General features: G+C 41.9%; 2 protein-coding genes and 1 pseudogene across 7 annotated transcripts; 2 read left to right on the top strand and 1 right to left on the bottom strand.

Annotated features, from left to right (window-relative positions):
- Nucleotides 1-19,319: 19,319 nt before the first annotated feature.
- AANAT (aralkylamine N-acetyltransferase) lies at nucleotides 19,320-21,357 on the top strand. The gene is made up of 3 exons (XM_069076304.1): nucleotides 19,320-19,524; nucleotides 20,257-20,411; nucleotides 20,874-21,357. Exons 1-3 carry the CDS (start codon nucleotides 19,320-19,322, stop codon nucleotides 21,177-21,179), a joined length of 666 nt encoding a protein of 221 aa, XP_068932405.1. The 3' UTR covers nucleotides 21,180-21,357.
- A 948-nt stretch (nucleotides 21,358-22,305) lies between these two features.
- RHBDF2 (rhomboid 5 homolog 2) lies at nucleotides 22,306-72,794 on the bottom strand. Of its 6 annotated transcripts, none has more exons than XM_069076303.1 (19): nucleotides 72,733-72,794; nucleotides 40,403-40,554; nucleotides 38,471-38,657; nucleotides 37,877-38,004; nucleotides 37,227-37,422; nucleotides 36,130-36,333; nucleotides 34,968-35,096; nucleotides 34,439-34,566; nucleotides 33,561-33,755; nucleotides 31,878-31,989; nucleotides 31,559-31,633; nucleotides 30,695-30,856; nucleotides 29,954-30,063; nucleotides 29,402-29,465; nucleotides 29,202-29,296; nucleotides 28,744-28,819; nucleotides 28,327-28,427; nucleotides 24,503-24,656; nucleotides 22,306-23,796 (listed from the first exon to the last, which is right to left on the bottom strand). In XM_069076303.1, the coding sequence occupies exons 3-19, from the start codon at nucleotides 38,612-38,614 to the stop codon at nucleotides 23,377-23,379; spliced, it is 2,493 nt and encodes an 830-aa protein (XP_068932404.1). In that variant the 5' UTR covers nucleotides 38,615-38,657; nucleotides 40,403-40,554; nucleotides 72,733-72,794; the 3' UTR covers nucleotides 22,306-23,376. The 6 variants fall into 6 exon arrangements, with proteins under 6 accessions (XP_068932404.1, XP_068932401.1, XP_068932400.1 ...); XM_069076300.1 differs by lacking the exon at nucleotides 72,733-72,794 and adding an exon at nucleotides 72,332-72,515; XM_069076299.1 differs by lacking the exon at nucleotides 72,733-72,794 and adding an exon at nucleotides 71,503-71,619.
- An 11,013-nt stretch (nucleotides 72,795-83,807) lies between these two features.
- Nucleotides 83,808-84,527, top strand: LOC138152256 (large ribosomal subunit protein eL19-like; annotated as a pseudogene).
- Nucleotides 84,528-108,941: the final 24,414 nt, after the last annotated feature.

The following is a 108,941-nucleotide window of genomic DNA, read 5'->3' as shown; positions in this document are numbered from 1 at the left end:
AGGATAGGTTAAGTTCAGGTTGTAAAAGGATTTATAAGCTGAACAGAGGAGTTTGTTTTATCCCACAGGCAAATAGGAAGCCACTGGATTTTATTGAGTAGGAGAATAATATGGTTAGAGGTATAATTAAGGAAAATCACTTTGGCAAGATAAGTGGAGAATGAATTGGAGTAGGGAGAGACATGAGGCAGGAAGACCAATTAGGAGGCCATCAAAATAATGTAAACAAGAGATGATAAGAGTCTGAACTAAGGTAATGGCTATGAAAAAAAAGAGAAGGGGTTCTAATATAAGAATGTTGTGAAGGCAGACATAAGATTTGACAATTGATTGGATATGTGAGATGGAGAGCAAAAAATTATAGGATATTGGAAGAAAGATAGTACCTTTGATAGTAATAGGGAAGCATGGAAAGAAGGGTGTGTTTGAGGGAGGGGGAAGATAATGAGTTATATTTGGGACATATTGAGGAGGTATCTCTGGAACATCCAGTTTGAAATGTCCAAAAAGTCATTGGTGATGTAGGACTGAGTATTAGGAGACAGAATGGAAGATGTATAGATTCTTCACAGAGATGATAATTAAACTTTTGGGAACTGATGAGGTCAACAAAAGAAAAAGTTTAGAGAAGGGAAAAGAAGAACAGAACCTTGAAGAGTGCCCACAGTTAAAGAAAATGATATAGACGATGAACCAACAATGGAAGCTGGGAAAGAGTGGTCAGACAAGAGAATCAGGAGTTAACATTGGGAGAGGATTCTGGGAAGATGGCAGAGTAGGTCAGAAAACTTTTAGCTCTCAAAATTTCCTCCACAAAAAAAAAGACAGAACATCACTTCAGAGCAGCAGAAATAAACATGGGGTAAAGCAGTTGTCCTCTTAAGACAATTTGAGAAGACCCTAGGAAAGACCCAACCTCCAAGGCAGAGGTTCTGCCTGAGTAAAGTGCAAACACCTCTAGGCCAACTCTGCAGCCTTAGAAATTTTCATCTCAAGGAGTATGAGGGGGTCTGAAGTAGGAAGTAGGAAAAGATTGAGGGACTTTCCACTGTGTAGGGACGACAAGCACAGCTGTTTTGACCAAACTCCTCCTGGGCTATGGCTGCAGGGAGAAGGAGCTAGCACATACCTGCTGAGTGCAGTAGCAAGGGGCAGGGACCTTGTTGGCTATGGACACTTGCAGGAGAACAGAATGCCTGGTTTCAGTTCCAGGGCAGAGAGGATAACATGGTTTGCAGCCATCAGAGGGAGTGAAGGGAGCAAGATCATTTGTAGGCCAAAGTGGCTGGGAGTCATAGCTGTGCCTTAAGAGTACAGAGGAGAACCCAAGATTGGGCCCCCAGACAGACCTCAGAAAATAACAATAAGAAGGACCTGAGGCTTGGGGCATCATTCCCCAAACCTCCGGACTACAACTTAATTAAACTAATAGCTGCTAAAAAAACAAAATAAAACAAAAAATAAAATGAGTAAGCAAAGGAGAAAGAACCTAACCATAGGTAGTTACTATGGGTATAGAAAGATCTGGGTTTATATTCAGAGGAAAATAATGGAACTAAAAAATCCACTACTATTTCAATGAGAAAAGTCAAATGGTTCCAAGCACAAAAAGAGTTCTATTTTTTTTTTTTTTTGCTTTTTGGAGGGAAATTTTGGTTAAGTGCTTGCCCAAGGTCACATGGCTAGTTTGTGTGTGTGTGTGTGTGTGTGTGTGTGTGTGTGTGTATGTGTGTGTGTGTGTATGTTAAGCATTTGAGGCCAAATTTGAACTCAGGTCCTCCTAACTCCAGGTCCGGTGCTCTATTCACTGCACCACCGAGCCACCCCAAAAAGAGTTCTTGAGAGAACTTAAAAAGGACTTTAAAAATCAGAGAGACTGAAGAAAAATTAGAAAAAAAAATAAGAGCAATCCAAAAAAATTATGAAAAGAAAGTCAACCAACTGCAATTAGAGAATCAGAAACTTAAGGAAGAAAATAATTCCTTGAAAACTACAATTGGCAAGGGGAAACTAATGATGTTCTAAGATACCAAGAAATAAAAAACAAAATCAGAAGGATGAAAAAAATGGAAAAGAAAGCGAACTATCTCATTAGAAAAACAACGAATCTGGAGAACAGATCAAGGAGAAATAATATAAGAATAGTCGGAGTACCTGAAAATTACTATTAAAAAAAGAATCTTGATACAATATTATAAGAAATTATCAAGGAAAATTACCCTGAAGTTCTAAAACGAGAAGGCAAAGTAGAAGTAGAAAAAATCCACCAATCACCATCCCAGGAGGAAAACTTACAGGAATATCATATCTGAATTTCAAAACTCCCAGGTTGAGGAGAAAATATTAGAAGCAATGAGAAAAAACAAAAATTTTAATGTCATGGAACTATAATAAGGATTACACAATTCGTAGCATCTACTACATTAAAGGACTATAGGTCTTGGGATACTATATACTGTAGAGCAAATAACCACCAAAGGATAACTTACCCAGCAAAGTTAAGTATAATTCTGAATGAAAAAAAAAAGGACGTATAACAAACTCAAAACTTTCAGGATTTTGTGACAAAAACCCCAGAACATAAGGGAAAATGTGCAATATAACATCCAGGGGAAAAATAAGATAAACATTAAACACCAATTATAAGGGACTCGATAAGGTCCAAGTGTTTACTTCATATATATGAAAATATTAGCAGTACTCATGATTGTCATCATTATTTGGGTAGTTTGAAAGAAAGGCTTGGTCTAAGCTGAGTATGATGGGGGTGATTCTAAAAAAAACTGCTTAGAGAGAGATAAAAAGGAGTAATTATTTCATACAAATGAGGCATAAAAGGAAAATTTGACAGAGAAGAAGCTAGTGGGGGGGGGAGGGTGGGTAATGCTGGAACCTTTCATCAGGAATGGGTTAAAGAGAGACCAACATATATATATAAGGGTATAAAAGTCTTCTAAATTCAGAAAGAAAGAAGAGGGCAAGGGGATAGGGTGGGGGGAGAGAACAAGGGAGGGAAGCTTAGAGGGGTAAGTAGGTTAGGGAATAGGAGGGTAAAGTAGCAGGTAAAGCAGAGAAGTGAGGAGGGATAGCATAAATAGGGCAAGAAGGATAGTGAGGAAAAATAGAAAGGAGGAAAATACACAACAAGGAAAATATAACAAGTAACTAACTTAGAATGCAAATAGGACAAATTTACCCATAAAACTGAAATGGATAGCAAATTTAAAATTTCAATTCAATAATGTTTGTTTTAGGAAACATAAAAATGAGAGATACAAAGATAAAATAAAGGTCAGGAGTACAATTAAGTATGTAAAAAAATGGAGGGATAGTAATCATGATCTCAGAGAAAGTTAAAGTTAAAATAGATTTAATCAAAAGTGAAAAATAGGGGGTAGCTATGTGGAGCAGTGAATAGAGCACTGGCCCTGGATTTAGGAGGAACCTGAGTTTAAATTGGGCCTCAGACACGACACATTTATTAGCTTTGTGACCTTGGGCAAATCACTTAACCCCAATTGCTTTGCCTTCCTCCCTTCAAAAAAGTAAAAATTAAAATTAAATTAAAAATTTAAAAAAAGATTTTTAAGTGAAAAATAGAGAAGCTCTATTGCCATTTATCATCAATATTATTCAATCTTATTTTAGACCAATTATGATGTCAGACAGTATAAAATATCTGAGTATATACTTTCCCAAACAGACATAGGAACTATATGATCATAAACATAACATGCTTTTTATCCAAATAAACTCAGATCTAAATAATTAAGGTAATATTTATCGTTCATGGGTAGGTAAAGCCAATATAATTTTTTAAATGACAGTTTTACCTTACTTATCTATTCAATATCATCCCAATCACATTACTAAAAATTATTTTATTGAGTTAGAAAAAAATTATAACAAAATTCATTTGGAAGAACAAAAGGTCAAGATTCTCAAAGAAACCAGGGAAAAAAGATGTAAAGAAAGGAGTTCGTGGGGTTGCTAGGTGGTGCAGTGAATAGATCACTGGCCCCAGAGTCAGGAGGACCTGAGTTCAAATCTAGCCTCAGACACTTAACACAAAAACTAGCTGTGTGACCTTGGGCAAGTCACTTAACCCTAACTGCCCTCCAAAAAGCAAAAAAAAAAAAAAAAGGAGATTCAGCAGTAGCAGACCTTAAACTATATTATAAGGCGAAAGCATTGCTGAAGTGTGAAAAAGATATTTTTAATTATTTCAAATTAAAATGTCTTGTATAAGTAAAACCTATGTAGCCAAAAACAGAAGGAATGCAGAAAATTGAGGGAAAAAACCTTTGATAGACAACTTCTCACACAGGGTTGAAATATTGCTGTGGTGTAGGAAATGATGAACTACTTGATTTAGAAAAATATGGAAAGACTTGGACTTATGAAGGAAGATACTATCCATCTTCAGAGAAACAGATGATGGGAGCATAGTATGGTCTTACATATATGTGTAGGAGTGTATATGTGTATATTTATTTATATGTGGTGTGTGTGTATATATCTCTAAGCGTAATTGTAGCCTTTTTTAGAGTAAGGAGGGGGAAGGGAGGGAAAAAAATAAAATAAAAACAGCACAGTAGAGAACAAAAGAAAACCTACAAGGAAGCAAAGAAAAAATTGGGCAGCTTTGAAAACAATGTGTAGCATTTATTATATAGGTTTTCTTGAAATGGAAATTTATTGTTTTATATTGAATCTTCTCGTGGTTTGCTGTGTACATGAAAATGTTTTTTTTTCTTTTCTCATTTTGTATTTAAGTTTAAAATAAAAAAAAATTACCAAAAACAATTTTTAAAAATAAAAGAAGTTAGCATCAGAAAAGCCCAGAGAGAAGACAGTACAGGAGGAGAGGGTGATCAATAGTATCATGTTGCAGAGAAGTCAAGGACAAAGATTAAGAAAAAGACCATAAAATTTGACATTTAAGACTTCATTGGTCACTTTGCAGATTACATATCAGTTGAATGAGGTTGGAAGCCAGATTACAAAGACTTGAGTAAGAGGAAAGGTATTAGAATCAAGTGTAGACAAATCTTTAGGAGTTTAGTTGTGAAAGGTAAGAGAGATATAGATTATAATTGGAGAAGTTGATAAAATTTAGTGAACTTTGAAAAAAAGGTTTCTTTTTTTAAAATCCTGAATTTAACAAATATAAAGAGAACATTTCAGAGATTATATATCAAACCACAAATCTGTATTTTGTACAGTTTGATTTTTAAAAAATTAATAAATTTAGCATATTATATTTAAAGTAGTCTTTGTTTCCTTCTGAAATTCCTTGTATTCCCTTCTGTGCATTTTAAAAAAATGCTTCAGGGGCACAGTGAACAGAGCACCGGCCCTGGAGTCAGGAGGATCTGAGTTGAAATCTGGCCTCAGACACTTGACACTTACTAGCTTTGTGACCTTGGGCAAGTCGCTTAACCGCTTAACCCCAACTGCCTTGCTTTCCCCCCTCCGAAAACAAAACAGAAACAAAAAAATGCTTCAATAATTCTCTTTTCTTCCTTTTTCTTAAGCAGCTCTATTGCTAGCACCTTTCTCCAGCCCATTCTCCCCTACTAAAAAACCCACAATCCTTGTAATAAATATAGTGAAGCAAAACAAATCCACACATTTACCATATCCCTTTTAAAATTTCTTATACGAGGGTGGCTAGGTGGTGCAGTGAATACAGCACTGGGCCTGGAGTCAGGAGGACATGAGTTCAAATCCAGCCTCAGACACTTAACTTACTAGCTGTGTGACCTTGGGCAAGTCACTTAACCCCAATTGTTCTACCTTATATCCTCCAAAAAGAAACTAAAAAAATGTTTTAAAATTTCTTACACTGCAATAATATTCTATTACATTAATATACCATAATGTTTTTAGCCTTTCCCTCAGTGATGGACACCCCCTTAGTTTCCAGTTCTTTGCTACAAAAATTGTTGCCATTGTTTTTGTACATATGGGTATTTTCCCTCTTTGATCTTTTTAGAGGCATAGGTCCAGTAGTGGTATTGCTAGGCCAAAAGTGTATGTACAATTTAGTAATTTGGTGGGGGTGGGGAGTAGCATAGTTCCAAGTTGCTTTCCGGAATGTCTGGATCAATGCTCAACTCTACAAACATCATACCAATGTGCCTATCTTCCCAAAGTACCTCCAGCAATTGTCATCTTTCTTTTTTTTTCCTCTTTACCAATCTGATAAATGTAAGTATAGCCTTGGGGTTGAATTTCTCTAATTTTTCATGATCTGGAGCATTTTTAAATATGGTTGTTGATTGCTTGGATTTCTTCCTGGAGAACTGTCAATTCATATCTATTGATCATTTGTCTAGTGGGGGGCTATCATTTTTATATATTTGAACCATTTCCTTAGATATCTTAGATATCAGACTTTTAGCAAAGAAACTTACAAAGATTTTTTCCTAGTTGTTTCTGTTACAGTTTTAATGGTGCTAATTTTGTGCAAAAACTTTTTCATTTATTTTGTTCAAAATCCTCTCTATCCTTTATTTCATCATGAAGTCTTCCCCTATCCATAGTTATCAAAGATATGTCTACATATATCTATATTTTTTTTCATCTTAAAACTGGAGTCTGGTGAATGCATAGACCTTATCAGCTTACGTGGCTGATGCAACTTTCCTATGTGGAGAACCAGGGGGAGACTCCCTCCAGGAAATTCATGGTGATATATAATGGAAGTGCTTTTTTTTTTCTTTTTTTGCCTTTTGGAGGGCAATTGGGGTTAAGTAACTTGCCTAAGGTTACACGGCTAGATTTTTTTGTGTGGGTGTTGTGTCTGAGGCCAGAACTGAACCCAGGTTCTCCTGACTCCAGGGCCGGTGCTTTACTCACTGCGCCACCTAGCTGCCCCTGAAAGTGCTTTTCAAGACACTGAAGCATGCAAGGACCTTCCTTAACTGGTTCTGGTCAGGTAACCACCTAATAAAGAGGGGAATCCTTGATTGATTGTAGTAACATTCAAAAAAGGCCTGCCAGCCTCAGTTATTTCCTCTCTGCCTTAGCTATCTATTACTTAGAGTTATTCCTTTGCTCATGGTGACTGGTGAAGGGAATCAAACTTCTGACCTTATAAGTTCAAAAGGTCTACAAGGTGCTTTGGCATCCTGGCATTCTAAAATTTGGTTTGCAGCCATAACAGTATTGATATCTCTGAAGTATAGAGTAGAACCACCTTTAGCATCCCAACATTCAGGAGTTCACATTTGTAGCCCTTGCAGCATCAATACTCTGGGTAGAAAGGAGTGACCTTTAAGACATCAGCTCAGAGGTAGTTGAGGTAAGTCCTCATCTAACAGAGATAGAATCTTGGACATCATCTTGGTGTTAACCAATGCTATGTAGGAACTAAGCTAAGTATTGAACTTACTAACCCCAGACACTGAAACTGTATGGGGGAGTATGGTCATGAGATGTTGGGAAGAAATGTTTGTATCTATTCTTATTGTATTATGTAAGAAAACATCCCTTTGTAAAAGATCGTTGATGTTAAATTAAATGGGATACATCATAACTAATGTGAAAATATATTTAATATGAATGCATAAGTAGAGCCTATATCATATATTTTGGAGAGGGGGGAAGAAAAGGAGGGTAGAAAATTTGAAACTCAAAATCTTATGGAAGTGAATGTTGAAAACTAAAAATAAATTAATTAAAAAATAAATGGGACAGAGCAGTAGTAACTGGCCGCTATTAATAGAGAGAAAACACAAGTAGGGGCAGGGGAAGGAGGAAGGGGGAGGAAGACTTGAACCAATGATGGTAGAGAAGAGACAATCTCAATCTCTCTGGGTACGCTGAGAACTCTGAGGGGGCAGAAGTAAGCTTGGCTGTGAGAGAGAGTGCCAGTGTCTACAATATATATACTCCTCTAATTTGTTGCTATGACCTTTTATATGTAGATTTTGTATCCGTTTGGATTTTATTTGGGGAGGAGAGAGAATTTGAGTCTTTGTGTTTATTGAATGCTGTGTTATTATGTTCATTTGCTTCTGTATGTTGCATACTTGGTTTGTTCTGTTGATCAAATTTTCAGTCAGTACCAATTAGTTTTGACAAACTGCTTCATAATAGTTTCAGATCTCATATTGCCAGGTACTCTCTCTCCCTTTTTTCTCCACTATTTCCCTTGAGGCTCTTGACATTTTAATTCCTCCAGTTGGATTTTATATTTTTTCTAGCCATTTTAAGTAATCTTTTGGTAAGTTGTTTGATATGTGTATCAGCAAGCACCCCAGTGTCCCCAGGGTGGCTGCCAACACAGGTTCTTGGATCTGCTTCGATAAAGGAAAGCAACTCAAAACGGGTTAACAAGCTTACTTTAATCAGTCAAATATGTATCATTTACCTAGTTCAGAGGAAAAAGGTCAGCACCCCGAACTTCAGAATATACAGACAGAATTATCAAGACAGAAACAGATCAAGTAGACATTTCCAAACTGTCCAACCATTACATCCATACCAAACAACATCTGGGTTTCAAAGCCAGGGGGCTCTGGACAACGGCTTCCCAGAATCCAGATCAAATCACAGAACACTTCTCAAAAGTGAGCCCCAAAACAAAGCTACACATCAGGGTTTATATAACCTTCTCCTGGCTCAGAGAATGTAACAACCTTATTGACTCACTGGCCAATCAAGAAGTATCTACTGAAAAACAAGCCTCCCACCCCAGGCTCCAGGTGCACTTTAGCCTAGGGGCAGGGAAGATCTTTAAATTTACATTCCCATTACAATATTAAACCAATCTTGCATTCCTGGTATAAATTCTAATGAGATAGCTAGGTGATAGTGAATAAAGCCCTGGGCCTGGAGTCTGAAAGACCTGAGTTCAAATCCTTCCTCAGACACTTACTAGCCATGTGACCTTGGGCAAGTCACTTTACTTCTGTTTGCTTCAGTTTCTTCAACTATAAAATGGGTATAATAATAGCACCTATAGGGGCGGCCAGGTAGCACAGCGAGTAAGAGCACCGGCTCCAGTGTCAGACTGACCTGGAGATCGAATCCCGGGCTCAGGCACTTAGCACCCACCCAGAAACACCTGGCTGTGTAACCTTGAGCAAGTTACTTAACCCCAATTGCTTAAAAAAAAATAATAATAATAATAGCACCTATCTCCAAGGTTGTTGGGAGCATCACCTCCTTTCTGTTTTTGCTAGGAACCCTGAGGGTCTTCCTCTCTCAGTCTGATTTTTTTTTAATTAAAGGGACCATCCCTTGATTAACTTCTTAAAGAGTCCTATTCACTGAATGGTCATCTCACTCAAAGTCAGAACCCAAAAAGGCTATAGGCTAGACGGGCTAGACCCACTGCATCCTGGGCTATCTCCAGTCCTTCTGATCAATATCTGACCACTGGACCCAGATGGCTCTGGAGGAGAAAGTGAGGCTGGTGACCATGCACAGCCCTCTGTCACTCAAATCCAAGTCAACTGCAAGTCATGTCATCATCTCCCTGATGTCACGGTCAAAGGGCAAACACAACAACCAACAACCTGTGAGGATCAAATGAGATAAGATCCGGAAAGCATTTAGCACAGTGTCTGGCACACCGTAGGTACAATATAAATGCTGTTATTATTTATTATATTGCTGGTCATAGTGGACTACCTTTCTGATGTGCTGCTGTAGCCTCTTGGTGAATATTTTATTTAAATTTTTCCACACTGATATTAATTATTATATAAGCATAACAAAATAAATAATAATTATAATATATTCTATAATTATATAAATTATATTATTTATTATATATTACATAATTATGTAAATTCTATAATTTTCTTTTTCTGATTTGAATCTCCTTGGGGAAATTAACAAAATGATATTTGTATCATAGAAGAAAGTTGGTAGGATCCCTTCTTTTCTTATTTTTGCCATTTATGTAATATTGGAATTAGTTGTTTAAAAGTTTGATAGAATTTATTTGTGAAACCACCTGGGCCCAGGGTTTTGTTTGGGTGTTTTTTGGAGTTAAGTGACTTGCCCAGGGCCACAGAGGTAGTAAGCCTCTGGGGTCAGATTTGAGCTCAGGAAGAGGAGTCTTCCTGACTCCACGGGTCTAACACCTGGAATATCCACCATAGCACCAAATACCCCTATACAATAGGTTTAGGTGGGATGAATCATAAGGAGAAATGGCACTGGAAGAGAGAACCATAGGTGGTTATGGTAAGAGGCCATGTCAGAGTTTTTTTTCATTTTGTTGTTGTTGTTTAATCATGAAAGTGGAACCCTTGTGGTTAAGGATGAGATCCAAGTGTGACCATCCCTCTGTATGGCTAAGGTGGATGCTGGAGCAGGTCCTAGGATGAGAAGAGACTGAAGAATTAGATAGTTTAAGGGAGTATCATCATAAATGTTAAAGGGTAGAACTTGGTGAGGAGAAAAAAGAAAGGGTCAGGTACTGAATGACCTGGAGGCAGCTATGCAGATGCCTCCAGGGATGTGTGTCTTCTGAGGATGCCTCTGTGTGAGTAAAGAGATGGAAGGAGTATGACTGGAAGAAGCCCAGAATGAAGAGAAGTGGGTTTAATGTGGAAAGGGCATCTCAGAAGGCCTCAGAAGTGGAAGAAGTGCACAGGGTTGGAGAAGATGCAGATGAGAGAATGGGAGGTGAGGCTTGGAGATATCTTGCTCCTATGTAGCCAGTGATTAAGTCATATGAGGATGGGGGAGTATCAAGTGCTGGGATATTGCTAGGCATAGGGGTAACAGTGGGTGGCAAATGAATGATAAAGCTCACAGACCCATTGTTGGACAATGCATGTGGCCTAAAGGGTCAATTTTTTTTTCTTATTTTATTTTTTCTTATTATTTTTCTTAGTAATCAGTATCTTGGAGACTCAGAGCTTCCCCCTTCAGTCCAAGTTCAGTTACATTACTGATAATGAGATTGTATGGAGTCTTATCCTGGTCAAACCCCAGGCCTGAATTGATTTAATCAAAGGTATGGAAGCTCCATGGTGTTTTGCTCCAGCTTGGGTGGACAGAATCTTCTGTCTACATAGCCCAAGGCTGGTAGTGGTCTTGTGTGGTTGGGGAGTGGTCTGGTAGAAGAGGTTTTATTCCTCTGTCTGTAGTTAAAATGATGGTGGGGTGATATCAGCCCCTGTTGAAAAAGTATATACACTGGGTACCCCAACCCCCAAATCTGGCACTGAACCATAACTCATGAGATGCATATATGTCACCAGCTTGAGAGAAATTAAAATGTGAACACAGCCTAATTTCGTTAGTCTCTTTTCTTAGAACAAACACTGTGGAGGTTGACAGTCCCATGGCCTGTACCATGTGGGCTTTTGGGTGATATTCTCCTGGCATCAGTTTTGGGTCCTCCAAGCAGAGTGGCTTCTTTCTAATCTTCCATCTCTCCCTGATGCCTACAGACACATACCCAAGTAAATACCATCCTCTAAAAAACCCTTCACTTGACCCTACCATGCCCTTAAGCTGTCATCCCATATTTCTTCTCCTTTTCAAAGCCAAACTCTTAGAAAAAGCTGTCTATACTCATTTTTCTTTTCTTTCCTCTCATAAATTCTTGTAGTTGTCTGACGTCATCTCTCAAGTGAATTATTGCATAGTTATCAATGATTTGTTTGTAATGAGAATCAATCAGGAGGGCCCAAGATCAATTTGGATTTTTCTCCAATCATTTTGATGAGATCACATGGTATAGACCTTGTATCTGAAGGGCACTTTCCATAAGGTGGTCTTAAGCACTGAGACTTGGGCTAACCACTAACTGGTTGTATCCAGGATTGCTCAAGGAGATATCCTCTTGTCAGAGAACCCTCCCCTTTAATCTGTATGACAAAAGTCAACTGTGAAATGACTCACCTTTCTTTTTTCCTTATCTTTTTCTCCCTTTCTCTTCCTTGGACTTCTAGACAAAAGTGATTAGGGGAGCAGTGATTAGGGGAATTTTCCTTACTCCCCCTCCCCCCCATAGTGACTTGTAGGAGGTATAGATGAATGATATGTATTTACACAGGTGAGCCTGAGAAAGGAGTTTCTAGAGTTCTATTCCTGCCTGCCTGCCTTCTGTCTCCTTTTCTGAGCACAGATCATGGACCAGCAGTACTGAGAACTGATATTGCTAGCCTTCATAAGTAATCCTGAGTTCTAGAGCTTCCAAGAGATTGAGAGTACCTGAATTGAGAGTTGGGAACTGGTCTAGAAGGCAATTTCCATATGAACTCGATTTCTGGAGGAAGAAAAGGATTGCTAATAGTACTGTCCCCCAGCTGAAGGACTAAAGTCATTCCATAAGGGAACAAGAGATCTGGACCTTGCCAACTGTCTATGATATTGCTATGAGTTGTTCAAGACAACTCGGGTAGAAGCTAAATGGGAAGTATTGGTTTAGTACTATAACAAAATTTCTCTACCTTGGTTGGGTTGGAGGGTCTGATGTGCTATTTGAGTATTTTATATTTCTGAATTTGGTGAAATCCATAGGTCTGGATGGCTAGTTATTTTTCTACTCAATATCTTTCCTGGGATTGGGATTAGGTACATTCTATTTCTTGTACATCTAATTTCACAGGTCATAGGCCAGGAGGTGGGGAACTTTCAGCGTGGAGGGCATATATGGCTTTCTAGGTCTATGGCTTCAGCCTTTTGACTGAGTCCAAGTTTTACAGAACAAATCTTTTTGTTAAGGGGATTTATTCTGTGAAGTTTGGATTCAGTCAATGGGCCACACTTGAGAACATAGATAGAGGGAGACATGTGGCCTCAAGGCTGCAGGTTCCGGATCCCTGTCTAGGTCAACAGAGAAAAATTATGAAAAATAAAGCATGTTGATACCTAAAGTAAGCAAGCAAATCTTCTCCAAAATCCCTGAATGCTTTGGAACCATTGGCTTTCCTATTTCTCTGCACACAGAGAGCATCACCCATAATGTTTTCTTCCTGTTTCCCTTTAGCTATTGAAGATTCAGTTCCAGAGTGTAACATATACTTTTTAAAGAAGTAAACAGTATTAAATTTAGATTTCATATAGTGGTTTCATATAGAATTCTCTTTGTGTTGTGCTATGTATATACAAATGTTCTTTTTTGGGGGAGGTGTATAAGGTAAGTAGTAAAAATTTAAAAACAAAAATAACAAATTTTTCAGTTCCAGACTGCTTGCAATTCTCTGCTTTTCCAGGAGATGGCAGTCTCTCTCTGCCTCCCTCTCATTACCCCATTAAGGTAAAGGAGAGGAATTCTATAAATTCCTAATTTATAACTTTAAATGGGGACCTTGGGAGGAGGGCTTTGCCCAGTTTTATACCACAACAAGGTCAACCTACCTACAGAAAGTAAGTTACAAAATAAATCCTCAAGATGTAACCATTACTATTGCTGTTTACAAACATTTAGAGATTATCTAATGTGTGTAAAGTTCCATTTATGCTAGGCCCTGAGGATACACAGATGCCTCAGACCCAATCTATAGACTAGAGAAATAGTCTCCAAAGGCAGGGCTATGATATTCTGGGGGTCTGTGGAATGATCTCAAGGGCTATATGATCAACCAGTTGGAAGGTAGAAAGATGGGTTGCATCACTTTCTCCCCACAGTTACTGAAGGCTTGTCTCTAACACAACCCACACTAAGGCATGATATCTACCATTAAGCAAAACCATGTAAAGAAAGAGTAATCTATTTATTGAAAATAGGTAACTATACCACCTTTTTACCTATTACAACCCAACTTTCTCCCATTTCACTGCCTCCTGCCATTTGTTTGAGCTCCCCACCTCCTCACTTCTTAACCAGGTGTTGTACCCTCTAGGTAGTTATAACTTAACTGGAGGACCCTTGGCAGAGGTTGTAGGTGCCATTGACAAATACACCAGTTTTTCCTCTATACTAATCCTCTGTCCTTCAGATAATCTAGTGGCAGTGGCAGGTACCCCTCCAAAGGCACTATCTGTGCTCTGGGTTGGGTCAGTGATGTGTGATTGCCTTCTTTTAATTTGGGGTGGAGCAGAGTCTGGTATGAATAGTGATGGATGATTAATAGTTGGCACTACAGATCTCATTACATTATCATTCCCTTCAAACCCACCCATTCCTCTTTCTAAATTCTGTTTCTGTTTGTGGCACCATTATCCTTCTAGTCTATCCAAGCAGTTGCCAAATCTTTTCTGTTCTGTCTACAACATCTCTTGCATCCACCCCCTTCCTTCCACTCACAGGGCCATCACCCTATTTCAGACTATCATCACTTCTCTCCTCTTTTCCCATGGTCTCCCAGCCTCCAATCCATCCTCCACACACCTGCCAAAATGATTTTCCTAAAGTGTAGGTCTGACCATGTATCACCCCCTACTCAAGAAATTCCAGTGGTTTCCTTATTTCCTCTCAGATCAAACATAACTTTCTTTATAGTTATCATTTAGAACCCTTCATAACCTGGCCCCAATCTGCCTTTCTTGTCATGTTACTCATTACGCCTTTGGCTGGACTCGACAGTCCAGCGAGATTGACTTTTTGGATGTTTCTCACAGTAATAAAAAAAACAAACAAACTAAACTTTATCTAAACATTAAAAGGAAATTGAGATATGATGCTATCCATTAAACAGAATCAGGTAAAGAAAGAAGAATGAATTTACATTGAAAAGTTCTGACTTGAAATCAGAAACAATTTACTTTTGCTTGTTTTTATGTTAAGTACAGTGAATATCTACATGCAGAGAAAGATGGCTCCTGCTGAAAAATTTATTTTCCCTGTTATGACTTATTATCTATAAATTAAAATAATGTACAGTAAATTAAAGAGTTTAAAATGCTTTACCTAAATTCACTCGCTTGGCTAGTTACTAAAAATTTTTTATTTACTAATCTGCCCTATTCTTTGGGAGATATAGTTTTTTTTTAAATAATGCATATTTAATCACATTCTCTAGAAAAAAGGTTTTTTGTGCAATTAATTTTAAATGTTTCATATTTATCTCATACTTTTAAATTCCTATTTTATGTGTGTTTAATCATATACCTAGCATGTTAGTATAATAGTATTGCTTATCATTTATGAATAAACAAATATATACATGTTAGAAGTGCGTGCTTAAACATTTTTTACTGAGAGTATGATCAAAAAAATTTGGAAACCACTGCTCTACAAGACAAGATGCTTATGATGAGTGATGAGTTAGTGGCAAAGATGACAAGTGCTAATAGGAGTTCAGAGTTCTTTTTCCAGAGGCTGTCCAGCTAGGGTAATCAGGGAAAGCTTACGTATCCCCTCCTTACCAGTAAAAAAAACAAACAAACCAAAATTTCAAGCAACTGTATGGGTTAATCAATCAATAAGTATTATTATTTGCTATTATTATTTTAAATTAAGTATTGTTCAGTTGTTTTTTAGTTGTTTCTGACTCTTCCTAACCCTGTTTGGGGTTTTCTTGGCAAAGATACTGGAGTGGTTTGCCATTTCCTTTTACAGATGAGGAAACTGAGGCAGACAGGGTTAAGCTACTTGGCCAGAGTCACATAACTAGTAAGCGTCTCAGGCCAGTGAACTCAGGAAGATAAGTTTTCTTAACTCCAGGCCTGATGCTGTATCCACTTCACCACCTAGCCCACCTGTATAAGAATATTTAGAATAAATCTAACGAAAATCAATAAAAGTTCAATGAAATTTTAGATCAGGAAAGGCTTCATGTAAAGGGTAATGGGTACACTGCATCTTGCAGAATTTTAGAAGAGGGTGGTGAGGAGGCAATCCATTCTAGGCAAGGTGGACAGCCAATGCAAAGACCACAGTGATGGGAGACGAAGTGTCATTAACAGAGAGAAGGGAAAATCATGTTGGCAGCAGCATGCAGGATTTTCTGGAGTGGCGAGAGATGTGAGCCCAAGAGACCAATAAGGAGGCTGTTGCAATAATCTAGGAAAAAGGTGGTGACTGCCTGAACTAAAGTGGTAGCTCTGAGAGTACAGGGTACTGAAGATGTTCTGAAGGTGGAAACAGCAAGATTTGACAATTGATTGGACATGTCTGATAAAGAGGGAGTAGTCAAGGATAATGGACCTGGGCCTTTGGAATGATGTTGGTGCCTTCAAAAGAAAGGGGGGAAATTTGAAAGGGGAGGATTTGGAGTAAAAGTTAATGAGCTGAGTTTTGATTATGTAGAGTTTAAGGTGGTACAGCTGATAGAGTGCCAGGCCTGGAGTCAGGAAGACTTTTCTTCTTGAGTTCAAATTTGGCCTCAGACACTTAATAGCAGTGTGACCCCGGGGCAAGTCACTTAACTCTGTTAGCCACACTTCTTCATCTGTAAAATGAGCAGGAGAAGCAAATGGCAAACCATTCCAGTATCTTTGTCAAGAAAACCCCAAGTGGGGGCAGCTAGGTGGTGCAGTAAGTAGAGCACTGGCCCTAAAGTCAGGAGGACCCGAGTTCAAATCCAGCCTCAGACACTTAACTAGCTGTGCGACCTTGGGCAAGTCACTTAACCCAATTGCCCTCCAAAAAGCAAAAACAAAAAAACCCAAGTAGGATCACAAAGAGTTGGACCCGACTGAACAATGTTGAGTCTGGGACACCTACCAAAATTGTCAACAAGCAACTGGTGATGTGGAACAGGCTCTAATGAAAGAGAGTATTGTCTGGAAAGACAGATCTAGGAGGCCTCTGCATAGAGATAATAATTGAACCCATGGGAGTTGATGAGATCATCCAGGGACAGTGTGTGAAAGAGGACTCAGCTTCCAAATAGGTAGGACAGACTAGGGAAAATAACACAAATATTCAATCTAAATCCCTTAGAATTAAGTTAAAACTCTTCTCATTTTCCCTATTATCACTGGTAGTGTGATTTATGTACTTCTCTCCAAGCCTAATGTATCACTAATTCCCTCTGATTCTATTCACCTCTGAGTAGAGATCTCAGGAAATAACAGCAGAAAGATGGACACTCTACCCTGCAGGGAAGCACCTCAAACTCATCGATTATTGCATATAATAGTCCACATATCCCTCTTCATCCAAATTTTTACTCCAGACACCACTATCTTTCCCTTACTTCACCTCTGTCCTTTCCTTCTTTTAATATCAGAGTAGTGTGTTAAGCATTTTTCATGGACTCATGGAACTTTAGGTGAAGAAGAGACATTGGAAATCATATGCTCTAAGGGTTCTTAACTTGGGGTCCATGAACTTGTTTTTGAAAAATGTTGAGTTATATTCCAATATATTTGGTTTTATTTGTAATTCTATGCATTTTGTGCATTTCAAGCATTATTCTAAGAAGGGGTCCATAGGTTTCATCAAACTGCCAAACAGATCTATAATACAAAAAAAAGGCTAAGAACTTCTGATTCAGTCCAACTGCCTAATTTTACAGATGAGGAAATTAAGTCTTTGGGGAAGTGACTTGTCAGAACTAGAACCCAGGCCTTCTGACTTCAGTCTAGCATTAAGTCTAAGCCATCCCACTTTAGAATCATCCGGCATCCCACTTTCTGGGTTCTGAGGAAATCATCAGATAAAAATGTTTTATCCTTTTATCCTTCAACAGGGCAGAGGAAGTAAAACCTTTCAGAACACTTGACTGGTGTAACTAGTATGATGAAAAAAGGCACAGAAGGCAATGAGGATTAAAAATTCCTTAAGATCTTGTCAGGTCCCCTACCCACCACTTGTTTCACTGTATGATAACACCATATTTCCTTATTACTCTCTGGAGGAAAAAAAAAAGGCTGATGTGGGTTTGTGCCTGATAAGTGTTCACCTTCTTTCTGGCCCGTAGACAACCCTGATGTTATGTGGGCAGTAGCTACTACTGCTGCCTGGTCTAGAAGTTCTTTCCTGAAATTCAAGAAGAGGAGAAAGCATCCAGTGAGGGAGGCTAAAAGCTTGAAGAAACATCAAAAAATGGCCTTTCCCTGGTGCAAGGGTTCCTGATCCTTTTTTTTTCTTTCTATCTATTCATCTATTTCTTCATTTACTTGTGTATTCATTCATTCATGTTTTCATCTATTTATTTAGTACTTTAGACCCCTCTGTGAAGGTTATGAACTCCTCTGAATATTTGTAAAGGCATAACATAAAATACTCAGAAACACAAAGGAAACCAGTTTAGTTAAAAAAAAAAAAAGTTTACAGACTCTACATGATTCTATTCACCTTTCCACCAGGCAAAGTAGGTTAATTCCCCTAGTAAGAGACTACTAAAGTTTCCAGGCGACAGCAAAACACTACTACTGCCTCCTGGGTTGGGGAAAAAAGGGAGGAAATTCAGGGGGTGTCACTAAGCCTGTTGACTTAAGGATAAACATCCAAGCATCCTTGCGCCCAGTTCCACTGTACTTTTTTTTTTTTTTGCTTTTTCGAGGGGGGGAGGTAGGACAATCGGGGTTGACTTGTCCAAGGTCACATGGCTAGTAAGTATTAAGTGTCTGAAGCCGGATTTGAACTCAAGTCCACCTGACTCCAGGGCCCATACTCTAATCACTGTGCCACCTAGCCACCTCTCTACTGTACTCTTAATATACAGTTCTCTGTCTCATGTTCCTTGATCTTCTGGCCTCTCTCCAATCCCTAAACCCATCCAACCCCTCCCTCCCAGACTTGTACTTCTAGAGGCAGGGTCTATCAGCAGAGAATATTCCCCTGGGGCCTAGGAAAGCTGCTTTGCAGAGCTCAGCCACATTAAGTGGCTTTTCTCTGAGAACCAAGGGATGATGCTCCCAGAACAAAGCTGCTCTGCTCTGCTCACTGGTCCTGAAACCAAAGGTTCTAGGAATTCACATTCTTAACAGGTAAGTGGCTCTGAGAATCCAACAGACCCTTCCCCCCATGTGACCACTCCTAGCTTTCTGGGGTCCAGCCTCAGAAAAGTATCTATTTAGTTTGGACATAGTTGTTTGATTTTGTTTCCTTTGAATTCCTTGAAGTCAGGAACTGTTTTTATCTTTCTTTCAATCTCCAATCTTTAGTATAGTGCCAGGCATACAGTAAGCACTTAATAAAATGCTTCTTCATTTGAATACCAGAATGGTTCAAGGACTCCCTGAAAGTCACTTGCCTGGGGCACACAGCATTTAGGGGCTCCCCCTTAGCTCCCTTCTGGCCCCAGCTATGGCTTCACCTGAGTTTTCTACTACTCCATCAGCCCAAGATTCACTTTGAAAACTATGGGGCATTGAAAGCTACTCAATGACCATTGAAAAGATGAGGAACCTCGTTTGTTCTCTTATAAAGGACATTTTCTGGAAAGTAACCACGGAGGACCATTTCTCTGACCTGCACCCAACTGCTTAAGAAAAAGTCCTCAGTGATGGAGACAGTTGCACTAGGGACCCCTGGGGCAGACAGGATGCCTGCACTGAATGCCCTGACCCATCAGAAGCCCAGAATCTTGAGCCCAGCCTGGGGACTTTCGGAATCCCCAATCCGCCAACGCCGTCACACACTCCCGGCCAGTGAGTTCCGATGTCTTTCACCAGAAGATGCCATTGGTGTGTTTGAGATTGAGCGAGAAGGTAAGTCACTGACCCTGCAGTGTGGGTCACCTCTTTTCATTTATTTTGCTACTTGAATGAGGGCCAAATCAATACCTGTGGATGTTGGGACAAGTAGGGCCAAGTGGCAGAGATCAAACTTCTTGGATTGCTTTTGTCCTAGGGGAAGAGGATAGGATGATAAAATGAGAAAAAAGTCTAGCAACTATATAATCCCTTCCTTTTAAAGAGAAGGAAACTAAGGCCCAAGATCACATAGCAAGTGAGGGTAAAGCTGTGATAAGAACCCAGGCTTCCTCACTCAGTGCTTTTTCAGAGCAGGAGGTGAAATAAGTCCCTTTTAAACTCAGGCTGCTTGGCCTTTACTTTTCAATTACTTCATACTGAAACACTGCTAAAAAGAGTAGAGGATGTTTGTTGTTTGTCCTTTGTTCTTGACATCCTTTGTCCATGACATCAGGGAGGTGATGCCATGACATGCAAGAGAATTGGATTTAAATGAGGGAGGGCCATGCAAAGTCACCAACCTCACTTTCTCCTCTGGAGCCATCGGGGACCAGTAGCAAGATATAGTTCTGAACTGGAGACGGCCCCCAGGAGAAAGGGTCAGAGAATGAAGTACATTCCCCTTCCTTCCTCTCTCACCCAACAAATTCACCCTTATCTGTTTTCTCAGTTGTCCTGGATTTCCAGGTCTGTTCACATACAGCAGTGACTAACAGATGGATCTGCTCTGTCTCTTCCCATCCACAGCTTTCATCTCTGTCTCTGGCAACTGTCCCCTGTACATAGATGACATCCGGCACTTCCTGACCCTGTGCCCAGAGATGTCTCTGGGCTGGTTTGAGGAAGGTCGGCTTGTAGCCTTCATCATTGGCTCCCTCTGGGACCAGGACAGACTGACCCAGGTGAGGTGCTGGGGGTGGGAAGTGGGAGAGAATGGGAGATGTAAAAAGGCCCAGTCACCTAGGAGAGTCTTCTTCTTAGCCAACTTGGTCCCAGATTCTTTTTAAGTGATGGTAACCTATATCAGATTATTCACCCAGAGTGAGAAGAGGTAACTGGTTTATATGTCCTCTCTCAGCAATGAACAGAGGAGCAAACCTTTCCCTCACCTTCCAATTTCCAAGGCTAAAATAAGGTAACTGGAATACCTCTTGCCCCAATACATAGGAGTGCACTAAGATTCTCCAGAGACTTTCTCAAGAGAGTATCCCAACTACCTTAAGTGGTGCCCTAATTTTTGGGGACACCTTGTTTTTCCCCTAACCTAGACAGGTCCTGGCCAGATAGAATGTGTAACTCTTGGGGATTGGGAAGGTGGGGGGAAAAAGTGAGTCAGATTTAATTTCTTTCCTCTGGGCCACCAGGAATCTTTGACATTACACCAGCCTGGGGGCCACACCGCTCACATTCACGTGCTCGCAGTACATCGTACCTTCCGCCAGCAAGGCAAGGGCTCCATCTTGTTGTGGCGCTACCTACAACACCTATGCTACCAGCTGTCCGTTCGCCGGGCTGCACTTATGTGTGAGGACTTCTTGGTGCCCTTCTATCAGAAATGTGGCTTCCAGACGGTGGGTCCATGTGCGGTCGGTGTGGGCAATCTATCCTTCACTGAACTCCAGTGCCCAGTGCGAGGTCACGCCTTCCTTCGAAGGAACAGTGGTTGTTAAGTTTTTTCCTCCCTTCCATCTAATACTTTTCCCTTACCTCTGAAGCCCAGAGTCCTTCTGGATCCTGGTGGGGGCATGCAAGGCACTTTGGTGACTAGGAGGAAGTGGTCTGATGGGCCACTGCTACCATGACCGTTGCTCAGATTTTAATAGCAGTAAAGCCCAGCCACACAGGGCTGGATTCCCTTCCCTTCCTTCCATTCCTCTCCAAGTTCCATCCCAATTTAGCTAAATTGTTAAAAAGTAAAGGAATTCTCAGTTGTCAGGTTGGGGCTTATACTAAAAAGAGATGGCACCCTCCTTCTCTAAAGACAGTTCAACCCAGGTTCAAATGAGAGGCCGATGGGAACAACAACATAGAAGGGGTAGATGGGAAGTTCTCTCCAATATTGGAAACTCTATATCCAAATAGAATTTTCATTTAGAAAATGCGAATATTCTATGTTCCATATGAGTGTTCCTTCTTCAAACCAGGGAATAATCACCTGCACCTTCAACCCCTCCAACAGTAGAGGGCTCTGCTAAGAAATGTTTTTTTCCATCTCTAGGAAAGGCAGTGGGATGGGGGATGGGGAGGGACAGTTGACTCCTCTGTATCTCCCACTCTCGGAAATGGAAGGAAATACTGGCTCAGCTCAAAGGCAGTTTCTTGGTCAGAAAGAGGTAACTTTCTCATGTGCCATGGCTGCTTCTAAATCCTTCTACATTTGCAGGAGTAGGGGAATGGGAAAAGAACAATCCATTTTTAACTGGGACAGACTGGGAAGGACCACCTCTTTTACCATAACCTTTTCTTTTGGCAGTCAAAAGAGGGCTCCCCATTTGGACCCTATAATTTTCCCCAAACACAAAATTTCCAGGGCCTCTTTCTAGCAATGACCCCATGAGCTGCCTCAACTCCAAACTCTTTGACCTCTCAATATCACTTCCTAGACAAAATAGCTAAAATCCTTCCTCTCTACCCCTACCCCTTCCCCACTCATACCCACTATGTTGTAAAATAAAGCCATTAAGGCCCCATCAATCCCAGTCATGGTTCATTTTCATGTTGCAAAGTCTCAACCTTAACTTTGCTTCTAGTTTCTGCATTTAAAATAAGCACTCTTTCCAAGGATGAAACTTACACTTTGTTTTCTATAAAGAATATTTAATTAACTAGTGATACTGCCCATAACAGTTATCACTAAACTGGTGTTAAGTTTTAAAAATAGTAATTCCAAAATGAACCAGTAAAAAAAAAAGTAACTCCAAATTTGAATCAGCTCCCCAAAGCTAACCAGGTTCCATCCTCATCACTGGGTATGTTGTGAGGTAGAAAGCTCCTGGGGTTGTGGAGTGTTGGTGAAGAATCTCAGTCAGTTGAAGGAGGAGAACGGGAAAGAGGAGGTGAAGGACAGAATCAGAGGGGAGATGGGGAAGGAGTGACAAGCCCATCTACCACTGAAAAGTTTCTACTCCAGTCTGGGGATGGGGAGGTTTAGGAAGGGAATTTGGCCCTTCAGATCTTTCTACAGTCTAAGGTAGCTTTGGCAAAAGGAGGGACCTTGCACAGAAAAGGCTTACACAGGCTGGGATTAAAGGTCCTTAAAGGGAGAGAAGACACCAGGACAGACTATGGCTAAGCATAACCAGAGGCCTGGGAGGAAAAGAAAGCCATCCAAGACAACTTCAGTTGTTAAGTCACTTAACCCCAATTGCCTTGCCTTCCCCCCTCCAAAAATAAAATAACTCCCTGGGTATGATGTGGGGGGAAAGATTTCCTAGCCTCCTAATGGTGGTGTAGGGGAGGCAAGGGGACCTGAGTCTGTGTGAAATGAGCTCCCTGCCTAGGCCTCCTCTAAGAGGCCTCAGTTCAGAACATGAGGGTATAAGAGAGAGTGGGGCCTCCATTTCTCAAAATGCCACTGGGAACCTATGGAGCCTCCTCTTGCCTGACCAATGCATACCAAGTAGATGCTGCCTCCAACCCTCTTCTAGGAGTTACTAGTGAGTGAGTGCCCTCTGATTCCAGGAGAATTTAACCACCACATTCATGTGGCCTCCCAATAGAGGGAAAGGAGAGTTTCATGGAGCTCCCCTAGGAGAAGCCATGTTCTCTCTTTCTCTTCTATGGCCCAAACTTTGGTGGCACCAGACACTGAAAAGGCAGTATTTCCTGGCTTCCCATCCTTTAGCAGCCCAGGATCGGAGAAGGGCATCAGTGTAGCACCTGGTCCAGCTCATATTTCTCACAGAATCGGCTGGTGAAGGGGAAGCAGGTGAGGTATTCAATCCAGGGCCAGTTGATGGGGTAGACATATAGCCAGATGACGAGGGAGGCAAAAAGACCTGCAAAGATGACCAGGGACACCAGGATCATGGCTCGCTTACGGTACTTGTCCCCTGTGCCAAAAGTGATGTAGGGCAGGAAAGCAAAGGAGAGTAGCAGGCCACTAAGAAAACCAAAGATGTGGGCGATGTTGTCGATCCAAGGTAGAAGCCCACAGACGAAGAGGAAGAATACAATGCCCGACAGGTTCAGGAATGCCTTCCAGGGATTTTCCAGGAGCTGCCAACTCTGGATGAGCTCGACAAAGAGGCAGGCGAGGACACCAAACTGGGAACCTGCAGGGCCCACCTGAGGAGAAGAAGGGCACAGTAGCATCACTCAGCCCTGTTAAAGGCTGAGGAGCCACAGTAATCAGACCTGCTGGGCTAAAGACTGGGGCCATTCCTAGGCAGTCAGGGAGCAAATCAAGGACAAGGCTAATGAGTCAATAAAGGTTCCCTGGTGAGTCAGCATCAATTGCTGCTACTGCTCCCTCCCTCATCCATGGGGATTAGAGGGCCAGTCAGCTAAACCTACAGGATTAGGCATCACCCGGCTAAACCGTGACAGGGGAGACCAAGGAGGGGGTAGAAAATGGGTGTCATCCTGGCACATAATCAGGGTCTATAGAGGACGAGCCAGGGCAGAAAGCAAAACTTTCTTGAGAGAAGCAATGTCCTCATGAGTAAGTATGGCTGGAATGGGAAACAAAGATATGATGTACTCTCTGACCCCAAACCCTTCTTCTTAGAAACTGCCTAGTAATTGTAGGGGACTCTCTCTCTTCCTTGAAGCCTTTAGCACATTTAGAGTTCATCACCTATTTTGAGGTAGTGGGTAGGGGACAGTCCCTCAATCACAGGCCTAGTCCATATTACCCCCCTCCCCCATGAATTGAGGGGATACAAAATAGCGACTCCCTCCATGCCCAATCTTTCCCCCAAAGAATCTTTGTCCATTTCCAAGGGCAAGATCACAGAATTCATACTGGACAATATCTCTCTGGGTTTCCTACCTCTGCTCTATATGGGAGGAAGATGGCGCTGGCTAGGTTGCCTGTAATGCCACTGAGGATAAAGATGATGGCAATTCGGTGCCAGCCTGCCAATTTTTCCAGGTCCCGCAGGATGGTCATTTGGAAAAGCACAGATACGAGGCAGTGCCCCAACCTAAGACAGGAACAGAGTGTCTTTCTTCATCATTGTGGGCCTAAAAAATACTAGAATTTGAGATCCTATGCAGGCCTCTTCTCCCAAAGGACAGCATTCCACATTCTATTATTTAGAACTTTGAAGGGTAGCTAAGTGGTGCAGTGTAGTAAGGAGGACCAGAGTTCAAATCCAGTTTCAGACACTTACTATTTGTGTGACCCTGGAGAAGTCACTTAACCCCAATTGCCTCCAAAAACAAAACAAGCAAAAAAAAAAAAACCCAGCAAAACTTTGGGACCAGGCAATTTCTCTAAGTTTTTACTGCTAACATGGCTTCCCAAGCTACCTTTCATCATATTAAGTTCTCTAAGCTATTCTCTGCAATCCTGCTGGTAGCTGAAAGCTGCATGTCCCTCCTTTATCCTTCTGACTTCTCCTTTCTTTTTGATCAGCTCCACTCCTCCCTCCTCAGGCCCCCTTTACCTAGACTTACTCCCATACTAGCCCATTCTACTGTGCCCTCTAGAACTCCAGCTCAACAAATGTGCTACAGGGGTGGGGAACGTATGGCCCTGAGGCCACCTGTGACCTTCTAAGTCCTCAGGTGCAGCCTTTTGATTGAGTCCAAGTTTTACAGAACAAATCCTTTTATTAAGTGGATGTGTTTTGGACGTTTGGATTCAGTCAGAGGGCCACACTTAAGGCCACAGGTTCCCCACACCTGTGCTATACCCTCTTGAATTTTCTTGGTGCCTTCCCCTCATACAAATCCTTTTTTGATATCCTCAGTTGTATTCTCACTCTTGTCCCTAAATCACTTTGTGTTTGACTTATCTGTGTGCATAGTGTATTCCCACCTATGCCTTGGAGGCAAAGGCCAGTTCATTTTTTTATCTTTGTATCTCCAGACCCTACCACAGTAACCTGGCTCACGGCAGCACTTAATAAATGCTTAATGAAAACCATTTCCTCAAGCCTCGATAATCCCCCACCATCTCCTACTACTTCTGGATAGATAAACACTGCTGGAGAGTCATAAGAGTAAGCTGATTCTACCTACTACCATCAGGAGTGGGCCTGTATAAAATACTGCCCGAGGGCTACTTTGGTGAGCCACAAGTGGCCTAAGGGCACTATGTTGTGCAGGCCTGATCTAGAGGTTGCACTTGCAAGTGAATGTTCACTGTTGTGTAGCAACTTCCTATATCATCCTCCAAAGTACTGTTCCAAATGTTTTTTGGTTCAAGCCCTTAACCACATTCCCTGCTTCTTCCCCTCATTAAGGTTTAGGCCATTGGAAATTCCATCAAAGCATAGTATTGTTAACCCAGATCTCCTCTTCCCCCCACTTCTGTCTCAGAAGAGAAATTTCCTTACTTGCTGTGGCTAATGCCCTTACCTTTGCCCTACATCTCCTTTATTGCCACTTCCTCCAGGATGTGGACCTAGCATAGAAATCAACCTCTTTTATTTATCTTAAATTTCTCCCTTTTTGCTGGCTTCTCCACACCTGCCTACAAGTGTATGCAGGTCCCCCTAATCCTAAAAACAACAATAAAACTTTCCCTTGATTCTTCTACTCCATTTTTCTTCTCCCCATTTGATGCTAAACTTTTTTTTTAAGTGCTTATATTTAAGAACTTTAATTAATGTAATAACTGTCTATGACCATAGGAGCAAAGTTTCCCAAAGTGGATAATACCACCTCCTGGGGGGTACTAGAATGATCCAGGGGGCAGTAGCAGCCTCAGGTGCAATTGGGGAGTGAATAAAAATAAAGGGGTGAAAGGGGTGGTGGAAGCAAAAGTAAAGAAGAAAATTTTGAAAAACCATTCATATATGTTTCATCTGTTGCATAACAGAGTTAAAGTCAAAGTGATTACATTATTTTCCAAATAAATACACAAAATGCAAGTCATAACTGATCAGTGGTCAAGTGGCTGATAGGTCTTAATATCAAAATTTCAATGTAGGAAAAACCCACAAATTTACAATAAATTATTAAATGTAAGATGTGTCATTTTAAAAAATTTATATTATTTTTGAAATGATGCAAATTTCAAAAACAAAAACAACATTAATGGGTTAAAGAAAGTAGATTTCCAGGGAGGCAGAGTAATTTTTTTTTTCCAAAAAGGTGGCAGTAGGCTAGATAAGTTTGGAAACCTCTGCCCTAAAGGAATGATGATGAAGGCATGCTTCCCACCTCCTGAGAGAGGGGTGATGGAATTAAGGTACAAGAGACATATATTTTTAGATATGACATATGTGGATTGTTTTTGCGACTACAATTCCTTGTTACATGGATTGTTCTTATTTTTTTCTACCATGGGAGATGGGTTTGAGAAGAAGACAGGCGTGAGTTGCTCAGAAAACAAAGTTATTGAGGCATTTAAAAAAAATGCCCAGAAAGACAGAAAGAAATATAGAAGGAAACACAGACAAGAAGGATAGCTTTAAAAGTAACAGATTAAATTTATTATGATTTTTCAAAAAGCAAACTGCATGTAACAGACTCAGTTTCCTATCTAATCTACTCTTTCTGCTCTGCCTTGTATATGGAAATATCCTTTTTTTTTTTTTTTGGAGTATCAAGTTCAGAATAAAAATAAAATTAAAAGCTGCTTATATCTAACCTCTCCACTTATTCATGACTTCTCTTCTCAAACCCTTATAGTCCTGGTTTCCTTCCCTACCACTCTATGTAAAGTACTCTTTCACAAATCATCAATCATTCACTAACATCCTCATAGCTAAATTGTAGCTTTTTTTTTTCAGTCCTTATCCCCTTTTGATCTCTCTGCAGCATATGGCACTGTTAACTATTCTCTTTCCCAGATCCTATTCCTTCCTTGATTTCAGAGATATTTTGTGGTTCTCCTGTCTCTCTAGATGTTTTTCCTCCATCTCCTCCAGAGGACTCTCATCACCTTCCCAATCCCTTAGTATGAGAAGTGATTTCACACTCTGCCCTTGGTCTTCTCTGCTTCCCTCTCTATTTTATCGTTTCCTTTTCTGTCAATCTCATTTGATCCAGTGACTGCAACCACTACTTTTATGTAGATGATTCCTAAATCTCTACCTCTAGCCCTGAGCTCTCTCCCAGGTTCTAGTCCTGAATCTCCAACTATCTATAGGACATCTCTTCTGGATGTCCCATTCCTATCTCAAGCTCAAAAAGGGATGAGTTTATCATCTTTCCCCCCCAAAAATCTGCTCTTCCTTTTCACTTCTCAATTTTGTCAATGGCAACATCAATTACCTAGTCATACATGTTTGACAGGTTAATATTAACTATGACTCTTGAATCTCCCTCAACTCTCATACCCAATCACAACAACTAACTTATGCCAATTATATCACTGAAATAACTCTCCCACCTGTTCTGACTTCTATTTCCAATGCTACTAGTCTTGCAGAGGTTCTCATTACCACATGCCTATAAGGCTGAGATAGCCTTCCAACTGTTCTTCCCCCCTCTACTCTTTCTCCCCCAACTTCCAGTCCATCTCAATGGAGAATATAAGACATTCCTGCTCTATAAAGATGTGATACATCGTTTTTGTGCTCAAATCTCTTCAGTGGTTCCCTTTTGTCTAACAAAATGACTTGCCCCCAAAAAGAAACCCCAAAGGAGCTCACTGTCTTTGGATCAGGGACAAATCTATGGTTGGGGAGAGACTCTTACCCAGCATGGAGGAATAGAGATAACCAAAGTCTGTAGAACTGATCAGGGACCTCAGGGTTCAAGAATGGCAGAAGCCCACATACTTTGTCCAAGCAGTGTACCTGAGGAAGGAGAATCGGGTAGAAGGTGGTGGGAAAACTGAATAAATAGTGGTCAGTCTTAAACGATATTATGTTCCAGCTGGGCCACTTCTTGTGTCTGCAACCCCTGGGGAGGACCTTAATTGAGGAGCAGGGAGGAAGAAAGGGGACACTAGAGTTAGATCTGGGATATGCTAGGGGTACCAGCTTAAAGAAAGTGACGAGGCTTTTGATTGCTGGAGGGCCATGGATGTCAGGCCCTCATTCTCTGATCAAAATACCCCAGTCCTCTTTCTGAGGACTCAAAGCATTCAATTCTTGATGGTCCTTAGCTCACCTGAGAACAGAGTGTTGCTTCTTCATGGAAATAGCCATGCATGAACTCACAGTACTCCCGGGTTGTGATCTCACAGCTAGATGAGATTAGAAGGAGTTAAGACCCTGGTTTAATCTTTTCCTCCCTTGCTTTCCACCCCATCCCCACTATCCTCCACTACCCAAGCCTCCCAACTAGAAGCCTAGGGCAGATATGAAACTGCCTCTATAGCCAAGTGCCCTGGCACTCCTGTCTAGGGAAGGATTCTTCTGCTCCATCCTCTTAGACCTGGAAAAGTGCCAAGAACAGAAGAGAGAGAAGGGAAAGGAAGTAACTTTGAAGGATGGGGGTAGAAGATCTTCAGAAATCTTGGCAGGAAAATGATTATCTCAGGGGAATCAGAAAGAGATAGGTCTGGGATGAGATTCCCTAAAAGTCTGGCCCAGGCTGTGAGAGAAAAGAACAGTCGCTGTATTCACCTGCCCTTAGTACCAATGCAACATGGGCGACCCTTGATCTGGCAGTCCATGTGAAGGAAGCCAGTGTGGTTATTCTTGGCCTGGTCTGTGCAGATCTAAAAAGAACACACGTGAGGTAGTTGGCATACATGTGCCATCTTTCTCTGTCTCTCTCACATCCACCCACCCATCCACCCACTAAATCACAAGAAGTTACTCACTGGCCACTTGGTGATATCATCTGGCCAAATATGGGCACCACTTGAAGCTGGCTCCTCACATGTCCTATGGGGTAGGGAGAAAAGAGACCAGAGGAGAATGACCACAGCACTGTCCTGTCAATGCCTGAGGGCAGGCAGGAACCCAGGCCATATGACAGCAGGGACTCTGTCCCATTTTATCTCTGTATCTTTAGTGCCTCGAATGTAGTTGCTGTACACAGTAAACACTTAATAAAAGTTTGCTGAATCTAATGGCAGGAACAAAGAGAACATTCAGGATCCCATCTGTGTTCCTCTAGGTCTACTTAGAAAACACATTCTTAGGGCAGCTAAGTGGCACAGTGAATAGAGCACCAGCCCTGTAGTCAGGAGGACCTGAGTTCAAATCTGGCCTCAGATACTTAACACTTACTAGTTGTGTGACCTTGGGCAAGTCACTTAATCCCAATTGCCCTGCCTTCCCCCCTCCAAAAAGAGAAACAAAACAAAGAAAACACATTCTAGAGGCCATATGTTCATAGCGTCAGTTCTGAGGGTTGATCCAATTTGTACCTGGGGTCCTGGTGGCAAACAGCCCCTGATGTTCGCCTCAAGCTTGGGTCAGTTTTGTCCATGGGGGGACCAGTGTCATCCTGCCATTTAGTGAAAGTGGCCAAAGTCTCCTAGAAAGTGAGAGAGGGGTAGTCATGCCGAAGAAAGAGGGTTCCATCTTTCTTCTCCCAAAGGTTTAAGTCCATAAAAAGTCTTGACACTCAAGTACAAAGGTTGACTTTAGGTTCTTTGGAATATGGGAGAAGTTAATCAGAACTGATGGATGAAAGGTCCCTACATCATAGAAAGCTCTGTGGGAAGTATGATGGGGTAAGAAAGAGGAGGAAGAAGTGGTCTCAGCTTGGGGGAAAGCCTAGCCTTATGAGAAAGGTAAGAAATACAACCATAAAAACATTTACAAAGAAACAAAGGGCGGTCCAAATTGATATTGCTAATGGCATGAGTTCTAATCTTGCCTCTGACATTTACTACCTGAGGGACCCTACCTAGAAAAGTGCCTTAACTTCCCCAGGCCTTATCTCACTTATAAGAAATAAGGAAGTGGAATGAGATGGCCTCTCAGGTTCCATCCAACCCCAAAGCAATGATTCTGCCTTATATATACTAAGGGGGGTGGGTGGGAGATCATTGAGGATGTCTGAACAGCTTCTGCTTCCCAGGTCCCACCTCCACCTCCTTCCCACCAGCCCTGGCCCAGAAAGGGGCTCCCTCCCCACCACTTTCCCCTCTCCTCCCACATACTGAGCAGTCTGCCCGCTGAGTCTGGATGCAGCCTGAGTTGTCATTCTGGACACAACAGCCTGAGTCACGTTCCTGGTCTCGTTCACGCTGGATCAACCGCTCGACCTGCTGATCCTTCCGGATGCATGGGGAGAACTTGGCTCCCAAATGAATCAAATCAATCTGGGGTTGGAAACATGGTAGAATGAGAAATCTGGATGAAGGTGGGGGACACTCCTATCTACATCCTCACCCTTGAGGAGCCTAGAATGAGAGAAGTCCCTTTCTGGAAGCAGAGGGAACCAGGTCCCTTCACTGAGGATCTCCAAGGCCAATACTGGACTTGGGAGCCAGGGAAATCTGAGTTTGAATCCTGCCTCTGACACTTTCTAGCTGTGTGACCATGGGCAAGTCACTTCATCTCTCTCAGCCTCAGTTTCCTTAGGTGTAAAATGGGAATAATAATAGCACCTCCTCCCAGGGCAGTTGTGGGGATTAAATGTAAAGTGTAAAGCACATTGTAATCCTAAAAATTCTATATAAATGCTAAACATTATTATTGTCATAGTTGTTATGTAAGAAATGGGGGCAGACAGATGACATGGAAGATCTAAGGTTCTTCTGGTCCAGCCTGGTCAGAATTCCTGCTTCCATGCACAGTATAGTTGAGGTCTCTGCTTGGGCTCCTACAAAGCACCAAGTGACCTAGCTGGAAAGAGAGGCAACCTTGGGCAACAGGACAAGAGAAAAGCTCGCAACAGTCAGTGACAGAATGTAGCTCCTTTGGTCTCCCCAGTGACTAACACACAACCACTTGATAAGTGGTGCCTTGAATATGAACTTGAATTTCCAGTAACCTTGACTGCTGAGTTCTGAATTTCATACCGAGCTTGGGCCAATCCAGAAGTTCTCTTGTTGGATGTACTTTACACTCTCATAAACACCTTTATTCCTTAGTACCTGCAGGGAGAGGGTATGAGAAAGGCTATCACCCTGCCAGAGACACTGGGGAGGGTCCTGGTTGGGATGAGTAGCTGTGTTAGTGCCCTGCTGTTAAAGGAAGGGCTGCCTTACCTGGGGCAAGGCACTCTCCTGGCTTGGGTGATGCAGCAAGGTTTTCAAAGGGCAAAGCTAAAATTGTCAACCCAGACCACTTTTACTGCTAGGAAGTATTGCCTAAGACTGGAGTCCAACCCCAACTCACCAGCTGGGTGGTAACATGCTGAGCGAATCCAATAGGGGCGATGCCATAGGTGCCAATCACCAGGAGTGTGATCAGGATGTGTACAACGGTTAGCCAGTAAGTAAAGTATGGCCTGGGGGCAGAAGAGTGTGTGGTCAGTAGGAGTCACTGAATCAGAGACTCTAAAAAGCAGTGAGGAACCACTAGATCATTGACTTTATCCCCTGCCCTAGACCAAGGTTAAGAAAGACACAAAGAGGGGTGGCTAGGTGGCACAGTGAATGGGCCTTGGAGTCAGGAGGACCTGAGTTCAAATCCAGCCTCAGACACTTAACACAAAAAACTAGCCATGTGACCTTGGGCAAGTCACTTAACCCCAACAGCCCTCCAAAAAAAGCAAAAAAAAAAAAAAAAAGATACAAGTCATGGATAAGTACAGATGAACAGAGAACAAAAGTGAGGACTCTTTTTTTTAAACTAAAACAGACTGATTTTTATTATATGTTACCAATCACTGATTTTATTTCAATATAGAATATTATATTCCTTTTTATATTTTGGATCCAGGCTCTATATTTTTTTTCCAGTTCATTTGCTGTATCAACTATACCTACATTCATTTGTTTAAGAGAATTAAAAAGTATATATATTAAAGCCTGCATGTAAAAAAAAAATATTATATTCCCATCTCTGATTATTGTGTACAAATCCATCAATAAATAAACTTTTAATACTTCTATATTTTTCCTAAACTAGAAAAAATTTAAATACAATGCAGTCTTAAATTAAGGTGCAGGGTATTTTAGAGAAAGGCATATAGAGGCAGCTAGGTGGTGCAATGGATAGATGACTGGTCCCAGAGTCAGGAGGACCTGAATTCAAATTCAGCCTCAGACACTTACTAGCTGTGTGACCCTGGGCAAGTCATGTAACTCCCATTGCCTCAAAAAACAAAACAAACATATAACCTCCTATTAAAGGGGAACAAAAAGAAAGTGTATAGTGACAACAGTTAGAAGGCATTTAATTTACTCCAGGGAATCTAATAATGATACTATTATGTTAATTTCATACTACTGGGATCAAGAATAGAGGAAGGCAGGGAAGAATGTAAAGCCTTCAGCCATATATAGTAGGGGTTTTTTTTTTGCCTTTTGGAGGGCAATTGGGTTTAAGTGTGTGTGTGTGTGTGTGTGTGTGTGTTAAGTGTCTGAGGCAAGAACCGAACTTGGGTCCTCCCGACTTCAGGACCGGTGCTTTACTCACTGTGCCACCTAGCTGCCCCTATAGTAGGTTTTTAATAAATATTTATTGAACAAAGGAGTTGCCATCTAACCTAGTATCCTTATCTATCTTGACCTGAGTACCAATACAAGCTGGCAATCCAGTCTCCTCAGCCGACCCTGGTCAACCCAGCACGACCCTTCCCATACACTGATGTGCCATATGTTTCTGAATGGTTAAGATCAGTTATATTCAAGTTTTTGTTTCTGTTGGGTAGCTTTTGCATGTATATGCCCTCTTGCCTTCCCTCAGAAAGAGTTACCTGAGATCAGGGTCTGCTTTCCTCTACTTTCTTTCTCCTTAGAGTGCCCAAGATTGGGTCTCTGCTCAAGCTATGCTGACTGCAGAGTGCCGGTGGGTAATGGTATCAAGGTCTTCAGTGCTCTTGCAAGGTCACACCCACCCCTTAACCCCTCTCACCGGTGGCTGCTAAAGTTCTCTAGCTGGTGCTGGACAGTACTGCTGATGCTACGGCGATAGCTCCGGTTCAGCCAGCTCCCTACCACACCCAGCCCGTAGTGTCGCTTTTTTCGGTCAAAGGCAAAGTGTTTAACCTTGGAGGCAATGCGCTGGCCCCGCTTGGTGGTGGGAGCTGGAGCCTGGGTATGATCCTTCCTGGGGTAGAGAGGGAAGGATGACAATCAGCTCTAGGATTGTTGTCCAGGTATTCAGTGACTGCCCTTAGGGGTTAGAAGGTGTTTTGGGTCAGGAGATGGATCCAGTGCTAAACCCTTTTTTCCTGGCTGTGTCCCATTTGGGAAAGAAGTAAGGGGGCAAGGGAATTGCCCTAGACATAGATTTTTCCCTACATCATTATATATTCTGAGCATCTTCTCTGGCTGGCTGTTCCCATGCCTGGAACAAACTCGTTCTTCATCTCCACCTCTTGGTTTCTTTCAAGCCTTTGCTAAAATCTCACCTTCTATAGGAAGCTTTTAATTCTAATGCTCCCCCCTGTTGATTGTTCCAATTTATCCTCTATATAGCTTGTTGGTACGTAGTTGTTTATATGTTGTCTCCCCCATTAGACTATGAGACCCCTTGAGAACAAGAACTATCTTTTACCTTTCTTTAAATCCCCAGTGCCTGACACATGTTTGTTGTTTCTGGCACAAAGTAGGCACTTAATAAATGTTTACTGACTAACTGACTAGAGTATCCAAAGCAAGAGAAGCATGGAGAGGACTCTGAACAAGGGGCTCTGGTGACCTCACCAACTCTTCAGCAGTCTCATCTCTTCCCTCCCCCATCCCCCTAACACCCCTCACTTTCAAGACAACTCTAGAATCTGTACTTACAGGGGAATGTGTAGCCCCTCAGGGGACTGGGGGGAAGCAGAACGTGGGATTCCTCGGAAGTAGCTGGCAGAGAGTGGAGGGGACTCAAAAACATCATCAGGCATAGAATACATCTCCTGCATGTCGATCTGGAGGAGGGGGCACAGAGGGAGTGTGACAAGGTAAGAAGCCAATTCTCTATGCTCTCAAGGCACATCCAGGACTAGGACTAAGCTGAGGAAAGCAGAAGGGGACAAGTGGGATCTGTAGAAGAGGTCAAGGGTCAATGCCCCCGCCCATTCTGAGTATACAGATGGGCAGAATATCATATCATGAACAAAGTTCAGGGCTCAACAGTTAAGAGAAGCCCAAATAGTTGATATGCGAACCTAACCAAAGGTCTGGTCCTTTGGCTCTCTCTCAGGGCACCTTAACACCAGGGAAGAAAAATCTTAAAACTGGAACACTGTCTCTTCAAGTCCATTCCCCGGCCTCCCCCAGCCCCTTATCCTAGGCCAGAGGTAGGATGGGCCCAGAACCCCATGCTTGCCTTACTAAAAAATGAGGAGTCAAATGTGTCCACTCCATCCACCACATCCTCTTCATGGAAACTGGCACAGGCAAAACTTCGTTTGATCACCCGGCGCTTCTGACCTGTGGGCTCCAGCACAGATCGGCCCTGGTCAGGGGAGAGAACAAGGGTCAGCACACAAGCCTCAAAGCCTTCTCCCATTGCCACCTGCCCAACGCCAGCTCACGAAACATCTGGGTTTTTCCTTGCTCCTATCTCCTATTCACTCCCCTCCCAATCTCATACAGCTGTTTAGAGGAAGGTAGTCAACATCTTCCACCTGTAGCCCTCCTCTCCCAACCTGCGTAAGGAACTGATTGCCATTCTCTATCAATTAACCAGTGGCAACACATTAGTGGGTGAAATATGGTTGAAAGGGAGAAATAAATAGGGAAGTGGAGGGCGGTTTCTAGGATATTCCTCAAATATCGCTGTAAAATGAAAATCTCTGGGGGGTGGGGGTATAGGGAGATGACAAGGAACATTAACATTGACAGTCATTCTCCTCTGTATATTCCCACCCTCCTCCCCCCCTAGGCCTTGCTTTCTCCTCCAAGAACTGATGCCACAACTTTGACGGGGTAGCTGGGTGTACCGCCTCTGACAATCCATATTATGTAATCCCCAAGGACCCCTATTCCCAGGGTTCTGTCCTGCCTTTTCCCCAGTCAACTGCTGTCTTTCTCTGCATTTTGATGAAAACATGGAAAGTAGTTATGGGAGCCAGAGAGTACGAAGTAGTTGGAGGTTAGAAAAGGAGAGGAAGAGCTAGGAATGAAAGTTAGGGGAGGAGACGTCCAGCTGCAAGATGCTAGTACCTCACTGCTGCTGCCTAGGGATCTGATCACATGCCCAAAGGCCAGTGTACAGAGTAAGCAACCAGGCATGAGACTAGAAAAAGAGAACAGGGAAGAGGAGAGTATGGAGAAGACACTGGTCTGAAAAAAGGAAGCAGATTTTGCCTGCAGAAATTTACAACTGGGAGGGACCCTAAAGGACCCCAGCTATCATCTAATTTAACCTATACTTGAGGAAATCGCTTGGATAAGAAGAGACAGACCTGAAATTTCAACCCAGATCTTCTAACTAAAATCTAGGAGTCTTTCCACAAGGACCTGGGAGAGGGCTGTGAACCACTCACCTTGAGGATAGCAGCTGCAGCATGAAAGCTCATTTGGGCCACAGACATCCTCTTTCGACGGGGGAGGTGTGAGTAGCCTGATCGAACACTGGTGAAGGAACTGAGGGACAACACGCCTGGGGTCAGTGGTGGCAGTGGGGGGTGATGCCTGTCCACCTCATCTGGGTGTCGGAATGCCCGGCCCCGGGCCAGTGGATCCACAATCTGGAGGTGCAGAGAGGGCAAGTATGGGAAATTTAAACAATTGAAAAGGTTCTTCTTTGTATAAAAGCATCACTGGAAACCCCAAACCAGACAGAGATGTACACCCACTCGAGTTCTATTTCTACCTGGTACCTCACCTGGACAATTCTCTGCCCCTTGAACAAATACTGTACTCTTCACACTCCATGATGAATTCTTACTCCGTGATGAATTTAAGTCCAATTCAAATGCAACTTCTGCCATGAAGCCTTCCCTGATTCTTCCAAACTTCACACAGTACTGAGGCCCACAGAGGCTAATTTGCCCAAGGGCCCAGAGATAGTGCGTAGAAGGGTAAGATTCAAACCCAGGTGCTCTGTCTCCTAATCCAGCTCTCCTTCCACTGCAAGATACCCATCTAGGCGCATGTTACCTTCCCCCAGTAGAATGTAAGTTCCTTGAGAGCAGGCATTGTCTTCTGACTCCTTTTATATCCCTAGCACATAGCATGGTATACCTGACACATGGTAGGTGCTTAATAAAGTTCACTGATAGATTGATTCTTTAAGGACAGATACTTTATTATATGCTCAGAACCTAACACCATGCCTGGTAAACAGAAAGCACTTAGTAAATGTTTTTTTTTTTTAATGTGGTTTTTTAGGGGCAGCTAGGTGGTACAGTGAATAGAGCACTGGCCCTGGAGTCAGGAGGACCTGAGTTCAAATCCAGCCTCAGACACTTAACACTTACTAGCTGTGTGACCTTGGGCAAGTCACTTAACCCTAATTGACCTGCTTTCCCCCCTCCAAAAAAAGCAAAAAAAACCAAACAAACCTGTATTTTGTATCTAGTGTCTAGCACAATGATCTATATACATCAGGTGCTTGATAAATGTTTGCAGTGGATTGTACCTTGGGCATCTTGCAGGCTTTGGGGGAATCTATACCCTGGAAAGAAGGCACCTCCTGACTGGGGAGCTCCAGGTCCCTTTGGCAGGAGGCTTTCAGTTTCCCATAGCGCACACTGCAGTGGTGGAGACTCTTGCGATGCCAGTTCTGCCGCTTTCCATCCCAATCCTCACTGACGCCAAACCACTGTGCAGTGCCCCTGCAGAAGCAAACACAGATCTATTGGACGTATCTAGAGGAACTTTCAAGACCCTTTCAACCAAGTGCCGAGGATCTCACTAACCCACTTAGAAAGGTCTCAAGAGAAAAGAGGAGAGAGAAGATGCATATGGATGTGTGTTTGTGTGTATTCACAGGAGGGATGAATCCTGACCCGATGGCCTTATCCCAGGTCCTATTACTGGGAAACTTTAGGGAGGTTACTTATCCTCATTGGGCTTTGGTATTCCCATCTGTAGAGGGGAGTTAAAAATTCCTGCCCCAGCCTCCTTCAGAATGTCATAAAGATAAAACAAAATAATGAATACAAAAGTACTTAGGAAGCGAGAGCGATATATAAACACAAGGGATTATTAATACTTGCCCCCACGAGACTTACTTAGGTGCTTCAGGATCCTAGGGAGATGTGTGACAGATTAAAGCCTGGCACTCACCTTCGGATGCTCTGGGACAGGGAAGCCTGCCGGCGAAAGCCAGGACGCTGATCTGAGTTGTTTTCATGCCACCGCCCGCGAGGCTCCTGCACACTCACACTCTTCATATAGGCTGGGTTCCTAGGCCTCTGGAAGAGGCAAGGAGGAAGCAAAGGGAACAGAGAAGGGATTTTTAGTTTTCTAATTTGAATAATTCTAGAACTTAGAGTCTTAGGTTCTATCCCTGTCCTGTACCAAATGGCAAGAATATCACAAAACTGGGGGGAAGGAATGAGCTTCCATCTCAGACCAGACCACTTTTCTGTGGCCTGTGGCACTATGGTAAGGGAAGGGGCTGCTATCTCTACCCAGAGTCCTGAACACTGTTGGGAGAGGAAGGGAAGGGCACTGAGCTTGAGGTCCTAGATTAGAGGTAAGCAACTAACAAGAGAATAACATTTCTTTATCCAGCTAGCCTCATGCCTGCTTGTAGTCCTGTGAACAAACTTGTCATCCACTGGGAGGTAGTTCTCTATTTATGACATGATGCTACACAGACTAGGCTGGGGTCACAAGCCAGTCTTGAACCCTGCCCCTTCCCCACCCCCCCTTCACCTCAGGTGGTAGCATGCTGTCCTGCTCTCCCACGGACGAGACCTCTGGGGGTGGGATAGTGATGGAGAGGTTGGGTGGCTTTCGGCTCTGTAAACGACTACCAGAAGAGGAGATGCTTCTGCCATTCTGGTCATTGGAGGCCATTGCAGGACAGAGGAGAGATGATTCATAGACCCCAACGGACTCTCTAAAGAAGACACAACAGTAGTAAACATTAGGTGTGGTCAGCCTGGATAAGGTAGATAACCTGGCTGGCAACTCTTTAAGACAGGCCCAAGAGGCAGTTAGGCAGCACAGTGCTTGGCTGGTAGTCAGGAAGACCGGAGTTCAAATCCAGCCTCGGACACTTAATGCCTGTATGACCCTGGGCAAGGTACTTAACCTCTGTCTTCCATAGTTTCCTCAACTGTAAAATGGGGATACTAATAACACCTACTTCCCAAGATTGCTGTAAGGATGAAATGAGATAATATTATTAATGCTTGTTCCCTTCTCTTTCCCAAGGAAGCACCACAGATCTAACCTAGGGATTAAGGTGGAGATTAAAGTATATGGCAGGGGCTGGTTTAGGTTGGGAGGATACAGGGATGAAGATAAGGGGTGTGGATATTTCTGTCTTTCAGTGACCTTCAACAACGATCGAGTGGGCAATTCTTTCAGCAAGGGGAAGAGGACTACCAGGGCCCCAGGAAGCTGGTAATAAATATTTGTTTTTACTTCTTTTTTTTTTTTTGTATCCCTAGTGTTTAGCAAAGTGCTCGCTATATAGTAAGTGTTTAATAAATGCTTACTGATTGATGGACTTAGACTGGGACACCTCTTCCCCACTCACTTCCCACTGATTTGGCTTTTGGTCACTCTTCCCTAAGCAAAGACCAATTATGGAGTGGAAAAAGGGGACCAGCTGTACTGCCCCCATCCCCTGGTCAGAGCCTTGGCAACAATTCAGGCAGTGAGGGAAGATTTCTGAGTCTGTGGGGAAAAGAAGGACCAGTTCTACTTCTCTCTCTGCTTGTGCATTGGGAGGTGGGGGCAAGGGCGGGGGAGGTTGCTAGTGCAGAGTAGGAGGAGGGTCGTGGAAGGGGAGGGTGGACAAAAGGGGAAAGGAATCCTGGGCAACCCCATTTATTGAGCCACAAACAAAAAAAGCTTCTGTGGCTGTGCCCAGGATCTGGCTGTACGTTCCCTGGGCTGGGCTGATGTGCAGGGAGAACAACGGCCCTCCTAAGAGGGTTTCCTTCTCTCTACTAGGAAGCGGTGGATCCGTTCTAATTCCTGGGGAACATGAAACTAAACTAAACCAAACTCATTTGTTTCTGACTCTTGCGGTCTGTCTCCCAGTTCCTATTTCAAGTTGGACTGAAACTGTCATATGTCCAAGGCTATTTAACTCTGTCACCCCAGTGTACTCTGCTGTTACATCATGGCTGATTTCCCCTTCTTCGCCCTTTTTGTCATCCCCTGATGATTTTTCCCCCTCAGACTACTGTTAGTTCCTCTTTGCAATATCCTGAGAGAGAGGAAGCAGACTCACTAGGCCAGGGGTGGAGTGCCTGGCAACAAAAACTGAGCAGATGCAGATTTAATCAGGTCAAAAACCTGTTCCCTTTCTACCTCAAGCTCTTGGGCTGGGGCAGCTTTGGAAAAGAAACAGTGAGCCAAGCTGGGTCGAGCTTGGTCTAGCCCCTCCTATCACAGAAGCCAGGTTTTATCTTCTCTGCTCTCATATAAATGCAAACTGAAGTCTTGGCAGAGCAATCTGTCTACTAAAGAGCGTGCCATATCTGGTCCCCAAGTATATACCTCTGGACTAGTACAGATGGGATGGTGTGTCCCCATTAGATTCTGGGATACAACAGTGGTACAGAATGGAGAAGGAGGAGGGCATATTATGGGAGGGGAGGAGAGAGAGAGGAAAGGACTGAAAGTCACCTTGCTCTCTATGTTTCACCATCAAAATGGGGGCCTGTCCAACAAGCTGCTTCTTGGGAAGCAGGTGTTCCCCCTCAAACTGGATGAAGTTGGCTTTGGAACATTCCGTAGCTCTCCTCCTCACTCAGCATGGGTGGCACCAAGATGAGACCCTGGAGGAGAGACAGACATACAGCCCAGCCCCAGGTCAGACAAGGGTAGCTTCCTTATGTTTATAATTCAGTTACAAAGAGCTCCTCAGAAAGCAAAAAGCAGGGGGGGGGGGTAGGGGAAGAGGAGAGAGAAGAAAAAAGAGAAGAGGAAGGAGGGAGGGAGGAGGGAGAAAGAAGGAGAAACAGAGATAGGGAGAAAGAGAGAGAGGGAGAAAGAGAGAGAGGGAGGGAGGAGGGAAGGGGAGAAAGGGGAAGAGACAGACAGGGAGAAAGAGAAAAGAAAAAAAGAAGAGGAGGGGGGGAGAGAGAGAAAGGAGGAGAGACAGAGATAGAAAAAAAAAGACAGAGATAGAGGGAGGGGGGAAAGGGAGAAAGGGGAAGAGTCAGACAGGGAGAAAAAGAGGGAGAAGAAAAAAGGAGAAGAGGAGGGAAGGGGGAGGGGGAGAGAGAGAAAGACGGGGTGGGGAGAGAGGGAGAAAGAAGAGACAGAGACAGACATGGAGAGAGAGAAGAAAAAAAGGAGAAGAGGAGGGAAAGGGGAGAGGGAGAGAAGATGAGAGAAAGAGAGAGGAAGAAAGAGAAAGAGACAGAGAGAGAGAGAGAGAGAGAGTAGGGAACTAGGGGGAAAAGTCAGATTGAGCACACAGCCACAAAGGCACAGGGGCAACTAGTCAGTAAAGGGGTTGGTACAAGTCCTAATTCATCTTCATACCTCCCCTAGTTTCTCCTAGTACAGGGCTCTGCACATTGAAATGTATAATAAATATTCATTGAGTTGAAGTTCAGCAGGGTCAACAGAGGAGCTCACTTAGACCTTAAGAAAAGAGTCTCTTCTTTGTTCTAAGTCAAAATACTGTACTGAACAGTGAAGAGAGACAATCAGAGCATACATAACCAGTATGTTTTGGGTTGTTTTTTAAATTTTTATTTTTTTCTTTATCCCTTTTTTAAATTTTTATTTATTTACTTATTTTTAAAATTAATTTGTCTGTTTCCTTTTAGTTTACAGGATTCAATTCCACAATTCCTTGATTTTCAGGAATTTGAAGTTTCATATTTTGTCCCCTTCCCTCCCCTCCACCCCCATGGCGGCATATAGTCAAGTATAGGATCTGTAAATACTTTCACATTATACAATAGTCAGGTTATAAAGACGGATTGTACCAGCTGGAATGAAAAATGGTAAAGAGGACATAAAACCAAATAAGAGAAGGAAAAAGATCAGGTATTTTGCTTCCACCTGGATATAAACTTAGTTCTTTCTCTAGATGCACATATTTCTCTCCATCATGAGTCTTTTGGGATTGACTTATATCACTGCATTGCTGAGAAGAGTCCAGTCTATCAAAGTTGGTCATCACACATACGTTGTGTCTGTAATTGTGTACAAATTTCTCCTGGTTCTACTCTTCTCACTCAGCATCAGTTTGTATAAGCCTCTCCAGGTAAATATGAAGACCGTCTGCTCTTCATTTCTTATAGCACAATAGTATTCCATAACATGCATATACCACAACTTGTTCAGCCGTTCCCCAATTGATGGGCACCCCCTTAATTTCCAATTCTTTGCTACCACAAAAAGAGCTGCTATAAACATTTTTTGTACATATGGGTCTTTCTCCCACTTCTATGATCTCTTTGGGATATAACCCTAGGAGTGGTATTGCTGGACCAAAGGGTATGGAAGTATTTATAGCCCTTTGGGCATAATTCTAGATTGCTCTCCAGAAAGGCTGGATCAGTTCACAACTCCACCAGCAATGCATTAGTGTTCCAATTTGCCCACATCCAGGGTTTTTTTTTTTTTAGAGGTAGTTGGGGATTTAGGGAAGGAATCCATTCATGTGTGTGGCCCTAGAAGGTGTGAGCAGAGCTAGGGACCATTTCAGAGAGGGAGTAAGGGAACAAGGATCTGAGATGGAATTCTAAGAAAGAATCTTAGTTCTTCCTCCAGAGTATTTCTGTCTTCCTCATTAAGTTCCCCGAGGGCAGGGACTGTTTTTGCCTTTGTCTACCAAGTGCTTAGCATAGAGCTAGGCACATATGCTTGTTGATGAACTCCCAACTGACCAAGAGGTGATAAGACTCAACATGCAGAATGAGACATAAATATATTTTTGGATATGGCCTAATGTGGGAATCTCTCCACTGAGAACAGAAAGGAACCACTGATTCCTTGTATCCTTGGAGACCAAACCTGTGCAAGAGGTCAGTCATTCAAATCTCAACTCCTCTCCTTGGTCCAATGTCTTACTCCTTTCTGAACTCATATACTTAAAAAGACTCAGACCCCTGTCCCCAACCCCTTCCCAACAAAGCACCCCTCCTAAACCACAAACACCAAATTTATGCCCTTCAATCAGACCACAAGCACAGGAAAACATGAGCCAGCAGCTCCAGAAAACACTTCTGTGTACAATTGATAGCATACTGCTTGCCTTTCTTAAGGGATGGGTGAGGGAAGGGAGAGAAAGAGAATTTGTAACTCACAATTTTAAAAAATGAATGTTAAATTTTTCAAAAGATGTAATTGAGAAATATTTAACAAAATAGATGACAATATATTAAGCACCAAAAACAAAACACCCCAGTGCTAGCAAGGAATTATTTCCAACCCCAGACTCAAGGTCTGACTTTCTCCAGGTGCTTGCTGTTGAGGGTACAAGAAGCATGGGATAGCAGAGAAAAAGACTGAACCAAGAATCAGGGGGCTTACATTGCCCTCTCCTCATCTATAAAATGCAAATGTTGCAGTGAATGATTTATGATGTTCCTTTCAAGTCTACAAATGCTGTAATTCTTTCCCTCGTATTCTGTTACTGATATTAAAAATCTACCAGTAAATCCCCAAGCTTGAATCGTTGCTGGCTGGGATTGAGAGGCCTCCTCCAACACTGCCTGGCAGCTTCTAGGGCTCAACAGCCCAAGTCTGGCACAAACTGTGGGAGAGGCAGGTGCAATGCTGACTGCATTGGAAAAGCACCTCAAGCTCAAGTTCACTTTTTACTTGCCCTGGACACAAAACATACAAATCTTGATCCCAAAGACCCTGTAGTATTACTTTGTTGTTGTTGTTGTTGAGTCATTTTCAATTATTTCCTACTCTTTGTGACCCCATCTGGGGTTTTCATAGCAGAGATACCAGAGTGGTTTGCCATTTCCTTCTGCAGCTCATTTTACAGATGAGGAAACTGAGGCCAACTGGGTTAAGTGATTTGCCCAGGGTCCCATAGCTAGTACATGTCTGAGGGAAGATGCAAACTCAGGAAGATGAGTTTTCTTGACTCCAGACCCATCACTCTACCCACTGTGCCACCTAGCTGCCCAGAGGCTGATTACTACCCTTTCCCAATTTATTCTTCAGACAAACTAGCCTGTTGGCTATTCCTCCATGATAACCGAGATCCGACCTCTAAGCCAGGAATATTTATCTCTTGGAACCCCCAAAAGCTTCAAGGATCTGCTAAAGAGTTATCTCCTTCCTGAATCCCCCAATTATTCTATATTTATTGTGTGTATTATTTATTTACTAATCTGCCAACATGTTGAATTCCTCTAGTAAAATATAAATTCCTGGGGCAGCTAGGTGGCACAGTGAATAGAACACAGGCCCCAGAGTCAGGAGACGTGAATAAGAAATGACTAGTCCATGTTGGTAGTTCAAGGAAGAATGATGAACTCCATTCATCGATTCTCAGGACAAGGTTTTTATAGAGCAAAAGAGACAAAGGAAGGGGACTCAGGTATTCTTATCATTATCTTAGTCTGTTATATCCTGGAAGTAGCACAGAATAGATAATTTGATAAGGATTTATTATATAGGAGACTAAAGTCTTAGGGTAAGACCTTTGATCTAGGCCTCAGGTATCAGCTATGCAGCCGCAGTCATAAACAGATACAATTGAGAGCAAACTTCAAAGCCAAAGATGCAATCCTCAAAAGACATCACATTTAGAGCTGACCACCCAAAGATACCTGAGTGCTGAATCAAATATTTTGGCTCTGAACAGCTAAAGTCTTGGGGTATAGCCAGTTGGTCTCAGAACTCAAACAATATCCTTATAAGTGTAACCCATATCAAAAGAACTCAGGAGCTAACTTGAAAAGTCTCTTCTCAAAGAGGTCTTTGATATTCGGGTCCACTGATATCAAGGTAATTATCTTAAGTCCTGGTTCAGGCCTCTTTGTCTCCCAACAAACAGGTCAGGGCCTATAGAGCATTTTATTTTAAGGATTCTGTTCCTCCCCTCTCCCCAACTCTGCCAAAAAAAAAAAAAAAAAGCTTGTTCTCATTTCCTCCAAGCTAGAAGCATAGGGGCTACTTATGGCCAGATCCCACCACAGATTGGTGTTAACTTTCTCCATTTCCTACCAGTGCAAAGCTCAACCCTCCTTAGGTAACTTGGTAGCTACTCCACCCTCCTTTCCTTAGAGCTCAAGACTTGGACTTCGGATGACTTAATGCAAACACTCCTATCAGCATAGCCCACTGCTTCTCAGAACTGTCAAGCAATCCATCAGCCTCAGCTTCCCTCAGAGCTGGAATTACAGGTATATGCCATCATCACTGTGCAGTTTTTGCATTTGTATGCTCTGTACCTGGCACACAGTAGGCTATAAATAACGACTTGTCAATCCAAATGACTGACAATCAGCTCAAGGTCCTACCTGTTTCATTAAGAAGAAAATGAGAGACTCAAGCATTTCCTTTCTCTGACACCATATGCTTCTGACCCAAATGAGACAAAGTAGTCTGGGGGCAGTGAACTCAAAATACCCTCTCTCCCTCCATGCTGAACTGGTTCATGTGTTGGAAGCTGAGTAGAAAGGCTATTCTGTGGCCCCAAAACTGCCTGCACCCCTCCCCCCCAGCTTGTACCCTCTAACTTACCCTGGGGGTAGCTCTAAGACAGTAACCCTAACTAGGACCTCTTCATGAAAAATTTCTTGGCTTGGCAGTGCTTTCTCAGGGGCTGAGATGCAGGAGGGCAGCAGGCAGGCAGGGCGTGGGAGGGCAGCAGCAGGCGGGCAGGGCACAGAAGCCACCATTGTGTGGGCACACACTGCCCCCAGTGCAGTGAGGTCAGGCAGATCAGGGCAGTGAGGCATTCTGGGTAGCCCCCACCTATTCCCCTTGGGCTCTGTCACACTAACTAGGCAGCCAAGAGTGAGGATGGGAACCTCTCTGTGTAATTGTGTAATCATCTGTACACTCCTGGTGATTTTTTTTTTTGCTAGATGGTAATAAAGTGGATTCCAGCAGGGTACAAATAGGAAGAAACCTACATTTGGAGCCTGGGCACCCATGTTCAAATCCTAGCCCCACTATTTCCTGAACTTGGTCAAGATATCTAGAATCATAGGACTTTAGAGATGGAAAAGAAGAAGCCATCTTATCATGTCCTTTTCATTCTATAGGCAAGGAAACCAAGGCCTAGAAAAGTTCAACACTTGCCCAAGGTTATGAAGGAAGTTAAGGGCCAAGACTTAAATGTGACTCCAAATCTCACACATCACTTTACCTCCCCACCCCCCATGCACCTCAGTTTCCCTATCTATAAAATGAGGCTAATATCTGAACTACCTACCTCACAGGACTGTTATGGGAATTCAAAAGAGAATAAACAAGCCAGAAGGATCCTACTAGATCATTTCTTGGTTGCAGATCTAGCCCCTGACTGCCAACAGTATGGCAGTCCAGACTTTATGGTCCTTGCCCCCCTGACTACCTCTACATCCCTCTTGCTGGACTTCTAGGTCCATTTTTTCTCTCTACTGTCTAGGCTCACAGTCCTTTATCTCTTGAAAGAATCCTGATTTCTCTGCTACCAGGATGGAGCAGGATAACAGAGGAGTACTGATTAGGGAGTCTGAGGATCTGGATTCCTATCTCACTTCTAATGCTTACTGGGACAACCTGGAGTCAGAAAGACCTGAGTTCAAATCTGGCCTCAGACACTTACTAGCTGTGTAACCCTGGGCAAGTCACTTCACCCTGTCTGCCTCAGTTTCCTCATCTGTAAAATGGGCTGGAGAAGGAAAGGCAAACTCTGGTATACACTCTGGTATCTCTGCCAAGAAAACCCCAAATGGGGTGATGGAGAGCAAGACACAACTGAAGTGACTTGAACAACAGTGACGATGCTTATTACCCTTGAGCTACGGTCACTTACCCTCCCTGTGACTCATTTTTCTAATTTGTAAAATGAAAGCATTTGACTAGATGGCCTGAGTTCCCTTCCACCTCTAAAGGGATGATCCATCCTATGACCTGTGGGCCATGCCTACTGAAGAGATTAAGTAAAATAAAAGGTTAACACATTCAGATCAGAGACTCCGGGCAAGTTGGGTTAGTTCCATGGGAAACTCCCAGTGTAACAATCTCTTCCTGCCCCAGCCAAGGCTTTCTTTAGTAGGGATTTGGGAGAGGAGGGGGCAGAATGGAGTGTGTATCATATGAGACAGTGTGGTATTGTGGAAAGAATGTATAATAAAAAACAAAAACAGAGATGAAAACAAAAAGAATGCTGGCTTTGAAGCAATAGGATTTGAATTCTGGGTTTGAATTCTGCCTCTCAAACTTACTACTTATATGACCTTAAACCAGACAGTTCACCACTCTGGGCCTCAGTTTCCTCACTTGTAAAATGAGAGTTGGAAGAGATTGCCTCTGAGCTCCCCTATATCTCAGAATCAGTAATCTGATGGTTTATTAAAAGCAAAAGACATTAAAATTTTTCTCTTACTGAAGAGTTTAAGAAAAGGCTCTGGACAGGGAGTTACTTCTCATCCTAGTAATGCAGTTGAGTAATGAGGTGAACCTGAGCAGGTCACTGACTACATTTCTTTTTTCTTTTCCTTTTTTTTTTTTGAGGGGGTAAGGCAAGGCAAGTGGGGTTAAGTGACTTGCCCAAGGTCACACAGCTATTTAAGTGTCAAGTGTCTGAGGTTGGATTTGAATGTAGGTCCTCCTGACTCCAGGGCCAGTGCTCTATTCACTGTGTCACCTAGCTGTCCCCTGACTACATTTCTTTAAACTTCATTTTCTTTATCTGTAAAACTAGTAGGGGGCAGTTAAGGTGGCACAGTGGATAAAATGCCAGGCTTGGAGTCAGGAAGACCTCACTTCAAATCCAGCCTCAGACACTTACTAGCTGAGTGACCCTGAGCAAATCATTTAACTCTGTTTGCCCCAGTTTCCTCATCTGTAAAATGAGCTGGAGAAGGAAATGGTAAACCACTCCAGTATCTCTGTCAAGAAAACTCTAAAAGGAGTCACAAAGAGTTGGACAGGACTGAAAATAACTAAATAGTAACAACAAAAATGAGAAGGGTTTACTGGCTCTCTTAAGGTAGCTCCCAGATGTGAAATCTGGAAAAAAATATTGTTTAAAGTACAATATTCCCTGCTTTTTCTCTGGTCATGAGTTGTACGGGCATTGAGGGACTGACCAGGAAGCCATATAATAAATGCTGCATAAAAGGGATGGGGTGGGGCTGGGTTCTGGATACAGGAAAGCTACCTCCTGATTTTTTCTACAATGCAGGACTCAGAAAGTGGTTCAGCTTCACTGACACTCCCTGCAAAGATGGTGAAGGCTGCCTCACTCCCTCACCCCCTCATTCCCTCAACACAAGGTTTGGAGAAGATCAGATGTCAGAGACAAAGTAGAAGAAAGTACCAGGGTGCCCAGGTTTGTAAAAGTCCCTACTCTGAATTTCTCTCTCTCACCCTAGAGGCTATTGCTCACAGTAGAGGAAATTGCAACATCCTGGGACCAGGGCTCCACCAGGCTTGTACAGCCACAACAACTCCACATGACTAACTAGGCACCCTGCACAGCCAGAACAGGGGACCAGGGAGGAAAGAACCTGTTTCTCTACCTTGCCATCCACATCCCAACCTAGAAAACAACTTTCTTCCTTTCTTCTTCTCTCCCCACCCCCTTTCTACCTTTCCCCTTCCTTCTTTCCCTGCCTTATATTCCTTCTTTCCTCCCTCCCTCCCTTCTTTCCTTCCTGCTACCTTCCTCAAGCTTGAGGACTTGAACAACTCTGAATCTCCTCCAGGAAAAAGTTTTGGGATTAAGCCATGGAATAGCTAGGGTTAAGCAGAGGGGTTTTAGATTTCGAAGGAACATTAAGGGTCTATTTTCATTTTACAGGGGCAGACACAAGCCTAGAGAAATGACTTTCCCACAGTCACACAGCCAGGGAAGCAGACAGTGAGTGTAGAGATTACAGGAGACAATCCTCCCTATATTCACCATGGGGCTCACTCTTGGAAAACCTGTTTAAGTCCTGATGGAGGAGGAAGAGCAACAGAGAGTATGTGAACTAGAGGTCAAATTACCTGGAGGGAGTTACTAAATGCCATTCAGCCTTTTCATCTTTCCCCCTTTCTTTTTCCTCAATCTCCTCCCTCCAGCCCATCAATGCCCCCAAACTGAAACAATCCACACTGGCCCTACTTCAGAGACCAAGCGTGATTGCCACACTTTCCTTAGGCTGTGATCCCAGGAGGGAAAGGGCAGGGAAGAAGCAGACAGGTATAAGACCAACCCACTTGGGGAATCAGGTTTTCCAGGAAAGGGTGGGTCTAGGCCACCACTCCCAGTCCAGACGATCTCAACATCTCCAGGCCACCAGGAATGAGCTAGGCAGACTCAGCTTCTGCTAGGTCAGGCACCGCTTTCTCCAAATATTCATATCTCCAGTTCTATTTTAACCAGTGGGCAAGGTTATGTATGAAGTAGTATGACCTGGCCTTCAATTACATATGGCCCTTTTCCCATCTATAACCAGGAAGAAAGCTCCTCCAAAAGACTTTCTCAGATACAAATTTTTTTAAAGTGATTAACTAGGTAAAAGAGAAAATTGTTTTTAAAAATTGCCAATTACACAGATAATATAATAGTGATACCATGCCCCAAATCTATGGGAGGTGGCCAAAGCTGTTCTTGGAGGCAAATGCTAACACTGGATGACTATTACTAATAAGAAAGAAGAAATTAATAGTCAGTATTTAATGGTAAACAGCAACAAAGCATTATACTAACAGAACATAGAAAAAACGAAACATAGGGGCGGCTAGGTGGCGCAGTGAGTAAAGCGCCTGTCCCAGAGTCAGGAGAACCAGAGTTCGGTTCCGGCCCCAGACACTTAACACCCACACAAAAAAACTAGCCGTGTAACCTTAGGCAAGTTACTTAACCCCAGTTGCCCTCCAAAAGGCAAAAAAAAAAAAAAAAAGAAAAAACGAAAACAACTGAGACCAGAGCAGAGAATCAATACAACTGAAAAAGTCTCTTTTTCATCACAGTTTTCACTGTCCTTGACAATATTTGGTCTTATTCAACTTGCTCCATAGCCCACTCTGCCCAGGATATGTCCCACTGATAGCCAAACAAGCACAGAATTGAGATCAGCAGAAGAGAGGATATCCAAGTGGAGATGAAATGAATGAAATGAAATGAAATCAAATTGGGATTTGATCAAGGGGTCTCCTCTCTATTATTCAAGTCAGGGGTGGGGAACCTATGGCCTCTAGGCCACATGTGGGCAGGCTCCCCACCTGTGATCCAAGAGATACGATCAGAAACCCAAGGGAAAAAGTTTGTGGTGGGGATGGAAGAGGGTGTTGGGGTGGGGTTAGTGATGTAGCTCCTCTGAAATCCAGTCACCTGAAACCAGAAAGTGAAACTACTTCAACTTCCAGGCCAGATTCCGAACTGGGCGAAGAGGATGAGTCAGCTAAACTCCTCTGGGAGAGTGGCTTGCCCAAAGTGGACAAGGAGCTCTAACAACAGCTCTGGGGATGGCTGGCCAGGGAACCTAACCTGGCTGAATCACAGGATGAGACAGGAGCCCCAAAACAGGTTCGTTCTGTCCCAAAGGTAAACATTTCTCCCTGGCTGCTTCCCCACCACGGAAACCGAAACCTGACTCCCTCCAACTCCCAGTGGCCTTTCTGGGAACCCAGGCTGTTTTTAGAAAGCTGCAAAGAGGAAGCAGGAGCCGCAACAACACACACCCACTGTGCATTCAGGAGCAAAACTGTTATGTTGACCTCAGAGTGGATCCCAGGACCTCCTGTCAGGTTTCCCCCACCCCCTCAGAAAAAGTAGCTTTGGTCATATGATCACCCACCCAACCCAGCACCCACGACACCCAGTCATTCAGCAAAGGAACATCCTTTCAGCCTAATTGGGGGTAGGGAGAGCAGCAGGGATGGAGGAAAAGAAGGGCAAGAATGAACCTGTCTTTCTGTCTTATCAGTCTGTCTTGCTCCTAGTATTTACATGCCTGACACATAGTAAAGAAATGCTTATTAACTACCAGGGAAGGGAACAATTTGGGGAAAAGAGGATGCCTAACAGGGTTTGGGGTGGAGGGAGACAGGAGAGTAGGTGGCAAGGATTTCCACTTTGGGATTGAACACAATCAGTTTGGAGATTATAAAAAGGGGAAGAAAAAAAGCATCAAGGATGGTAAAAAACCAACACTGCTGCCTCCAGGACCAAACAGCAGCCCTCCCTCCCCTAGACTCACATCTAACTTCCCAAGAAAACCCAAGAGACCTAGCAAGTCTGCATGGCTGTGAAATAAACACATCATATACCACTCCTACCTCCCCCTGGGACAGACACTCAAAGAAGACTGGAATAAGCCCTTCGTAGGTCCATACCCAGACTCCCCAAACCATTCGAAGATGCTTCTCTGAAAAGGGGGTCCCTTCTTGGCTCAAGAGCTCCAGGCTCTCAAAGGCTCCCACCATCTCAGGAATAAGGTTGGAAAGCCAACAGTGCCTTTGAGACTGGTTCAGAGGGATGCCCCAGGCCCAGACCCTGACCCACCTCATTCTTCCAGCCAGACTCAGGTCCATTTGCTCCATGTCCAGACAGACCTAGGCCCATACAAGGTACAGGACTCTCCAGAACCCAATTCATGTAGCCCTCCTATAATGCTCTGCAAACCACATGTTGCAGCCACAGGCTAGAAGGTGGAGGAAGCGGGTTAGATGTCAGTCTCCCAGAGAGTCCCAGTAGCAGTGTGAAGGGGGAAGGGAAAAAGCAGTCACCAACTTTTCACATTGCTCCTTCATTCCAGTCATGGGCCAGGAGGCTAGGAACCCTATTCCCAAAACATCTGTCTCCCCTCTTCCTTTATCCCAGTTTTAGGCTGGTTATTAATTAGTTTGGCTTCCCCCGATTAGATTGTGAGCTCCTTAAGAGAGGAGGAAAAAAAATTCTTTTTAGGTTTTAAAATTTTTAAAATAAAGAGAGAGAGGTGGGGTGGGGGTGGAACAAAGACTGTTTTTTTCCTTTCTTTTGATCTCTGGGGCTTACCATACTGTCTGACACACAGTAGGCATTTAATAAATGCTTATGTTACCTCAGGCAAGTCACTTAACCCCAACTGCCCTCCAAAAAAAAAAAAAAAGCAAAAGAAATAAATAAATGCTTATGGACTCCACTTAGCACAGTTTTATATATAAATGAATCTGGATGACTGGATGGTGATGAAATTTAGGACACATCCCTTCCCCAACAGTGCCTCAGACATGAAGCAAGTCAAGTGCAGTCATCTGGCCCTTCAATGGGCTCTCAAGCTTCTAAATCTGCCCAGAGTGCAGCCACCATTAACATCAACTTAAATAGAAATGCTGGCTGCAAACTGACTTAGAGAACCACATATTAACATTATCTACGTTGTACTGTATTTTTATTTATTTTGTGAAATACTTCCCAATTACATTTTAATTTAATCTAGAATACAGTTTTTAACCACAGGAGCATAATTGCTGAGTCTCTGGGGAAAGCTTTAGGGACATTTTCCACAAAGGGCATCTTGAGTGTTTACTCCCACCCCCCAATGGCAGGTAGCTCAGGTCCCTGTCCAGAATCCCTACTACCACAAAATCTCCAAGAACCCGGCATCATTTAAAAAAAATATTCAGGGGGGCAGGTAGGTAGCAAAGTGGATAAAGCACTGGCCCTGAGGTCAGGAGGACCTAAGTTCAAATCAGGCCTACTAGCTGTGTGACACTGGGTAAGTCACTTAACCCTAATTGCCTCTAAAAAAGAAAAAGAAAGAAAAAAATATTCCACGTATTCTCCACCTCATCTCCCCCCCCTCCCCCCCCATATCTTGGAGCTGGGGAGAGGCTGCAGTTTACATTATTCTTCTTACTGCCAACAGAGGTCACATCTTCAAAAAGCTTTCTGGTATGGGGTATAACCTTCAGGATCTTTGGGCAGGAAGGTTCTTTAAACTCACCCCAGGCAGCCAGTACCAAACTCCTAGGAAGGAAACTCTACATCCTTCTTGGGTCTCCTGGTACAATTCCACTGTATGACATCTCCCCCATCCCTGCCCAGTTCCAGTGTGGAAACCTGGGTTCAATTGTTGTCTCTTGTAACTTACTGGCTATAAGACCCTAACCTTAATTAACTTTACTTCTTCAGGCCTCACTTTCCTTTTTCCATAAAATGGATATAATACTATACTAACTACCTCACAGGGTTGGTTAATGACTATCAAACAGCTTTGAAATGCCAAAGGTGCCATAAAAATGTAAGATGAGATTACTAACTTAATTAAAATAGCTGTTAACCACAGCAAAGGCAGGCAGTCACTGTCAGTCAACAAGAATATCTATTAAGTTCTTACTATGTGGCACGGCCTGGGGTAAGCAGTGGGTGTGTAAAACAAGGCAAAAACACATGGAGCTCCCTTTCAAAAGAAGGAGCAGCCCGGTGAAGGGGCACAAAGGACAAATGGAAGAGCCTGATTTCAAATTCTGCCTCAGCTCCCAGTGCAAGTGAAATCACCTCTCTGGTCTCCTTTCTCTCATCTGTGAAGTAGGGAAGATGGACAAGAATATCACTACAATCCCTTCCAGTTTTAAATCCTGACACTCCGTCCTGTGCCTTTAAAACACTCTCAGCTGTCTCTCCTCCGTGTGAAATGATCCCAGTTCCTTCCTACCCAAGCACTAGGAACTTGTTTTGCTTGATTGTTGCAAGGGTTTTTTTTTTTTTATGGTTTTTGCTTTATTGGTGAAATAGAGGGAATGTGGGAGAGAGAGAAAACAAATTTTTATTACTTGAAAAAAATTAAATTTTTCCTTTTCCCTGCTGAAATAAAGTTTGCTCAACAGAGAGAATGCTAGGTGGAGACTGAGTTGGGATGAGGATGGCAAGGTGGAAAAACAGGTTCTTTTCTCCCTGGTCCCATGGCTCTGTGAGAGGTCTTAAAGATGTCTCTTTCTACTCGCTATGTCTAGTTGGCCTCAGACTCCAGGATACTTCACCCCCTCCATCTTCCATCTGCCACTCTGTCACAGGACATCCCCTTTCCCTCCTAGGCTAGAACAGTAATCTAACACCACCATAACTTCTAGCAAGGGCAAATCAATAAACTGCCCTATTGCTCTAATCACTCTCTCTAAGACTTTCAAGACTCAAAACCAAGAAGCCTATCACTCCAAATCTAAGTGATCTCCCTCAATTAGAACAGAAGCTCCTTGAGGGCTGGGCCTGTCCGGTTTTAGCATTTATATCTCTGGAGTTCAATACACTTTGGCAAGTACAGGATGAGGTAAGGTAGAGAAAGTACTGAATAGCCTAGAGTCAGGAAGCCTCATCTTCCTGAGTTCAGATCTGGCCTCAGATATTGACTAGCTATATGACCCTGGGCAAGTCACTTGACCCTATTTGCCTCAGTTTTCACATCTATAAAATGAGCTAGAGAAGGAAATGACAAACCACTCTAGTATCTTTTCCAAGAAAACCCCAAATGGGGTCATGAAAAGCCGAAGCAGATGCTGGAAAATGACTGAACAGTTACAACAAAGCAAGGGGATAAATGCTTTGTCATTCATTCATTTCTTCCCTTAGAAAGAATCCAGTCAAATACAAGCATTAAAAAGCTAGTAAACTAGACTTCCCAGAACACTCCCTGGGGCTGGTTATTTCCCAGAATAAGTTTTAACAGTGACAAAACAGTCTAACAGAGTGCTAGAAAGGAGAACACAATAGCCCCAGCAGGGTTTTCTCTACCCAAGCAGCCTCCCTGGGGGATCTGGCTTTGTCTCAGAGGTTCCCAAATTTATTTGGTCTACTGCCCCCTTTTTTTTGGGGGGGGGGAGGATTAGTCAACACCCCCCTGGAAATCTACTTTCTTAACTCCCCACCTTTTTAAAAATTTTTGTCATTTTAAAGTGCTATGGGCCCCTGGATCATTCCAGTGCCACCCCTCCCCCCCCAAGAGGGGGTATTGTCCACTTTGGGAAAGTATGAAACTGCTCCACTACTTGAGTGTCTTTTTTTTTTCTTTTTGGAGGGGGGAAGGCAGGGCAGTTGGGGTTAAGTGACTTGTCCAAGGTCACAGGGCTAGTAAGTGTTAAATGTCTGAAGCTGGATTTGAACTCAGGTCCATCCACCTGACACCAGGGCCAATGATCTACTCACTTCGCCACCTAGCCATCCCAGGAGTGTCTCTTAAACATGGAGAGAGGCAGCATGGTAGGGCAGATGGGGACCTGGACTTGGGAGTTAGAAGACTTGGGTGTGACTCCTTTTAGTTTCCACACTTACTAAACCTGGCTGAACATACTGGCAAAATCACTTTGTCTCCCCAAAGCCTCAAGTTTCCCCATCTGTAGAATGGGGAAAGGAGGCAGCTAGGTGCCTCAATGGATAGAGTGCTAGACCTGGAATCAGGAAGACCTGAGTTCAGATCTAGCCTCAGATACTTACTAGCTGTGTGACCCTGGGCAACTCACTTCACCCTGTTTGCCTCAGTTTCCTTATCTGTAAAATAAGCTAAAGAAAGAAATGGCAAATCACTCCAGTATCTTTGCCAAGAAAACCTTAAGTAGGGTCATGAAGAGTCTGACACGACTGAAGGACTGAATAACAACAAAATGGGGATAATAATATTTACAATAATACTCCATGAGGCATGTGATAGAAGAAGAGCTCTGTGAAACTGAGAACATTTGTAGAAAAGTATTCTACTCATGCCTTTCAAATAAAGTTCAATGTCTTGTTTCTCTGCCAAAAAGAACGACCACTGGAAAAGACAATAAAAATGGCAAGCAGACAGTTGGATTCCCAAGATAGGAAGGGAAAGGGGGGGGGGGGCGGCTAGGTGGTGCAGTGAATAGAACACTGGCCCTGGAGTCAGGAGGACCTGAGTTCAAATCCAGCCTCAGACACTTAACACAGAAAGCAGCCATATGACCTTGGGCAAGTCACTTAACCCCAATTGCCCTCCAAAAAGCAAAAAAAAAAAGTAAAAAGGTAGGAAGGGAAAGAAGGGAATAAGCATTTGTTAAATGCTTACTTTACATGTACTGTGCTAAGTACTTCACAAATATTCCCTCATTTGATCCTTGCAAGTATACCCCATTTTATAGCTGAGGCAGCTAGGTGCTGTAGTGGATAGAATGTCAGGCCCGAGTCAGGAAGACTCATCTTCATGAGTTCAAAATCTGGTCTGACACTAGTTGTGTGACCCTGGGCTAGTCACTTCACCCTGTTTGCCTCAGTTTCCTCATCTGTAAAATGAGCTGGAGTAGGAAATGACAAACCATTCCAGAATCTTTGCCAAGAAAACCCCAAATAGGGTCATGAAGGGTCTCACATGACTGAAATGACTTAACAACAAACAGTTGAAGAAATTGAGGGAGACAAAGGTTAAATGATTTACCCAGAGTCACAGAGTTATTGAGTGTCTGAGGCCATATTTGAACTCAGGTCTTCCTGAGTTCAGTGCTCTAGAAGCCCAGTACTCTATCTACTGTGCCACCTAAATAAGGAAATATCTGGTGACCCTTGCTGAATTCAAATCACATGGCTACATCTTTAAGCAGCTAGGTAGTACAGTGAGAAGAGCTTGGGGCCTAACATCAGGAAGACCTGAGTTCAAATCCCACCTCAAACACTCACCAGCTGTTCAACCCTGGGCTAGTCACTTAACCCTGTTGGCCTCAGTTTCATCATCCATAAAATGAGCTGGAGAAGGAAATGGCAAACAATTCCAGTATCTTTGCCACAAAAACCCCAAATGGGGTCACAAAGAGTCAGACACAACAGAAACAAATGAAGCTACATCCTTACTGTAAAAAAAGGGCAGATGTGATTCTTTTCCCCTCTCCCCAACTTTTCAGTTTCCTTTTATATGTTGTATTCCTTATTAGAATGTAAGTTCTTTGAGGACAGGGACAACTATTCTGTTGGCAATTATATCCCCAGGGTTTAATAAAGTTTAACACATAAGAACTTTGTTGAGCTAAACCACTGTCAGTGATGTCTAAAAGTGGAAAATGTGCAAAGTATGGTAGGACCAGAGAAAAGCAACTCTTCAAAAAAAGGGAAGAAAACAGAATTTGCAAACTTTAAGTTTGTTTTTGGTTCCTGGGAAAATTCTAGAACAGATCATTAAACAGATGGTTGGTTAATGTCTAGAAATAGAAGTGGTGATTCCAAAAAAAACCAGCATGGCTTTATCACACCAAACTAACCTCATCTATCCATCCATTTATTTATTTATTTTTGACAGAGTTATTGAACTTTTAGATCAATCAGAGGAATTATGCAGATTTCAGGAAAGCATCTGATAAAGAAGTTCATAATATTCTTCTGAAAAATATGGAGATTTGTGGACTATATGATAATATAGTCAGATTGATTTGAAACTGGTTGAGTGGTCAACCTCAAAGCAGCTCTTAATGGGTTACTGTCAACTTGGTAGGAGGTCCCCAGTGTAGTGCCACCATGATCTGTGCTGGATATTGTTGGGTCAAATTTTTTTACCTATGAGTTGGACAAAGGTACTGACAGTATTCTGATCAAATTTTAAAATGAAAAGAATATAATAGTTAATAACAATTAACATTTATTTAGTGCTTACTATGTCCCAGGCACTGCGCTAAACACTTTACAATTATCTTATTTGATCCTCACAACATCTCTGGGAGATGCTATTATTAGTATATATTATTAATAGGTGCTATTATTATCCCCATTTTACAGATGGGGAAACTGAGGCAATCAGAAGGGTGTTTTTTTTTTTAATGACCTACCCAGGACTACACAGCTACAATGTGTTTGAAGTTGGCTATGAATCCAGATATTCCCAACTTCAGGCCCACTGCACCATCTAGCTGCCCTAAATAACAAAATGATGCCCCCCCCCCCCAAACACCCACAAAACCCAAAAGGGATAGTTACTATTCAGGATGACACTCAAGATCCAAAAAAGACTTTATCTGGTGAGATCTAAAAAGATGAAATTCAATATGGACACAGATAACATTTTGTACTTGGGTTAAAAAATCAATTTCATAAGTACGTGATTAGAGAGAAATGATTCCGCAACAGTTTGTGCGAAAGAGATTGGTGGGTGGAGGCTGTACTACAAACTCATTCATCAGCAATGAAAGGTAGCATCCAAAAAAAAAAGCTAATGTGATCTAGGACCTCGTGGCTTCCAGGAAAAAAGAGGTGAAAAGATTGAGAAGACAGACAACCTTGAGTCCATATCATAAGAAAATCATTTGAAGAAACAATGGATGTTTGACTTAGAAGACTGGGTGAGGAGAACAGGGGAAAACATGATTGAAGGGTCACTGGGTGAGAGGGATAAAGCTTGTTCTGTTTCTCCCCAGAGGGAGGAATTCAGAGAAATGAGTAGAAATTGCAAATAAGTAAACACAAATTTCTTACCAATTTGTTGTTCTTGAGTTGTTTCAGTTGTATTTAACTCTTTGTGACCTCATTTTTCTTGGCAAAGGTACTAGAGTGGTTTGCCATTTCCTTCTGCAGCTCATTTTACAGATGAGGAAACTGAGGCAAACAGGGTAAGTGACTAGCCTAGGGTCACACAGCTAGTACGTGTCTGAGACTGGATTTGAACTCAGATTTTCCTGATTTCAAGCCTCAATGCTCCATCTACTGCACCACCTAGATGCCTCCTAACTATTAGGGATGTCCAAAAGTGGAATGAGCTGCCTCAAGAGGTAATGAGTTCCATCTCCTTGGAGTTGAGGATAGATGACCCCTGGCTAAGTATGTTATAGTGGGAATTCTTTCAGGTATAGGTTGGCTTAACCGCCAAAGGTCCCTTCCACCTCTCAAATTCTGTGATTCTGACAGAGGTAAGGACTGGACATATAGATTTTGGAGTCATGTGAAAAAATGAGAGTTTAGTCCATGGGAGTTGAGAAGACCAAAGAAAAGTATACCAAGTATGTCAAGAAAGAGAAAATAGAGAGAAAAGGGGCTGGAGAGGCAGAGCCAAGGTGGAGCGGTAAATAACAGTGTACGGAGCTTCCCTCCAACAGACCCTCCGAAGAGATCTAAAAATGTACCAGACCAAATCCTGATGGGGAAAGCCAGAAAAAGTCACAGGAAGTCATTTGTTCAGTCTAGCTTGGCATAGGAGACAGATAGAGTGGTCTTAAGACGTGGGGGAAGGTTGGGCCAGGAACTGGATGCTTTTAGGACCACTGCAGCACCCGAGATCCTAGGCCATATACTGGGACCCCCTGCGGTCAATACTAATTGTTAGCTTTGTCACACACTACACAGTGCCAGGTCACAGATCCAAGGCAGAGTGAGAAGGGCACTTGCATAGAGAAGGAAGAGAGTGGCAGCCCTAGATAGGGAGACTGTGGCCTGTATGTGGCAAAAGGAAGAAGTTCAGAAGCAGGGAGTAACAGTGGCTTAGATTAGAGCCCAAGCTCAGAGCAGGGTCTCAATTCCAGTATCTAGCACAAACTACAGAGGAAAAGCCCAGGCAGAAGTCCCAGACCAAAAGGAAGGCTACACTTCTGTCACTCTGAATCGATGAAGCTGAAAGGTCCCTGAGTCCAACAGCAGTCTACCAACCCAGGTCAGGAACTTGCAGAGCTCAAATGGAGAGGGAGGGGTTGGGGTAGAGGGGAAGCAATCAGATTTTGCCCTGGATCAGATCACTTTTGAAGCACCAAAAACTTGTAGGTCTTGTTCCTAAGATCCTGGAATAAAACACTATACAATACCCTAAGAAAGCACTAATAGAAACAGCTATTTCCTCCTGAAGGGTGAGTCCATCCCTAACAAGTCTGAGTCAGGAAGCAGGCTGGATAAATGGATAAACTAAAAAAAATAAAAATAAAAACCTTGCCATAATGAGCTATTATAGTGGCAGGGATGCCCAAAACACAAATGCAGAAAAGACTGACTCTAAAACATCTATTGGCAATGTCTCAGAAACCCCCCCCCCCAACTTGGACTCAAATTCAACAAGAATTCCTGAAAGAAATGAAGCAAGAATTTTTAAAACAATTAATTTTTTTTTTTTTTGTAAATGGAATGAGAGTACTTGAGGAAAATTTTGGAAAAGAAATGAGAACTGACAGAAAGAACTGGAAATGAACAGCAAATGGCAAAGAGGTATAAAACATTGTTTTCTCAAAATTCAAATGGACCAAAAAGAAGCCAATGACTTCCTAAGGCAACAAGAAATATGAAAGGCAGCTAGGTGGCACCATAAATAAAACACCTGACCTTGAGTCAAGAGAACATGAGCTCAAATCCTGCCTCAGACACTCAACACATTTACTAGCTGTGTGACCTTGAGCAAGTCACTTGACCCCAATTGCCTTGCCTTCCCCCCTCCAAAAAAAAAAGTATCAGGAAAAATAAAACACATTAAAAAAAGGAATATGAAAACAAAGTCAAACACCTTTTAAAAAATGGAAGAAAATGTAATCTATCTCAGGAAAAAAATAACCAGGAAAACAGATTAAGGAGAAAAAAATTTAGGAATCTGAGGGCAGCTAGGTGGCACAGTGAAATAGAAGGCAGGACCTGAAATGACTGAACAACAAATTGTTTGGAAAATTGTGCTTGCCTCTCTGCAAATTCTACTCATTTCTCCTGGTTTCTGCCTCTTCAGAGAAACACAACAGGCCAAACACCCTCCAAAAGACTCATCTTTCTGAGTACAAATCTGGCTTCAGACACTTACTAGCTGTGTGATCCTGAGCAAGTCACTTGACCCTGTTTGCCTCAAGAGGAGGAAATGGCAAACCACTCCAATATCATTGCCAAGAAATCAGGAAGAGTCAGACATCGCTGAAAAATGACTCAAGAACAAAGGACTATCTAAACGCTAACAAAAAAATAAAAAAAGAGCCTAGACATTATATCTCAAGAAACCTCAAAAGAAAACTGCTTAGCTCTCTTATAACAAGAGAGAACTGGAAAAATGGAAAGAATCTACTGGTCTACTCCTGAAAGAAACCCCAAAATGAAAATTCCCAGGAGCTTCATTGCTAATATCCAGATTGAACAGGTCACAGAAAAAATATGGCAAGTAGCCAGAAAAAAAAATTCACAAAACTAGCTGTGTGACCTTGGGCAAGTCACTTAACCCCAAATTGCCCTACCTTCTCCCCTCCAAAAAGAAAAAAAAAAGAGTTCAAGTACTGAGAGGACACAGTCAGGATCACACCCTATTTAGCAGCCATTTAAAATTATCAGAGAACTTGGAATACAATATTCCTGAAGGCAAGGGATATATAGGCTTACAGCTAAGAATAATGTACTCAGAAAAACTGAGTATATTGTTGCTACAGGGGAAAGAGATGGGTCTTTAATAAAACAGAAAGCTCCAAAGTGTGCTTGATGAGAAGTCCAGAGCTGTGAAGAAACTCTGAAGTTCTAACACAGGAGTGAAGAGAAACGTTAAAAAGGTAAACACAAATGAACAGTGATAAAGGACCAAAAGATAAACTGCTGACTTTCAACTATGGGGAGATGACGCATGTGTCCCCTCTGAAATCTATCATCAGAGTTCTTACAGAGAGTCCAATTAAAGAAGGCCTGGGAGGGGTTCTGTTATTTCTTCATGATCTTAATCATGGGAAGAAGAATACACTGTCAAAGAAGGGAAAGGAAGGTTAGGGAAAATTATCTCCTGTAATCAGGGTGAATGAGTAGATATCTATGTGAACAAGGGAGAGGGGGTGAGGGGAGCAGCTGACACTTGAACTTCACTCTTGTCTGGACTGGTTAAAGGAAGGAAGAGCACACCCAAACACACACACAGAAATACATTTCACTCAACAGGGAAATAGGAAAAATAGGAAAGGAGGAAAGAGGAAGGTGGATTTGGAGGGTGGGTAGATTAAGGGAGGGATTAGTGCTAAGCAAAATATTTATAGCTCTTTTTGAGGTGGCAAAGAAAGGAAACTGAAGGGATGTCCATAAATTGGAAAATGGATAAACAAGTTTATACACACACACACACACATTTATTTATTTATAAACAAGATAAACATATAAATGTGATGGGATACTATTACGCTGAATTCTTACCCACACAATGACCAACCAGGATAAGATTCTAGAGGACTAGTGATGAAACAAGCAACAAGCTGTTCACGTCCTAAGAAGTGGGCTTAGAATACAGAATGGGTCAATTATTATTTGGACATGGACAATGTGGAAATTTGTTTTGATTGACTCTACACGTTTTTTAATGGGTTTTGTTTTTCTTGTGTTTTCAATTGGGATGGGAGGATGAGAAGGCAAATCTTGGATGATTAAAACAAATAAAATATTACAACAGAAAGTTGGCTTTAGAGTTAGAAAGACAGGTTTCAGTTCTGTCTCTAACACATACTGGTTATATGACTGTGGGCAAGTTACTTAACCTCTTAGTGGTCCAGGCAACTTTCCAAGACTGTAACATGTGAAACAATTTACCTTGGTAGAGGGCAGTTCTTTACCAGGAGTTCCCTGATCTGATGAAATCATGGGGACCACTGGGTTAAAAAGTACTATAGAAGTGTAGGACATCATTACAAAGAATCTTAACGGATTCCTTTTAAGTTTATAATTAGTGATGATTATAACAACACTTTACATTTCTATATCACCTTATTTTAATAGTTTTATTTTAATATTATAATTAATACTTATCACTTATAATAGTTTACATTTCTTTTTTTTTTCTTTTTGGAGGGCAGGGAAATTGGGGTTAAGTGACTTGCCCAAGGTCACACGGCTAGTAAGTGTTAAGTGTCTGAGGCAGAATTTGAACTCAAGTCCTCCTGACTCCAGGGCTGGTAATCTATTCACTTCGTCACCTAGATGCTCCTATAGCTTACATTTCTATAGCATTTATTATTATTAAATTTTATATTTAATTTCTTTTATTTATATCTCCAGCACCTATCCTAGCACATTGTAGGTGCTTAATAAATACCTGTTGATTATTTGGGGGGGGGGGGCGGCGGGTTGGAGGGGTGGAGGGGAAAGGGTCTAGGATATCACTCTAGGGAATACCCATATCTAGAGAGACAGGGAAAATGACCTGCAGAAAGAAAACTAGGTCAGGGCAGTGTCACAAAGACCCAGGGAGGAAAGGGTGTCTCTGAGAAAACAGTGGTCAACAGTATTAAATGCTGCAGAGGAGTCAAGAAGAGTGAGGAATGAGAAGATTATTGGATTTAGCAATATAGGAATCACTGTCGAACCTTGGAAGAGGTTTTAGTTGAGTCATGGGGATGGATGTCAGACTGCAAGAGGCTGAAAGGTAAGTGTGTGAAAAAAAAAGTGCCAAGTGTAAACAGCTTTTTCTCAGAGTTTGGCTGTGAAAGAAGGATATAAAGTGATAACCTGAGAATATGGTAAGGTCTGGTGCTACTGTTGTAATCTCCCCTCTGTGGAAAATCTATGGAAAAAAAAATGTAAACGACTCAATAAACCACTAGGAAAATATGCTGCTATCTTCTGGAAGAACTTCCAGTGTTCTCCTCCAAGGGACCAGGTGGCTGACCCTCTCCCAAGGGCCCAACACAATGTGATTTATCTGTTGAGATAACTGGGCTTCCCTGAGTTCTCTGGTTTCAATGTTCTCATCTTTTTAAAGAGGAAGCCTATAAAACAGAAGCTGTATGTTAGGTCAGTGTGAATTCTAGTACTAATAACCCCTCCTCTTCATCTCCAGCTCAGTACAGATGAGCAGGAAACTGGGCAATGCTTTTCTCCAATTCAGCATGAGCTCACTCTGGAAATCCCCAGGCTATGACCAGGGTAATATTGACGACTTTTTAAAAGTATGTGGGTTCTGCCTAAGCCTCAGGTATGTGGGTAGCAAAGGGGATGAATCCCACCCAATCCTGTGCCATGGATAATAGGGTAACAAGTCATTTCCTTCCTTTCTTCTAGTAATCAAGTAATCAATCTGAGTAATCAAAGGAAACAGTAACTATATTGTTCTAAACCACTGAGTATGGCTGCCCTCTGCTGCCACCCCCCACCCAAAATGATCTCTGACAACTCAGCAATAGATTTCTGATGGGAAACCTTCCATAAGGCAAAAAAGGCTGATACCTACACTGCTGGACCTATGGCCGGGGTAACCAGGGGTTCAAGCCACTACTGTTCCCTTTTCTCTCAGCTTCCACCCCCCAACTCTTTCCAAGAAAATGCAAACACCTCTGGTGACTCCACATACCCTTCTGCAAATGCCCCCATGCCCTCTGAGGGAGTTTCCTTTTGGCAGAACTTATTCGTCTTTCCTTCTGAAGGAAAAGGACATCCATTTGGTGCCACAGGTTGCAGGTACAGACTGTCATAATACAGAATTGATCTGATTCATTTAACTGGAAAGATGTGTCTTGTTTAGGCTTTTTACAGTAAATATTAACAACCAAAACCCAAACTCTCCACACATTTAAAGGCTCCTCAATCTTCATCCTCAAGAGGACAACAGGCAAAGGTACTGTTATGCCAAGAAGCTAGGTGACTTAGTGGCTAGAGAGCTGGACTTGGGAGTCAAGACCTGAGTTCAAATTCTGCTTCAGACACTTATATCTATACTAGCTGTGTGTCCATGGATAAGTCATTGTTATCTGAACCTCAGACAACAGCACCTAGCTCACAGGGTTGTTGTGAGGATCAAATGAGATAACATATATAACTCCACATATGTAACATGTAACACTAGATGGGTGAGCCTTGGAAAATTATTTTCTTTTTTGGAAGGCAATTGGGGTTAAGTGACTTGCCCAAGGTCACATGACTAGTAAGTGTTAAGTGTCTGAGGCTGGATTTGAACTCAGGTCCTCCTGACTCCAGGGCCAGTGCTCTATTCACTGGACCACCTAGTCACCCCAGAAATGGAAATTTCTAATGGGCTACAGGGGCAACTAGGTGTCAAAGATCACCGGCTCTGGAGTCAGGAGGACCTGACTGTCTGATCCTCTCTGATCCTGACTACCTAGTTGCCCCGGCAAATTACTTTCAACTTTAGCTTCCTCATCTGTAAAATGGGGGTAGCAATAGCATCTACCTCACAGGATTTTTGCTGTGAGGCTCTAATGAGATAACACATGGAAAGTGTTTTGCATACCTTCAAATCTGGTCTCAAACCAGATCCAATACTTACTAGGATCCTGGGCAAGTCCCTTAATCCTGTCTGCCTCAGTTTCCTCATCTGTAAAATGAGGTAGAAAAGGAAATGGCAAACAACTCCAGTATCTCTGCCAAGAAAATCTCAAAGGAGGTCATGGAGAGTTGGACTCCACTGAAATCAACAAAACCTTAAAGTACAATATAAATGCTAATTATTACTGTGAGGAGAAGAGGGAGAAGCTGGGTTACCCTAAATCATTCGCTGGTATTAAACTCAAGGATCTAGACTTTACATAAGGATCCCCAATGTCCTATATTGACTTAGAAAATCACATATTAACATTATCTATGTTCTACTGTATTTTAATTTGCTTTGTTAAATATTTTCTAATTGTGTTTTAATCTGGTTCCAGCCACTCTGAACTGCTGTGGCCAGTGTTTGATAACTTTTAACCCAGGACAAGCATTTCTAGAAAATGGGGAGGGAGTAGCCATGACCTGAACACCTAGCAAAATCACTCAGGAATGATTTGTTCAGCCAGTTTTGTCCAGAGATGGTGAGCCCATAAAGGTTTATTAAGGGACTACTTAGCACTAAGCTAAGTACTAGATATGCAAAAAGAGGCAAAAGACAGTCCCTGCCTTCAAGGAGTTTACAACCTAATCAGAGAGACAAGTAAACAAATAGGCACCAACGAACTACATAAATAGGAAACAATTAAAAGACAGAGGTGCTAGAATTAAGAGAGGGTAGGGAAAAGTTTCCAGTAGCAGAGGGGATTTTAGTTGGGACTTGAAGAAAGTCAGAGAAGCCAGGAGGTAAAGATAACAAAAGAAGTAAGGTGGATGCCAGAGAAAAGGGGCAAAACTGAGAGATGGCGCAGTTCATGGAACTGTAAAATGGCCAGTGTCACTAATACTGGAGTATTAGTGGTTGGAGGTATCTGAGGTGCAAGAAGACTGGAAAAGTGTGGGGGTGGGGCACTTAAGGTTTTAAACAGCATTGAGCACCAGAGGCCTTGACAACAGACTAGAGGGCCCCCACTTGCATGAGAGATAGTGAGGAGCCAAGGATGACACCCAGATTTTGAGCTAAGGGACTAGGAGAATGGTGACAGTAACAGGGAAGGGTAAGAGGTTTTAGGGAGAAAGATGGGTTCTATTTTAGACATATCAGATATTAGATATCCGCTGGGCATTCACTTCCAGATGTCTGAAAGCCAGTTAGAGATGTGAGATGGGAGTTTGTACCCCATCCCCCCTTCCTACCCCCAGCTGTGGGAAGATTCCATGACCCCAATCTAAATAATGTTGAGTCATACTTCTTAGATCCCACTAACCCTGGTTTCATTCTTCTTCCACCCACTAACAAACATCACATCAAACCATACCCCCTACATGCAGGAGGTATGACTAAATGTGGGACTGTCTCTACCCTGTACCCATAACTCACTTCTGGGTCAGTCTGTGTGAGCCTACAGTTTACACAGCCAGAGTGAGGTTTTTACTAACAGGCTGGAAGCATTAAGAAAACAGACTAAGATCCATGTTAATAAAAGGCTATTACATTCATAGTACAGACAAGTAAGTCAATCAACAGCTATGTGCCAATACACAGTGCTTAGTGATAGGGGAAAAAAAGGGTAGAAAACAATCCCTGACCTCAGGGAGCCTCTATTGGGGGAGACATGGGGAGACAATAGGAAAAGTTATTCACAAACAAAATATATACAAGGAAAACTGGAGATAATCAAGAGAGAGAAGGCACTACTATTAGTGGAGATCTTGAACTGCATCTTGTAGGAGGTGTGATTTTAGCTAGGACTTGATCTTGTATATGATTTAAGAGCTAGCTATGTCCCAGAAATGGGAATTTCTTTTTTTTTTCTTTTTGGAGGGCAATTGGGGTTAAGTGACTTGCCCAAGGTCACAGCTAGTTTTTGTATTAAGTGTCTGAGGCCGAATTTGAACTCAGGTCCTCCTGACTCCAGGGCCGGTGCTCTATTCACTGAGCCACCTAGTCGCCCCAGAAATGGAAATTTCTAATGGGTTACAGGGACAACTAGGTGTCGAAGATCACTGGCTCTGGAGTCAGGAGGACCCAAGTTTAAATCTCACTTCAAACACTTATTAGCTGTCTGATCCTGAGCAACTAACTTAACTCAGTTTGCCTCAGTTTCCTCATCTGTAAAATGAGCTGGAGAAGGAAATGGCAAACCACTCCAGTATTTCTCCCAACATGCAGTCACAAAGAGTCTGACTCGAGTGAAAAAATGACTCAACAACAACAATGGATTATAAAGTAATCTTCCACTATCCTCCTCCACCAATGCCTTCTCATGAAGGTGATGGAATTGGAATAAAGAGAGGCCCCACTAAACAGCAGCCCCATTGCCCCTACTTAGCCACTCAACCCCCCCCCCCCAATATCCTAACATCTTCATATATGCCTCACTGCTCACTAGAACAGGTGGGTCCATAAACTCGTATTTCTCACAGAAACAGCAAGTGTGTCTATGTGATGGGATCCTAGCCACTGCCCCCAGACCCATTCCTCATATTTCTCACAGAAACAGCAGGTGTGTCCATGCACTCAACCACAACCACATCCATCTAGTCTCAGACATGACCAAAATACTCAGCCAATCAGAAAGCAGCACCATCAGGATGCCCAAGCAGGATGTGGACCCCAAAACAATAGAAGGGACTTTCCCTAAGTAGGCACCTGCAAAGTAATAGCAAAGAACTAACCTAGGGTGAATTTATCACATAGAGACGCTTATTATAATATCATCATCATACATACATACCCCCCCATGGGTTTTTCTGTATGTATTCAAAGTTCCACTGTGGCTGGGACTCCTCCCCATTACCTAATCTCTCTCTCTCTCTCTTTTTTTTTTTTGCTTTTTGGAGGGCAATTGGGCTTAAGTGACTTGCCCAAGGGCTAGTTTTGTGTGTGTGTGTGTGTGTGTTAAGTGTCTGAGGTCGGATCTGAACCCAGATCCTCCTGATTCCAGGGCCAGTGCTCTATTCACTGCACCACCTAGCCGCCCCCATTACCTAATCTCTTAACAAACCCTTCCTACTTTTTTCATATCCATAATTTCTCTTATGTAATTGCATCTTTACCCTGTGAAAATCCATCTTGCCTTCTCTAAAGTTGCTAGTTCCTCTTGGAACTTAGCCCGCTTCATGAGAAGCATCAATCTTGATAAATGCCTATACTTGGATTAGAGGTGGTCCGACTGAATTTTTTGAGATGGTTCTACCACAACACATCATGAAACTGCAACAGTTTTTGTCATCACTTGGTGGGCACAGTTTAAACCTGAACAATGGGAGGTGACTCTGGATTCAAACTCACATTTAGAGCTATAGGGGGCCTCTAGACACCATCCAGTCTGATCCCCCCCTTTTTTTTACAGATGGGAAAACCAGAGTCACCGATGTGGCACAATTGGAATTCAAACCCAGGTCCTTCTGACTCCAAATTCAGGGTTTTTTCCTCTTCTGCCAGTAGGGCACATTGAAAATATCTGGAAATGGGCTCTCTTTCTGTAATCTAAGGACCTCCAAGTTTAGAGAGGTTCATCATCAGAATATTGGTCATCAGGTGATAAAATGTGTTTGCTGGCTCTAGTAATGGTATTAAACTCAAATAAAAACAGGATGCCTGAGGGCCACATATTAGCTCAGTTTTAAAATGTACGATTATCTATGTTTTATTATATTATTAATTTTGTTCAATATTTCCCAATTACATTTTAATCTGATTCAGGCCTTACTCAAGAGTGTTGTGGGTGGGCAGCCCTCAGGGTTAGATACCTTTGAGCTACTGCATGTGTCATTCAAATCTAGGGTCCATTGTTTACTACATATGTGACCTTAGGCAATCATTAAACCACACAGTAAAAAGTGAGGAGGTGGGGCTAGATGAAATGTGAGGTCCCCAGCATGTCTCAATCTATAATCATACTAAGAAGTGGAAGGGTTTCTATATGTGTAGGTGGAGTGAATACCAGATCTTTACAAGTATTGAAAAAAGCACATAACAACAGGCATCCCAAGCAGTTCTGAGAATGTCTTTGGAGATACAGACTTACCTACTGTTCTGTATAAACTGCATATAAACCCCCAAAATTATCTCAGTGAAGTTTTATACTGGAAGTCTGACCACAGGGCAACTAGTCAATTAATAGACATTATTAAGCCTATTATGTTCCAGGCACTATGCTAAATGCTGGGAGAAGTTATGTATCCATTGAACTGTTTGGGTATTCCTGATCTCTTTCTCAGTTTTTCTGACTGAAAGTATATAACCTATATTCTTCCAGGACTCTTGGTGATAAGCAAGAAAGACGACAATCAATCACATGGGTGAGCAAACATCTCTGTAAGAATAACTGTGTCACTTCCATCAGAAAGCTGATACATCTTGCCTATTTGTTTTACTTGACATTACCACAACTTCTATCCACTTACCAATGAAGAAACTGAGGTCCTCTGAGAAAGAAGGGCTTGTAGTGAATCACAGGAAGGAACAGTATATAACATTAACCTGAGTAATTGAAAGAATGACAGAATGCTCAAAGGAAATAAGGAAGCTAAGAAGAGATGAGAGTTTGGCAGGAAAGACACTGAGTTGTTTTGGAAGTGTCAGGTTTGAGATGACTATGAGACAATCAGTTGGAGAATTCTAGTAGATACTGGTAATGCCAGCTCAGGAAAGAGTTTTCTTTTTGATGGGAGCTGAACCCATGGCAATTGATGAGGTCTCTAAGGGTGTGTTGAGAAAGGAAAGGAGGGCATTTTTTGGTCAGTAGTTTGGCTATGAAAGGAAGGTGTGATATAGGAAGATAGCTTGAGAGAATGGATAGTAGGACCAAGTGCAGAATATAAAGGGAATGTTACAAGATATTAGTACTACTAGTATATAAAGTACATATATATTACAGTATACCACATACGATATACTACATAAAATTTATAAAAGTATATTGCATTATATGTATACCTGTATGTAAACATTTTACATTATACACATATATGGAACATATCTATGTATCTAAAAAATGATGTATACAATCTCAACCATAGGTATATTCTCCCCCAATTACAAAATAGCTTCCAGCCCAGATATTAGGTGCTGGGAGGCAACACTTATTATTCCAGGTTCTTTACCTGCTCCAAGCTTCTCTCTAGAAAATAGAAGCTGGGAATTACTGTTGCAGAAAATACACATAGCTTCCTCTTAACGCCTTTTGGGTGGCTAGGGAAAACACATCCAACCAAGGCAACCCTTCCCCACCAAAAGCTATATCTCCTTATCACCTGGTATTCTCTTACTCTCCATTCTGCCAAACAGCATTACCCCTGAATTATCTCAAAAGAGCGAGCAGATTACTAGCAAGATTGAAGGAAGAGGACTGAGGAATCTCAGGCATGGTATCATTAGAAGGGAGAGCAAATCCTAACCTAGGGTCTTTAAAGAATACTACCTCTCCCACCTAGCCTAATTCCTATCTCAATGTCTAAGAACAAGAGTAACCCTAGAGGTGGCTGGAGAAAAGAATTGTTCCTATCTATGAGGAAAACTTTCAAGGGGAAGCCTTAGAAAATTTAAGGCACAAGAAAGCATAGGAATAGCATTAGTATGGTACCTAAGGGGTCAGAGCTTCACAATTGTATTTTTAAATTCTGCTCCTGATCCCGGTGCATGACCCATGGCAATTCCTCTTTATAAGGTTCAACTCACAGTCCCAGACCACTCTGAAAGCCAATGAGGATTACTAGGGTAGTGGAAAGATTTGGAGCCAAAGGATCTGAATTCAAATCCTAGTTTTCCATTTATTATCTTTGTGACCTTGGGTAAATTACTTAACATCTCTGGGTCTAAGCTTCCTCATCAGTAAACCAAGGGTGGCTAGACTAGACCTCTACTCTAAAGGACTTTTCCAACTCTAAAGCTATTTTTTTGTGTGATCTGTGATTTTTGTGAAACCAAGAAAAAAAGAGGATAAGGCATGTCTAAATTCAGCGTTTTTTTTGTTCTTTCTCCTCAAAATTAACCTCCAATTTACCTCTACCCTCTTTTCCCCAAGAGTTTTAAATTCTGCCGAACTGCCTTTTCACCCCACACAGGCATCACAAGTTTTCTACCGCTTCTAAAAGGAGGCAGGGCCCTGCATTGGGCACAATTCCTCAGCTAGTCAGCTCTTAGGCCCCAGGGGAACTCCTTCCACAAGCTCGGCAGAGCGAAAGGACCTTCTTTGGAGACCCAGCCTCCTTCCGTCTTCTGCACAGTTCCTCACCCCCAGTACCCAGGCTCCAGCCCCGGCCTGCTCCCACGTGGGACCCATGGGTTCGGGAGGGCGAAAACACACACACCACATCTGCAGGGGACACAACCCGGGACGCTTTCCTCCGATTCAGTCTTGGGCACTTTCCTTCCGGACCAAGAGCGCTCCTCCTCCCTTCGCCCTTAACCCCATGCCCGAGATCGCCCCAATGCCTACCCCTCGCCTACCGCGGACGGTTCACCACGCAACGCCGGAGCCCGAGCAGTTTGGGGCGACAGCTAGCCGGGGCTGACGGGCGGGGTCACAAGGCTTTTCCCCGCCCTGTACCTGTAGTGGGGCGGGGCGGAGGTCCCGGGGCGGAGTTTGGGGCCCCAGGGGAAGGCGGGGTTGGAATCGGCTGGAGGGACCTCCCCCATCTGGGAAAAATGCCTGTTATAATAATTCCTTTCGCAACAACTCCACACGCTTTCAAATCATTCGTACATTCACCAAGCATTTATTAAGCACCTGCTATGTGCCTATTTTAAAAGTCTTTAGTGTGTTTCAGATTTTCACTAGCACCGCCCACTCCTATTTGAGAAAGAAAAAAAAACCGCTTACTCTACTCGTTCCGCACCTTCCTTATCAAAAAGCATCCAGCGCTAGCGAGCGTTTGTGGGGTGGGGCGCGTCTGTTTGGGTATAGACTGAAAAGTTGCTTTTGTTTCTCCTTTTGAGAAATTAAATCGCCCTTAAACAAAACAAAACAAAGCAAAGCAACAAACAGCCCGAGGAGAGTTCTTTCTTTCTTCCTCGCCCATCCAGACCAGGATCTCTAGTGCAGGGCCCTAGAGAATATATCGACTGTCCTAAGCATTCTCCAAAGTCCTGCTCAGCCCAGCTCGGACCAAATATATCACCATTCTATCTCCCGAGTCTCTCCTTTGACTTCTAGCCCCACCGGCCCGATCCTTGGGTCTCCTCTTTCCTCACTTCTCCTTGAGCTACTGTGGCCCCTCCACCCCGCTCCCTTTGGGACTTGGGGACGCTTAGTCAATCCCTCGTGCGGCGCCCTCACCTGCCAGCTCTGGCGACTGCCTTGTGTACTTCATTAGTGTTCCACAAGGCCCAGAGGTGGGACCTGAAGCTCAGCTCGGGCGCTGAACTCGAGGTCCTCTGGAAGACTGAAGTTATGCGCCGCGCTCCCTCAACCTTGGCAACCCACGTAGGCGGCGGAGGGACACAGCTTCCGGGACCCGCAGGGGTGGAGAAGGTAGCAGGGTCTCGGAGGGCTAGCACGCAGTGCTGTTGTTACTCTTCTCCTAGCACAAGTTTGGGGGCCTTTTGACCAACGCATTTGGGAGGAACTTTTCTTCTGAACTTCTGGGACAGAACTACGTGTGCCTTCTCTTCCTCCACCCAACCCTAGCAATTTCTTAAGCCGAATTGCCCCAGCCCACAGTAGCTCCCATGTCTTACTGTGCGCCTTCTATCCTCAATGGGTTCTTCCTTGATCAGTTTCTCAGGTTGGCCCAAGGCAGAGCACTAGAGAGGGAGCTGTGCCTAGTTTTCCAAATAGATGGACCTAGAAAATTTCAAGGGAAGTGTCCGACGGGAAAGAAAGCACTCACCCTTGAATCACACACTCTCAGTCCTTCCCAATCAGAGGAAGTAACCAGTACCCGGGGTCACGTCCAATAAGTCTTGAGAAACTTGAATCTGAAACCGAGACACAGTCCGAACCCACTGAGTTTGTGATGGATTTCAAGCTCAATGCCTGCTTCTGAAACCTAGACAGTGAACTGATTGACCTCTTGCCTACTACCAGGCCATTGAAAGGGTAAAGGTATCGCCCTCATCTCTAGTGATTAGATTAGATTATAAAGCGGTTCCTGCGCACTGTGCAGGGGTTGGGGGTGGAATTGTCTGTGCAAAGGTACAAAGATGGAGATGAGCAACGCATGAGAGACGGGGAAACGGCCCTAAATGTCTGACTGAGAAGTTCCTGAGAAGGTGTAATGGCCAATGAGGTTGCAAAGATAGGTTTGGAGCCAGGTTGCAAAGTTTTTTTTTTTTTCCCAAATGCTTAATTAACTTCTGGTTTACATCATTCATTTCCGCCAGATTTTGAGTTACAAATTTTCTCCCCGTTTTTCCCTACCCACCGCCCCAAAACATCGGTCCCACAGGATATTATTGCCTCCTCCAATCTGCTCTCTCCCATATCTTCTCCCATACCCCCTTAGACTTTTCCAGTAGGACATGGTGGATCTCTATGCCCCTGTGCCTGTATATCTTATTTCCCAATTACATGTTAAATAGTATTAATAATAATAATATATATTTAAACATTTGATTTTAAAACTTTGAATTCCAGATTCATTCCCTTCCTCCCTTGTCACCCACCCTTACTGGGAAGATAAGCAATTCAATATAGGTTGTACATGTGTAGCTATGCAAGACATTACCATAGTAGACATATTGTAAAAGACTGACTATATTTCCCTCCCTCCTATCCCACCTCCCACTTGTTCTATTCCCTACTTTGGTCCTGTCCCTTTTCAAAAGTGGGTGCTTCCAACTTCCCTCCCCCCCAGCCTGCCATCCCTTCCATCATCCCCCCTCTCATCCCCTACACCCTTACTCTCCTGTAGAGTGAGATACCCTATTTAGTGTGTATGTCATTCCCTCCCTAAGCCAAATTCAATGAGAATAAGGTTGACTCATTCCCTTTTACCTTCCTGTTCTTCCCCTCCATTGTAACAGTTTTTCCTTGCCTCTTCTATAGGAGATAGTTTACCCCATTCTGTCTCTCCCCATCTCCTCTCATTATATTACTCTCTTACCTCTTAATTTCACCTTTTAAGTATCATCCCTTCCCATTAAATTGGTCCTGTGCCCTCTATCTATGTATATCTGTACACACACACACATATATATATATATACATATTCACATATGTATTCATATGCCCATATACCCTCTTATATAGACATATATGTATATATATATATCTATTCCCTTCAACTATTTTCATACTGAGAAAAGTTTCATCAGCTACAATCATTGTTTTGCCATGTAGGAATGTTAATCATAAGTTCCTTATGATTTCTTTTCCCTGTTTACCTTCTCATGCTTCTCTTACTTCTTATATCTGAATGTCAAATTTTCTATTCAGCTCTGGTTTTTTCATCAAGAATGCTTGAAAGTACTGTATTCCACGGAATGATCATATTTTCCCCTGAAACATGATGCTCAGTTTTGCTGGGTAGGTGATTCTTGGTTTTAATCCCAGCTCCTTTGACCTCTGGAATATCATATTCCAAAACCTTCAATCCCTCAGTGTGGAAGCTGCTAGATGCTGTGTTATCCTGATTGTGTTTCCACAATATTAAAATTGTTTCTTCCTGGCTGCTTGTAATATTTTCTCCTTGATCTGGGAACTCTGGAACCTGGCTATAATATTCCTTGGAGTTTTCTTTTTGCGATCTTTTTCAAGAGGTGATCTGTGGATTCTTTCAACTTCTATTTTGCCCTCTGATTCTAAAACATCAGGGCAATTTTCCTTGAGAATTTCTTGAAGGATGACTTCTAGGTTCTTTTTTTGATTGTTGCTTTCAGGTAGTCCAATAATTTTTAGATTATGTCTCCTGGATCTATTTTCCAGGTCAGTGGTTTTTTCCAATGAGATATTTCACATTGCCTTCTATTCTTTCATTTGTTTGGATCTGTTTAACAGCATCTTGATTTCTCATAAAGTCACTAGCTTCCATTTCCTCCAATCTAATTCTGAAGGAATATTTTTAAGGTGTTATTTTCCTCAGTCAGGCTGTTGACTCTCATTTCATAATTTTCTTGCGTTGTTCTCATTTCTCTTCCCAATTTTTCCTCCACATCTCTTATTTGCTTCTTAAGGTATTCTATGGCCTGTAATCAGCTCATATTTTTCTTTGAAGCTTTTGGTGCAGGAGTTCTGACTTCACTGTCTTCTCCCTGTTCCATGCTTTGATCCTTTTTGTTGCCAAAATAGGAGTTTAAAGTTGGGTTGCTCTGTTTATTTTGCTTCCTTTGCCTGCTCATGTCGCCACCCAATCACTTGACCCCTGGGCTTTTTGCCACAGCTGCTGCCAATCTGAAGTCCCTCCAGCGGGTGGTTGGTCAGGCCTGTCCTGGGACTAAAACCTCTGGCTTCATGGGGCTGGGCTTGGCTCCCAGAACGCTGGCTGGCCACTTGCTTGTGGCCTGCCGGGCTGTCCTCAGCCAGAGGTTAGCTTCTCTGTGTCATTTTGTGAGTTCTGTAGCTCCAAAGTTTGTTCAGAGTCCCCTTTCACATGAATTGGGGGAGGTGGAAACCAGAGTTCTGGCGGAAGTCCTGTTTCTACTCCAACATCTTGACTCCACCCCCCAGTAAAATGTTTTAAAACCCAACCAGAAGAGCATATATTTTATCCTAGAGCTACTGGAGTTTATTGAGGAGGACATGGCATGGGATTAAACTGACCAATAAGGGTCTGGTCCTGAAACCTGTGCAGAAAGTCTCTACCTGGTTTCAGTCTTTGAAGCATGTGCTGGATATTCCTCTACCTAGTTTCTTTTTCTTGTTTTGCTTTTTGGAGGGCAATTGGGGTTAAGTGACTTGCCCAAGGTCATATGGCTAGTTTTTGTGTTAAGTGTCTAAGGCCAGATTTGAACTCAGGTGCTCCTGACCCCAGGGCCGATGCTCTATTCACTGTGCCACCTAGCCACCCCCCTCTACCTATTTGCAATCCAACTGACAACCTGGAAACTCGGGGAACTCTTTTCTACCCATGATGATTCAAGAGCTGGTACTGTTTGATGACAGAAAGTCTTCTAATTGGCTACAGAGCCAGAATGTGTGAGGAGTTACTAAACCAGAACTGAGTATACACAGAAAAATGTGACCTGCCTATTTCTGTCTCTTTCTTTCTTGGTATTTAGTGAAAGCTTCCCCTTTCCTAATTGGCAGCTCAAAGCAATCCTGCTACCACATGTCCATGAGCACATGGCATCTCATGTTCTTTTGCATTTATTCTTTCTTGATTGTAAGTGAATAAATATTCCAATGCTGGAATGGCCAGCTGATTGAGTTCGTTCAGATGATCTAAAGGTTCTATTAAAATTTCAGTGACTACAAGAAGCTGTAGCAGTGACCACCAGAGCAGGAGTGACCAATAACAGAGGATGTGCCTGTGGATATATGTGGCAAAATAGTCACTTGACAATGGCAGAAAATTATGGGATTTTGAGTTTTCATAAGTAAAAGAAGGTCTGGTTATGGACTCTAGAAAGATAACCATTCTTGAAGTCCAACAGAGATTTTATGCTTAAAGAGAACTTTATGGGGATGCCACTGTCGACCTGAACAGGCTAGGTGATATGTAAATTCATATTGTTTATTCCCTTAAAACTAGCAAAGCTAGTGAACATGTACATACATGGAGCCAGAACTTAAATTCTGACTGACTGATAAAAGAATGACCAGGCTTAAATATGTTTTAGAACAATCCCAGTCTCAGGATGCCCGTGTCTCTTAGATTTATGGTCTCCATATGTGTTTAACCATACCATGAGAAAGGAAGTTTCTTAGCTGAATAAGTCATAAATACAATAACACAACACAACTGACAAAGTGTCAATTGGAAATTACAATCCCAGGATATCTCTGTTTTCCCTGTATAGCGTATGTCCCTAGGATACCAAGATAAGCCTAGTCATCCTGTCCTTCAGTGGTTACAAACAGGAAGAATGCTCCTTGTCAGTCTTACAGTTGCAGACACAAGAAAAGGCGTTTTTAGAATGAAGCATGTCTGGTTGATTAGTGTAGGCTTTGGCCTTTAGTAGGGTTCGGATAATCTGCAATGATTATCACCACAAAGGAAAAAAAAAAGATTTCTAGAGCTAGGAGTTGGGAGGTATTTCTTAGCCACACATATTCTCTACTAGGTTTGTGTCTACTCACCTCATAGACCTTGTTGTGTGCAAGGAAAGAGTATACACTGGTTTGGGTGAAATGCTGTAACAGCTATTCTTGAAGTATTTTTTTTCAGTAAATCCCTTTTCTAAAAATCTAATGGAGTCCAACTGGTTGATTAACAGTAGGTTGCATACTAGTAGGGGCTTATGAATGATGGTGTTACAAAACCTCTGTTTAATGTTCAAAGTCCTTCAAAACCTAATTGCCTTTCTAGTCTTCTTGTACCTTACTACCCCACCCCTCAATCCTTAGGACGCTTCAATTCAATGACTGTTACAGGAAGAGGGCACTACATCTCAACTCTGAGCAATTTCTCTGGCTATCTCCTTTGCCTGGGATACTCTCCTACTTTCTCTCTGCCTCCTGACTTCACTGGCTCCCTTCAAGTCCCAACTAAAGTCCTACCTTCTATAGGAAGCCTTCTTGATCCCTCTATTTCTAGGGCTGGGTAGTAGAGGGGATGGGGAGGAGAGAGAAGAAAAAAAAGAAATTTACATGATAACACATATTTAAAAGGAATAGCAAATTGTAAATAATAGATTTGTAGTTCCATGTACAATCATCTTTTTTTATTGTACCATGTCAGGAAAAAAAAATTCTAGTACCTTTCCTCTGTTAATTGTTTCCTATTTATTCTGTATTTTGGCTTGTCTATATTTGTTTGCTTATTATCTCTCCCGTTAGAGTGTGGGCTCTTTGAGGGCAGGGACTGTCTTTTGCTCAGTGTTTAGTGTCGTGCTTGGCACATGGTAGATGTTTAATAAATGCTTATTAACTTACAGTTGGGAAAGTGGCCCCAGAAGGGTGCTACTTTTGTACTTCAGTAAAATAATGTTGTAGTAGTTTGTAGAATGGATTGTGGTTGAAAGTAGATTAGAGTGAGTCAGGGAGATAAATTAGGGGTCGCTGCAATAATCTAGGCAAGAGATGATGAGGGTCTAAACTAAGATTGTACTTATATGAGTAAAAAGAGGCAGCTGAATGTGAATGATGTAGAAGTATGAAGGACAAAACTTGGGGACTGACTGTTTAGGCGGAAGGATATTGAAGAGTTGTATATAATGCTGAGATTATGAACATAGCAGACTGGAAGGATGGTGGTGCCTTTGACAAATAGAAGGATGTTTGGAAGAGGGGTGGGTTTGAGGGAAAGATCTGTTCTGAGTATGTTGAATTTGAGATGTCTCTGGGGCATCTGGTTTGAAATGTCCGATTGGTGGTTTCAGGGGAGCCACAGGGGCTTTATTTATAAATCTGTGGGGCATCATCATTATTCTAGAAATTGTATCAGTTCTCCATGTTGTTGTTCAATAATTTTGAACTAATTTGGGGTTTTCTTGGCAAAGATACTGGAGTGGTTTGCCATTTCCTTCTCCAACTTATTTTACAGATGAGGAGACTGAGATAAACAGGGCTAGGTGACTTGCCCAGGGTCACACAGCTAGTACAAGTCTGAGGCTGGATTTGAACTCATGAAGATGAGTCTTCCTGACCTCAGGTCCAGCACCCTATCTCTTGTCAAAGGACTGGGGTTTGAATCCTACCTGTGTGACTTCAGGCAAAAAACTTAGCTTACCTGGGCCTTAATTTCTTTATGTGTAAAATGAGGGGGTTGGACTAGATGACCTCTGAGGTTCCTTCCAACACTAGATTTATAACCCTATGTTCATCTATGATCCTATAATATACCACAATTGTTTCAGTCATTCTCTAATTGATAGGCGTTTACTTTGTTCTCAGTTCTTCACTACAGCAGAAAGTGCTGCTATAACTATTCTTGTAAATAAGGTTGTTCCCTTCCATCCTTGGCATCACTGGAGTACGTGCAAGAAGTCTTTGTTAATCCATGTTAACCCATGAGAGAACAGAGGGGAAACTGGAAGGGAGGAATCTTCTCAGAAGTAGATTGGGGATGCTGGGGATATCTGTTTGATTAAAAATGGTGCAGAGTCTCCACCTAGTGGTTAACTATGGTTTCACACCTGGTGGAAACAACGCTGTTCATTTAGTTCAATTCAATTTAACAAACATTAAGCTCCTACTAAGTGTGAAGCTTGGTGTATCAGAAATTGGATGAAATTCAAAATTTAGACAAGGGGGTGGCTAGGTGGCACAGTGAGTAGAGCACCAGCCCTGAAGTCAGGAGGACCTTGAGTTCAAATCCGGCCTCAGACAATTAACACTTACTAGCCATGTGACCTTGGGCAAGTCACTTAACCCCAAATGCCCTACACTCCCCCCTCCAAAAAAAAAAAGAAAAGAAAAAACCACCAAAATTTAGATAAGGCACAGTAGTTGTCCTCATGAAACTAACAGTCTAGAAGGGGTGGCTTTTTTTTTTGGACCAGGTTTCTGATTTCATTGGTCTATGAGATTTCATTTACAATTTAATTCAAATCAAGGCAACATTTATTAAGCGCCTACTTGGCACTGTGCTAGGCACTAGATGAACTATAAAAAGAGATATGATGTAGAACCTGCTCTCAATAATCTCACAATGTAATATGGAAGAAAAACATGTACATAAACATTTAAGGTCACTGGAGACTCAGATATATCTAAAACGATAACGATAGGTCCAGGTAAAATACTATGAAAAATTTCAAGAGGGAGAGATTTTTTTTTATGTGGGTGTTGCTGTTGTTGTTGATGATAGTGTGTATTTGTGTGTGTGTGTGTGTGTGTGTGTGTGAGAGAGAGAGAGAGAGAGAGAGAGAGAGAGAGAGAGAGAGAGAGAGAAAGAGAGAGAGAGAGAGATGGAGAGAGAGATGTTTTGTACATCATGGCATCAAGTCATGGAGTCAGAACACCTGAGTTCAAATGTGTCTGACCTCATATTCTTACTACCTGTGTGACCCTGAGCAAGTTACTTAACCTCTGTCTGCCTCAGTTTCCTCAACTGTAAAATGGGAATAAAAATAGCACCTACCCCTCTGCGTTCTGAGGATTAAATGGGATATTTATAACTGCATAGCCCAGTGCTTGACACATAAAAGGTGCTTAAAGTTTCTTTCCTTCTTACTTCCTTGTTGCTTCTCAGTTCTGGGGCCAGGTACTTCTTCACTCCAGAAGGTGGAGTCCAAGAGCTTTTGACTCTACACCACCATCTACCATGTGAGAGGAGAGGAGAATCAAGGGGTTCTCTCCTCCAGAATCTCATTGATGTCTCAGCCACTGCTCTTTTCTTGGATGGTTTCTGGAACTTAGGGTCCAGGAACTCTTGTTAATAGATTACTTTCTTCTCTCCAGATGAGATACCCTGATATACTTAGACTATACTGGAGGCCTATCTCCCTCTCAGAGTGCTGCCAACCCAGTGACATTGAAATACCTGGAGATAGCATAGAACCAGCCATAAGTAGACTCAGGCAATACCTAAGTAACTGAGGGCCTGGCCTACAAGTCCTGGAAATGCAATTCTCTTTTCTACCAGGTCTGATCTCTGGTCCATACCATGAAAAGTTGTACCTGAAACAGTACCTGATCCCCAGTCATTGCTAGTGTCCCTTTCCTCTGCTGATTCTCTCCAGTTTACCTTGTCTGTATCTTGTTTGTACAGTAGTTGTCTTCCCTCATTAGATTCTGGTTCATCGGGCAGGAGGAGGCTCCCTAAGAGTTGTGCTAATGAACAGAATTACCCACATTCAACATAGTAGCCTTGATTAGGCACCTGCTATGTATAAGGTACTTTGCCAGGATCTGAGTACACAAAGACACAATCCCTGATCTCAAGCAGTTTATAATGTGTGCATGTAAACAGATGAGAAAATACATACCATATTTAGAGTAAGTAGAAAGTAATTTTGGGGGTGGGGTAAGGGGATTGAAGACATTAATAATGGGTAGACCAAGAAATGATTCTTTAGGAAATAGCACTTGAACTGAGACTTGAAGTAAGGTAGGGGCTCTAAGGAGAGGTAAAGGGATGTATTCCAAGTATGAGTCCCAACCTATACAAAGGCCTTTGAGAGGGAATAAAGTTCAGTCTCACATCTCTACCCATTCCTATTAAGAAACATTAGAAGAGGCGGCCAGGTGGCTCAGCGAGTAAGAGCACTGGTTCCAGTGTCAGGATGACCTGGGGATCAAATCCAGGCGCAGATACTTAGCACCACACCCAGAAATAACTGGCCGTGTAACCTTGAGCAAGTTACTTAACCCCGATTGCTTTAAAAAAAAAAAAAAGAAACCTTAGAAAGTATAAGAATAAATGGTGCTTTTCCTAAAATGATAAGTAGTACCTATCTAAAACCAAGAGCAAGTATTATCTATAATGAGGACAAGCTAAAAGTCTTCACAGTAAGATAAGGGGTGAAACAAGAGTGTCCATTATCACCATTATCATTTAATATTGTACTAGAAATGCTAGCTATAGTAATAAGAAAAGAAAAGGAAATTAAAGGAATAAGAATAGGCAGCAAGTAAATAAAACTATTACTTTGCAGATGATATCATTGTATGCTTTAAGAACCCAAGAGAATGAATTAAAAAATTAGTTGAAACAATTAACTTAAGTTGCAGGGTTCAAGATAAATCCATAAGGATTTATCATCATGTAAATCATCAGGATTTCTATATACCAACAAAATCCAGAAGGAATAAATAGAAAAAGAAAATTCCTTTAAAATAACTGCAGAAAGGGTGAATAGAGTACTGGCTCTGGAGTCAGGAGGACCTGAGTTCAAATGGGGCCTCGGACACCTAATATTTACTAGCCAGATGACCTTGGGCAAGTCACAACCCCAATTGCCCTGCTTTCCCCCCTCCAAAAAGCAAATAAATAAATAAATAACTGCAGATAGTATAAAATGCTTGAGAGTCTACCTGCTGAGTCACACAGAAACTATATGAACAAAATTACAAAATATTTTTCACACAAAAAGATGACTCTAAACAGTTGAAGAAATATTAATTGCTTATGGGTATGCAGAACCAATGTAATAAAAATGTCAATACTACCTAAATTGATTTGTTTATTCAATTCCATACCAAGCAAATTACCAACAAAATTATTTTATGGACCTAGAAAAAAATAATAACAAAATTCATCTGAAAGAACAAAAGGTAAAGAATATCAAGGGAATCAATAAAAAAAAAGTAAAGAAAGGTGGCCTAGCAGTATCAGATTTCAAACTATTCCACAACACAGTAATCATCAGAACAATCTGACACTGGATAAGAAATAGAGTGGCTGATCAATGGGATGGAATAGGTACATGATATACAAAAATAAACGACTACAATAATCTAGTGTTTGATAAACTCAAAGCTTTTGGGGCAAGAACTCAACATCTGACAAAAGCTGCTGAGAAAACGAAAAAGGAATTTGGCAAAAACCAGGTATAAACCAATATCTCACACCATATACCAAAATATGGTCAAAACAGATATATAATTTAGACATAAAGGATGATATCATAAGCAAATTAGGGGAGCATGAGGAAAAAATTACCTCTTATATCTATGGATAAGGGAAGAGTTTATGACCAAATAAAAGACAGAAAGGATCACAGGAGATAAAATGGATAATTTTTATTACATTAAATTAAAAAGTTTGCACAAACTGAACAATGCAGCCAAATGGAAAACAGGAAGCAGAAAAAAAATCATAACAAATTTCTCCAATAAAGGTCTAATTTCTCAAATATATAGGGAATTGAGTCAAATTTGTAAAAATAAAAGCCATTCCAGTATTTTTCAGGAGAAAAAAATCCAAGCAGCAATAGTCATGTAAGAATAATTGATTAGAGAATTCAAATTAAGACAGCTCTGAGGTACCACCTCATACCTATCAGATTGGCTAACACAACAGAAAAGAAAAATGACAACTGTGGTAGAGGATGTGCACTGTTGGTGGAGTTGAAAACTGGTCCAACCCTTATGGAGAACAATTTGCAACTATGCCAAAAGTGTTAGAAAACTGTGCATACTCTTGGATCCAGCAATACCACTACTAGGTCTATATCCCAAAGAGATCAAAGGAAAGGGAAAAGGACTGAGATATATGAAAATATTTATAGCAGCTCTTTTTGTGGTGAAAACTGAGGGGGATGCTCATCAATTGGAGAATGACTAAACAAGTTGTAGTATGTGATTGTGATGGAATATTATTATGCTGTAAGGAATGACAAAGATAATAGTTTCAGAAAAAGCCTGGGAAGACTTAATGAACTGATACAAAGTGAGGTGTGCAAAACCAGGAGAACATTGTACACAGCAATAACAATACTATAATGATGATCAACTGTGAAAGACTTACCTGATCTGATCAATATGATTTATGACAATTCCAAAGAACTCATGATGAAAAATGCTACCTACCTCCAGAGAGAGGAATGATGAATTCTGAGTTCAGTTGAAGCATATTTTTTTTAAAAAATTAACTTTATTTTTCTTATTTTTTTTTTGCAACATGGCTAAGATAAAAACATGTTTTGCAAGACTTCACATGTATAATGGGTATCATATTGCTTGCCTTCTTAGTGAATGAGGAGGGACTTGAAGGAGGAAGAGAATTTGAGTTGAAAATTTGAAAATGAATGTTAAAAAAAAATAAAGAGATCTCTCCTTTCCTTTTCCGCGCTGCTGCTGCAGCCATGAGTATGCTCAGGCTTCAGAAGAGGCTTGCCTCTAGTGTCCTTCCATGTGGAAAGAAGAAGGTATGGCTTGACCCCAATGAGACCAATGAAATTGCCAATGCCAATTCCCGCCAGCAGATCCGGAAGCTGATTAAAGATGGGCTTATCATCCGGAAGCCCATTACTGTGAACTCTCGTGCCAGATGCCGAAAAAATACTCTGGCTCGAAGGAAGGGCAGGCACATGGATATTGGTAAGAGAGAGGGTACTGCCAATGCTCATATGCCTGAGAAGGTGACCTGGATGAGGTGAATGAGGATTCTTCATCGTCTGCTTCAAAGATATCGTGAATCCAAAAAGATTGACCGCCACATGTACCACAGCCTGTACTTGAAGGTGAAGGGAAATGTGTTCAAGAACAAACGAATCCTGATGGAGCACATTCATAAACTAAAGGCAGACAAGGCCTGGAAGAAGCTCTTGGCTGACCAGGCTGAAGCTCGAAGGTCTAAGACTAAAGAAGAATGAAAGCATTGGGGAAGAGGGTCTTCAGGCTAAGAAAGACGAGATCATCAAGACTTTGTCCAAAGAGGAGGAGACTAAAAAATGATCCTCCCCTATCTCCTCTGTACACAGTGCCCTTCTATTTGGCATATGCAATAAAAATGGACAACTGTAAAAAAAAAAAAAAGATAAATAAATATTCTGCCCTCCACCAAAACAGGGGCCCACTCTCCTCTTGCACAACATGCAAGAGCCCAGGGGAGAATGGACTGAAATATAACAGGAATGAGGCATACATATAGAAAACATAGCATAGTATATAGCCAGGGAGTACCTCTCAAATCCTTGTGCCAGAAGTCCTTTTATCCCTTTGTGGAGTTCTCATGAAGTTCCCCTTAGCTCTCTGCTGGACTCCTTTAATAGAGTTCAGAGCTGACACTTCACTTCATTAGATCTCTTTTAGCTCTCACTCTTCCCAAGTGATTCTCTTTCCACATCTTTCTCTACAAACATTTCCTCTATTGTTGAACATTGCTACTGCCTCCAGTGGACTCTGTTATTGATTATAGTTGTCAGGATGACCTCTGATAACTCTTTAAACTTTCCAAAATTAACAATATTGCCTCCAAATATTCATTAACCTAACATCAGTTTTGGAGAAAGATAGATGAAGGAGAACTCTGATGGAAAAAGCAAGCGAACCTTATAGGTATAGCATGAGTTATGTTTTGTGCTTCAAATTCCCCCTCTTTTGCTTTCATTTCTATCTGCAAATGGCAGGTATTTAATCTAACATTTTACTGTTCTTTAAATTTGTTCCTAGCTTCTGATTTAATTGTCTTGGAAGGTATTTTTCCTTGACACGTAATCTACTGATTGAGCCTAGCTCCTTTTGTGATGCATGTCTATATGTCAATTCCATGCGAGGGGAATGGAATGTGAAATAGGGAGAGGCAAAATGGAGCATGTCAGTGACTTGCTGAAAACACACATAATGTCCACGCTAAATATCTAAATCTCTCTCCTAGCTGAGGGCTCCATGAGCAGAAGGTGAAACAAGAACTTCATGGTTATGATTTTATTAATGACCATTATTTACAAGCTCCTAAAAAAGCAGAGAGCCCCACATGAACTAGGACCAAATGTCCTAGACTATAAAACAAGCCATTTTTATAGTCAGAGCCAGGTGTCTTGGACTTTGGGCACCTCAGGCAAATCCTCTGGCTCTAAACAGAGGGGGGAAACAAAAGAAAGGTCATGCCCTTGAAGTGGAAGAAAAAAGGCATAATCTGTAAAGAATCTGTTGCCTTTCTTTTTGGGAAGAGAGAATACAATAAAAAAGAGCCAAATCTTGCTCCACATTGATACCTGCTGGTTAAAAAAGGATGAGTAGGAATTCACTGAAAGGTAGGATGATGTAGAATATGTTGGGCTAACCTTCGAAAGAGGAAGTCCAACCTCTGACACATAGTAGCTGTGAAATCATGAGCAAGACATTTAACCTCTCATCACTCTCAGGCAGCTCTCTAAGATTTTAAATTATAGACAAGCTCTCTATATCAATGGAGGTAGCTGCCATACTGGTAGATCCTTATATCAATGGAGGCCAAGACCTTCTGGTAGACCATGGCCTGACCCCAAAGAAAGATATATGATCAACCAATCAGGGAGGGAGAAAATAGGAATCATCCCTTCCAGCTTTTCAGCTTATCTCCAACACAACCATTTCTAACCTAATTTCCCAACATTCCTGCGCCCCAACTCTTTCCTTTGCTGCGTGAACTCTCATCTCCTTCTTCTGAGCTAGGTATAGGCTCCCCGTATTGCTGCTTGTCCTTCATTTTTGAAGAGGACTAATGATATCATGGGTTCATGTTTTGACTTCTGCATGAACTGGATTTAAGAAAAGCAGAGTTGCACAAACTCATCAGCTTCAGTCTCTTTTCCAGAGTCACTGAAGTCCAATGGCAAGATATGTCAAGAAGAGTGGCAATGCCAGGAGACAGCGGATGGCCTTGGTGTTTTTGATGTCTAACCAACTGCTTCCGCTGCCTTCATGGCCATTGGAACAAATTATTCTGACCCGCCCATTCTACCAGGGGAATTCTCCATGTGATTGGAGTAGACACTTTCCCAACTCATCAACTTGCTGGTTACCCTTAACCTGGTTTTTAGTTTGTCTGCCAAGACAAGCAGTTTACCAGGGTGTGGCTGCTGCTCAGGCTACACCTTCTTAGATCCATAGGTGACAGCTGAGTGCCAGGTAAGCACCAAAAGTGCATGAGCAACCCTGAAAAGGCCTTGGCAAGCCCTTACACTAGAGGTTCTAGTCCTCCTTGAATACATCATGCATCCCTAGTTATAACCTAGCTGGAACTTGGGCACCAATGGCAGCAGCTGCTCTGCTACTATTGGAAAACTTCTTCCCTTCTCCTCAGCATACCCACTCCCTGTCTCCTACATTGACTGGTGGCTATGGAAGACACTCTATGAAGAGTTGAGCTCTGTGTTCCTGGGGCAGAGACTCATGAGTAAGAGTCACTTAATCCTTTTAATTTTGGGAGGGACAGTAATTCTCATAAAATGAGCAGACATAAATAAGTTGTGATCTCCATCTCAGATATCATTATATTATCTTTTTCCCCAAACCCACCTCTCTTCCATACTTCTCTATTACTAACGAGGCCATCACCATCCTTCCAGCCAGCCAGGTTTGTAATTTTGATGTCTTCTTGGACACCTCATTCTCTCTCATCCCATCTGTCTGAGCAGTTGCCAGACTTGTGGAAGTTCTACTTCCACAACATCTCTCCCATCTGTCCCTTTCTCTCTATTCACACAATCATCACACTTATCAGACCTCCATTACCTCTCTCTTGGATTTTTGCAATAGCCTCCTAATTAGACTCTGCCTCAATTCCTCCCTGTTCCTCTCTATCGTTCTGCCACCAAAGCGATTTTCCTAACACACAAGTTTGACTGTGTATCCCCCTAGTGGCTTCCTCCCTGTTACCTTTGGGATCAAATGTAATGTCATTTTTCTTATGCTTTTAAAATGTCCACTTTTGTATAGTTTTATAATGTATAAAATTTAAAAATTTGTAAACATATATATGTATATATATATATATGTTCTCAATGGCATTCAACAGTTGACTAAAGCAAGAGGGGATATTCCAGACTTGGGGAATGGCCTGAGGAAAGTTAGACCTGGAAGGAAAGATTAAGAGATTATTCATACCAAATGCCCTCACTTTAGTGGTACAATGAATAGGTCATGGGACTTGGAGTCAGGAAGACCTGAGTTTGAATCCTGCCTCAAACCTTTACTATCACTTGGTAAAGTCATTTAATTTCTTTGAGTATCAATTTCTTCATTTCTAAAATGTGAATAAAAATAGCACCTACTTTACAGGGTTGACATGAGGATCAAATGAGTTAACACAGATAAAGCATTTTGATAAATCTTAAAGTTCTATATAAATGTTAGCTATTATTGTTAACAGGGCAGCAAGGTGGCACAGTGGATAGAATGCAGGATCTGGAGTCAGGAAGACTCATCTCCTTTAAAAAAAATTTGTATTTTAATATTTGATTTATTTATTTTCAGTTTTCAACATTCACTTCCATAAGTTTTAAATTTTCTCTCCCTCCCTTATTCCCCAAGGCGTCATGCAATCTGACATGAGCTCTACACATACATTCCTATTAAATACATTTTCACATTAGTCATGTTGCATAGAAGAATTATGGAGAAGCCATGAGAAACAAAACAAAAGAGAAAAGAGTCTGCTTCACTCTGCATTCAGACTCCATATTTCTTTTTCTGGATGCGGATGGCATTTTCCATCAAGAAGACTCATCTTCTTGAATTCAAATTTGGCCTCAGACATTTCTGGGCAAGTCACTTAGCCCTATTTTCTTCGGTTTCCTCATCTATAAAATGAGCTGGAAAAGAAAATGGCAAACCACTCTAATACCTTTGCTAAGGAAAAACCCCAATTGGGGTCATTAAGAGTTGGATATGGGGGCGACTGGGTGGCACAGTGAATAGAGCACCAGCCCTGGAGTCAAGAGGACCTGAGTTCAAATCTGGCCCTAGACACTTAACACGTACTAGCCATGTGACCTTGGGCAAGTCACTTAACTCCAATTGCCCAGCCTTCCCCCCTCCAAAAAGCAAAAAAAAAAAAAAAAAGAGTTGGACATGACTGAAAAAAGATAACAACAAATTATTGTTTATAGACAAAGAAACTGAAATCCAAAGAGGAAAGGTGATTTGCTCAATGTCACCCACAGAAAATTAGTGGTGTATGCAACAGAAATCTTTCCATTCATGTAATCCAACTCTATCTAATAAAGACCATTCTTCCCAAAACCCTGGATTTGCAGCACCAGGAGGAGAGTTAACCAAAGTCCCTATCTCCCAGTGCTATTTCAATGATACTCTTCTATCACCATCCTTTAGGAAATTTTACTCTTTTAAAATGCAGACAGCCTTTTTCATACCACTCTCTCCTCAATTTTTATTCTTCATTCTTCTGAACTCCAGTTTACTTTTTCTCAGTGACTTTAACACCTACACCTTATCACTTCTTAACATCATCCCAAGAGATCTCAATATTCATCCCAACCAACCCTCTACCATTCTGACCACCCAATTCTTCCATTTCCTAATAGTAACATGGAATCTGAGGATTTAGAACTGAAAGTGATCCTGACATTTCGTAGATGAGGAAACAGACCCAGAGATGTGATGTGATTACTCCAATGACATGAGTGGTCAGTTGATAACTCAGAATTTGTGCCCAGGTCCTCAAATTCCCCTTCTAGTACACTTTGGAGTGCATTATTTCCTTCTCTATCCCAATTCAGCCACACTGACATGGTCACACCTTATTTAGATGCAAGTGTGTGCTGAAGCCAGCACGAAGGAAACCAAGTGCTACATTTTCAAGTGTGATAATTTCTACCTCAGAAATCAGCAAACATTACAATTCAGAACTTGCTTGATTTATGGTTTTGTTGATTATCTAGACTTAAGAAAGTGATGGAGAATATTTTAATAATGCAAGTTAAATGTAAAAGTGTGTTGAGCATACACCCCCTCTCCACATTGTAATGGCATATCTCTATTTGGATTTCATTAACTTCATTGAACTATGTGACCTTCAAGATGATGGTTTGAAAATACACTCTCCAACTACTACCACATTTTTTCCTTCATTTTTCCTTTTTTCTCATTTATACTGTGGGAAGTATACTAAGGTCTCCCTCCCCTGCTCCTCCTTTAAGAAATACTAAGAATTTTTTTTTCAGTATCCTAAATCTTAAGTCTTTGGATTCATCTCAAAGAAATAAACCTTACCAGTGCTTAAGCAGATACCAAGGAGATCCTAGAGTGAAATTCTTTTGTAACATCTTTTCCAAAGGCCAAACCAGGTTCTAAAATGGAAATTAAATAAGTTCATGGAAGGACTTGAACCTTCTTTACAGTAGAATTAAGGTAGTAGTGACTGGATAAGAATGGAATACCCTCTGACTAATCCAAATAAGAGCTGTCTCCCTTTCACCCCCAAACCTCGACTCCTTAAGGAAATGATTCTCCAAGGAGTAGAGTCATTTGTCCTGTTTGGGAAAAAAAAATCAGAACCTATTACTTAAAATCTGACCTTAACTGCTGGAATTTTGTCCTTGCTTCTGAATACTAGAAAATATATGAAGACTTTGCCTAGGAAAGGAGAGTTTCTACTAGCAGGAGTAACTCGGCCATTTAAATTTCTCTTCAAGGAGCAATGCTTTTATATGTTTGTATATTACATACATATATTAATAAAATGTCTTTGGTAGACTTGAAACCTAATATACAAAGTACTAAAGTTTCTTTCCACAATACCAGACATGAAACAGTCATCTGGTTTATTTCTGGTTCCTTGGCCCATGATCCCTATTTTGCTGGTAAATCTCCCCAACTTTGTTTCTTTTATTTCCATCCCCAGTCTTATCACTTCTTCTTACCATCATCTCCAGGGATTTCAGTATTCATCCCGACCAGTCCTCTAACATTCTGCCTACACAATTCCTCCATCTCCTAATGCTAACATGGGATCTGAGGATTTAGATCTGAAAGTGATCCTGCCATGGGCTGTCACTTTCAAATCTCACTAGCTTCTACCCTGGAATTCTTTGTCCACCTAACTTTTTTTTTTTTTTGCTTTTTGGAGAGGCAATTGGGGTTAAGTGACTTGCCCAAGGTCACATGGCTAGTAAGTATTAAGTGTCTGAGGCTGGATTTGAACTGACTCCAGGGCTGGTGCTCTATTCATTGCGCCACCTAGCTGCCCCTGTCCACCTAACTTTCTACCCACTCCCATTTCCCAGCCCTTGAATCCTCATCCCACTCATTGTCCAATTTTTCTGTAATTATTGCTGAGCACAAATTTTAAAAGTCCCCAAATTAAACTAATTTCACCATCATAAATTTATGGGTAATAATCACCTAGGCCCTCACTGCTTTTTTTTTTTAAACAATCCTACTCTTTATCCTTATTATCTATTGTATTCTCCTCAGTTACTATTTTTTCCTCAAATACCAACTCAACCTACCCACCCTGCTTATTGCTGATGGTTTAGTTGCCTACTTGAAACAGAGAGGAAGATGTGGCCTGGTGGCCTTGGAGTCAGGAAGATCTGGATTTCAACTCTGGCATGTTCTGTCTGTTTGACCCTGGACAAGTCACTTAACTTCTCAGAGCTCTATGACACTCTCTAAGATTATACATTTCAGAGAAGAAGCATGGGTCAGGAGTTTCCTCATCCAGGAATTCCTTTTATATATGGAATTATAGGCTCTAATCCTATTCCTTCTGAGAGAAGATTGAGACCATCCGATCTGAACTCCCTATATTTGCCTTCTCTGCTCCACAAAACAACTAATATTATCACTCATTCCTCCTTCTCTTCATCTCTTCTATTAGACTAATCCTTCTACCCATGTCCTTAATCTCCTCCTACCTCCTCCAGGATTATTACAAAATCCTTTTTACTCTTTCACTGCTCAAACCCCCATCATCCCTACCACCTCCTCACAGACCTATTGGAAACAGCCCAGAACCCTGACTCCAACAACCCTGGAAATAATGGTGCACTGCTGTTCACCAGTCTGGTTTCCAGACTGGCCACTATGACAGAACCAGAGGAGCACACCTTGTGGAGAGGCAATCTAGCAAGTGCTTTTGTAGGTGCTGCTGTTGCCTTCTCCTCCAAAGCTACAGCTACTGAAAAACCAGGATAAGAAAGTTCTTAACACCAAGGGCTTTTACAAAGTCAAATCATTCAGTGTCAGAAATGGATGTGATTTTATTGAGGGAAGAGACATTTTAAAAAGACACATTTACCATCTGCTTTACTGCTGTATCCTAAGGATCACTGGGCTTTTCAATCTGACTTGCAGCTGAAACCTCCTATATGTGTTGTCTCCCCATCAGTATGTGAACTCCTTGACAGCAGGGACTGTCTTACTTTTTTCTTTATATCCTCAGCACTTAGCATAATGCTTTGAGTATAGTGAACACTCAATAAATTTTTTTTCCATTTATTCTTTCAGTCAGTCTTTTTTCCTCCACTGACTTTTTCCTACCTGACTACAGATCAATTCAGGTCTCCCTAGTCTTGCAAAAGTCTTCCATTGGCTCTTCTTCCCCATCTTGCTAACTTCCCGTCTCTCTTGCCTGCCAACACTAAACAACTTGGAAAAATTCTCTGTACTCAAGGCCTCCTCTTCCTTATTACTCACTCTCTTCCTGAATGCAATCTGAAACAATTCTACTCAAACTGCTACTCTCTAAAGGGCTTCTTGTTGTTGTTCAGATGTTTATCTGTGTCTGACTCCTCGTGTCCCTATGGACCATATCATGTCAATACTGTCCATGGGATTTTCTTGGCAAAGATACTGGAGTGGTTTCTCAAGGGTTACCAGTGATCTAATCACCAAGCCAATAGCCTTTTTTTTTTTAAGCAATCAGGGTTAAGTAACTTGCTCAAGGTTACACGGCCAGGTGTTTCTGGGTGGGTGCTAAGTGTCTGAGCCCAGGATTCGATCTCCAGGTCTTCTCAACACTGGAGCCGGTGCTCTTACTTGCTGTGCTACCTGGCCGCCCCCCCCCCCAATAGCCCTTTTCAATTTTTATCTTCTTTGACTTCCTTCTGGATATACTCTCCTTTCTAGGGGAAAGTGACTTTCTTCTTATTTCCCGTCTAACTATTCCTTTTCTGACTCCACATTAGCTCTTCAACCTCTTCCTAAAAACTTAGTTTTGTTGTTCCCTAAATTTCTATCTTTGGGCTTCTCCTCTTCTCTTCCTATACTCTCTCCCCTAGCAGTCTTTAGTTCAGGCCACTCCCTCATTTTACAGATGAAGAAACTGAAATCCACAGAAATTATTACTTGTCTGAGGTCACATGGTTAGCAATGAGCAGAACCAGGATTTGAACCCAGATCCTATGACTTCAAATCATTGCTCCTTCCATTATATCACACTGCCTTACTATATAAGACACACCCAAATATAAGGAAACATATGATATATTCTATATGAATGGTGTAATAGTTCAGTAGGGGGAAAAATCACTTTGAATTGGAGTTGTCAGTGAAGAATCATGGAACTATTGGAATCTCACCTGAATCTTAAAGGATGGATAATATATACAAATAATTCCACTGATATGGAATCCGAGTTAGCATTTCACATGTAGACTCTCAAGGGAAAAATTCGTAAGTGTCTTTATAAAGCTTTTGATTCTAACTTTGAGAGAACAACCCAAGACCAGCCTCCTCGAACTTGTTAGATAATGGGCATATATCCTGTAAGTGTTCATTTTACTATTTGATAGTGAGCTCCTCTCAATAGACTCTAGGCTCCTTGAGAGCATGGACTGTCTTTTTTTTTTTTTTATAATATTTCATCTTCTCCCCAATTACATGTAAAAACAAGTTTTAACATTTTCTTTTTAAGTTTTAAGTTCCAAATACTCTCTCTCCCTTCTCTCTTCCTGAGATGGTAAAGAATCTGATTAAGGTTATGCATGAACAATCATGTAAAATATATTTCTATATTAGTCATTTTTGGAAGAAAACAAACCAAGGAAGGAAGGAAGAGAAAAGGAAGGAAGAAAAAAAGGAAGTGAAAAATAGTATGGTTTGGTTTGTATTCAGTTACCATGAATTCTTTCTCTGGAGGTGGACAGCATTTTTCTTTTTTTTTTATATTAAATTTTATGTTTATTTTTAGTTTACATCATTCATTTCCACAAGATTTTGAGTTACAAATTTTCTCCCTGTCTTTCCCCTACCCACCACCCCTAAACAGCAAACCCACTGTATACCCCCTCCCCCAATCTACTCTCTCCTATATTCTCCCCCATGCCTCCTATGACTTCCCAGTAGGACAAGATGGATCTCTATACCCCAGTGACTGTATATCTTATTTCCCAGTTGCATGTAAAAAGAAATAATAATAATATTTTTTAAACATTTGATTTGAAAATTTTGAATTCCAGATTCTTTTCCTTCTTCCCTCATCACCCACCCTTACTGGGAAGATAAGCAATTCAATATAGGTTGTACATGTGTAGCTACACAGACTGACTATATTTCCCTCCATCCTATCCTGACCCCTACTTGTTCTATTTTCTACTTTGACCCTGTCCCTTTTCAAAAGTGTGTGCTTCTAACTACCCCCCCAACCTTCCCTTCCCTCCATCATCCCCCTCTCATCTCCTTCCCCCCTACTCTCCTGTAGAGTGAGATATCATATTTAGTGTGTATGTCATTCCTTCCCTAAGCCAAATTCAATGAGAATAAGGTTGACTCATTCCCTTTTGCCTTCCTGTTCTTCCCCTCCATTGTAACAGTTTTCCCTTGCCTCTTCTATATGAGATAATTTACTCCATTTTGTCTCTCCCCATCTCCTCTCATTATATTCCTCTCTCATGTCTCAATTTCACCTTTTAAGTATCATTCCTTCCTATTGAATTGGTCCTGTGCACTCTGTCTATGTATACCTGTACACATATAGACACACACTCACATGTATTCTTATGCCCATATATCCTCCTATATAGACACACACACACACACACACATATATGCACATTTATATTTCCTTCAACTATTCTCATACTGAGAAAAGTTTTATAAATTACAATGATCATTTTTCCATGTAGGAATGTAAATAGTTCAAATTTGATAAGTTCCTTATGATTTCTTTTCCCTGTTTACCTTCTTATGCTTCTCTTGCTTCTTGTATCTGAATGTCAAATTTTCTATTCAACTCTGTTTTTTTTCATCAAGAATGCTTTAAAGTCCTCTATTTCATTGAATGACCATATTTTCTCCTGAAACATGATACTCAGTTTTGCTGGGTAGGTGATTCTTGGTTTTAATCCCAGCTCCTTTGACCTCCGGAATATCATATTCCAAGCCCTTCGATCCCTCAATGTAGAAGCTGCCAGATCCTGTGTTATCCTGATCGTGTTTCCACAATATTTGAATCATTTCTTCTTGGCTGCTTGTAATAATTTCTCCTTGATCTGGGAACTCTGAAACCTGGCTATAATATTCCTTGGAGTTTTCTTTTTGTGATCTTTTTCAAGAGGTGATCTGTGGATTCTTTCAACCTCTATTTTTCCCTCTGATTCTAAAACATCAGGGCAATTTTCCTTGAGAATTTCTTGAAGGATGACTTCTAGGTTCTTTTTTTCATAATGGCTTTCAGGTAGTCTAATAATTTTAGATTATCTCTCCTGGATCTATTTTCCAGGTCAGTGGTTTTTCAATGAGATATTTCACATTGCCTTCTATTTTTTCATTTCTTTGGATCTGTTTAATAGTATCTTGATTTCTCATAAAGTCACTAGCTTCCATTTGCTCTAATCTAATTCTGAAGGAATTATTCTCTTCAGTGAGCCTTTGATATTCTTTTTCCATTAGGAAAATTCAGCTTTTTAAGTCATTCTTCTCCTCATTGGCTTTTTGAGCCTCTTTTACCATTTGAGTTAGTCTGTTTTTTTTAAGCTGTTATTTTCTTCAGTCAGGTTGTTGACTCTATTTTCATGATTTTCTTGCATAATTCTCATTTCTCTTCCCAATTTTTCCTCTACTTCTCTTATTTGATTTTCAAAATCCCTCTTAAGCTCCTCTATGCCCTGTAACCAGTTCATATTTTTCTTGGAAGCTTTTGGTACAGGAGTTCTGACTTCATTGTGTTCCTCTTGTTCCATGCTTTGATCCTTTTTGTTCCCCAAAAAGGCGTAGTGGACAACTGAGAAAATAGGACATGACAGCAAAGCCAATTATAATTTGATAGGAGTGTTTATTAACCACGGTGACTGCCTCCCCAATAGGGAAGACAGCATCGAGTCTCCGGAAAGATGCATTTTTATAGTGTAATATGTTGCTAACAACAAAATGTGGTTCCAAGGGGGGTGGGGGTGGAGTGACATTTCTAGTAAGGTCTTGGGTACCTAACAAGAACAGACTTGTATCTGGGGTATGTTTCTAGCAACACATATGAAAAGTTCCCTCACTATTATGGCCTATTATGGTGGTTTCCAGCAACCCTGGTAGGGGCCCCTTCTGGCAGGTTTAGGGGGCTTTGGTGTATAATTTCTGGTGGGCACTTCAAAGGAATCTAAGGTTTGACTGCTGTGCTTGCTTTGCTTCCTTTGCTTGCTCATGTTGCCACTCAATTACTTGACTTTTGAGCTTTTTGCCACAGTAGAACTCTGCTTCCAGAGAGGATAGCTTTGTCCCAAATTACTAGAGTTTTTGCAGCTGCTGGAGCTATTACTTGGGTGCCCTCTCTGAAGTCTCCACCAACTCTGGCACCTGGTTATGCACCCCAGGACCTCCACCCTAGACAACAATCCAGATCCAAGCAGGTTAAGGCAAGAGCGATTACCCCTCAGACTGGTTGCTTGGTCTGGAGGAGTTCTGAAGCAGCCATGTGGCAGCAGTGGCTGCGCCTCAGCCACTTCTCCACCTGGGGGCAGAGGCTGGACCACACTCTGTTCCCAAAGTCCATTGACCTTTCACTTTGTCTTTGGCATTTATGGGTTGATAAATCTGGAAACCACTACAGCTCCTGGTGATCTACTCTCCCAAAGTCGGCCCCAGGGTCGGGGATGCCCTGAGGGTAAAACCATGGGCTCCAGTAGGGCTGGGCTCTGCTCCCAATGCACTGCAATGGACCCTTCCTGTCTGCTTGCCTGGTGGGCTGCCTTCAGCAGGAGGTTTCTCTCTCACTTTGTGGGTTCTGTAGCTCTAAAGTTTGTTTAGAGTCATTTTTATAGGTTGTGGTGGATAGCATTTTTTATCATGAGTCCTTTGGGATTATATTGGATCATTGTATTGTTGAAAATAGTTAAGTGATTTACAGATGTTCATCACACAATATTGCTGTTACTGTGTATAGTGTTCTCTGGTTCTGCTCACTTCACCCTGTATTAGTTCATGGAAGTTTTTCCAGGTTTTTCTGAAATCATCACAAGCAGGGACTGCCTTTCACCTTTCTTTGTATCTCCCAAGTTTAGCACAATTTCTGGCACATAGTAAATGTTTAATAACCTCAAGAATAACAGATTCATCTGGGCCTAGATAGCAATGGGCATCATAGGTAGGACCTTCCACATCCCTCTTCTTAATCTTGAGTAAATCAGGAAATACTTCAGTCCCAACTTCCTCAACTAATTTTTTTATTCACAGATTCCAAAGAGTAAATATGGAAGAGGAGGTAGTGGATAAAACCTTTCTCCCTTCCAGCCATCCTCTTGAAACCCTCCAAGTTGGGAGGAGGGGAGACCATCTCTAACACATGTCATGTATGGAACTTTTCCTATAAGAAAAAGAGTAAGGTAAGCAGCCTTCTTTGGAACTGCTACACCACTCCAGTCTGAGGACTTACCAAACCATTGCCTCAGTGTGAATTTAGATTTGGAGACCTATAACATATCACTCCTCTCCAGCCAGCTATAAGACTGTCCTTTAATAAATCTCCTTAGCATGTGTTAAGGTGTGTGTGTGTGTGTGTGTGTGTGTGTGTGTGTGAGAGAGAGAGAGAGAGAGAGAGAGAGAGAGAGAGTTTTCTCTCCTTTGGAAAGATGCAGACAGCCACTTTTTTGAAGAGGCATTTGCTGCCAATGAAAGAATTAAAATGAATAGGAAGGACGGATCAATTCTACTCCTCATTTTTAAATGCTTTGAATGCAGAAAACTCTCATTCCACTTGTTGGAATCATTGGGCCTAATTTATTAAAATTGGGAGGTGCTTCCTGCAACAAATGAGGAAACTGAGACCCAGTGAGGAGAAACTATTTGCCCAAGGTTACACAATATGTCAACATCTGAACCAGCAATTGGACACATTTTTCCGATCTCTCAGCCTAATGTTCTTTCCACTGCAGCATCCACTCTGAGAGAACAGGGCACAGAGAAATGAATTTTATGGAGACAAAGGGGTCAAAAACTTAGCCCCAGCAAGCTGTTTCACAAATGTAGCCCTACCCCACCCAGGGAGGCTTGGAGTGTTTCTCTGAAAGAGCCCTGTGACATTGCCTCGTGCAAAGAGATGTGACTCTGGGTTGCTGGAAAGACTGTGGAGTGATATGTAAGGGAGAAGCAAGGTGAAAATGTTTCAACATGTAGATTTTGGGTGGTGGACCAGAGACCTCTCTAGAACTGCAGATCCAAGGAGAAAGCTAACACGTCCCTTGATACTCACCACCTCTACCTACTCAGCAAACTCAAGACACTTCCTATTGCCTCTAGGACAAAATAAAAAGTCTTTTACTTAGGTTTTAAAACCCTATACAATCTGGCACTAACTTAAATTTCCAGCCTCATTGGACATTACTCCCTGCCTGCACTGAGACCTAGGCAAACTTTCTCTGTTTCTCATATATGGCTTGCTACCTTGCCTCTTTTCATTGGCTATCCTCCATGCCTGGAGTATGCTCCCTCCATCCTTACTTCCACCTTGCAGATTCCCTCTGTCCTTCAAGCTGTAGCTTAAGCTCCATCTTCTACATGAAGCCCCTAACTGATCCTTTTAATTGTTAGTGCCCTCCCTTCCAGTTTATTGTTCAGTCATATAGGACTCTTCATGTCTTCCTTTGGGGTTTTCTTGGCCAAGATATTAGTGATTTGCCATTTCCTTCTCCAGCTCATTTTACAGATGAGGAAACTGAGGCAAACAGGGTTAAGTGACTTGCCTAAGGTCACACAGCTACTAAGTGTCTGAACTCAGGCAGATGAGTCTTTCTGGCCTGGTGCTCTTATCTACTGTGCCACCTAGCTGCCCTTCCCTCCCTTCCAAACTACCTTGTATGTATCAATATCAACTTTGTATGTATCTATATTTATTCATTTTATATTTATTCTTCACATAATATATGTATTTATTATCTCCCTTATTAGTAAGCTGCTTTTGAGTAGGGATTTCTTTGTAGTTTCATTCTCTCTACTTGTATGCCCAGCACTTACTACAATGCCTGTTTCTTAATAGGGGCTTAATACTTGTTGACTGATTGATCCATTGATTTTTTTCTGCCTGATGAGGATGTACAAGTGCTGTCAATGCCCTCTATATTTTGGTGCCCTGGGACAAGCTCTGGTTGTCCACCCTAGTTCTGGATCTGTAAGAAAGATTTCTATCTTGACGAAAGTGGCTCAGCCTTGAAGAACAAACAGGATTTGATTAGGCAAAGATAGGAGATGATACTACTCCAGATAAAGAGAACAGCATGAGCAGAGCTAGAAAGGATCTAATATGTTCAGTGAACAGTGAGTTCCCTCTAGTTTGGCCCAAGCATCTAAGGGCAATAAGGGTAGAAAGTTAAGTGGGGGTCAGAATATGAAGGGCCTCGATTATAGATCTAGACAATAAGGAAGCACTAGGAAGAATTTTTAGCAAGGAAATAAGATGAAAGCTGTGTCCAATGAAGATGGCATTGGCAATGGAATACAGAATGAACTGGGTAAAGACCAAAGGCAGGGAGACTAGTTATGATACTATGGAGGTAACCTAGAGATTAGGGAAAGAACTGAACCAGAGAGAAATGGTGTGGGTGAAGGCTAGGAATATTAAGAGAGGAAATAGTAGAATATGATTATAGGGAATTTGTCATACTGGGTACATGGACAGGGGAAATCAAAGATGATTCTGAAGTTTAGATCCTGGGCGACTGGGAAGATGGTGGTGCATAGAAATAAGGAAGTTGTAGGAGGAATGACCCCTCTGTCTTTTCCTGGGGAAGGCAAGGAATTACTGGGATTGGTAGTTTAATGTTAATAACTGTATTAAACTGCTAATTTCTTCTTTTCAAAATTTAATATTTTATTTTTCTCAATTACATGTAAAAATAATTAGCATCCATTAAAATTTTTTTTTAGTTCCAAATTCTCTTTCCCTCTCAATTCCCCCTCTCACTGAGAAGGCAAGTAATTTGATGTAGGTTATACATGTACAGTCATGCATAATGTATTTTCATGGAGAGAGCATTTTTTTATCACAAGTCCTTCAGAATTGTCTTGGATCATTGTATTGCTAAAAATAGCTAAGTCATTCAGAGTTGATTATAATACAACATTGTTGTTACTGTATACAATGTCCTCCTGATTCTGCTCATTTCACTTTGCATCAGTTCATGTAAGTTGTTCCAGGTTTTTCTGAGAGCATCCTGCTGGTCATTGCTTATAGCACAATAGTATTCAATCACAATCATGTACAATAACTTGTTCAGTCATTCCCCAATTGATGGACATTTGTAACGCCAATCAACCCAGCCCACTTGAGAGCTGTTGCTGTGAATAATTTTAAGGTCCAATTGCAAGTTATAATGAACACTCTATTTATTCAAAACTACATCTTATTCAAGAAACTAAAGCATTCACAATTTATAATTACATAACAACTTATTACTAAGGTGGCCATATGACCTTAAATAAAACATATCATTCAGTATATAACATAACACTCAGTATGTAACACACACAGCATATATTATTGCATTCAATATATTTTATACAATCAAGGGGTTCCAGACCAGGGTTTTCCCTAGCACATCACATCTGCAAGGTAGCAGAAAATACCACACACTCCACCACTAGGTCACAGTAGGTTACAATCCACTTAATCAAAATAGAATATCCAAATCCTAAAAGTTTTCTTGGGGGCATGTCCTTTCCACACTGCCGTTGCAGGCTCCCACCTGGCACCCTCAGGTGCTCACATACTCTAATGAGCCAAAGAGTCCAAGTCTTAACATTACTTTAGCCCCCATTTCCAAGTCCTGAGGGGCAGCTGGGTGACAAAGCCAACAGAGTGGGTCCCTAGGGGTTATGACACTTCTCCACTCCCACCATAGACAACTCTACCTCTGGGGTCCCAAACCATTCCAGGGAGCATGGTAGGAAAGTATTTTCACTGCTCCTGCCTTGCTGCAAAACCTCTATCTCAACTCAAGGCCAAGTCTGAGCTCTGGAGTTCCTCCCCCTCCTGCAGGTCCAGGGGCTGACAGCTCCAGGCTCCTGGCTGGGTTCATACACAGGCAGCTTTCCATTCCTGCTCCATGTCTCAGCTCATGGGGGAAGGGACTGCTCCACTTCAAGCTCTCCCTGCTCCTTTCTGAGTCTAGGCACAGCAGACTCCAAGGGTTCCTGCCCCCAGCTTCTCTCTCTAGGAAAACAAAGCTTAACAGAGCAACAAAAATATTTACACACATTACCAGAACCACCATCTTAATTTACTTGGGCAGGTCTCCCTCCAACCAGTTTCTGTCCTTCCACTCAATTCACTTTTACAACCAGGAGGCTCCTTCAGTGAGTCTCTGCTACTGCTGCTAACCTTCTCAATGCTCCATGCTCAACGTTCATTTTCTTCTTCGTGCTCATTTTTCTTCATCTTCATTTTTCTTCTTCATCTTCATTTTTTTTTCTCATCATGCTCATTTCTCTTCATGCTCATTTTTCATCTTCTCATTTTTTTTGATCATCTCATTTTCTTCTTCTCCCTCTCCTTCTCAATGCTATCTATATATGCAGTTCCTCTCAGCACCTGATTGGCTCAGTACCCAAAGGCATGAAAGCCCATGTGCCTCAGCACCTAATGTGTCACAGCTGTGGATTGCCAGGGTTTAAAGGAGATTAATCTTTCAGAAGTTTACAATTTAGCGTAAGTTTGGGAAACTGAACTTCAAAAGAAAAACAATGCAAATCCCACCTTGCTTACCCTCACAACATTTTATCAATTTCCAATTCTTTGCCACCACATAAAGAGTTGCTACAAATATTTTTGTACATATAGGTCCTCTTCCTTTTTGGCTTTTTTATTTCTTTGGGGTATAGACCTAGTAGTCATATTTCTTATTCAGAGGGTATGTATGGTTTTATAGTTCTTTGGACATAGTTACTAATTGCTCTACAGAATGGGTGAATCAGTATACAACTTTACCAACTGTGCATTAGTGTCTCAATTTTCCCACATCCCTCCAACATTTGTCATTTTCCTTTTCTGTCATATCAATCAATCTGATAGGTGTGGGGTGGTAGCTCAGAGTTGTTTTAATTTGCATTTCTCTAATCAATAGCGATTTAGAGCATTTTTTAATATAACTATAGATAGCTTTGATTGCTTTGTCTGAAAACTGCCTGTTCATATCCTTTGACCATATATCAATTGAGGAATGGTTCTTATTTCTATCAATTTGACTTAGTTCTCTATATATTTGAGAAATGAGATCTTTATCAGAGAAACTCGCTGTAACTTTTTTTTTTGTAAAGGTTTTGCCTTTGATGACATAGTACTTGGAAAGTCTCATGTATAAATATATGGAAATATTCAACCCAGCGGTACCTGTTGGGCTCCTTAGATCTGGCGAGCCCTTTATCTTGTGTGCACCACACCAGACACCATTTAAAAACATCTTATTTGTTTTTTGTTTTTTCTTTCTCTGTGGTAAAATGGGACTCTTCTTCTGGGGTGAGTGGTTACTGTTCCATGCTTTAGTTTTTCTGTGCAGCTCTTTTCAGAGATAGTTTTGGGGATCTGTAAGTTTTTGGTTCTTCCAAGGTGGTATGTCCTAGGGAAAGCTACATTTACTTCTCTCCTGGCCTGAGCTCCAGCCTGTGAGAGACCACGAGCACTCTTTTCCACCCTGGAACTGTGACCAGGGTCCCAGCTCCTCTGTGGCCATAAGCTCTAGTATGCTAGTGCTTCTCCTTGCCCTGGAACTGCCACCCAGATCCAAGTATGGGCAATACAACAGAGTCTTGCCCCCAGTGCCAGCAAAGGGATCCTTTTAATCTCCTTCTGACCAGTTGTCTTTCTCTCTCCCCCTCCCCCTTATTGTCAGGAAACCACCACTGCTGCCACTGATTCAGTCACTTGCAAGGTCTACTGCTGTTTTGTTGGGATGTGGCCTGTATTGGACATGCTCCACTCTCACCTTGGTGCAACAGGCCTTTCCCACCAACCTTCTAAGTTGTCTTGGGCTGGAAAATTGTTTTACTCCATCCTTTTGTGAGTTCTGCCACTGCAGAATCTGTTTTGAGGCATTATTTAAAGTTGTTTGGAGGGGGTTGGGGAGAACACAGGTGAGTCCCTGCCTTTTCTCTGCCATCTTGGCTCCACCCCCTAAACCATTAATTTCTAAAATAACTATCCATACTCTGTGCTAATGATTCTCAAGATCTTCAGTCTCCTATCTCCAGCTGCCTAATGGACTTCTGGAACTGGATGTCTTATAAATGTCTTAACATCAACATGTCCAAAAGTGAACTCTTTAGCTTTGCCCCCCAAACCCTCTCCTCTTCTAAACTTTGCTATTGCTGTCAAGGGCATTACCATTGTCCCAGTCACTCAGGCTAGCCATTGAGATGTCATCCTCTACCCCCTCCCCTATCTCACTATAGCCAATCAGTTTCCAAGACCTATCAATTTTAACTGTGTAACATCTTTCACATACACCCACTTCTCTCTTTTGACATTATCCTGGTACAGGCCCTCATTACTTCATGCCTGGACTATTTCAATAGTTTCCATATCCAAGTCTCTCCCCATTCCACTTCATCCTCCAATCAGCTGTCAAAGTGAGCTCCCTAAAGCACAGATCTGACCATGTCACCCCACCACCCACTCCCAACTCAATAAACTCCAATGGCTCCCTATCACCTCCAGGATAAAATCCTCTGGTATTCAAAGCCCTTCATAACTTGGCTTCTTCCTTCCAGTGTTCTTATACCATCACACACTGCCCTTTCTGCCATGTACTCTTCAATAGAGTGACACCAGCCTCTTTGCTGTTCCTTAAACAAAACACTGCATCTTCCTATTCCAGGCATTTTAATTGAATGTTCTCTATGCCTGGAATGCTCTCTCTCTCCTCCTTTCTACCTCTTGGTTTCCTTCAACTAAAGTCCCAGCTAAAATCCCAGTGCAGCACCCCCTCCCCCAGACTGGAAGCCTTTCCCAATCCCTTTTAATCCTAAGAGCCTTCCATCTGTTGATTATTTCCAATTTATCCTGTCTGTATCTTGTTTGTACATAGTGGTTTGAATGTTGTCTCCCCCATTAGACTATGAACTCCACAAGAGCAGAGATTGCCTTTTAATCCCCAGAGCTTTGCATAATGCCTGGCACAGACTGTGTTTATAAATGACATACTGACCAACAGGGCATAGCAGATAGAGTTCTGAATTAGAAACCAGGTAGATTTGAATTGAATCATTGCTTCTTAAACTTACTAGCTGGGTGGCCATGGGCAAGAATGTTTGGCCATGGGAAGCTTGTATACATAATGAGGGAGAAAACAATCTCAGAGACAGAATTTCAGAGTGAAGTCTCCCGGGATATATAGCATAGAAGTTTGAAGCCACATGGTAACTAGGGAATTCTGTTGACTTTTAGGTTCTGTCACATAGTAAACTAGCATGAAGTTTTCTTGTTTGAAGCTTAAGTAAAAGTTTTGCCTTTGGTGACATAGTGCTTGGAAAGTCTCATGTATGCATACATAAAAATAGTCAGCCCAGTGGTACCCCACAGGCTCCTTAGACCTGGTGAGCCCTCTGTCTTGTGTGGGCCACAACAGACACCATTTTTAAAAATTCTTATTTATTTTAAATTTATTTGTTTTTTCTTTTTCCTGGTTTTCCCCTTTTGTTTGATTCTTCTTTCACAATGTTACTAACATGGAAATATATTTAATATGCATATTACATGCATAGCTTATATCAGACACCATTTTGAGGATGTATCCACAATAGATAGATATTGTATTTTGTATTGTATTGCACTTTCAGTCATGTACAATTTCTTCGTGACCTCGTTTGGAGTTTTCTCATGAGATGCTAGAGTTGTTTGCCATTTCCTTCTCAAGCTCATTTTACAGATGAGGAAACTCAGGCAAATGGGGTTAAATGACTCGACTGAGTTCACATAGCTAGTAAGTGTCTGAAGTCAGATTTGAACTCAGGAAGATAAGTCTTTCTGACTCCAGGCTGGGCAATCTATCTCCTTATACCACTTTGCTGCCCATATCCAAGATAAGCAATATGTATCCTTTCCTTGTTTTTGACAGTTTCATTCTTACAAGCTAAGTAAGACTTCTGTTATTCTCCTTACTTATGTCAGGCCTGTCATTTACTCTATTGTGATACCTGAATTTAGAACAATTGCCAACAGCCCTAAGACAATAAGTCACTTAAATTCTTTGAGCTAAAAGCAAAAACTGTAAGTTACAAAGGATGTTCTCATTCTTACCTCACAGGTAATGAGGTAATGTAGGATCAAATGTAAAATGCTTTGACGCTTTAAAGCACTTATATAAATACTAGTGGAGATGATGATGATGATGATGAAAATGAAAGGGTTGAACAAGATGACTGTTTTATTTTTTATTTTTGCTCTTTTTGGAGAAGGAAGGCAGGGTAAATGGGGTTAAGTGACTTGCCCAAGGTCACATGGCTAGTTTTTTGTGTGTGTATGTTAAGTGTCTGAGGTCGGATTTGAACTCAGGTCCTCCTGACTTCAGGGCTAGTGCTATATTCACTGGGCCACCTAGCTGACCCTAACAAGATGACTTTGAAGTCCCTTCTATTTTCATTGCCACTTGCTGGCCAAACTTAGTAATGGCAGCCCATTTGCCAGTAATACAGGTGAAGGATTGTTAGGAAGCTAGAAAAATTTAGTAAGAGACTAAGGGATATTTCCTAACAGGAGTGAAGAATAAAAGTCAGTTTGGTGGGAAGAAAATAAGTTCAGTATTTAGCCATGTTCAATTTGAGGTGAATAACCAGAGAAAGATGCTAGGTCTCAGTTTCCTTAACTATATAGTGAATTTGGTCTTGACTATTTCTAAATTCTAAATGGGTAAGTAGGTAGTATAGTAGATAGAAAACTGTGCTTAGAATCAGGAACAATCACTTTTGTGAGTTCAAATCCAGCATCAGACACTTACTAGCTGTGTGACCCTGGGCAAGTTACTTACCTCCTTTTGCCTCAATTTCCTCATATGTAAAATGAGCTGGAGGAGGAAATGGCAAAGAATACACCAAAATCTCTGCCAAGAAAATCCCACTGGGGTCTTGAAGAGTCAGTCACGACTGAAAATGACTAAACAACAACAAAAATTCACTGGTCATTTAATGTCTCTTGGCTTTCTTTTCCTCATCTGTAAAATGAAGGGGTTGGATTCTGTGGTCTCCAAGGTCATCTTGAATCCTAAATCTATGATCTTATGAAGATACTATGCTCAGCAAACAGAAATTCAAGATTCGAGTTCTAAGAGAGAGATAAAAATTAGGGACAGAGAGTTACACCTATGTAAATGTAGTAAGTGAGAATTGTTTATCTAGAGACAAATACATTGGTAGCCCCAAAGCCGGAGAACACCCCCATTTGAAGACAGGAAATGGAAAAACAACCATTAAGGGAAATATAGGTACCCATTGCTTTCTAAACTGTGCTTTTAAGCCTGGGTGTAGTGGTACCCCCACTGTGATTCCTGCTAGTGGAGGAAACTGAGGCTGGTAGAATGCTTGAGCCTGGGAGTTCTGAACTGCTGGAGGGCCATCAGGTGTCCATACTAAGTTCTGGCACCATTATGATAAGCCCTTGGGAGCAGAGATTTGAAAGGCTTCCTAAAGAGGGAAGAACTAGCCCAGGTAAGAAAAACGGGCACTTCTGTGCCAATTGGCAATGGGATCAGGCCCATGAGAGGGCAGCTCTTTATCTGGATCCTTTCAGAAATGGTATCCCTCGGGGCAGCTAGGTGGCTCAGTGAATAGAGCACTGGCCCTGGAGTCGGGAGGACCTGAATTCAAATCCAGCCTCAGACACTTGACACACTAGCTGTGTGACCTTGGGCAAGTTACTTAACCCCAATTGCCTTGCCTTCCCTCCTCAAAAAAAAGAAAAGAAAAGAAAAGAAAAGAAAAAGCATTCCCAAGTATCCTGACTTCCAATTAAAGAACTATAATGGGAATGTAAATTTTTAAGATTTAAAAGATTCCCTACCCCTAGGCTAAAGTGCACCTGGAGCCTGGGGTGGGAGGCTTGTTTTTCAGTAGATACTTCTTGATTGGCCAGTGAGTCAATAAGGTTGTTACATTCTCTGAGCCAGGAGAAGGGTATATAAACCCTGATTTGAGGCTTTGTTTTGGGGCTCACTTTGAGAAGTGTTCTGTGATTTGATGAAACTCTGGGCTAGCTGTTGTCCAGAGGGGGCCCCCCCCCCTGCTTTGAAACCCAGATGTTATTTGGTATGGATGTAATGGTTGGACAGTTTGGAAATCTGTCTGCTTGATCTGTTTCTGTCCTGATAATTCTGTCTGTATATTCTGAAGTTCGGGGTGCTGACCTCTTTCCCCTGAACTAGGTAAATGATACATATTTGACTGATTAAAGTAAGCTTGTTAACCCATTTTGAGTTGCTTTCCTTTAACAAAGCAGATCCAAGAACCTGTGTTGGCAGACACCCTGGGGACTCTGGGGTGCTTGCTGCTACAAGAACCCATACTGAAAACAACTCTTCCCTGACTTCTTTGACAAATTGCATCAATGTCAACCTACTACTTCCCTCCATCATTCTTGTTTTTTAAAGGAATGCCTTTGCAGCCAAGCTGAAAGAAGGATATTCAGTCTCAAAAAACTAAAACAAACCAAAAAACCCCAAACTCTGTGCTTTTGCTCACTTTATTCTCTATTATGTATATTGTAATGATTTCTATTGCAAGCTCCATGAGTACAGAGAGTCTGACTCAATTGTCCTTTTATTTCTCCTAATACCTAGTAGTGTGCTTTGTGTCATTTTTACTGTTTTTGTTGTTGAGTTGTTTTTTAGTTGTGTCCAACTGAAGTGGTTTTCCATATCCTTCCCCGGCTCATTTTACAGACAAGAAAACTGAGACAAACAGGGCTAAATGATTTGCCCAAGGTCACACAACTAGTAAGTGTCTGAGACTTGATTTGAACTCAGGTCTTTCTGACTCAGGGACCCAGCACTCTGTCCACTGTTACAGTACTGATCACAGTATCATAGATTTAGGGCTGGAAGAGACCTCAGAGGCCATATAGGCCAATTCTCTCATTTTACGAATAAGAAAACTAATTCCCTGGGAGGTCACATAACTTGCCCAAGGTCACACAGGTAAGAAGCCTCAGTAGACATTTAATAAGTGATGATGAAGAAAGTGAAAGAAGAGGGAGAAAGGGGCAGCGATTGATAGTTCAACAAGATCTCCATCTTCTATAAGCTGGACATCTTTCCTTTTTCTTCATCTTCTATGAACTGTACCTTTTTATAGGCTTTCCCAAATTCTGGAATTATAACCATTTTCTCCCCACCTGGCAACAATGACAAAAAGTGTGGAGCAAGAAGGAATGGATGAATCTTGCTCTGATAAGGTTTCCCGTGTCGGTCAGCAGGGGTCACTGTGAGGCTGCTCTACAAAGTTGATTCTCAGCTGGAACTGCTAAAAAGAGAAAACTTTTCTTCCCTGTCTCATTTTCCTCCCCAGTTCCAAGGACATTTTGGTTCTTGGGTAGAAGACTGGTCAGAGCCAAGGGCAATGTTGGCCCATGTCCTTGGGGATCCTTCTCCATCAGAGTCTGGACAAAGTTATGGCTAGGCAAATTCCCAGTTCTCTTCTATTCATTGTGAGAATGTAGGGGAGCAATGGCACCTCCCCACACCCCCACCCTACCCCTTTTCTATGCAGAGGCAGAGCAGCTCCTGTTTGCCCCCTTTCAGAAATGGCATCCCCAATTAGCTTGACTTTCCATTGGAGAGGTCAACATAAAAGCAACTCTCCTTTGACTTTTCTGACAGGTTGAAAATTTCAATGTTGGTCCACCCATCCTCCCCTATCATCCCTATTTTTTCAAAGATTTGTAGATCATTGATTCCACTAGAGGTGACTCTGAATGCCCATCCATTGGAGAAGGGCTGAACAAAATTTTGGCATATAAAATAATGGAAAACTGCTGTACCACAAGAAATTATGAAAGGGATGGTTTCAGAGAAACCTGGAAGGATGGATATGAACTAATGCAGAATAG

This window comes from Petaurus breviceps, unplaced genomic scaffold (assembly GCF_028583685.1).
Source record: "Petaurus breviceps papuanus isolate PSGF00001 unplaced genomic scaffold, PetGlider_PUasm1.0 90925, whole genome shotgun sequence".
Lineage (NCBI taxonomy): Eukaryota > Metazoa > Chordata > Mammalia > Diprotodontia > Petauridae > Petaurus > Petaurus breviceps.
This window is presented reverse-complemented; position numbering and strand designations above follow the sequence as displayed.

Coding starts and splice junctions, on each gene's coding strand:
- AANAT (XM_069076304.1), top strand. CDS start 19,320: ATGGAGACAGTTGCACTAGGGACCCCTGGGGCAGACAGGATGCCTGCA. Junction 19,525..20,256: donor GTTTGAGATTGAGCGAGAAG/GTAAGTCACTGA, acceptor TCCCATCCACAG/CTTTCATCTCTGTCTCTGGC. Junction 20,412..20,873: donor ACCAGGACAGACTGACCCAG/GTGAGGTGCTGG, acceptor CTGGGCCACCAG/GAATCTTTGACATTACACCA.
- RHBDF2 (XM_069076303.1), bottom strand. CDS start 38,614: ATGGCCTCCAATGACCAGAATGGCAGAAGCATCTCCTCTTCTGGTAGT. Junction 31,634..31,877: donor AGCATGTTACCACCCAGCTG/GTGAGTTGGGGT, acceptor CTCTCCCTGCAG/GTACTAAGGAATAAAGGTGT. Junction 24,657..28,326: donor TCTCTATTCCTCCATGCTGG/GTAAGAGTCTCT, acceptor TTCCTGTCTTAG/GTTGGGGCACTGCCTCGTAT.